General features: G+C 37.7%; 1 protein-coding gene across 1 annotated transcript; it reads right to left on the bottom strand.

Moving 5' to 3' along the window:
- Window positions 1-17,234: 17,234 nt before the first annotated feature.
- Window positions 17,235-112,613, bottom strand: LOC150091220 (dipeptidyl peptidase 1-like). Its single transcript, XM_090382876.1, has 9 exons — window positions 112,419-112,613; window positions 90,272-90,546; window positions 88,594-88,611; window positions 81,939-81,958; window positions 69,008-69,166; window positions 60,906-61,024; window positions 37,495-37,626; window positions 32,145-32,313; window positions 17,235-17,581 (listed from the first exon to the last, which is right to left on the bottom strand). Exons 1-9 carry the CDS (start codon window positions 112,597-112,599, stop codon window positions 17,257-17,259), a joined length of 1,398 nt encoding a protein of 465 aa, XP_090239002.1. The 5' UTR covers window positions 112,600-112,613; the 3' UTR covers window positions 17,235-17,256.
- Between the last annotated feature and the right edge of the window lie 26,199 nt (window positions 112,614-138,812).

Raw genomic sequence — 138,812 nt, 5'->3', positions numbered from 1 at the left:
TATGGACAGGTGGTGCAAAGCCTGCATCGACATTAGGGATGGCTATATCTCCTACCGAGAACCATCTCTTCCCTTTGTTCAATCTTTGGCAGTTATGCACCCGTATCAAGGCAGCCAGTGCTATGTTGCCATTTTTGAATAAAGTCCCTCTGTACCGTTTTTTTTCAGTTGTTGTGTCGGTGTTGTTTCCTTCATTTCTGTACCTCACGAGGTTCCTTTGGTATGCTTTTTCCATATCCAGGCCACTCCTATGAGAAGCTACAGGTGAAAACCTGACCGGTCCTTAAGTTTTACATGCCAGTGTACTTTAATACTCTGACTTGCAGTCAGATGCAATTTATCACTGCACTAGCGTGGGAAACAGTTCGGCATTTTATACTGTGAGCATAGTCCACTGTTGATGGAGGTGGTTATACTTTAGTGATCGGTGATCACTTTTGTGAACATGTATGTACACAAAAGGAGTATGAGCAAAAAATGACCATAAGTAAATGTTCATGGAAGGGAAAAGCAATGCTCTGATTAAGAACAGCCCGGCTGCCCATGAACATATGGTAATGATGTTAATATTGCTGAGCCTATAAAACGTCGTCATAAGAGGGAACACAATCTAAACCTTTTGGCTTTTTTGGCTAGGGGCCGCTTTACTCAATAAATGAAAATGAATGAATGAATCATCTTAATGTCCCACATACTATATACAACTGTCAGAAAATTGGTTGGAACAGTGCGAATGAAATACTTTACAGTACTTACAAAAATTTTATTTTTGTGTCCTTAGCAGAAACATGTCCTCGGAAAGTGCTTTGTTCCTCATATCTTGGTTTGACCTGATCTCTGATATATACTACATAACCATAAGTATTTGGACACATTACCAAGAGTATTTTTTAGTTTGACAAAATCCCCAGTGTATATACTGACCCAGACATCCAAGTATAAATCTCATAGGTCTGTTTGTAAAGCATTAATATGTTTAACTGGGTGTGGGCTGTGTATTGGAACTAATGGGATGGTAGTTAGATGGCACTTCAATAATCTTGCTATTGCACACGGGTGCAACTTGCCTGAACTTCCCAAAATCCACCATGGAGGCCATTACCTCGAGATGGAAGGCAGTTTATGATATTTCAATGAAAAGTCTGGATGGCCACACAGAATCATGGAATATTTGATATGTGTGTCATGTTCATCTCCAACAGACATCATGCAACAAGTTCAAGATGCCACATGAAAATTTGTCAGTAGGTAAAACCATTCCACAGCTGCACAGCCTTGGGGGCTTAATGTATTTTTTTGTTTTCATTTCTTTTGTTAGTTTGGACTTTTGGTGTTTTTTGGAATGGTGGATCAACACTGCTAATATCAGTACTTTTCTTATGCCATTTTTCTTGGATGCATTAACTGGACTGGCCAACCGGACTGACCAAATCATAATGAACTTCTTATAATATCAGGCACCACAAAGTATTATGTTATTATTTTAGTGTTGCATTTTGCAACAAAACTTAATTTGACACGAGACACTTAAAAAATTGAACATACATTATAATGAATGCATTTTTGTGTTCTATTACATATAATAATTAAGCATTCTGTAATTAATGGAAATAAAAATATGTTTTCCTAATATTTACTTCACGCTTTACTAATTTTATGCTGAAATGGGATCTAGAAAATTAGTCATATTTCTTCTAATAAGGACTGCTAAAAAAAACTATAATAATTGGTTATTCCTGTAACAGAATATAAATATGACAGTTACTAGAGCTTGGTTATTTAGGTGTCAGGTGAGATAACAGAGAAGCCTTTGAAGCACGTATTTCAAACAACATGCAGGTATTGAATTTATGACCGCTGAACTTTATGACTATTGAGTTTATGACTGATAGAACCATTTAACCCCGGGGGCTCACATCTGGTGAGTATGGGCTTGGCAAACCCAGGGTCCTGAGCTGGATATCATCATTCTTCTCTTTCTTGGTGATGCCCCTCTCTCTCTCTCTCACACACACACACACACACACACACACACACACACACACACACACACACACACACACACACACACACACACACAGGGAGTAACTCGGGAATTTTTTTTTTTTTTTTTTTTGGCTGGTGCAGCATAAGCCTCAGGCTTCCTTGTACCATATGGCTAATATTAATAATAATAATAATAATAATAATAATTATGACTAGGAATGAATCATAGATTCTCTACTATGATGTGGAAAAGAAGAGACAGTCCAATGAATTTCATAAGTTTATCATTTTAAATTTAATGATGTTTTATAAAACATTTCTATGTCCAAAAAATTCAGTCAAGAACCAGCCAGCAAAATTTCTTTGAGTGTTATCCATAATTTTTAGAAAAAGGAAGCGCAATCAATTTTGTCCAATATACTGAGACATGACAAACTCAAAAAAAAAAAAAAAAAAAAAAAAAAAGAATCAAATGAGTAAGACCATACAATACAGAAATGTCGCTTCAAAAGGACAACACAACCTCACTGCAGCAGTGCAATGCTGGTAAGAATTTCTATGCTTGGATTTGAAGTTGTTCTGCATCCCCCCCCCCCACATATGGCTCAAAGTGCCTTTTTTTAACCCAAAGCTTAAAAGAACACCTCTAAGGCAACAGATATAATTTTGATGAAGCTAAAAAGAAGCAGCGAAGAGATGGTTGTCCTCACAATTGAATGAATTTTACTAAATTGGCAACAAAATTTGCTAAATGATGGATGAAACGTATTGAGGTGCAGCATATGTAGAAATATTAAACAATAAAACATAGCTTCCATTATCTGACTACTCCTAAAGCATAATCTAAGTTGTCCTGAAAGTGTGCTGTTCGATGCTAGTCATCAACCAGTCTTTCAATCTTCATATCATCTAAAAATTTTGACATCAAGGCCCATATTCCCAAGGGACCCTGATTGTAATCCTAGCCTTATGAAGAGTAACCATCAGTTAGTCAATTTCCTTCTGCTCTTATCATCTCTTAATTTATCTAAGAACCTTACCTAAGATTCCAGTATGTTCCAGCTCACAGAGCAGTCTATCATGCAAGACCAAGTCAAATGCTTTTCGAAAATCCAAATAAATAAATAATGCTGTGCATTCAAGTAATGAATGAGCGACCTGCAAGTTTGTAGCACGCACATTATCATGTTATGATTTCGTGCTCCTTTTTTCCAAAAATTGTGAATTTTTACTTATCTAAATGAACTTCACTACTTATCTTGTAAATTAATTTCTTGAAATAGAAATGACAACAAGTAAACATTCCAAATGGATAAAAAATAACATATTTAAACTTTATAAACACCTATTTGGATTTTAGCAATTAACCCACAAAAGTGGAGGCAAAAATACGAAATTGTACTACTTAGTTATTTTTTCCTCTTATGAGCAGAACAGTCCTCCCTAATCAGAAACCAGCAATAATCACCTATCATTTGGATCCCATCGTCCTTGATACATCTGTTCCACAGTGTGGGTATCTTGGTGGAATTGTTACCCCTGCTCATCACTGACAGACCCCGAGTTGTCTGGAAAGAAGTCCAGGTGCGAATGTAGAAAGTGTATCTTCAGTGACATTCAGCATCCTAACTTTTGACAGTTATGCAACAATTCTATCAACTCTTTTATAGTTCTCTACTTTTTTATTCCCTAAAAACCCACTAACAACAGCTCTGAAAGATTTCAAAGCAGCTAATTCAGTGGCATTAAGTTCAGTTTCAAAGATTTCATCCTTTAAAAGCCATCTAATTTGTGGGTCTATGAATATACCCTCCTTCAACTTTGCATCACTAATTTCTGGAAACTGGCTCTTTAAGTACCTGATAATTTTCATGAGACCCAACTTAATGTGCAAAGGCGGAAGAAGCACCATTTTAGGTTTCGCTAAAGGTGTGCATTTGATGTTGAGTTTCCCGGGAATGTATTTTTCTCTGATGAGCCATTCCTTCACAGTATAATGATGTTCTGCTGCTCGACTATCCCATAAACACAGGAAACAACAAAACTTAGGAAAACCACCCTGTAGTCCAAGAAACAAAATGATCACTTTTAAATCACCACAGATTTTCGAACAATATTTCTTATAGTTTAAGGCATTTAATAGTATTAGTAATGGCCGCATGGTGCAAGAAAGCCTATGGCTTATACTGCACCAGCCAAAAAAAAAAAAAAAAAAAAAAAATCCGAACTAAACAATGATAAAAAAAAAATAAAATAAATAAATAATAATAATTAATAAAAAAAAAAGTAAATTAAACCTATCATCCTATGCGCTTCCCTTGCCCGAAAGTACTATTCACATGACCTTTGAATTTCCCCAAACTGTCGGCCTCTACCACCCATGAAGGCAACTTATTCCAGTAATTTATAACTCGCTGGCTAAAATAAAACTTCCTGCAGTCCAATCTAAACATTTCCCCCCGTAACTTGAATTTATGTCTCCTAGTTCTAGCATCATTTATAATCTTGAAAATTTTATCCTCATTCATTTTACTGATGCCTCTCAGAGCCTTAAACACCTCAATCAAATCTCCTCTAAGGTGTCTAGTTTCCAAACTCTGCAACCCACATATTCGAAGTCTTTCTTCATAAGGACGCCCTTTTGCCGATCTCACCAGGCAAGTTACCCGTCTTTGCACCCTTTCAAGAAGCTCGATGTCTTTCTTTAGGTGCGGTCTCCATACTTGAACACAGTATTCCAAGTGTGGTCTAACATAAGCCTTATATAATGGGATTATCACGTCCCTATCACTACTTGCAAAAGTTCGATAGATCATCGATAGGACACCATGGGCCTTCCTTGCAACCTGTTTACAATGATCAGAGAATTTCACGTCTGACCGTATCGTAACACCCAAGTCCCTTTCCTCCAGTACTGGGTTTAGTTGAACTCCACCAAGTGAATAAGTTATTTTGGGATTACTGTTTCCCAGGTGTAATACCTCACACTTTGTTGGATTAAAGCATAGCTGCCATTTTTCTGACCATTCCTGAAGTCTATCTAGGTCTCTCTGAAGAAGCTCAGCTTGACAGTGATCATTAACTACTCTACCAATTTTAACATCATCTGCAAAATTAAACATCACGCCCTCTATCCCTTCATCAATGTCGTTTATGAAAATTAAAAACAACAGTGGTCCTAATACTGATCCTTGGGGAACCCCACTTCTTACATCAACCCAATCTGAGGAATAGCCATTTATTACAACTCTCTGCCTCCTGCCCTGAAGCCATCCTTCTATCCATCTAAGGATTTTCCCAGTGATTCCAACCTGCTCCAGCTTATAAAGCAACCGCTCATGTGGGACTGAGTCAAAAGCTTTGCTGAAATCTAAATAAACAATGTCGAAATTATTCCCTAAATCCAGCTCGTGAGTGATCCTTTCGAAATAGCGTACCAGATTTGTTAAACATGATTTTCCCTTTACAAAACCATGCTGAGTATCCTTGAGAATTTCAATTCGATCCAAATGATCCTGAATTCCACCCTTGATCACTGCCTCCATGATTTTCCCTACTACTGAAGTCAGACTGACAGGTCGATAATTTCCAACTTCGCTTTTAGAGCCACCCTTATGTATGGGAGATACATTTGCACTTTTCCAATCCAAGGGAATCTCCTCAGAGTCTAGTGATGCTCGCATAATTAGCCTCAATGGTTCAATGCACTCGCTTGCCGCCTCCCTTAAGATTATAGGGTATATTCCCTCAACTCCAGGAGCCTTACTGGTCTGTAGGCTCGAAAGTTTTTTCATTAAATAATCTTGCAAAATTTCAATATCGTTAATTACATATTTTTTAACTTCGCTCCCACAATTTCCCAATGCCACAAAAAGCTTTTCATTTGTAAATATTGATGCAAAATAACTGTTGAGTTCATCTGCAACGGCAGCTGGTGTATTTATTACTATCCCCTTTCCCTTATGTAAAGGTACGATCTGGTTTGTCCTGCTCTTCTTGGCATTTATATATGTGAAGAATTCTTTATCCCCCCCCTTAGCTCTGTTTGCTAGTGATTTCTCATAAACTGCCTGTCGAACCTTTTCTGTGGCTCTATTACACATCACCTTGTAGCTGTTATAGGCTTCAGTACTTTTTATTGCTCTGTAACCTTTCCATGCCACCTTTTTCTGCTCAAGTAATGTGGCAACTTCACTATTCATCCAACTTGGAACCCTCCTCGTGGGGTATTTTTTTAATGGTATATACGCATTCAAGGCATCTGTGATTAATGTTTTAAAAGCATACCACAGTTCAAACATATTCATTTTCTGCACGATATCTACCCTGTTAATAGAAGGTAGCAATGTGAAAAGCAATGACATGCTATCATAGGTTTCTTTCATAGCCACTGAGACCGATGGTTTGATATTACCATTGTAGTAGATGGTTTGATATTACAGTCAGTCCTCGTATAACACGTGTTTACACTACACGAATTTGATCATACACGATTTATAAATAGGGGAACGATATTGTATATAACACGAACCGAATTCGCCTTTGTGTTTGCAAGAAATGGCAGTTGAACGCAGAATAACCCCAACCGAACGCAACACGATAGGAATGAAGAGAAGATTCTGAAAATGTATTTATGTTTTTTATATCAGTGAAGGGGAAACACATTTCACCATAATAACGTAAAAACCAACACAATTCCAGCTATCGATATAATTGCAAATGCAATTAGATCGTGATTACTACCAGTTTATAACAGATTCCATTAGCAGAAACGCAACTGGAAATTGTTTTTATTGTTTTATGGTAGTAACCCCTAGAAATGTGCTTTAGTAAAATGTGAGGTGTTAATAGTGTATCTCTGCCTTTACGGTGTTGTTTATTCAGTTGCTACACACGCACAGCTTTGTTTATGTGTATCAAGCGTGCCTCGTCATTTTGAAATTGTGCTTTATTCCCTAAAAATGAGTAAAATACTTAAAAGTGAAAAGTAAGCGTCCTTGTGAAGACACTGCAGATTCAGAGAGAAAAAGAAAAGCAATATCAATAAACAGAGGCGGACTGGATCAAAATTTCTTACCCGGGAAAATTTACAGTGGCCTCATATATGGTTTATGGCCAAAATCACACCGGCCTCCGGCCCACCGGGGTTTTCCCAGTAAGGCTTATGGCCAGTCCGCCTCTGTCGATTGAGAGAAAATATGAAATTGTGAAACGCTTTGAGCGAAATGAAAGACCATGTGATATTGCACATGCTACAGGCCTAAATGAGGCAATGCCGACAATTACAAAGAATGCAGAGAAAATAAAAACAACTTTCATAGCAGGAACAACTCAAAGTGTAATTAAAATCCATTAGATTAAGACACAAAGAATTGGAAGAGATGGAACGGCTGTCATCTGTTTGGATAGAAAATCAAACGAAAAACAAGTTTGCTTACGATAGAAGCAAAAGCATTAGCAATATTTTATTATGTAATAGTTGTTGTTGTTGTTGTTATTTGGTTTTTAGGAGCATTAGCAACTAAGGCCATATTGCTCCGGGATATGCGGTGGTCATTCCCTGAATGACCTTTCCGCATCCTCCGTATTTGGTGGTGACGGGCTCGAACCCCGGTCTAATCAAGAAGCGTGTGCTACGCACTGCTGCTCCTTCCCACCTGGCTACGGAGGCGCCTGTAATAGTTGTAATAAAATACTTATGTATTTTATTACAATTATTTATTGTGTTTGGTAATGTTTTGGTTACAAATGTGTGTTCAATCTTGGGTGGTCGGCACCTAACCCTATTTTTCCGATAGGGCCTGTTGTTTACATTGCACGAGGGTTTCTAGGAACACAACTATCGTGCTATACGAGGACTGACTGTACCTCAGTTTAAAAGCAAAACTGCTTTTAAACTGAGTTTAGAAGAACTGATGAATATATTCTCTATTCTTCAGGATTGTGTTCAAACCCTAGTTCATCCATCAATCCATTTACATCTTTGCAGACACAAAGAAAACCTTCCATTTGATATAAAAACTTTTCATTTCAGTTTCTAAACACAGAAATCCTCATGGTTTTTGCCAGCAAATTCCACTGTTGCAACCTAGATCCTAATAGTCCAGCCTGTTGCTTTGAAAGATTTAAATCCCTAACTAAATCATTAAGTTCATTTTGCTCAATTAAGTGTGGGGTTTTGTCATTTTCAAGATTGTAACTAGGATCAGCAGACTTTGAGGGGGCAGGTACGGGCTCTAGTGACTCTTGCTCTTCTGGAATAGTGATTTCTTTACAACTAGGTGGAGGAATAGGAATAGGGAGTTCCGGTGTGTGTGGCACTGGTCTTTTTGTGAACGGAAGGTTGAGGTATTTTAATTTAACTCTATTTTTCCTTGAAAAACCCCTTAGTATTTGTGAGATAGAAATAACAATCTTCGAAATGACTTGTTGGTTCTCGCCAGATCATCAGAACAGTAAAAGGCATTTTAGAATTGTTCCCGCTTCATCCATTCAGTTAGATTTACATAGCACGCTATACAGCACATATGCAGCGAACACCTTTTATTCTGATCACTCACGTGACAATCAAATTAAAAATAATATGCTTGTTTCACCTTGTCTGGGACTGATCGCCATTATGACTTCATTGTAAATTTTCCACAAACATGACTTTTGAGGTTATGATGAACATCGTGGCAAGATCCAATCTTCCTTACATTTCGAGGGTACAGCTCTAAAACGGTGTTGGCAGGCCGGATGCTAGTTAGTACACCGGACCGAACCTATTGGTAACTCAAGAAACTTCCGGATCAGCTAGTGTATAATCTTGCTACCTCTACTCTGCCAGATAGCGACTGGAAGGAATCCGAGTAGTGTGTATGCGGGGATATTGTCAAGGCCATGTTATGTAAAGCTCTGGGTATATTCTTACCACGTGTACGCCATATCCAAAAATTTCATTACTTCATACAGCATGCCCCACTCACTTTTTCTTACTATTAAATATATACCATGAATTGTCAAACTAATAGAGTAACCTTATCTGCGAAAAGATCTAAACCTCCCAAACACCTAATTCATTTCACAGATATACATGGTCTGAATTCTAATCTCAACGATGTCCATTTCCACTTGCAGTCTGCCAAACCCCATGTACTTTAGAATCTCAGTTATCGGTTGATTCAACTACTGCTCATCTCAGTTGCCCAAATTATTCGCTGTACGATTCATTTCACCTCAAAGGTGTACCACCTTTGAGCATATGTCAGTTCTGACATTCCCTGTCAGAGACTTGGTAATTTGGAATCTCCTCTTTTCAATATTCTGTGGCTTAAAATCTCTCTACCTCATTGTGTCAAATTCATCTGTTGTCTCTACCGTTCTCCCAACTCCACTAATCACTTGCAGCTCTTTGACTTCCTCCCTTTGCAACTTGACTTTCTCCAGTCCAACTTTCCTAACAGTGAGGTAATTTTCCTTGGTGATTTTAATGTTCACAACTCCAGCTGGCTTCCGTTTTCTAGTCACACCGACCCAGATGGTCGAGATGCTGAGGCTTTTGCAATTACTAATGACCTTGCCCAGATTGTTCATTTACCTACAAGAATAATGGACAATGCTAACCATACAGCCAACATGCTTGATCATTTTCTCACAAACAACCCTTCTAAGTACACGGTTGAAGTGAGAGGTCCTTTAGGCACCTCAGATCACAACTTGGTGATTGTCTCTTCTCCAATGGAGCCTTTATCTCATGGCTATTCCCAATCTCATATTGTTTGTGCCAAAAAGAATGCAAAATGGGATGACCTGCGAGATTTCTTTTCTTCTTTTACCTGGTCGGATTACTGTTTCAAAACTTCTGATGTCAATGTTTGCTCAGATTGTGTCAGTTATTTGTTTTTTTTTTTTTTTTTTTTTTTAGGAGCATTAGCAACTAAGGCCATATTGTTCCGGGATATGCGGTGGTCATTCCCTGACCTTTCCGCATCCTCCGTATTTGGTGGTGACGGGCTCGAACCCTAGTCTAATCAAGAAGCATCTGCTACGCACTGCTGCTCCTTCTCACTTGGCTACAGAGTTGCATCGTGTCAGTGAAATTATTCTTGTAGGAATGGAATCCTTTATCCCACACTCCACTTTAAAATCTCGTCCTTTATCTAAACCTTGGTTTTCCAATAAATGTGCTAAGGCTGTTCAAGAGAAGAACGTTGCATATCGTAATTGGCTTGTTTCTAATTCTTCAGTTTTATTTTCTGCCTACACCAAAGCTCGCAACAATTATAAAGCAGTTATTAATCAGTCCAAACTAGAGTTTTAACAGGTTAAGGGTAGAAAACTTGCTTCTTGCCCTAATGGTAGCTGAGCATTCCAGTCTCTTGCCAAAGCTATTGGCCGCAACTTTTGCCCATCTCTGCTCCCACCTCTATCCAAACCAGATGGTTCTGTTGTCACTTCAGCAAGGATAAAGCTGACTTGCTAGCATCCCATTTTTCCTCCAACTCGTCTATTAATGATCTTGGTAAAACACCTCCCACCATTCCCAACACGCTCCATTCAATGCCTCCTGTGGTCTTCCATCAAAAGGATGTCAGAAGGATTTTGACGAATCTTGATGCTAAGAAAGCTCCAGGTCCTGATGGTATTTCTCCATTTGTTATCAAAATCTGTGCTTCTGAACTTACTCCTGTTCTTTGCCGCCTTTTTTTTCACTTTCTTATTCTAAAGGTGTTTTTCCTTCTGCTTGGAAATTTGCTCATATCCAGCCAGTTCCTAAAAAGGGTGACAAATCCCTCCCATCCAATTATCGTCCCATTGCAATTACTTCTACTCTTTCTAAAGTAATGGAGAAATCAATTAACTGCCAAATTAAACTACCTAGAAACCTTCCGTCTGATCAACGATCGCCAGTATAGATTCCGTCAGTGTCAATCCACTGGTGATATTCTGGCTTATGTTACCCATTTATGGATTAATTGAATAGAAAATTTCGGTGAAACACAGGCAGTTGCTGTTGACATCTCAAAGGCTTTTGATCGTGTTTGGCATAAAGGTCTTCTAAACAAGTTTCCATCTTATGGTTTGCCAACTGTTTTTTGTAATTGGTATCCAGTTTTCTGTCTGATCGCTCACTGAGGGTAATGGTCTTCTAACTTCTCCACTAATGCTGGTGTCCCCCAAGGTTCAGTTCTTTTCCCCACTCTTTTCCTCTTGCATATTAATGACCTTCTTCCATTGACGGGAAATCCCATCCATAGTTTTGCCGATAATAGCACATTGCATTGCACTTTCCATTTTGAGAAACCCTGCCCTGCTGAATCAGCTTCAACTTTTCGAAAATCTGCTACCAATTCTTTAAATGCCGATCTAAAACTCAGTCTTGTCTTATATCTCACAAAAAAGGATTCTTCTGCTCCTATGCTTATCTTTGGTGACACTCTGATTTCTAGGCAAAATGATATATCTCTTTTGGGGATTACCCTGACTTTTAATCTCTCTTGGCACAAGCCACATTACACATATTGCTTCCTCTGCATCTAAAAATTTTGGTTCTCTTTCGCTCTCGGTGTTACTTTTCTTCCAAACAGTTGTTCACCCTGTACAAATCGCAAATCCCCCCTACCATGGAATATTGTTCCCACATCTGGGGTGGTGTCCCCAAAACCTCTCTCAGGCTTCTTGATTCCTTTCGCTTTCAGAAGAGGGCAGTTAGGTTAATTAATGATTCATCTCTAACAGAGTCTGTCCACTCGCTGTCTCATAGACATACTTTCTGCTGCATGCCTCTTCTACAGATACTTCCATGGGCACTGTTCTTCTGAATTGGCTTCTATAATTCCCACTCTCTCTTTCAAAATAGTCCGAACACGTGCCACGACCAGCCAACATCCATTTACTGTCCAACTTCAAACTCACAGAACCAACTTTTCATCTTCCTCGTTTATTCATTCAACTGCAGTTTTCTGGAACAACCTTCCTTCATACGTATTTCCTGAAAATTACAGTCTACAGAAGTTCAAGTTCAAGTCCAATGTCCACAAATATTTTCTTTCGTCTTCTGAACCTTCAATTGAAGCATGGTACTAAGTACTATAGGTTCTAATGCCTCTCGTGTTTGAGGTTTACATAAAAAAAAAAAAAAAAAAAAACCACAACCTACCACTAGATCTGACAAATCGAAACAAATCCCAAAAATGTAAATTTAAGGGCTAAAGACAGCTTGTAAACAAGTTGTCTTTCACAGAGGTGCTGTGGTCGCTGGAAATATAGTAGAGTCCAAACGTGCTATCGCATAATAAGGATTATAGCAATATAACTTAGAGTGGCCACTTCTCAGGGCCATAAAACTAAAAAGAGGTATTAGTATACCATTAAAAAACACAGATGTGTCTCTTTTGTTACAATAAATTCGATCGGGAAAAGTATAGAGTGCAATGTTGGACGATTTCGTTGATTTTGAAACTATTTTACGTTTTTTTTAAAACTGTTTTTGTATTTTTCTAAAAAATGTGATAGGAGAGAAACTTTTTACTGTCATATTCGTAATCAGCACATAGAAATTAACAAAAAATGCTTACTTTCACTCATGTTAGCACAACACTGTTGACCAATGTTATCTTTATTTGAATATTAGGAAAGCATGTGAATAACAATACGTATTAATCACAAAAAATGACAATAATATATTATTTCCAAACATTTTGTAATACAGTACACAAATCAAACAAGGTTATAAAATATGCAAGAAAATTATAAAAGGAAAGAATAACAGAAGTATGTGTATACACTAAAATTATGCATAAAATTGTTTACAAAAATTGCAAACTAGAAAAAAAATATATTACACTGAAAGTAAACAAAATTCTTAAATAGGTAACAAAATAAACAATGAATAATATAAGTTTATATGCACATTAAAATTATATATTAAAATGTACAAAGAAAATTTGAAAAATTGCAAAATATAATTTACAAAAAAGAATTATACTTAATATCTTTACAAAATAAAAGTTTAACTTTTTACCCTTTTTCTGTAGAATATTAAAAATATCATCAATATCTACAGGTAATGTTTTATGAATATACAAAAGTGCTAGTCCATTCATTCTGCCTTGTCCAGTAGTACTTCATAGATATGTTTTCAAATATTTCAAAGTTTAAAATGCTCTTTCTACGGTAGATGTTGTTACTGGCACGGTAGTCAAAATACATTAGGAGTTTATATACATTGGAGAAAACATTTTCATTGCACAAGTTTAGGTACTCTACTGTGTGACTAGGCAAATCTTTGAATTTATCCCTCCACAGTAGCAGTTCGGAATTTAATATATTTACGTTCACAGTACACTCAAATCGGTCTCATAAGTTTTTATTAAGAACTCTAATTTTTCTTCATAATTGTCTGGATAAGGCTTATTAGGTAATAAGATGGAATCGACATCAACAAAAGGAATTGACAATCCGATTCCTTTTGTTGATGTCAGCACTACCCCACAGAGTATTACGTCATTCTAAGATGGCAAATGGCATAGCTTGAAAAAGAGTATGGTTACCCACAAGGATGGCAACTCCTCCAATGGCAGGTCCACCTCCAGCTGACTTTATGAATAATAGAGCAGTTATGCAAGTGAGGGTCCTCATTTGCCTTTAAATAGGTCTCTAATAAACAAAAGCATGTTGGCTCATGCTTACAGAGGAGGGCCTTAATGTCATTGCAATTCCACTGTAAAAATTTTAGTGTGGTCATTATTTAGATTTTGGTGGTTTGTCTGATGGCTTCCAAAGGGCTTTATTTTCTCAGTTCTGGATTTTTCTTTCTTTGGAAAGAATGGGCGTTGGCCTGTATCCATTTCTTCTTCTTCTTCAGCAAAGAGTTCCAGAACTGAGTCATCTGGTACCTCCTTATCTTCGCCATCTGTTTTCTCTTATGTTGTTGGTGGCACTTTAGGTATTTGTGGGCTTTTCTTTCACACTTGGTTTCGGTAGTGGTGGAACGCTAGGAGGTATTGATATTGGTGTGGCAGCTGACTGGGTTTTTCAGAGCTCAATAAATAGCGTGCAACAGAAATGAATGACTTCTTTGGTGGGATAGATATATTGGTTTGCATCACAATGGAATGTTCCCCCTAAAACTTGCTCCAGTAGCATATACCTACATATGCGGATGTGTAGGCTTTTTACTATTTACTGGCTTGACTGCTTTTCTCGCCTCCTGATAGGATATTTTCAACTCCACCTTGAGCCATTGTATCTCTTTTCCCTCTTCCACTGCTGGCATACCCTGGAACCTTCCCAGTTGATGCAAGTGGGTTTGGTGGCTGAATGCAGTGCTTTCATGGTCTTCTGCACCACGCGGACAAGAAGTCACTCCACTGCAGGCCATCTGCGAATGCTCATATTTTTGGCATTTTAAACCAAATTGCTCTTTCATGGTGTTCTGGTTTCCATTTCCATCAGTGTACACAGAAAACTGAATATTGTATAAGAGCCATTTTGAAACTAATACCTCAAAAAATATATATATAATAATAATAATAATGAATAAATAATAAAAAAAAAATGGAAAATTTTTTTTTTCACTTGTGTGATATTGCATATTAACTGTAATGATGTCAGATGAAAATTTAAATAGTATTGCCAACATCCTCCAAGTTTTAACATTACATACCAGGAGGCAGGACTGTAGCATGCAAACACTGAAGTAAACAATGATGTGTGTATGAATCAGTGGCATGCTATTGAGTTCCTGAATACAGAGAACAATTTTTGACCACTGGATTTCACCAAAGTTTGAAAAATATTTATGTGGAAAGGATACTCAGTGTGAGCATGGTTAGATGGTGGGTTAGGAACATTAGTGATGGTGATAGGGGTTTGAATGATATGCCAGAGTTGGGCCATCCTCTCTGCAACGAAAGCAGAAAATGAAAAGAAATTAGATAAACCGATTTATGACTACTGATGCATTAAGACCTCGGAAATGTGTACAAGAGTGGGAATAGACTTTTTCTTGGCAATACTGTTACCAAAGATAAGATGGATACAATATTATGAACTTGGGTCAAAGTAGCAACACAAGGATTCACTGAAAAAGAAGAAATTTAAGGCTTAGTCATCTGCTTGAGAAATAATTTTCTATTTTTTTGGGAAAAGATGGGTTATCTTTGTGGATTTCCTGAAACAGGTACATGCTAACAATTCTGCTTGCTATGTGGAGACATGAAGTGCATGTGAAGACACAAATTGCAAGTGTGAGGCCACAACAGAAGAAGGGAAAATTCTTCTGCAAGACAATGCCAGACCCCCCATATCAGCATACTCACACGGAAGACCACTGCAGATGGATGGACCATTCTGCCACAACTCTCATACAATCCTGAACCTGCAATATCAGACTTTCACCTGTTTGACGCTACGAAGTGTCATTGCAGCTGTCAAGAAGTGGCAGTTGGTGGTTAACTTTTATGCAGCAGGGGGGCAGGCTTCGGTTCAATGAAAGAAAAAAATTTATACAAAATGGTAGTGAATATGTGAAAAAATAAATATAAGTAGTTAAAGACTTGAAGTTGTTGTTGTTATTTAGTTTTTTAGGAGCATTAGCAACTAAGGCCATATTGCTCCGGGGATATGCGGTGGTCATTCCTGACCTTTCTGCATCCTCCGTATCTGGTGGTCACGGGCTCGAACCCCGGTCTGATCAAGAAACGTGTGCTATGCATTGCTGCTCCTGCCCATCTGGCTACGGAGGCGCCAGACTTGAAGTACAGTCAGTCCTCATATAGCACGATAGTTGTGTTCCTAGAAACCCTCATGCAATGCAAAATCGTGCAATATAAACAACAGGCCCTATGGGAAAATAGGGTTAGGTGCCAACCACCCAAGATTGAACACACATTTGTAATCAAAACATTACCAAACACAATAAATTATCGTAATAAAATATTGCTAATGCTTTTGCTTCTATCGTAAGCAAACTTGTTTTTTGTTTGATTTTCTATCCAAACAGACGACAGCCGTTCCATCTCTTCCAATTCTTTGTCTTAATCTAATGGATTTTAATTACACTTTGAGTTGTTCCTGCTATAAAAGTTGTTTTTATTTTATTTGCATTCTTTGTAATTCTCAGCATTGCCTCCTTTAGGCCTGTAGCACGTGCAATATCACATGGTCTTTCATTTCGCTCAAAGCTTTTCACAATTTCATATTTTTTCTCAATCGACAGAGGTGGACTGGCCCGTAAGCCTTACCGGGGAAACCCCGGTGGTCCGGAGGCCGGTGTGATTTTGGCCATAAACGCTAGTGTGAGGCCACTACAAATTTTCCCGGGTAAGAATTTTTGACCCAGTTCGCCTCTGTTTATCAATATTGCTTTTCTTTTTCTTCATGAATCTGTAGTGTCTTCACCAGGATGCTTCCTTTTCACACCTTTTAAGTATTTTACTCATTTTTAGGGAATAAAGCACAATTACAAAATGAGGAGGCACGCTTCATACACATAAACAAAGCTGTGCGCATGTAGCAACTGAATAAACAACACCGTAAAGGCAGAGACACACTTGAACACCTCACTAGCTCACATTTTACTAAAGCACATTTCTGGGTGTTACTACCATAAAACAATAAAAACAATTTCCAGTTGCATTCCTACTAGTGGAATCTGTTATAAACTGGTAGTAAACTCGATCTAATTGCATTTGCGATAATACCGATAGCCGGAATTTTACATTATTATGGTGAAATGCGTTTCCCCTTCACTGATATAAAAAAACATAAATACATTTTCAGAATCTTCTCTTCATTGCTATCGTGTTGCGTTCAGTTGGGGTGATTCCGGTCCGACTGCCATTTCTTGTAAACACAAAGGCGAATCGTGCATAAGCGAATTCGGTTCGTGTTACATACGATATCGTTCCCCTATTTATAAATCTTGTATGATCGAATTCGTGTAGTGTAAACACATTTTACACGAGGACTGACTGTACATAACATGCAGTTTAAATTGGCATATATGTAGTGGTACTCAAGAAAAAATATTTGGAGAAATTAGTTTCACCTGGAATTTGATTAAACTGATAAAATCACACCGGAAAATCTTTCAATAAATCAAATTAACCATATTGAAACTTTATTGTAGCTATCATATAATAAATATAAATGCTTCAAAAGGATAAATAAGGTTAACATCTTCATATAACAAACAAATAATTTCATAGATAAAAGGAAAAAAAAGGAAGCAAAAGAGAAATGTTTTTGTGACAAGAATTTAAAGATTGTTGATAAAATTTCTCATCATGGAATAGGAAAAGCCTCAAAAGCAAGCGTCTCTATATTACATTCATTGTTTCCTCGTCGGATGCGGAAATAACCATTCTCTCCCCACGATGAACCCCAGCTATTCTTAACAATCCAAAAGTTCTCACCTGTTGTACTATTAACTCCATAGCCAACAAGTAACACTGCATGGTTAGTCAAAGAAAAGGGATTAAACTTATCTTTAAACCCGGTATGATGATAAATGCCATTACTATAATGTATGAAATCATCGTATACTTCAAATGCCACTGCCAAAGGTCCATTCTTCACCAAATGAATCCTCATCAGCTCCTCATTGCAACTGAAATAAAATTCATATTCCAATTAAAAGTTATATATTTCTTTTGTATACATCAAACAACTGAGACTTAAATGGAGATATATGTACATACTGATTATAATTAAACTATGATAACCAGATGATTTATGTCTCCTCTTGTGTTAACAGGAGATGTCATCTGGATGCCAAATGCACAGGATGCCATTTTTTCCAAGTGCCATATTATTTAAAATTACACGAAAATTTTTGAACCCTTGATTTTGTAGATACATTTCGATTCCAAACACATACTTGGTAAGTGTGTCTACTTTTTTTTTCAGTTTTATTAGGTGTTGGTTAAGTTGACTGCACAACAAGAAATAACTGTTGGGATTTTATAATCTCTTATATCTGCAACATTCGGTTTTATAAGACCTATTATATGGATACAGATTCAGGTTAAAAGTACAGTAGAAACTCTTAATAGCAACCCACTTTTTAACATCCCAACACATTATAATGTCCCATGTGGTTGGTCCTAGCCAAATTCTCATTACCCTAATGCTATTTTACATTCAGAATAATGACATTGAAAATAAAAGGATTTCTCTATATAAATTCATCTCTTAATCTCAATTATTACTTTTTTTTTTATTAAAATATTCGTGTTTAAAATTGACATTATGCTTCAAATATATTGAAGTAATTAACGAGTTTGCAGCCCGACAGTGAGAAATCATTTGCTAATGTTTCCCACGCTCTTTTCTCACAGTGCGGTAATGACATTAACACTGCCTAGAAGTTAATTTCCATAGTTAGATTGTATGTCAACGTACAAGTTTGTGCAATAGCAGCATGTTAGTACGCAGAAAACTCTAAAAGAGCTAAAAACGGCATCGTTTTAGTTATATCTTATATTGTGAATACCTTCACAACGAGTTGCCATGATAATGCACTACTTCAAATAAGTAACTTCAAGAATGGAGAAGACTATTGTTACTTATTCCCAGTGGATACCACCACCCAGATGGCACTGTTTCAGGGCTATTTGGCCCATCTTCTCCATTGGTGAACAATAGTCTTCTCCACTGGTGAAGCGTTACTTATTCGAGGTAGTGCAATAAAATGGCTACTCGTTGTGAAAGTATTCACAATATTTTTATGCAGTCTGAGGCTTAAGCCCTAAATACATTTTAATTAGAGTGTATGTTTATTACTATGGCTCCAATAAGTGGATGGCTTTGCCAATAGCAGAGAAAATAGGATTTTGCAAGCTGCAGATAATGCACTCTAAGACTGCCATCACCAAACAGTTCAGCATCCCTAAGAGGACCCTGTTCACTATTCTGAAAATGAGAAAAAGATTGAAAGTTTAGAGAAATCTGCTGCACTTGGTAGGATTCAAGCACAAAAAGCAAAGTATCCGGATCTTGAAAAGGCACTTTTGGAATGGCTAATGATGATGCATGCAAAAATATTCACGTAGATGGTAATCTTTTAAAAGCTAAGGCTGAACCGTTTGTGCATCAAACGATTATTTAAGAATTTACATAAAACCTCGTAAAAGTTCAGATGGATGGTTCCAGAAATTTAAGACTCGTCATTGCTTGTCTTTCAAAAAAGTGTGGTGAAAATGCAGCCACGGACATTGATGCTACAAAGGAATGGAAGGAAAATAAAACCGTTTAAAAAATGTTTTGCTGATATATGACCATAATGCTATATTCAATGCTGATGAAATGACTCAGCGTGTCAAAAAAGGCTAAACAATGGATTACTGTTCTCCTAGCAGCAAACATTGGCAAAGAGAAGCTTCCTCTTTTTAATCATTGGTAAAGCCCAGAAGCCTCTATGCATTAAAAGTCCGACATTACTGACTATGTATCGAGCAAACCAAAAGGCATTGATAACATCACAAATCTAAGAAGAATGGATTGGAGACTTAGATTGCAGGATGAGTGAGAAGAATAGAAAAATTTTGCTGTTTGCGGATAACTGCACCCCATTGACCTCACTGTCAAGTAAACGACCTATGTGCAATCACTGTCGAGTGATTGCACACCAAATATGATGTCAGTCAGTTCTCCAGCCACTTGATCAAGGTGTAATGCATTTTAAGAAAACCTACCAAAGAATGCTATTAAACAAAATTCTACTGTCTAAACTTCAATGTGAAATCAACATCCTGCAGGCAATGTATTTATGTATTTCAGCATGGGATTAAGTTGAAAAAAAGTGATCGCCAACTGCTTCAAACATGCTGGATTACCACCTTGAATGATGCAATGTGCAAAGTTTTGCATACTTCTTCCTCTATTAATTGCGAAGAACAGTCCAATAACAGGGAAGAAATATTTGATCATGTACATCATCACCGAAGCTTACAGGAAAACTAAAGCTTCAAAGATTACAATGTTTCATAATATGCAAAAACGAAGAGGAACTTACTGCAGACGTAATGGAATCTGAAATTTGTAGTGATGAAGATGCTGAACCTACTGCAGTTGAACAAGAAGTTTCAGTGAAATATGCTCATCAAGGATTATAACTTGTACATTGATTTTTTTGAAGCACTGACTAAACAAATGTGTTGTTAGGTATGTAGCCTATGTAGTGAAATTAACAATTTAATTGTAACCTTAGTGCACTCTACAATCACTGCAAAATTTACAATCACAATTTCCTTTTGTAATACTGTAGTACATATTATAAACAGGGGCGGCTCATTGGTAGGCACTGAGGAACTACAGCACCCTCCCAGCTTTTTAAATTTAAATATACAGTCAACGGAGTTGTATGAAATTTTGTGAAGAACAATGCAATGCAATGAATATTTTTATTAACAGGTTCCGCATATAGTATACTCATGCTCTATTTCCAATAATCATTTCAATAATAAATAAATAAAAACACGAAATCATTTTCAACTTTGAAGTTTAACTGTAGGTGGAACTGTGCTGCGCTACACAGTTCCACATTTCAGCCCCAGTGACTGTGTCAATACCTAGTTGGCAAGTTGCCAATATGCATTTCTTAGAGGTGATAAAATGAGTCAAAGGAACTGCGGAGCTAGCATTGCCAATTTGAACAGTGCACCAAACTTGAATGAAAAAGTTATTAATCTATTTTCAACAAATAAAAAACAAAGAATGGATTTAATTTTAAATAAAATTTCAAGATTACCCAAGTCTGTTAACGATAAGTGTCCAGTTAATGTTTTGTAGTATTTTTACCTTGCTTCTTATTCATACGCTGGTATTATAACCAAGGAATTTAATGTAACTTTAAGAAGCAGCATCCCCATACATCAGAGTCACGAGCTGCCACTGATTATAAATAAGATTATACCATATTGTATTAGTAAAATTACATTAAATGGTCAAGCTTTTACACTGTACTTGTTTTGTTTCTGATTTTATGAACAATCGATATAATATCCTTCCGATATAATGACTGTATTTCTCATTCCCCTGGGGGATCGTTATATAGAGCTTTGACTGTATTTAAAGAAAGCAGTCATAATATATTCTTTTATGACTTTTTAGCATTAGCATTAATAGAGGCATATGATGCAAGAAAGGAAGCTTATACAGCATCAGCCAAAAAAAAAAAAAAAATGCTTTCATTTGCTCCAAAGGTTGGGCCAGTTCTTTCTTGAAACTATTTAAGCTATCAACTTCCATGACAGATGGAAGTTTGTTCCAGAAATCAAGCACTTGCTGACTAAAGGCAAATTTTCACATATCTATTCTGCAACTGTTTTTCTTCAATTTGAATTTGTGTCCCCTCGTGTAGTTTTGGAAAGGAGGAATGCAATCAACATTTAGCTTACTCGATCCATTCAAGGCCTTAAGACACTTCAGTCAGATCTCATCCTGGGTGACTAGTTTCCAGACACTGCAATTTGCAGAACTGAAGCCTTTCTTCGTAAGAGCACCCCTTTGCTCCCTTCACCAATTGGTTGCCTTTTCTCTTTACTCGTTCCAGCAGCTCTACATCCTTCATAAAACGTGGCCTCTAGACCTGTATGCAGTACTTAAGGTGAAGCCTGACCATTACCTTATACAAAGAGATAATCACTTCCTTATCCCTGCTAGCAAAGTTCCAGTATATCAGTGACATGACCCATGAGGTGATTTGGCAGCCTGTCTGCACAGCTTTGAAAACTTCATATTTGACTTCGCAATTACCCCCCACCTCAGGTCTATTTCATTCTCCACTAGCCTGAGTGTAGTACCACACAGTTGGTATGTTACTCTGGGGTTACTGCTACCCTTATGCAGTACTTTGAAATTGTCAATGTTAAACTTCAGCTACCACCTCTAAGCTGCTTTTCTGCACAACTTTTCTAGCTCCTGCTGCACTAGTGTTTCATCATTACTGCCATTAACAACCATGCCAACCTTTGTATTATCCGCAAACTTGGACATAAAGCCTGATATATACTGCCATCAATATCACTGATAAATACATAGAAAACAACAATGGTTTTCTATATTTATCAATACCGAACCCTAGGGGTTACCACTAATGACATTAGTCCACGAACAGCTTCCATTGATTACCATTCTCTGTCTTCTCTCACTCAACCATCCTTTTATCCATTGTAGCCACTTGACCTCAATAACATACTGCTACACTTTGTACAGCAGTCTTTTATATGCAACAGTATCAAAAGTTTTCTTGAAATCCAAGTATATGATATAAAAATTCTTTTTTACATCCTGTTCCTTTGTGACCACATCGCAGTATCCAATAAATTGGTCAGACAAGATTTCCCCTTAACAAACCCATGCTGTGTCTGTACAATAACTGCAGTCTTGTCTAGATGATCCTGCATTGATTCTTTAACCAGTAATTTCATTATTTTCCATGGAACAGAAGTTAAACTAACATGTCTGTAACAAATAGTTTTTTTGTTTGTTCATGCTGTATATGCTTGATTTTTTGCATCATATGTCTCTAGTAATGCTAATGCGAATTACTTGTATTATCATTTGATCCCCCTCTATGAATTGCAGACACATTTGTACATTTCCAGTGGGGACCTCCTCTGAATTCAATGATGCTCTCATAATTATGGTTAGGGGTTTGCTTACTTCCTTTGCTGCCTCCTTAATATAACTTAATATAAACATATGAAATGCACCTGGAGTGAGTGGATCCCATCCACCCACTCCAGATGCATTTCATATGTTTAACTTCAACAATTTCTTCTCCACTTTCCTCTCAGTTATTATAAAATCATTTAACTCTCTGTTAGAGTTGGTTAAACTTCTGCCCTCCACTCCCCTACAGAATTCCTCATGTGTGAATGTAAATGAAAAATACTCATTCAGTTTGTTAGCTACCTTAGCAGGATCATCAACAGTAGAACCATTGATATCAAGTGGACCTATCTAATTCATCCCATTCCTTCTAAAGTTTACATAAGTAAAGAGGACTATGCTATTGTTCTTTGCATCCTTGGCAAAAGATTTCTTGTAATCTGCCTTTGCTTGCCTAACCTTCTTTGTAATGTCTGTGATGATTACAGACTGGCTTATATCTACCATAGGCTTCTGTGTCACCTGATAATTTATATGCATCCCATGATGAACTAATGAGTCTTATTAGTTCATCTGACATCCATTGAGGCCTAAACCTTGAACAGTATTTCTCTTAGTTGGCATAAAAAGCCTAGTAACTTCCAAGATTAATTCTTTGAATGCTTCCCATTTAGAATTTTCTGCTGGTATCAGACATCATCCCACTGATGATGTCTGATACCACCATAGTCACCTTTACGAAGCAAAAACTCTTCCCTTTATCCATGATGGTAGTTACGGCTTTAAGTAAATCACACATCAATACAAACAGTGATGATAACTGCTGCTAATCAGATCAAGAGTATTAATCCCTCTGACTGGCTCTCGAACATGCTGATGTAGAAAACAATCATGCAATAAATCCACAAAAGCCTTGCTAGTGTGTGAGTGACCAATCCACAAATTCCAGTCAATATTTGGAAAGTTAAAATGCTCCATTACAAGACATTCTGATTTACTGGCCCACTCTATTCCTCAGTACAGTTGTTCACTGTACTCATCATAGTCATTAGGCCTATAACACATTCCTACTGTCATTTTTGCTTTCCCAGTGCTTATGTTACACCAAACTGATTCAACATTGCACTGACCACCCATGTCAACTGGATGCACTACTTTAGGTTTAATGTTTCCTAACTAACAGCATAACCCCATCCTCCCTTCCTATCCTTTCTGAACACACTGTACTCCCCAAATTCAAATTTCAGGATAGACAGTTTTTAAATTCTGTACAGTGGGATCAACTGACGATGTTACCAACAGTAAATTCTAAGTGGGAAGCATTCAAGGAATTAATCGTGAAACTACTAAAAGTTTCATACCTATTAAGAAATATTGTTTAAGGTTTAGGCCCAAATGGTTATCAAATGAACTAGTCAGACTCGTGACAGAGAAGAAAAATGCATGGGATGCATATAAATTATCAAGCGACTCAGAAGCCTATGGCAGATAAAAGATAGTCTGTAATCAGGTCACAAAGGAGGTTAGGCAGGCGAAGGCAGATCACGAGAAATCTTTGTTTGGCAAAACAAAATTTTGCCAAAAAAAAAAAAAAAAAATTTTGGCAAAAGATGCTAAGAAAAACAGCAAGGATTTCTTTACTTATATAAATTCTAAAAGGAAGGGGATGAATCTGATTGTTCCACTTGACATCAATGGTTCGACCTCAATAACATATGATGATGTTAATAACAATAACAATAATAACTCAATAACAATAATAACTGATGATGATGATCCTGCTCAGATAGCAAACAAACTGAATGAGTATTTTGCATCTACATTCACACATGAAGAGTTATTAAGGTTTTAAAATGGCAGAAGGTTATCAAATTGTAGCAGGGTACTTAATGATTTTGTAATAACTGAGAGCAAAGTGGAGGAGAAATTGTTGAAGTTAAACATAAGAAGGGGACCTGGGGTGGATGGGATCTATCCAGTTATATTAAAGGAGGCGGCAAAGCAACTAAGCAAACCCTTAGCCATAATTATGAGAGCATCCTTGGACTCAGGGGAGGTTCCCACGGACTGGAGATGTGCAAATGTATCCCCAATTCACAAAGGGGGGATCGAAGGGTGACATGAGTAATTAGAGACCAGTTAGTTTAATTTCTGTTCCGGGTAAAATAATGGAGTCACTGGTTAAAGATGCATTGCAGGATCATCTAGACAAGACTGCAGCAATAATTCAGACACAGCATGGGTTTGTTAAGGGAAAGTCTTGTCTGACAAATTTGATAGGATATTATTTGGTTACAAAGGAACTGGATGCAAAAAATAATTTCAGGAAAGCTTGACACTGTTGCGTATGGAAGACTATTGTACAAATTGGAGCAGAATGGTATTAAGGGTAAGTTGCTACAATGGATAAAAGGATGGTTGAGTGGGAGAAGACAGAGGGTGGTAATCAATGGGTGCTGCTCTTTGTGGACTAATGTTATTAGTGGAGTCCCACAGGGTTCGGTGCTGGGTCCACTGTTGTTTTGTTTTGTATATTTATCAATGATATTGATGAAGGTATATCAGGCTTAGTGTCGAAGTTTGCAGATGATACAAAGGTTGGCACGGTTGTTAATGACAGTAATGGCAGTGTGCTGCTGCAACAGGATCTAGATAATTTGGGCTAAGAAGTGGCAACTGAAGTTTAACCTTGACAAATGCAAATACTGCATATGGGTAGAAGTAACCCCAGAGAAAATTACCAACTATGTGGTACTACACTTAAGGTGGTAGAAAATGAAAAAGACCTGGGAGTAATTGTGCAGTCGGATATGAAGTTTTCTGAGCAATGCAGACAGGCTGCCAGGGCAGGTCATGGGGTTTTGTCAATGATATATAGGAATTTTGCTAGCAGGGAAAAGGAGGTGATTGTCCCCCTGTATAAGGCAATGGTCAGGCCACGCCTTGAGTACTGCGTACAGGTCTGGAGGCCTCATTTTAAGAAGGATGTCGATTTGCTTGAGCGTGTACAGAGAAGGGGAACAAGATTGGTGAGGGGAATGAAGGGATCCTCTTAGCAAGAGAGGCTTAATTTCTGAAAATTGCAGTGGCTGGAGACTAGGCACCTGCGTGGTGATCTGATTGAGGTGTACAAGGCCTTGAATGGGTTGAGCACGCTGAATTCTGATGGGATCCTTCCACTTGTTCAGATTACGAACCTAAGGGGGCATAAATTCAAATTAAGAAAAGACAGATGTAGAATAGATGTGCGGAAATTTGCCTTTAGCCAGCGGGTTGTTAATTGCTGGAACAGACTTCCATCTGTCGTTGTGGAAGTTGATTAGGTTGAATAAATTTAAGGAGGAACTGGACAGGCATTTGGAGGGAATGGTGTGATTTTTTTTTTTTTTTTTTTTGGCTGATGCTGCATAAGCTCATACACTTGCTTTCTTGCATCACTACTACAACTACTATATCTTCTGTCGTTACTGTTCAATCTCTATTCTGAAAAAATTATGAAGGAGGCACTGGAAGACAGAGCAGAAGGAATTGTTTTAAATGGAGTAGTCAATAATATCTGCGATGCCGATGATGCAGTTATCATTGCAGGAAGTGATTCTGATCTTAAAAACCCTGATGGAAATAGTTAATGCAGAAAGTAATAAGATGGGTCTTTGGATAAATCCTAGTAAGACTAAATGGATGGTAGTTGGCCCCAAGAACTATGCAAATCTCAATCTTACGGTCAATGGAAGACTGATTGAAAAAGTTGTCTATTTAGGAAGAGAAATTAATGACAAAGGGGATAATTCGACTGAAATTAAAAGAAGAGTTGAAATAGCAAGATCAGCCTTTTGCAAAATGAAAAGTGTTTTATTTTGCATGAAAAGTTAAAAGTTAAATGAAAAGTTTATACTTTATGTAATCTGCAATTGGATCTAAATCTTTGAACTAAGAGTAATGGAATGCTACATCAAGACTTTGACATTAAAGAAAGCAAGAATTAAGAAATTGGAGGCATTTGAGATGTACGTGTACAGAAGAATATTACGTATTCCATGGACAGCTAAAGTTACAATTGTGGAAATCAGCAGAGAAAGGAAATAGCTGTATCTAATCAAGAAATGAAAAACTTATTTTCTGGTCACATTATGAGACATCAAGAAGAATATGCAGTGTGACAAATCATTCTGACCGGAAGAATCAATAGAAAGAGGAAGAAGAATAATATCATGGCTAGATAATTTGAAGGAATGGACAGGAAAAACTGTGGAACAATTGTTTCAAGATGTTTACAACAGATGCTGATTGCCAACCCCAGATGGGACGGCAACTTATGATGATGATGAAATATTTTGGCTACAACCAGTGTGTCTGCTAACAGTCAGGCTAACGTGACAGGCATACTTATGGTTGAAAACGAGTCAAAGATAACCTTGGGGTATATAGGGCAATCTATAAGTAGATCTGTAAGTTGTAGGCAATCTATAGGTCTGTAGGCAATCTGTAAGTCGGTTTACGAAGCACAAGTGCATAAATAAGATATTACACATGTAAGAACAATTTATTTATATTTAATATATTATAATATTACATACTAAAATTTTAAAAAATTAATAATAATAAATTTGCTTCTGGCAACAATAAATAGATGCAATGTGTTCAAATTGAAAAATTAAATGCAATATTTATTAAATACTTTTTGTAAAGAGTTTGACAAGAATTACTGCTTTTTTTTTTAAGAGGGGAAAAATGATAATATATTTTTGGGAAATGAAAGAATACTCTCACCAGATGCACTAAACCAAATGGAGGGCTATCAGCTGGATGGTGCTGAATTTTGGATTATTAACAGAGATTTTACACGTTACATGATTTTACTAATGATTTTGATGATCCCCAAAAACTGTTAATAAGTGAAATTTAGTTCTCAAATGCAGTGTTCATAAATGGCAAAGAGTGGAGAAATATGCACATTTTCCATTAATATCAAATATGTGAATAAAATAACATGACTGTTCTCATGATAGATATCTCTATGTACTATACTGAATGATCTGTGGATACATTTTTCTCTGTTCATTCGGCTAGCAAGCTCTCATTAAGATATGGATTAAGGGGAAAAAAATAACAAATAAAATAATGCTTATTAAAAAGATTATCGTATGGCAAAGTGAGAAAAGCACTTTCTTAAAGTCGTTATTTTATTCAATGGAATTTTGGGACATTTCAATGGTTTATGGGGACAGAATCATTAAAATTAGGATGGTTGGTCAATTTATCAATAACAGGTTTATTTATAGCTTGCTTAGAACAACCTGTAGCTGATTCAATGATTTGACTCTCAAATGGTGACAGTTATGGACTGTATAACATATTATTAATGTTATACAGTCCATATTAATATTTTAATTAGTAAGCATTCAGTAAAAAATAAATTATGTGATAATATTTTAATCAACATAATCTCAACAAAGCAATATTTATTAAATACTTTTTGTAAAGAGTTTTTGACATTTAATTTTTTTCTGACCTGGACAATACCAACTTGAGGCTCTCGGGGTCAAGCTAGAGTTCCCATGCAGACCTCTAGGGTATACATATGCTTGCTCGCATGCACGCGCACACACAATGGCTGACTGAAAAACTTTAAAGATGAGTGCGAAAACAAAAATTAATACAATTTTTATCACTGCTGTGATCACTATGTCCCAAATGAGATCATGTGTGTCATGTAAACTATTGAAAATACATTTCTTGAAGTTTTTAATTGTTATACAGAAATCCACTGCCATGCACCTGAATTCTGATAAAACTGGTCAATTTCTGGCTTATTTATGCAGACGCTATCCAGTTAGCATTTTAATCTTTAGTGCAGCTTTAAAGTCAATCAGCACAAATATCTAAAGATTACAGAGGTGATTAATTTCTAGAAATTAAATTCAATCCATTTTTCGGTACATTTCTCATATCTTTTTTGTAGAAAGTCTGCAAAACTTGTTATGAGTGAGCAAGTTTTCACTGTCCTGTTGATTGCCTAGAACATGTTGTAATGTCGGTTGACTGTGTACATGCAAATAAGAAGGGAATGCTGTTTGCTACTCCTTTAAATATATTGAGCATTCTATGAGGAACTGCTTTACCAAGCTTAAGTTCGATAGTTAGGCCATTACAGGACCCATCTTTTGTGAGTAACACTCACAATGTGCATAGTTATGATCCAATATGTACATAAATAAGTATAGCTTTTTTTCTATATTTTATTTATTTATTTCGTATGATGTGATCAATACACGAAGGAACCAGTTTTTTCTTGCTTCCTTCGTGTATCGTGGCCGGGATATCCAACCAACCGGTTGGTTCGGCACTATCCACTGTCCAGCCCGAGGCGGGAATCGAACCCGCGATCTTTGGGTTGCCAAGCAGGCACTTTACCTACCCGGCTAGCCCGGTCGGCTTTTTTCTATATGCTTTTAGGCTTGATTGCCATTCTCTGGGTTTATTCTTGATTTAAAAAGCTATTAGCCTTGCTCTTCTAAAAGTAACATAAATTTTTTTGCTACATATCTATTCAATAATGGGCTTATAAAGAGTGAAGGAATCTCAAAGGAAAATTATATTTTAAATTGAAACATTTTTGACAGCATCGTCTGTTTTGTTTGGTTCCCAAAATTCAGACATTCAGAGACCCAACAAAAAATAGGTTGCATGTATGAAGATTCACTGGCTGCATATATGAAGATGAATTAACCTTGCTTTGAATTTGTTGTGAAAATGGATAATGAATGATTGGAAGAAAATTTGCACCAAAGAGTTCACACAGCACTTAAAAGTCAATATTACAAGGAAAGATTAAAAAAAAAAAAAAAATGTCCAAGACTGCATTTTTAATCACAAATATTTTCACAGATAATCATATTAATTATAAAATAATGACCTTGTCTGCTTACAGCCTTTTCCATTTTTCCACTGGTTATACATAATTATAAAAAAATTAAAGCATGTATACCTAATACAAACAATGTTTTATGTGAAAACATAGGCTTGGAAGAGGTTAGTGAAATCCATTCGTAGAATAGTATGATTGTGACATCGAGACGACATCGGCAAAATCATAAGGAAGTATGATTGCAACAATACAAATATTTGACCACAACATTTGCATTTATTACATTCCACTGTCAGATGCCTCTATAGATGTTTTCACATCAAAAACTTCTGCAAAGTTTACACATTTGCATTTCTGTTTTACATTCCATTGTTAGGTGCCACTACAGATGTTTTCACATCACAAAGCTTCTTAAAAGTCCTATCTTTTTTGAAAATTCCTCTGTTGCACTTGTCGTAGTTTCCATAACTTTTGCTTCACTAGTATATCACTGCTCCATTAATTAATTCTACAGTTTAGGAAAAAATAAAAACATTATGTGGCACAAGTTCAAGTCAATAGGGAGAATTCTATAAGACACTTAGTGTTTGGAAAGCTACTCAAAATTACAGCTGCATGATCAGCAAGAGAACTGTCATGGAGTAACTTCCAATTTTCCCATTTCCCACAGATCAGGTCTCTTCCTTATGACTGCATCTCTCAAGTGCTTAATGATTTCTAAGTGCATAATCTTATTAATATTATAATATATAATATTGATAGTATAACCTCTTGGTATAAATTCATAATAAACTATGCCTTTATAGTCAAAATATATCTCTAGTAATTTTACCTCAAGACCTGTCAATATGAATTTTTTTCTTTCTGGGAGAGTTACCTTCAGAAGATTAATGTTCTGTCTGTGGTTATAAAGATAACATCATGTTTCATCTCCTGTCAATATTGTTTTTAGAAATCCTGGATCATGATCACAAATTTCTAGTAGTTCTCTTGAAAGTTTAACACTTGTTTCTATCTGACCTGCTGTTAAAAACTTGGAAACAAAGAAGTTGCATAATCACTTCATGTTTAAAATATCAGATATGACAGTTTGACAATTACCATATCATATTCAAACTTGAGTGGCTATGACTTCAATTCTTATTTTATGAATGGCCCAAATAATACTTCTAACAGGAGAAACAAGTTCATCATTTGCTGAGGTATTGTCTCCCACATTCTGTATCATCATTCACAATATTGCATGTCTTGAAGCACTTGTGCCATTCAAATAGTCTGCCTTTTGATAAAGCATTTCTACCATATGCTTCAACAATTGTTGCTACAGTCTTTGAGGTCAATTTTATAGATAAAATTTTTTAGTGCTTTGTTCAAAAAGGTATACACTAAAAATCGACAACACGAAATTACTTATCTTCAAATAATACGTAAAAATAAACCTTTGCACAAGTGCACCCAAAATGCCACTTATTGTAAAACATTCCATACATTTTAAGTTACAAAAAATTCATGTAAATTCATGCACATGCCCATTACATGCATATTAACTCTAAGGCCCTTAATTTAAGGTCTTCATTTAAGATCTCTAAATATTTGGAAGCTATAAGTCACCACAATCTGGATTGCATAAGGGTGTTCTCACTTTCCATATGAATCCATTGAGATTCTATAAGTTCTGTATAGGGTTGAGCATTTCATAAAGATAAATTAGTGCAATATGAGTAATGTCTGATAGTAACACTGTGCACCAACTCTTTCACTGCATTTCATGAATTCTGAATCTGACAAGAATGGTAGGTTGTGGGTTTTGATGCTGGTTTGTAATGATGACACCATAAAATGTCGACAATGACAGTACACTACAAAAAAGTCAACTTTGGCACTGTGATGAATAAAATGTGACAGTGCCAAAATTTTGATTTCAGTTTTCATTTTTCAGACAGAAATTTTAGCATCTACTGGGCACAGATTTAAATTTTTCTAAGCAGAGGAAATGTCTTTCACACAGAACATCCTTAATTTTTTTGGGATCACAGTAGAAAGTTCATACAATTACCTTTTGTAAAAAGGTTTCATCTGAAATAACCATAGGTCTAAACTAATATATAAATAAACAATGGAAATTTTTATGAAGAATACTGTGCAACAATCCATGACAATTAACATGCACTGACTCCTTCACAAAAGTATCCACTTAAAAAAAAAAAAAAAATTGTCTGAGGCATAATGACATGACAGATGAATTGGCCAGTTGTCTTCTTCCAGAATTACACAGCCCATTGCCAAATTGTTGGCTTCATTTTACTGATGGTAGGAACTGTTTTCCATAACATGCAAAGCATTCTTCTATGAATTGGACTCTTTTGCTAGTGTACATGATTGGTCACAGTAAAGTTTTCTATGAAACATGAACGTGTTAAACTATGATTGTGGGGATTAAGTTTTAACAGCTAAGTATAAAATGTTTCAGTTATTATTCTGTGACCAGAAGAATAGAATTCTGGAGAACTCCTTCTTTCCATATGAGGTGTAGCTCAATTTAATTTGTGTGACCCTTGTAAAGTTAAGCAATAAACCTAAAGCAAAAGCTCTTATATAGAAAGATATTCTTAACTGACTCCAAAATATAAAAATCTTAAACCTAATTATTTCATATTATTTAGATATCATATCAAATATATCATCCTACGCTCCATAAAAGCCTCCAATGTAATTATAGCTTGCAACATAGCGTCTAATGCACTTTTTCTCTATGCATGGACTATCTTTTCCAAGATAAGGACTGCATTCTTCTGGGATCATTCCAAAATCTTGAGAATATTTTCCAGCAATAAGGTATGGAAAACCACCATCACAACCTGGAAAGACAAACCGAACATACTTAAATCTCCATATAAATATAAATAAATATCAAAAGAGAATTTCACAGTGTATTACCAAATTAAGAATGAAGAGCATATAAAATATTTAGTTCTAGGAGAAATAATCTTCATATTCTTTGAATACACAAAATCAAGGTGTACATTTTGATTAAACCTATCCCCAACATACCACAAAGGTGTGGAAAAAAAACACACAATACATATAAAGGTAAAAATATATGTAAAACTGTATTTACACAACATACCAGAATTCTTTATTTTACATGATTATTTATCACTTCCATATTACAGTTCCATAGCACGAGGAAAACCTTCGTCTTAAATTTGGTGAGCTTTTAAAACTTCTGCACCATCAAGCTTCTCACACTGTGGATATTTCTCATTAGCAAATTGTCAGGTCATTCACTTATAGTGCTACCTCCTTAACAATGAATCCCCAAAGACAGCCGAAATCACAGAATGACACCCAACAGTCAGGAGACAAACTCAGATTGTGAAAGTGATAGACTTTGGCCTCTTCTGTCTCAGGCTGTTTACTCATTCTCTTCTTGAGATTCAGTTTTTTAAATTCAGAAATTAAAACAATGATATGGAGAATGGTATACAGTTTATATAAATAGTAATATAGTGTTATGCAGATAACATTATATAATATTGGTGTAGATACACCATAGTTTACCCATAAATCTGAACTATGTATGTATTGTAAAAGGCATCGTTTTAATTGTATCTCATATTGTGGGTGCCTTCACGAGATAGCTGGTATTGCACTACTTCAAATAAATAACGCTTCTCTAGTAGAGAAGACTACTGTTATTTATTTTCAGTGGATACCACCACCCAGATGATCGTTTTGAAGCTAGATGGCTTCGTCATCAGTGAGTGGGCAGGTACTCTGGTAACACTGTATTACAGTAGCAACAAAATGATAGAGGGAAGCAAGAGGGAAGAAGCACCATTAGAAAAAAAAAATTGCAATCTAAAGTTATCTGCCCATTCCTTCTAATAATTTGTCCAATCTTTCATTTAAAGCCTTCAACACTTCATTTAGGTAGTAGTAGTAGTAAGGGAAGCATGTGCTGCAAGAAAGCAAGGGTATGGGCTTATGTAGCAAACAAATTTCACACATCCATTCCCTCTAAAACTTTGTCCAGTTCCTCCTTGAATTTATTTAAGCTATCAACCCACAATGACAGATGGAAGGAAGTTCGTTCCAGCAATTAGCATCCACTGGCTAAAGGCACGTTTCCGCACATCTATTCTACAACTGACTTTCCTCAATTTGAATTTATGCCCCTCAGGTTCATAATCTAAGCAAGTGGAAGAATCCCATCAGAATTCAGCGTGCTCAACCCATTCAAGGCCTTATACACCTCAATCAGATTGCCTCGCAGGTGCCTAGTCTCCATCCGCCGCAATTTACAGAACTGAAGCCTTTCCTGGTAAGAAGACCCCTTCGTTCCCCTCACCAATACTGTTGCCCTTCTCTGTACATGATCAAGCAACTCTACATCCTTCCTAAAATGAGGCTTCCAGACCAGTACTCAAGGCGTGGCCTGACCATTGCCTTATGCAAAGAGATAACGCCTCCTTTTCCCTACTAGCAAAATTCCTATATATCATTGACAATACTCCATGACCTGCTCTGGCAGCCTGTCTGCATTGTCAGAAAACTTCATATCTGACTGCCCAATTACTCCTAGATCTTTTTCATTTTCTACCACACAGTTGGTAGGTTTCTCTGGGGTTACTTCTACCCATATGCAGTATTTTGCATTTGTCAATGTTAAACTTCAGTTGCCACCTTCTCAGTCCATCTGCCCAAATTTTCTAAATCCTGTTGCAGTAGCACACTGTCATTAACAACCCTGCCAACCTTTTGCATCATCTGCAAACATTGAAATTAAGCTTGATATACCTTCATCAATATCATTGATAAATATACAAAACAACAGTGAACCCAACACCAAACCCTGGGGGAATCCACTAATAACATTAGTCCACGAAGAGCAGCATCCATTGATTACCATTCTCTGTCTTCTCCCACACAACCAACTTTTTATCCATTATAGCAACTTACCCTTAATACTATGCTGCTCCAATTTGTACAGTAGTCTTCCATGCACAACAATGTCAAAAGCTTTCCTGAAATCCAAGTATATGATATCAAAATATTTTTTTTGTATCCAGTTCCTTTGTAACCACATCATAGTATCTAATCAAACTTGTCAGACAAAACTTTCCCTTAACAAACCCATGCTGTGTCTGAATTATTACTGCAGTCTTGTCTAGATGATCCTGCAATGCATCCTCACAGATGCCTAGTTTTTTCAAAACCATGCAATTTAAAGAGTTTGAATCTTTCTTAGCAGGGATTCCCTTTGTGCCCCTGGCTAATCTTGTTCTTCTCTGCACCAGTTCCAACAGATCCACATACATCCGAAAATGGTGTTTAAAAACTTGAATGCAGTACTCAAGGCATGGCCTAATCATTACTTTATACAATAGGATGGGATCAAGTATGGGATCAATAATACAGTTTGTCATATGAAAGTTCGGTGCATGGCAATTTGGTATATGTGGCAATTCTGTATACAAGACAATGTGATATACAAGGCAATTTGATGCATGACATTTCACTGTATGTGAAAATTTGTGTCTATGACAATTTGGTGTATCATATATAGACCAGAAATTAAGAAAATAAATGAAGTATAAGGTTTGGAATACTAAGAAAAATTATGACCACTTATACAGGAGGAAGGCAGATATTTAGAAAATAATAGAAAAAAGAAAAGAATTTTTTAAAATTAATTTATTAAGCGTGGCTATTAAATAATGAGACTGCAAGGACAGCCACTATACACCAAGCACCACCTGTGAAACAAAGGCACAGCCGTTGACCTGTCCATGAATCCATGAAAGTAAGTGGGCCACATTTCTCAGGTGATACCTCTGTTCCTCTGGAAATAATGGGTCTATAGTGATAAATCTGGTACCACCATCTCTGTCTTTGCGATTTATACACAGCTGACTGCTTTCTCTCCTGAGAGGTGCTTATTATCCTTTTGTCAAATGCTAAGCCTGCATTGACTGGTGCTAAATATGAGGCATACACACCAGTGTCTAAATTTAAGTGATGAACTTACTGTAGCTTCTGACATTGCCAAGGTCCCAAATGCCTCTACAAAGGAAACAGAGCTGCCAGCAAGGATTCCCCCACCCGTGAAGTGGATGCTGTGTGGAGAGACACATTCAGTCCTCCAACTATTATATTAGCCTCATGAGGGAGTACCCTACACATGGACACACAAAAAAAAAATAAATAAAAACAGGAATGACAGAACACACGAATGGTATGCATGAAGCAGTGAATGGGGATGAATGAGAGTAAGAGTAAATGCAACAAATAGAGTGAAATACTTTTATCTGAGACTAAATGGATGGAACCATCTACTAACCCCTGTTTCTGCTAGTTGCTCACTTGGCTCTCCCCTTCTCCTTCCTGCTGCAATATACAACTCAATATTCCCAATAATTAATAAGAAACTCTAAGGACAAATCTCAGAAACCCTCACCAAAAGTCAGCCTCTCTTATCATAAGAAATACTCAAATATAGACAACTAAAGGCAAGATAAAAGAAAGCAGATTTGGAACACAAAATTTAACAAATGAAGTACAGAGACTAGGACCAAGTGGATCCAGTAGAGGTGAAAGTATGCAGCTTTAATAGCTGCATAGCAGAGGCTGTTACGGTGCCCAAGTGCTATGATTTCCCCCACCTACTTCATTTTACTTGTGCTTGCAAAGCAGAAGCTGTCATACAGCATGCAAAGGTTTGTTAAGACAACACAGGATGGAGCTTCTGGTCAACTCCAAACTTGCATTTGGGGTTGGCCACAGGCTTCTCTAACCTAGACCATGTATTTTTGATGAGAAAACACCTATAGCAGCACCTAACAATTAAATGTAATGGAAATGCAAATGTTGTGGTCAAATATTTGTATTGTTGCAGGAAATATGTTTGTAGAGTAGTACAATTGTAACATTGAGACTACATCGGCACAATCATAAGGAAATATGATTGTAACAATACAACTATTTGACCACAATGCTTGCATTTCCATTACACTTCTGTTACATTACTTGGCTTGGATTTTTTTTAACCTTTTCCAAGTCAAGGATGTTTTCATAAAAAACATTTGTGTGTACAGGGTACAGATGCTTTAATTTTTTTTTTTATTACAGGACTCACACAGCACAGAGTACCAACAAATGGTGCAGATGGCCTGCTTCTGCATCACAAGGGATGGGAACTAGACAGTAAATTTCCAGGTGATTTCTGTTGGGTAGTTATTAAGTGACCAGTCACACAACACAACACAACAATGCTAAACATACAAACCCATACAATCTACATGACTAGCCAAGCAGAAATGCTAGAATAACAGATGACATCTGCAGAATTTTAGGGTGATCTTGGAGAAATCACTTAAACAGAAATACATATGTTCCTTTCTGCGCACATTGTACTCACCATAATTAAATTTCACATCCCTTATGTTTGAATGGCAATGTGTTTCCGATATCCCTATGATGCATTTGATGACTTAACCAGTACTTCATCAAATTTGTTCACTATACTCCTAGCATTAGTGTACAAGCAAGTATATATGCACCTGTTTTTGTGCTTAGCTTTAAAACTGTCATACTAGTTTAGGGGTTCTTAACCAGAGAGGCTCACCTCCCTATGAAAGGTGAGAAGAGTTGCCAAAATACACCTACCATTTTTTTAGTACATTTATTCCATTTTTTAAATATTTTTCAAATTTCAAAAGGGTGGCCTTATTTTTCAAGTTCTTGTAAAGTGCAGAAGGTGGCTTTAAGTAACAATGTCTTCACAAAACTAAATTTTCTGATCATACATTTCATTTACAATTTTTTAAACTGTAATAAGGGCGATGAGGTTGCAGAGCAAAATTGGAGGAGAGGTGACCACACAAAAGAGGTTAAGAAGCCCTGTGCTGTATTAAAAACCAAAAGAGGCCTAACACTACACAGAAACATGATCTGTTTTCTCTTCTCTTAGTGTTTCAATACATTTGATAACACTATGTATTTAATATAACACAAAGTTACAATGAAAACCAATTTACCTTGGGAGTATTCAGAACAGCTTACAATATCCTGGGGAGAATATATTGTCTGAACAGAATTATTAGTAGTGATACGAAGCCGAGATTCTATCATACCAACAGAAGCAAACGAGTAACAACTTCCACACATGCCTAAGGAATATAAATGATATATGTTTTTATATATATCATTTATATATAAAAGATAAAATTTATATATCAGATAAAATTTATATGAAGAAACATACTGAATTAATAACTGGTTAATTAACTTAGCATATATGAAACTAGTTCATAAATAATGTTTTTTTTTTTAAAAAAATTGAAATTGAAATAAGTAAAATTAAATAGAATCCGCAGTAATAAAATATGACATAGTAAAACAAAATATATGCATTGATACACATTCAAAGTTACTTCAAGTAGTGACCCTCTCAGGATCCTACCATACACAACATGAACCTTGGTAAAAAGATAATAATCTAAAGTAAATGAACCAGTAAAGATGGGGACATGAAAAACACTATTATAAAATAAAAATATCTGAAAGGATCATTGCTGAAGAATGGGAGATTAAACTCATGGCAATAATGACAAAGCAATTAATTACAACTAGGCTGTAATACTGTTGACTATGGGTGACCAACCTTTCAATGCAACATGTCAGATATTAAAGGAATAAACATTTGTCTTTACAGAACTGATGTCATAAGTAGCACACTATGGTCGTACTTACCACTGCTAAATCAATGCTAAAAGGCAGTAAATGTAAACCATAGGTTACCATCACATTGAAACCCAGCTCATAATTTCTAGCAGTAAATGTGGAATTTAAATTCTGTGTTCACCTCATCTCTGATTTTTTCAAATTGATTGTTACAATTTTTTTAATGTGATTTTTTTTTTCGTATCGGGAGGCATGCCATGGGTCAGAATGAGATTAGCCACTGCAGCCCTCATCCTGACCTGTTAACAAACACTATTGTAATCACAAATGATAAAGAATATGAAATAACACCTGAAATAAAATGCATAAATTTCATTAGATAAATATTTAGGTGATCAGCAATATACCTGTAAAAAACAGTTTTGAGTTTTTTACCAGGCTGATTATGCTCCTTCACCTTTGTTACAAACATAAGAGTATTCATATTACTGAAGATCAATCGCCCTTTAAATATCAGTAAACTGCTCTGTAAGCCACTGATTTCTCTAAGTGATCACACATTTGTAAATACTTAAATTTTCAGAAGCATGTTTTGACTAATACAATGACTCCTAGTTCATAAGATCGAAAGATTGTAAATAGAATTTTCAATCTCATGAACTAAAATTTTCAACGCCAGACATTCAACTTATAAAAACATATCTTATGGCTTTTCTGCAACTTCATAAAGAAATCACCCTTTGAAAGTAAACTAGAATATAGCTCCGATGCAAATTACCAACAGTGTCTACCATTAAGCAGGCCATGCATGCTCATGAAAGTTTTCCATATTTGATTTAGTGTATATGGCCTGCATGCTTGTGGAAGAACTGTTTTCCTTATGAAATCATTTCAGGCTCTCAGTGAGTAAACAAGCAGTTTTTTAATCGTTTTATTACAGCTGTATAAGGTATGAAGGCCTTTCACTAGCAATCACTTGTAGAAGGGAGCTGGAGATTAACCCTTATAAGTATAAGCTAAAACAGTATTAATTCTGCAGTTATTTTTTTCTGTTTAAGTTATACAGTAATGATCATTCTCTGTACGCAACTCCAAAGCCAGTGTGCTAAACTAGTGCTACAGTGACTTTTTCTAAGTAAAAATGTTCTTATGTATCCATATACTTATGCTTGCACCTTCACGATGGTGGAACTGTTGGTAAACTTGGATATAATCCCCATGTACAAGTCTTGAAATGGCACCTAACATACTGGAGGAGACCACCCAGGTGCAAACCAATGTAAGCTGGGGTTAAAGGTGTGGTGCCCACACCACACAGGAATGCCACTCCGTGTTACCAGGCATTACCACCACTTTGCTTATAGGACTGAAGTGGTGGAACCCATGTTTAGTCTCCAAAGGAAAGCTCTGGCAATCATCCCCCCCCCATCTTTTCCATCATGACTGATGTCTTTTGGGGTTATGATGACGATCCTGGCGAGATCCAACCTTCTTAACATTTCGAGGGTACAACTCTAAAATGCTTCCTCATGCATTTCACAAATATACATGGTCTCAGTTCCAAACCCAATGATGATTATTTTCACTTAGTCTGCCAAACTCCACACTTTCTGAAAGAATCCTAATTATCAGTTGATTCAACCAGTCCAAATTATTTGCTTTATGATTCTTTTCGGTTCAAAGGTGGTACTTGCGCATATATATCTGTTCTGATATTCCCTGTCAGAGACTTAGTAATTTGGAATCTACACTTTTCGATCTCCACTTCTCTGGAGATTGAAGCCAGAGAATCTACACTTCTCTGGCTTATAATCTCTCTACCACATTCTGTCAACTTCAACTGCCTCAATCGTTTTCCAAACTTTTTGACTAATTAATTGGAATTCTTTGATTTTCTCCAGTCCAACTTTCCTGAGTGATTTTGAAGTTCACAATTCCAGCTAGCTTCCGTTTTCTAGTAACACAGACCCAGCTGGTTGATATGCTGAGGCTTTTGCAATTACTAATGACCTCGCAAAGATAGTTAATTTAGTCTGGTACCAGAATACCAGACAATCCTAAGCACACAGCCAACATGCTTGATCTTTTTTCACACAAACAACCTTTCTAAGTACACGGTTCAGGTGAGTGGTCCTCAAGATCACAACTTGGTGATGGTCTCTTCTCCAAAGTAGCCTTTCTCTTGTGACCATTCTCAACATTATGTTGTTTTACATTACAAGAATGCAAAATGAGATGATCTGGGAGATTTCTATTCTTCTTTTCCTTGGTCAGATTGTTTAAAATCTGATGTCAATGTTTTCTCAGATTGCATCCACAAAATTATTCTTGTAGGGATGAAATATTTTATTCCACACTCCACCTTAAAATCTCATCCTTTATCTAAACATTGGTTTTCCAATAAATGTGCTAAGGTTGTTCAAGAGAAGAATGTTGCATATTGTAATTGGTTTGTATCCAAATCTCCAGGTTCATTTTCTGCCTACACAAAAGCTCGTAACAATTGTAAAGCAGTTATTAATCAGTCCAAACTAGTCTGGACTGACTAATAACTGCTTTACTTATTATTTCAAACATGCTAAGAGTAGAAAACTTGCTTCTTGTCCAAATGGTGGGCTAGCATTCTGGCCTCTTGCAAGTTATTGGCCAAAACTTTTTGCTTTTTTTTGATTTTGATTTGGTAGTTATTGGCGCATCGGCTTCTGTGGCCATATTGCACCTCCCAAGGTTTTTGCAGTACTTTGATCCAAGCCCGAGGCGGGAATCGAACCCGCGACCTTTGGGTTGCCGGGCAGGTACTTTACCCACTCGGCTAGCCCGGTCGGCAAAACTTTTTGCATCTCTGTTAAAAGTAGATAGTTCTATTGCCATTTCAGCCAAAGATAAAGCTGACGTGCTAGTATCCTATTTTTTTCCCAACTCATGTATTGATGAGCTTGGTAAACCATCTCCCACCATTTCCAGTATACTCCATTCAATTCCTCCTGTGGTCCAACATCAGATGGATTTTGATCAATCTTAATGCTAAGAAAGCTCTAGGTCCTGATGGTATTTTTCCACTAGCTTTCAAAACCTGTGCTCCTGAACTTACTTGTGTTCTGTGTCACATTTTTTCACTTTCTTATTCCAAAGATGTTTTTCCTTCTGCTTGGAAATTTGCTCATATCCAGTCAGTTCCTAAAAACCTGACAAATTCATTCAATCAAATTATCATCCCATTGCACTTCTACTCTTTCTAAGGTAATGAATAAATCAATTAACCGCCAACTGCTATTAAACTATCTAGAAACCTTCCATCTGATTAACGATCACCATATGGATTTCTTATTGATTGTGTTGATTCACTGGTGATATTCTTGCTTATGTTTCCCATCTGTGGACAAATTCAATGGAAAGTTTGGTGAAACTGAAGCAGTTGCTCTTGACATTTCAAAGGCTTTTGACTGTGTTGGCATAAAGGTCTTCTAAATTGGCAAAACACCTTATGGTTTGCAATTTTTTTTTTTTTTTTTCTTTTGTAATTGAGTATCCCGTTTTCTCTCTGACTGCTGACTGTGGGTGATGGTAGATGGCTCTCTGTCTTCTAACTTCTCCACTAATGATGTAATGACACATTATTAAATACTAAAATACCAGACAATCCTAACCACACAGCCAACACTCTTGATCTTTTTATCATGGACAATCCTTCAAACTACACAGCTGAGGCAAGTGGCCCTCTACGCATCTCATATAACTTGGGGATGTATACTTCTCCAATAGAGCCTTCCCTCGTGGCCATTCTCAGCTTTGTGCTGTTTCACATTAATGCAAAGGAATATAAAAATCGATGATTTGTGAGATTTCTATTCTTCTTTCCATGGTTGGATTATTGTTTTAAATCTTCTTTTGTCAACGTTTGCTCAGATCATATCAGTGACATATTCTTGTAGGGATGAAATCCTTTATTCCGCACTCCACCTTAAAATCTTGTCCTTTACCTTGGTTTTCCAATAAACGTGCTAAGGCCTTTCAAGATAAGAACGTTGTATATATAGCAACTGGCTTGCATCCAAATATCCAGGTTCATTTCAATATTTACACCAAAGCTCGTAATATTATATGGGGTGTGCTCCTTTGCTGATCCCACCTGACATGTTGCCCATCTTTGGACTCTTTCATGAAGCTTGAGGTCTCTCTTAGGTGTAAGATCCACAGCTGGGCACAGTAGTCTAATAAATGTGGTCTCACAAATGGCTTTTACAGTGGAATTATGACCTCCCCTATCTCTAGCAACTTTGTTTTTAATTCAACCACTCCAAATTTATAAATTGAGTTTTTATGTCCCAAGTGTAAAATCTTTCATTTTTCAATATTAAAATGTAGTTGTTACTTATATGAAAATCTGTAAGTGGCAGCCAAATCTGGCAGTGGTGGCAGCACTCCCTAACAGATGTAGTTTTGTATCGCATGTAATTTTTATTTAAAAAAAAAATTAAGTATTTAAAAAATGCTGTGTTAATTCTTCTTTGTTGGAAAAAAAAAAAAAAAACATTGTAAACATGACAATATTTGTTGCTTCCATTTTATAGTTTAAAATACTTAAGCAAACAAAATTTCAAAATATGTGCATGCCCATACACTTCTGCTTATTATGTATATATATAAACGGTAAAAAAAAAAAAAAAAAAAAAATAATAAAAAAATATATATACTGAGTGATCACTGAATTATGACCATCCCTATGAAAACTGAATGCGACTTGTTGACCACATGAGGTACGAGAGTGGGGAGTTAGTCTACCTATGTAGCATATATAAGGTGTCAGTGGTTCAGTAGGTAGTAAAATTCTGAGCGTGATGGGTAAAAGGAAGGATTTATCCGACTTTGATAAAGGACAGATTGTGGATGCTCGATGAGAGGGTGCCTCGATTTCCCAAACAGCTGAACTGGTGGGGTGTTTGAGAGCCGCCGTAGTTAAAGTGTACCAGGACTGGTGACAAAATGGTCAAACAATGACCCAATGGCAAAACTGCAAAGGTCAGTGAAAGGTTGATGTTAGAGGTGAGTGCCGGCTCCGACGACTCGTACAGGCGAACAGGCGCAGCACTGTTGAAGAGCTGACTACCCAATACAACATGGGCCAACCCGGAACAATATCTGGCATGACCATGCATCACATGCTCACACGTATGAGCTATACCAGCAGACGTCCCCTATGGCATCCTCTCCTAACCAAGGTTCTCAGTGTAAAAGACTCACCTGATACAAAGAGCATGCAAGTTGGACGTTAGAAGACTGGAAGGTGTGCTGGTCGGATGAGTCATGTTATTTACTCCACACTGCGGATGGTCATGTATGGATTTGGGGTCAACAACAACATGAGGCTCTTGATCCATTATGCATGGTATCAAAAGTGCAGGCCGGTGGAGGTGGTTGTATGATGTGGGACATATTTCACTGGCAGGACCTTGGACCCCTGGTGCATGTAGAATAACGTATCAGTGGTCTCTGCTATTGTCAACTGCTTGCTGACTGTGTACATCCCACTATGTTACACTTTTTCCCAAATGGAGATTGGTGTCTTCCAAGATAACAATGCGATGAGTCATTGGGCACTTGTGCTGGAATGGTTTGAGGAACACAGTTCTGACTTCCAGCACATCAATTGGTCTCCGAACTCCGCCAATATCAATCCCATAGAGCACTTGGGGGACACTATGGAAAAGCATATCAGGCGTCTGGATACACCAATTACCTCCATACCTGCATTGCTGACCGCATTACACACAGCTTGGTTGGCCACATCTCCCGAACGCTTCCGACATCTTGTTGAATCAATGCCACGTCGGATAGCTGCTGTACTAAGGGCAAAAGGAGGACCTACGAAGTATTAGGTAGGTGGTCATAATTCAGTGATCACTCAGTGTGTGTATATATATATATATATCTGATAATTAAAATAAATATGATATTTAAAATAAAAACATCAGCCAGTAGTACGGCAATATATATATATTGCCGTATTACTCAGTGTGTATAGATATATATATACACACTGAGTAATTATAACCAAGTTCGACAGTGTATATATATATGTATATATGCAGTCGAACTTGGTTATAACGAGCACGAAAATAAAGAGATCACAGCTGTAATGAGCAAAAAGCCATAGTGATTTTAATTTACGTGTATTCCCATACAATCACTCATAATGTTATAATGAGTGTACTACACGGATATACCATACAAATTTTTCAAGCATTCTTAATTGCTCGGGTAGTTGAAAAATCCAATTCTTGGAAGAGACAAAAATGAAAAGGGCAACTTAGCTTTTATGACCACCCACATCAGATTAGCGGCCAGTTTATAACCTTGTCATTTCGGGGATGGGGACTATACAATAGTGCATTGGCATTCCTCTTGTCGCATTATCCTATTTACAGATTGTCTTGCATTCACTGAACCATAAATTTATTTCGGGACTTCTATGAATTCTGGAAATGGGACTTCTAAGAACTTTGTATGCAGATCACTTTACTGTCATTTTAAAGTAAAATTAATTAAAAAGGAACCCTTCCTTCGGAAACATGTCTACTAACAAAAGAAAGTGTCTCTTGATTCACGAAAAAGTCGAAATTATTCGTGAGTTACAGATTGTGGTGCAAAAAATGTTGAAGTGTGTAAAACGTTTTCTTTGTCCTCTTCAACAATATCAACATTGTGGAAGAATAAACATGTTTACATATCAGCACTGGAAAAGAACATAACCAAAAAGAAAAAAAAAATTTAGAAAGTGTGAGGTTACAAACGTAGATGTAGCATTGCTTCAGTGGTTCACTATACAAAGAACTGCTGGATTTTCAATAGATGGTCCAATCTTGAAGGCTTAAGCAGAAAAATTTGCTTAACAATTTGGACACAACAATTTTGTATGTAAAAATGGATGGCTGCATCGATTTTAAAACCAAATACAAGCATATTAATAGAAATAATATGTAGGTATATACTAATATTATTTTTTTCTCTCTAACATTTCTTTTGTTCTTTGAATCCATCATTTTATCAAGCTATTGAGAATTTAAAAAAAAAAAAAAAAAATAGAAGGTAGATTTAACTCATTACTATATCACTATATCAGTAACTCATTACTGATATAGTGAGGAATGGTTATAACAAGGAAATTTTGTCGGTCCCTTGATCTCATTCAAGGGGCTTAGAGGGGAACAGGTATTCTGTGTGTTATCAGACACTCAGTCTAAAACACTGATGAATCCAATATCTTTCTATTTCAGAAGATTTAGGAGAAGTCCGGTTGGCCTGCCTCCTCAAAATCCACTCATGCACACCTTCTCGATGGTAAGCCCTGTTACGTCACTTAGGCGGCAATGAGAGCGTAGAGTGGTTCTCTTCAAGATGCCTGGTCAGTGTGAAGAGGAAAAGACCAAATCTTCCGCCACATGACAGCAAGATGAAACAAATGGCTCTGTCCCCAGCGGCTTTCACTTCCCCTCTTATGGCAGCGAGAGGATCAGAGTGGGAGCAGAGGGTGCTAAGAATCTCTGGGTACGACCAGGCTGCCATGCATGGAAACTGAACTTGGCCTGTTACAACGTAAGATCGCTCATCGGTGAAGATGGGATATTAGAGCTGGAAAAGGAATTAGAAAATGTGAATTGGAATATCAAATGGATTAACAACTAATGAAATTGACTTCATCCTCACTAACAGAAGATATATTGTGAATGACATTACTGTCCTGAACAAGGTAAACGTTGGAAGTGATCACAGAATGGTAAGATGCACACTTGATATATATGTAAGAAAAGAAAGGAAAAAGCTGACTCGAGTAAATAATACAAAGTTCTTTGAGATAGCAGAATCGGAGAAAAAGCAGTATGTACTGGAACTTAAGAACAAGTTTGAGCTTCTGCAGACTGCTCAGGACCAAGATATCGACGAGGAATATTGCAACTTTCTGAAAGTCATAAAGCCCAAGAAACCTACAGGGAAAAATAAATCCAAAGAAGAACAAAATTAGTCAAGAAACACTTGTTATGGTGAACTGAAGGCGATAAACACTGACAAGGAGAAAATTGAGTATACTGAGTTATGCAAAGCCATTAGAGAGAGACTCAGAGAGGACATAAGAAGATTTATCACAAGATGTTGTTGTTGTTGTTGTTGTTGTTTGATTTTTAGGAGCATTAGCAACTAAGGCCATATTGCTCCGGGAATATGCGGTGGTCATTCCCTGACCTTTCCGCATCCTCCGTATTTGGTGGTGATGGGCTTGAACCCCGGTCTAATCAAGAAGCATGTGCTACGCACTGTTGCTCCTTCCCACCTGGCTACGGAGGCGCATTTAACACAAGAAAAGTAGAACAAGCATTAAGGGAAAACAAAGGACTTAAATCAACAGCCATGAGCAGTAATACAGAAATACAAATGATACTGAAACTGAAGAATAGCGATGGTGTACTTATAAATAGCAGAGAAGGCATAATTCAAATAGCAGAAGACTACTATAGAGAATTATACAAGGAGTGAGGGAATGATGCCAGCAGTAAGGAAGATGGATCGCAAATTAGTAACACATACAACATACTTGATATCCTTCCTGATGAGATAGAATATTGGTTGAAGAAAATGAAGAATCAGAAAGCCCTCAGGGAAGATGAAGTTACTGTAGAGTTGTTAAAATTGGGAGGAAGAGACATGACACAAAAACTGGCAAGACTTCACAAAATGCATTAGAAAAGGTGTGATGCCTAAGGAGTGCCATATGCAATCATAGTTTTGCTGCATAAGAAAGGAAATAAATCAGAAATTGGAAATAATAGACCAATTAGCTTGTTATCCCACATCTACAAGTTGTTCACAATGGTCATTACTAACAGATTAGAAAGAATACTTGATGAGAATCAACCGAAAGAGCAAGCTGGCTTTAGGACAGGATTCTCAACTATGGATCACCTTCACGTAATATCACAGCTAATGGAGAAAGCAAATGAATATAAAACACCACTATGCCTGGCATTTGTGGATTATGAAAAGGCATTTGACTCTATACAGCGTAAGGCAATGTTTCGGGCAATGGAAAGACAAAGCATAGATACCCCATATATTATGATTTTGAAGAAAATAAATATATGAGAATGCTACCACCTTTATTAGACTAGACAAAGACCTTTCTGAATTTTAAATTCAGAAAGGAGTTCAACAAGGAAACACAATATCTCTGAAGTTGTTTAATGCTGCCCTTGAGGAAGCTTTCAGAAGATTAGACTTCTGAAAGCTTCCTCAAGTGTAGCATTAAAAAAGAAAAGAGTCAATGTGAATGGAGAGTACCTAAACCATTTACGATTTGCAGATGACATTGTGGTCATAATCCAAGATCCCAAAGAATTAGAGGAAAATCTTAATCAGTTATGCAGAGTTAGTAAGGATTTTGAAGTAAAGATGAATATGGCTAAAACAAAAGTAATGATGAGCATACTTGTTCATTAGAAAGGGAAATAATGATTGAAGGAGCAGTAATTGAAAAGGTGGAGTCATATACTTATCTGGGACAAGTCATTAGCTGTAATAATGATAAATGGCTGGAAGTCAAGAGAAGAATAAATTTTGGATGGATAGCATTCAGGAAATATAGTCACATATTGAGGAGCAATATCCCAATTTGTCTGAAACGTAAAATAATGAACCAATGTATACTCTCCACCATGACTTATGGAAGTGAAACTTGCGCACTCGCCAAAGGAATGGAAGAGGAGCTGAGAACTACACAGCGAAGAATGGAACGAATTATATTGGGAATCAGACTGTTAGATAAGAAGAGAAACACATGGATTAGGCAGCAAACTCAAGTAAAGGACATTCTTATCAAAACTAAAGAACTAAAATGGTCTTGGGTAGGACACATAGCTCAAAGGCATGATGACAGATGGACTAAGAAAATAACAGAATGGTACTCAAGAGGAGCTAGAAGAAAACCTGGAATACAACAGTGGAGATGGATAGATGAAATTCACGAGTTTGTGGGTAGTAAATGGATAGCCATTGCACAAAACAGAAGGAACTGGAAAGTTGCTGGAGAGGCCTTCATCGTGCAGTGGATTATAAATGGCTGATGATGATGATGATGCTCATTATAACCAAGTTTGACTGTATATATTAATACTATTAGTCATTTCCATTTTCAAGTTTATTTCCAAGTTGGAGTGCCACAAGGTGCATGAAATCTGAAAATTACAAGTTGCTAGCTCTCTATTCTGAGTGAATATTGTGCTTTATGTTTTCATTATTATTATGTAAAAACAGTAACAAATCTTTCAAACAAAACTTATGTAACCTATTTATACATGTAGAACTAGTGGGAGAGTAAAATCAAGTAACACACAAAATTCCTAACTGTGCAATGCTGGTGCTTGTCAGGCCGCACTCCACTCTTTAGGAAAGAAGTTGCAAAGATGGAATAGTATCTGGCAGGTTTTCAAGTGCAATTACTCCATAAAATAATCTTAAAGACTATTGAAGTAAAATTGTATCTACATTTAAGAAGCTATAAAAAAATTTCAGATTCTTAAACATTAATTAACAGTTAATGCAAAATTATTTTGGAAAGGCACCTCACCTCACCTCACAGGTTGAGGTGCAATCTAAAATAAGGAGAGGCAAAATAAGGATCTGACCTCGCATCGCCAATGCCAGGTTAGACCCTCTCCTAATCTTCATGTCATTTACAAGTTTTTTTTTACACCATTCCCTGTATATCTGTTGATTTCATTTAAGAAAATTATAAAGAGTCGAGGTAGTAGTAGTAGTAGTAGTGGCATGTGATGCAAGAAAGCAAGTGTATGAGCTTATGCAGCATCAGCCAAAAAAAAAAAAAAAAAAAAAAAATCACACCATTCCCTCCAAATGCCTGTCCAGTTCCTCCTTAAATTTATTCAACCTATCCACTTCCACAATGACAGATGGAAGTTTGTTCCAGCAATTAACCACCCGCTGGCTAAAGGTAAATTTCCGCACATCTTTTCTACATCTGTTCTTTCTTAATTTGAATTTATGCCCCCTTAGGTTCATAATCTGAACAAGTGGAAGGATCCCATCAGAATTCAGCGTGCTCAACCCATTCAAGGCCTTTTATACCTCAATCAGATCACCGCGCAGGTGCCTAGTCTCCAGCCACTGCAATTTGCAGAACTTAAGCCTCTCTTGGTAAGAGGATCCCTTCATTCCCCTCACCAATCTTGTTGCCCTTCTCTGTACACGCTCAAGTAAATCTACATCCTTCCTAAAATGAGGCCTCCAGACCTGTACGCAGTACTCAAGGCGTGGCCTGACCATTGCCTTATACAGAGGGACAATCACCTCCTTCTCCCTGCTAGCAAAATTCCTATATATCATTGACAAAACCCCATGACCTGCCCTGGCAGCCTGTCTGCATTGCTCAGAAAACTTCATATCTGACTGCACAATTACTCCCAGGTCTTTTTCATTTTCTACCACCTTAAGTGTAGTACCACACAGTTGGTACGTTTCTCTGGGGTTACTTCTACCCATATGCAGTACTTTGCATTTGTCAAGGTTAAACTTAAGTTGCCACTTCTTAGCCCATCTGCCCAAATTATCTAGATCCTGTTGCAGTAGCACACTGCCATTACTGTCATTAACAACCCTGCCAACCTTTGTATCATCTGCAAACTTCGACAATAAGCCTGATATACCTTCATCAATATCATTGATAAATATACAAAACAACAGTGGACCCAAAACCAAACCCTGTGGGACTCCACTAATAACATTAGTCCACGAAGAGCAGCACCCATTAATTACCACCCTCTGTCTTCTCCCACTTAACCATCCTTTTATCCATTGTAGCAACTTACCCTTAATACCATTCTGCTCCAATTTGTACAATAGTCTTCCATGCGCAACAGTGTCAAAAGCTTTCCTGAAATCCAAATATATGATATCAAAATTATTTTTTGCATCCAGTTCCTTTGTAACCACATCATAATATCCTATCAAATTTGTCAGACAAGACTTTCCCTTAACAAACCCATGCTGTGTCTGAATTATTGCTGCAGTCTTGTCTAGATGATCCTGCAATGCATCTTTAACCAGTGACTCCATTATTTTACCCGGAACAGAAGTTAAACTAACTGGTCTGTAATTACTCGTGTCACCCTTCAATCCCCCTTTGTGAATTGGGGATAAATTTGCACATCTCCAGTCCGTGGGAACCTCCCCTGAATCCAAGGATGCTCTCATAATTATGGGTAAAGGTTTGCTTAGTTGCTTTGCCGCCTCCTTTAATATAACTGGATAGATCCCATCCACCCCAGGTGCTTTTCTTATGTTTAACTTCAACAATTTCTCCTCCACTTTGAGGTGCAAGCACTAATGATATTAACAACTACAACTTCTATATGGGAACCATTCAGGGAAATCATGCAAGCTGCTAAGCTTTTAATACCAACTAGGAAATATTGTTTAAGGTTTAGGCCTAAATCTGGACAGTTAGCGTCTATCCAATAACTACACTGTTTTTTTTTTTTTTTTTTAAAGAGATAATTCTATCACACTCCATAACACGTTCTGCAAATGCAAATTGCCATTATTTGGGTATTCGGTTAACCTGTCATTAACAACTCATCCACATACGGTCATCGATGTTATGTGATGCTTTGAACACATTTCATTAATGATTAAATGCTCTCATAACTTTAACTAATCTCTCATCCTTTCTTGTCTTTCTTCCCCTCACACAATTACTTTATTAACAGTTACCTTTAATTATGTTAATCAGACCCAAAATCTGTAAATTATCAATAACCCAATTAAGATTTTCGTTCTTACTAATTTCCAATCATTTCTATTCTATCACTTTCACACAAATAGCCTTTATCAAAGAGCTGCTTTAGAAAAAATACCACTGACAGTTTATAACAGTTTCTGGTCAATAAACATTCATCTAATTTATTTATCTACTCAGAACTCCTTCAAGCAGAATAACCTCCTCCTGCAAAATAACCAACAATACTGCATAATGTATTTATACCTTGATAACATACAGCCCTCTGCACAATATAGGTATAACCTCACTTAACAAAAGGGTTAGGTTCCTCAAAAATGAGTTGCTAAGCAAAATGTTGGTAAGTGAATGGTGTTTTCCATTACTCCCATAAATAGATGCATACCTTGAAAAAAAAAATTAGGTAGTAAATTTTAAATATAACAGTTGTTAGAATGCAATGGTAATAGGGAAAGAAGCAGATTTGTCTATTTTTCATAAATGATAAAGGTTATTACTAGTAACTGCCTAGCTATATAAAGCATTGCAGTAATAAGAGAAGATCAAAACTTCATGCATTATTGAATCGTTTAACATGGAGGAACCAACCCCATTAAGCCCGTAATCATGAAAGGAAGGAAAAATAAAATAAAACAACTTTTTATTTTTAAAGAACAAAAGAAGCTTTGTTCACAGACAGTGAAGCGTTTTCTGTTGTAGGTGAATGAGGTTGTTTAAAATGCATGTCTACTCTCATCTATGTACTCTTCTTCTCTTGGTACCCACTGGTACGGCTTATAATATCGGTCAAAATCTTAATACCGGTATTTCGGTATTTTTCATTTATGAAACTGGGATACCGGTATTCCAAAAACAAACATTTTTCTCAATAAATTTTGATGACAATTAGGTGCAATAAGGTAAGGAAAAAACAAGTACTGTAATTACTTGAATTCATGTTTTAAATAAATTTTTATTGCAATAATAAATATTCTGAAAAAAATTATTAAAAATACAGTTATTCTAATAACAAAAAAGTATATATTGCTACTGCAAAGTTTAGTTATGTTTACACATCCATACTACCTGTCCGAATAAAGCGAGCTCTTAAGAAACATAAGCATTAGTGTTATCGTTTAAGCTGGATCTAATTTTGGTACAATATTTGATTAGCGGCAGAAAACGTCCTTTCAGATTCTATGGTGGATGGTGCTATTGTACTGAGACAGTCGTAAATGATCTAAGTCTGTATATTCTAGGCTTTGAACTTTTTTATAAGTAATATTTAAAAAGTATTTCATTAATTTCCCACTCAAGTTTATCTTTTAAAATCTCATTAGAGTCGGGCAATTTCTTATTTTGGAAAGAATTTTCGGAACACTGATGTTCTGTCCCATGTTGGTCTTACAAGGTTGAATTCTGTTTATCATTTTCTGAAGGAGAAAGACATTTTATTAAGCGAAGTATAATTTTCACTATATTATCTTTACTGAGTCTGGGAGAGAGCAAAGAGTGGGGATAAGGAATAAAGAAGAGAGTAGAGTGCAGTGAAGGAATTCTTCACATATATAAATGCAAAGAAGAGAAGGACAAATCATATCGGACCCATATATGTAATTGCATGGGATAATATTAGATACCCCCAACTGATGTTGCAGATAAACTCAACAGTTACTTTGCATCGATATTTATAAAAGAAAAACCTTTTATGTCAATGGGAACATATGGGAGTGAAGTGGAAAAATATGTAATTAATAATGTTGAAATTTCACACATTTATTTAATGAAAAAACTAATTATAGACTAATTATGAGAGCATCACTGGACTCAGGAGAGATTCCATTGGATTGGAAAAGCACCAATGCATTGCCAATACAAAAGGGCGGTTCTAAGAGTGTAGTGGGAAATTACCAACTTCGGTCAGTCTAACTTCAGTAGTAGGGAAAATCATGGAGGCAATGATCAAGGGTGGAATTCAGGATCATTTAGATAGAAATGGAATTCTGAAGGATACGCAACATGGTTTTGTAAAGGGAAAATCATGTTTAACTAATCTGCTTAGCTATTTTGACAGGGTCACTTGTGAGCAAGATTTAGGGAATTTCGACATTGTTTATTTAGATTTCAGCAAAGCATTTGACTCAGTCCCAGATGAGCAATTACTTTATAAGCTGGAACAGGTTTGAATCACAGGGAAAATCCTTAGATGGATAGCAGGATGGCTTCAGGGCAGGAGGTAGAGGGTTGTGATAAATGGTTATTCCTCAGATTGGGTTAATGTAAGAAGTGGGGTTCCCCAAGGATCATTACTGGGACCACTGTTGTTTTTGATTATCTTAAATGACATCCGTGAAGGGATGGAGAGTGTGATGTCTAAACTTGCAGGTGATGTAAAGATTGGTAGCGTAGTTAATAATCACTGTCAAGCAGAGCTTCTTCAGAGTGACCTAGATAGACTTTCGGATGGTCAGAAAAATGGCAGCTATGCTGTAAATCAGCAAAATGCAAGGTCTTAACACCTCGGGAACAGCAACCCCAAAATAACTTTTACACTTGGTGGAGTTGAACTAAAGTCAGCACTGGAGGAAAGGGACTTGGGAGTTACAATACGGTCAGACATGAAGTTCTCCAAGAATTTTGAACAGGTTGAATGAGGTTGACAAAATTTTCAAGGTTATAAATGATTCTAGAACTAGGGTCCCTAAATTGAAGTTACGGGAGGGGGGGGGGGTATAAGTTTAGACTAGATTGCAGGAAGTTTTACTTTAGTCAGCGAGTTAGAAATTACTGGAATAAGTTACCTACATGAGTGGTTGGGTAAATTCAAAGGTCAGCTGAATGGGAGGAGGGAAATGCATAGGTTGTCTATTTGCTTTTCTTTTATTATTTATTAATTATATTTCATTTTATTATAATTTTACTCTTTTTTTTTTTTTTCTCCTGGTGCAACATAAGCCTTGGCTTCCTTTGCACCATATGTCCATTACTAATACTAAATAATTTGCTATTGTATTGTGTCCCACTTTTCAAATACTGAAGAACCTGTAATAAATTTGTACACTTCTGTGAAGTACGGAGTTTCAATGCCGTATGCAATTATCTAGCTGTTTCAAAATTTTGATTGCCAAGAGTTTTCATCAAAATTTTATGGCAGCATCTGCAGTTAAAAGATTTGCTTCTTTGCAGCATAGTGCATCTACTACTAACTTTCTACGTATTAATGTAGATATAGCTGCAGATAATAAATTAAATTCATCCTCACAGAAATAAATACTTGAATCTAAATAAATTAAAGCTTATTGCATACAATATCTCAATTCAAAAAAGCTTTCAAGCATGGACAATAAACTGTTCCAATGAGTCTTGGAATCTAATTGCATGACAAATTATTTGCCAAATTCTGCTGCAGTATACTTTTGTATATATTTATTTTTGGTTGGTGGTTATAAAATCATAAAAACACGTAAAGATGATTTTATAACCTTTATGTGATTAAATCATAAACAATTATTTTTTATATTATTACCGAAAAACCAGTATTTTTGTATCAATACTGGTATTTGAATATCGAAAAAAAAATTACCAGGATCCCAGGATCTCAGTATTGTAAGCCCTAGTACCATGTTCTGTCAATTCTGCTATTCCTTTGCATGTCTTCACCTTTCTCATCAAATATAGTCACTGCATTTTCTAAATGGGTAAAAGTTTCTAGCATATTCTTGGTTGTTATAAATTTTGTGGGCTGCAGCAATACTATTTCTTCACCTTTGCCTTGCATTCTTTGGTCTTCAAGGAGTTTTGTGGTGGCCAAATTTTCACCACATGATTTGAGAAAACCCAAACAACTTCAACTTCCTCAACATTATCCAAATTCCACTATGCTTTTCTACCACATGTTGGCTCTGTCCTTGCATGGCTGCACTCGTGCAGTGCAGCCGTGCAAGGACAGACTTATAAGCAGATATGTTGTTAAGACTCTTCTGCTGAGTTTTACTTGGCATTTGTCTTTGATGTTTTCACAAAACGTCTCACAAGATCTGCATACATGCCACTGTGGCTGTCTGGCCTTTCTGATGGTTTTTTTTTTTTTTTTTTTTTTTAGTTTTTAGGAGCATTAGCAACTAAGGCCATATTGCTCCAGTGCGGTGGTCATTCCCTGACCTTTCCGCATGATGCATGATCTGTATTTGGTGGTGACGGGCTCGAACTCCCGGTCTAATCAAGGAGCTTGTGCTACGCACTGCTGCTCCTTCCCACCTGGCTACGGAGGTGCCTTTTCTGATGGTAACCACTAGCAACAACAACATCAGCATCCCAAAAAATCGATGCCATCACACTGCCTGCAGAAGAAGTCAATTTGGCTTTCTCTGGAGGAGGGAGGAGTTGTGTGTTTCCACTGTTCAGACTGCTCCTTTGTCTCTGGCTGAAAGCGATGGACCTACATCTCATCCATGGTCACAAACCTTGTAAGGAAATTTGCTGGATTTACTTGAAAACAACACAAATGTTGCCTTCACTGGTCAATAATATTCATGTTCAACAGAATATACCATTTGTTTAACAGGAATGAGGGTGTGAGATTATACCTTATTCTGGATAAAGCCATCTTAAAAAAAAGTTTTTTGGTGGTCAAACAATATATAATCTGCATTGGGGGGGGGGGATGAACTTATATAAAGTGCCTTAAGAATTTTTCTAACAAGGTAATCTTCAGGTGGTCTTCAGTGTCACAGGTAATGATGAAAAGGGGACTGGAGTTTCTCTATTCAACTACTGTGCTGATAGAACTTCCCGTGATCCTATTTGATCAAGCTGGCAAATGTTGCATGGTTTACTGGTATTCTAGAACTTGAAGAACAATCAGGCTGATGATTAAACTTGTTGTTTAATACAACTAGTACAGGTGACCCCCGCTTAACGCTGATAATTCGTTCCAGAAAAACAGAGTGCTAAGTGAATCTGCGGTAAGCGAGCGCCACATTCCCATAAGGTAACATATGTATTTATGAGTTGTGGCCGGTGCCATAAGATATTTCCCAATCAATAATAAAAGGTAGTGAAAAGATGCACAAATGTTGGTAAAAATATTTAATATTCAAATATTTGTACATACAAAATATTCTGCATTACAAATACGTATAAAAATTAAACTTAAAATTCCAATTAAAATCATCAATTTAATTTATCTAAATTGATTTAATTTAATTGATGAATTTAATCATGAAAAATGTGTCGATTTTTGGTTTTACTTTGGCCCTCTTCCTGGTAAACTAAAAGGGTTTCAATTTTAAATCCCTGCAGCATTACCACCCAACAATAAAGTCAACCGATCATTCGCTGCTTTGAAACCTGGCATGTTTTTTCCTTCTTTCAATATGAAACTTCTTTTAGGCATTCGTTTCCAAAAAAGCCCTGCTTTAACATAGATATGTAAAAAACTTGTTGAGAAGTATAACACATAATACCCCTCTTCAATAATTTTAACAAGTTCTTTTTTGAAAGTTTCAGCTCCTTGATCTGCACTTGCGGCTTCTCCCTGGATTTTAAATCTATTCAACCAGCCCTTTCTAATTTTAAATGGTCCTACATTTTTTTTTTTTTTTTTTAGGTGAGTTTTCTTCAATCATCATATAGGCTAATCTCTCTCTCTCTTTTTTTTTTTTTATAATATTTAACTTAACTGAATTCTGCATTTGATATTATCTTCAATAAAATTAGTTAAAGTCTCTCCATTTCAATCCTAATAGCCGGCTAGCCCTAGTTGCTTGCAGTGGAGCAGCTGTCTTTCTCGCTGCTAAAATTAATTCTTTATTTTTTATAATTGTTCTTACAGTTAAACTTGCCAGTCTTAAATTATGGCACACATCCACTTGTTGTTGACCGGAATCGATTTGCTTCAAAATGTCTAATTTAATTTTCAAATTCAATCTTTTTCTTACATTTGTAGTCTTCGTACTGCATCCAGACGTTGCTTTTTCATTCTTATCTGCCATTATTAACTCTTCGAAAATGTAACTGCGTTGGTTGCATTAATTATGATACAATGTTAGAGTTATCCCCAGGGGCTCACATTTGGTGAGTATGGGCTTGGCACACCCAGGGTCCTGAGCTGGATATCATCATTCTTCTCTTTCTTGGTGATTCCGTTCTCTCTCTCTCTCTCTCTCTCTCTCTCAGGGTACCTCATTTTTTTTGGCTGATGTAGCATAAGCCGCAGGCTTCCTTGCACCAATATGGCTAATAAACTATCCGTTACGCACGTTGTCTAATGCTGTACTAAGTGACGACTAGACTTTGGATAAATGCATATAACGCAAATATTACAAGCAATATACTTGATCATTTTTTAAAATGTTGATCTCGGAACTACATAAAAAGTCAGTGTACTGCAATTAAATTAGCGTGTGAGAAAATTTCACTGAGTGTGGGAAACGTTTTAATGCTGCTTTGCAATTAATTTTCAAATTATCGACTCCATCAAATGAAACGATTTCGTTAAATATGCCAAAAATGCAACCTGTAAAAGAATGTTATAGTGATTTGTGACAGCGTTATAGTCAGATACAGGTTATAATATAAGAAAAGCATTATAGTGAATCAGCGTAAAGCGAACCGCGTTATAACGAGGGCCTGCTGTATATGAATTTTTTGCCCAACTTTCAAGGCACCTTTTATACAGTCAAAGAAATGTTCATTGATTCAAAATACAGGAAACCCTTGATTAATGCGGTTTTGAACAATGCAGTTTTAATTAGTGTGCAAAATTTTTTTGATACTATCCCCTTAATATATGTGTTATCAAATTTGATTAGTGCACTGTTTTTTTCTTGCGGTGCTTGGCAACTCACAACGGTGCCTGAATCGGCAAATACGTGACACGCACTCACCAGGGTCTTCTAACTTAAATGAATGGGAATCGACTCCAAAACGCTCGACAGCAGCACCCCATACCACTCTGAAATTGAAATTTGCTCTGGTAACTCATATTCTTTTATTATTAATATTAAACTTCTTTAATATTACGATATTAAAGATGCAGTTGAGAACATACACAAATTGTGGGAAGAAATGACGAACAGCTGCATGAGAGAAGTCTGGCAGAATCTTTTGCCTGAATGCGCAAATGATTTTTGCGGTTTCATTAATCCTGTCAACAAAGTTATTAATGAAATTACTACAATTGGAAAAGACCTCGGCTTTGAGGAAGTAGATTCAGAAAACATTAGAGAATTATTGGAATCGCATTCAAAAGACTTAAGTAACGACGATCTTCTTGAAATTGAGCATCAACATGCATACGAGGAAGAAGACGAAAATGAAGCAGAAGAAAAGCAATTTGCTCCCAAAGAAATTTCATTCAAAAAACTTGAACTATTTAATACACTTTAAAAAGCAAAAAAACTCATACTAGAGATTGATCCAGATGCAGAGAGAAGCATGAACGTTCGTCGAGGGTTAGATAGCAAATTGATTGTTATCGCAAAATCATGGAGGAAAGCTACCACTGTTCAATTGAAATAACATAAGTTTTTTTGCAAAAAATAAAATTTAAATCATACTATCTTTTTTTAAATTTATTCCGTAATAATTTAAGAACTATGCAGTGCATTATAGGTACGTATTGAGTAAGAAAAAATATGTTTTTACAATTTCATAATTTTCAAGGATTCATTAACCGCACTAATCAAGGGTTTCCTGTAGTAATAGGGATAGTGCTTAATATGCAGATACCTTACAGTAACTACTGAAATTTAAAAAAAAAATAATGACCTGAATACAACTAAAAATAAAGAAAGAGTATTCTAAATATTCCACAGGGAGTGCAACAGTTTAAATTTAAACTGAATTTCTGTTTTTTCTGAAACATGGAATTTCTCCAATCTACAGACCCTAGAGGTTTGTACAGTTTTTTTTTTTTTTTTAATGAAAAGCATTTGAAGAACAAATGGTTTTCATCAAACACAGAAGGTATCAAAACCTACAGTACTTAGTACCATGCATGGGTTGAAGGAGGTGGGGAGGGAGGGGATGCTGGAAACTATGCTCTGGATCCAAAACATGGGTTTCACCAATTCAAGCCTTCAATAAGCAAAGTGGTGGTATTGCACTGGTTGATGAGAGTCATCTACCATCTAGAAATAGGTGGTAGATGACTACCTAGATGACTGGTAAACACCTAGATACCCTAAGAGTCTACAAATACAGTAAATCCTCGCTAATCTGTTTACAGTTAATCCGGATCAAAATATGCAAAATTCTGTTCACAGTTGAGTACTTTGAAAGACACATGGGATTTAGGAAGGCAGTTACGGATGTTATTGTTTATATTGCTTCATTTGCGTACTTATTTATACGTTGTTGTTGTTGTTATTTGGTTTTTAGGAGCATTAGCAACTAAGGCCATATTGCTCTGGGATATGCGGTGGTCATTCCCTGACCTTTCCGCATCCTCCGTATTTGGTGGTGACGGGCTCGAACCCCGGTCTAATCAAGAAGCGTGTGCTCCTTCTGCTACTACTGCTCTTTCCCACCTGGCTACAGAGGCGCGCTTATTTATACGTATGTACGTACATCAACATATTTTATATATATTTTGGGTTCTAAAGAATTGAAAAGTGGAATAAAAAGAAAACATGTTATTTTAAATATCATTAACAAGCTCAAAGTGATAGAACAACTTGAAAATGGTGTTCCTGGAAAAAAAAAAAAAAAAAAAGCTGAAGAATTTGGTATAGGCCTGTTGACTGTGTCAGATATTAAAAAAACAAAAACAAAAAAGAATCTATAAAGACATTTGCTTTAAAATTCAATGTCGGGAGTGATAAAAACAGTGTATCAAATAGACAGACATTAAAAAAAGCCAAAAGAAGTGTTGCTGGAAAAAGCTGTATTTAAGTGGTATTCACAAATTGAACAAGTTAGTGCACAGCATTATGTTAGTTCATAAAAAACTGTTAGTTCGCAACTCATGAAGGCGTTGTGAATGCCTTCATGAGTTGCCCTGATATTGCACTACTTCAAATAAGCACCCTTCCCCAGTGGAGAAGACTAATGCTACTTATTCTCAACAGATACCACCACCAGTGGGTGGTAACCACCAAGGTAGTGCAATATCAGGGAAACTCATTGTGAAGGCATTCACAGTATGAGATATAACAAAAACGACGCCATTTCACCCACTTCGGTGAATTACTACTAACTAACATGATGCTATGCACTAACTTGTTCGATTAGTGAGTTTTCCGTAGTCGGAGGCATTTAGCTCTAAAACCTTTTTAGTGGTTCACAGCAACAATCAAGTGGCATCGGCGTGCGTGGTGTTGAGCTAAAAGCAGCAGCAGAAAAGTCTGCAAAGCATTTGAAGTTATACAATTTTACTTGCAGTTCGGGATAGCTGTGGCAATTTAGACAAAGGCACAATATCACTAATAGAAAAATTTGTGGCGAAACCCTAAGTGGTGATGTTGAAGGCATTGAGCCATTTAGAAAAAAAAAAAAAATTAAATGAAATGATAATACAATCAAGACAAAACTTGACAGTTTCTTCAAACCTGCATTATTATATATTCAAAAACAAGTACAATTTCTCAGTCTTTTACCAACGGATAAATGTATTGTCTTTTTATAGTTTTTAAATAAAGGCTCTACAGTGATATTTTTTTATTATTTCACTACCTATATCATTTAATTTTCCATTTATTTGTGTTCTAAGGCTATCTTTTGCTTCGCTAATCCGGATGACCTCTCCCCAAATTAATCCGGATTAGTGAGGGTTTACTTTATAATCCAAAATTTAAAAATAGAAAATTTACAGTACACTGACATCTGATAAGCTCGTGGGCCTATGAAAAATTTTAAAAATTGAAATGTCCAAGGTCACTATAGCATGTGTACATTCTAATGTAGAAATACTATATAAGAGTGCATAGCACTATTATATTTTAACAATATTAATGCAGTTTTTCAAAATTCCATGTAATTTACCTTGATCTCTGACAGGTGATATGTAATTAATGCCACTGACATTCCTCCAATCAAACTTATTTGGAATGGTACTTGCAAGCCTGCGAATGTCATCGCTTATTGGTGCCGGAACTAAATGGCTATCAAAAATAAAATAAAAACAAAAGGTAAATATTCTAAGTCAGCAAAACTGTACAAAGTTTCTATAAGGTTACAACTACTGTAAATTATACTGGTGGAATCCTGCATAGTGAAAATGTTCAAATATTGTCCAGTTTTGTACAGTTTATACTTGGGAGGTGGTTATGGCTTTCTACCATGTGCTTGCCAGCAGTTTAAGTTTCATAATTCCAATACATCTATCATGGGATGTGCAGAAAGCAAAATCTTGGTAATGGCTTCCTACAACTCTTGCCTACTAACAGACATGTGCTACAAATTTAACATCCTGTACAATAACTAAGAGTTATTAGTGTGTATTAAATTAAATAAGGAAATTTTAGCATCTTCTTGCTTAATATGCAAGAGTGAGGGGGGGGGGGAAGAACACACAAGGAGTGGTCAAAAAAGTTCTGAGAACAGAATATAAAAGACAAGTACAAAATTCTATTCTTTTTTTTTTTTTTTTTTTTCCAATGTATTCACCCTTAAGTTTAATATACTATATTTACTGTATTTAACACATTCATTGCTTTTACACACATAAGCATAAAATAGGACCAGAAGCAATGTGCTGCAACACACATAAGCATTAATTCTTAAGTGATCAAGCAATGAGTTATGTACACATAAAGGCACATGAAATTAACAACTACTCAGTATTGACATAATTATTGAATGCAGCAAAGTTTGGCTTTTGTTTATAGACTTAGCATGTAGTTTTTTTTGTTCTATGTTTATGTTGATGTGAGATCATGCACATGAATAAACATTTTATAAAATTTATTCCAATTTACAGCTCAGCACAAAAGTAAGTGTTCGCTTTTAACAATGAATTCCAAACCTTTCATTTTCAACCATTATTTAAGAATTTTTGGAATGCTGGTGTTGTTGTAATGTTCATGTTTTCAACATTCCGAAAATTACGACACAGTGAACAGGTCTCTTGAATTTAGGTGCAGTGAACAAGTTAATCTGCGCCTCAAGAACAAGTTAAAATGAGTTCCACAAAGATGAGATGAGGTTTCTGAACAAATAATAGTCATGCTGTGCACAAAGCCAAAGTTGCACTCTTATGAATTTTAGCCTGTGCAACATGGGCTTGCTTTCTTTGTTCATGGGTACATTTTCATGGAGAAGCAAAACCTGACAACCTAACTTTCCTCATCTTTTTTTCCTGAATGGCAGCTCTTAACTTTGGCATAAAGCTAGTATAATCTCTTGTTATTGTACTTTTAGGTGCAAGGTAATCAGTTAATAGCAATCCTTTTATGCCCCAGAAAACTGAGACCAACACTTTTCCAGCTGATGGTTGGGTTCAAAACATTTCTAGGGTTGGAGATCCCTTGTGCTTCCATCACATTCTAATTTGGACTCATGATCATAAAAATGTAGCTATGTTTCATCATTAGTCAACAAATGGGATAAAAATATATATGGTTAAACAAGAATTAATTTAAAATTTTATTTTTATGGCTCCACTCTCTGATGTCTGTTATGAATAGAAAAGTTTCTGGAGACCCATCTTGCACAAACTTTGGACAGTCCTAAATGCTCATTATTATTATTATTAAAATGCTTCCATGGGAAATGTTAGGTTTTCGAGTTCAGATACTTTAATTCTTCTGTTTTCTAAAATTTTTTCTTCACTGATGGCAACTGTTTCAGAACTGATTTCTTCAGGTGACCAAGCAGACACTGGATCATCCTCAAATCACTCCCATCCTCTTTTGAACTCTGCCAACCATTTTGCAACAGTAACATAACTGGGCAATTCTTTCCCAAACACTCTAGTCATTCTTTCATAGGTTTCTTTAGCATTTCTACCATCTTTGGTCAAAAATTTGATTAGTGAATGATTCTTAATTTGTCGGATATTCATTCTTCTACCTACCAATATAAAAATTTAAGTTTCAGAAACTACTTATGATATTGAAAGAATTTTTTTCATGCCATTTTATGAGACATTAAGCTATCAAAATAAACTATTCTATAATTTATTAATACATTTTATATAATTGTTCTCAGAACTTCTTAACCAGCCCCTGTATGTATGAATTAATGAAATTTTTGAATATGGCATACACACAGCAAGAATATACCTAGCTCTGTGATATAATGTGGAACTGGCAGGGTCTCCTGTATACACACTACTTGGTCTCCTTCAATTCACTAGCTGGCAGAGTAGAGATAGCAAGATTATACACTAGCTAATCCAGATACCTCCTAGAGAGTTACCAACAGGTTCAGTCCAGCAAACACTTTAATAGCCATGAAAACTATTTTAAAGCTGTACTTTTCAAATGTAGAGAATATTCAATCTTGCCACAATGCCTACCATAATCCCAGAAAATATCATTCATACTGCATGATGGAAGAGATAAGGTTGCTGGAGCTTTGCTCTGAAGACAAAACATGGGTTTTTATTGCTTCATCCTTCCAATAAACAAAGTAGTAATATTGCACTGGGTGAAGAGAGTCATCTACCATCAAGTTTTGCTTGATGAAACAGAATTCGCCACTCCTTTGTATGATATGGATAACACACACACACACACACACACACACACACACACACACACACACACACACACACACACACACACACACACACACACACACACACACAGTGACTACTGTTTATGTTAGCACCTGGGTGGTTACCTCCAGTATATTGGGTGCAGTATTGCTAATACAGTGGTATGCCCAAGTTACTAACAGTTCAATCATTATGAAGGTGAATTGTAGGACTGTTAGTCCTACCATCAACTTCCATATTTTTTAATGCTAGTGATATAACAATTAATACAATAATAACATATACATGGTATATTTTGTAAATAAAATATTGTTTTGAAACGTGGGCGAAGGTAAAGAAAGTCCACACGAGAAGAACACAAAAGTTCGATGAATTTACCAGTAAAAGTACTTTGCCGTAACGGCATTTGTATTGTTGCTCGCTCAATAAACATACAGTGGGTGTTATCGGTCAGGAGTAGAAATTGAATCCCGTGGGAGATTGAAACCCTCCCGAAGCGGAGGGGTAACCTGACCTTTTTTTCTTTTGAATCACTGGTGGACTAGTGGATAAATTGTTTATTAAGGAAAAAAAAGGCAAAGGTAAAGGAAGCCCACACAAAAAGCAAGGCAAACTTTGAAAAAGTTTACAGGTGAAATTACGTTATGAACATTTTTTACGACGCTAGAACTTCCATTTGTTATTTGGTTTTTTTTTTAGGAACATTAGCAACTAAGGCCATATTGCTCCGGGGATATGCGGTGGTCATTCCCTAATCTTTCCGCATCCTCTGTATTTGGTGGTCACGGGCTCGAACCCCGGTCTAATCAAGAAGCATGTGCTACGCACTGCTGCTCCTGCCCACCTGGCTACGGAGGCGCCTACCAGAACTTCCAATATGACTTTGTTCGTGATTCAATTAGTGATTCTGCCAACCGGGCTAGTCTAGTGGGTAAAGTGCCTACCTGGCAACACAAAGGTCGCAGGTTCGATTCCCGCCTTGGGCTTGGATCAAAGTACTGCAAAAACCTTGGGAGGTGCATTATGGTCACAGAAGCCTATGCGCCAACAACTACTAAAAAAAAAAAATTAGTGATTCTAAAGAAAAACGGTCAGGTTAACTCCCTCCACTTCAGGAGGGTTTCAAGCTCCCGTGGGATTCAACTTCTACTCCAGACCGATAACACCCACCGTCTGTTTACCGAGCGAGCAGCAATACATATGCCGTTACAGCAAAGTATTTTTACCAGTAAATTTCATCGAACTTTTGCATGCTTCTCGTATGGGCTTTCTTTACCTTAGCCGAAACGTGTTTTCTGAATAATATCAACACATCTAAAATTTAAGTATCTGTACTATCAATGTCAGAATGGTTATTGTTACCATTCTAGGATTAATAGTAAGTATTCCTTTGCAGGATATGGCAGGTTTGTGATGTTCATCTTTGTACTGTATGTACCATTTATAAAATGTTGCTTGCTGCCAACATTATTCCCCTGTAACCAACTTGAATACAGTAGGCCCTCGTTATAACGCGGTTCGCTTTAAGTTGATTCGCTATAAGCTGATTTGCTATAATTCTGTTCTTATATTATAACCCGTATCTCACTATAACATTATCACAACTTACTATAATGCCTCTTTTATCAGCGTACAGATTGAATTTTTGGCATGTTTAATGAAAACATTTCATTTGATGAGAATGAATAGCAAAACAGCATTAAAACGTTTCTCATGCTCAGTAAAATTTTCTCCCATGCTGAATTAAATGCAGCCCAGTGACTTGTTAAGTAGTTCCAAGATCAATATTTGAAAAAATGATCAAGTTAAGAAATATGCAGTATTGCTTGTAATATTTGCAATATGTGCATTTATCCAAAGTCTAGTCATCACTCAGTACAATGTTAGAGATTTTCATTGTTGTTGTTATTTGGTTTTTAGGAGCATTGGCAACTAAGGCCATATTGCTCCGGGGATATGCAGCGGTCATTCCCTGACCTTTCCGCATCCTCCGTATTTGGTTTAGACATTGTCCGTAACAGACAATTTACTGGAACACTGTATTATAATTAATGCAATGCAGTTACATTTTCGAAGAGTTAATAGTGGGGGATAAGAATGAAAAAGTAACAACATCTGGTCATGGTAAGAAAAAGATTGAGTTTGAAAATTAAATTAGATGTTTTGAACTAATCAATTCTGGTCAATAACGAATGGATGTGTGTAATAATTTAGGACTGGCAGGTTTAACTGTAAGAACAATTATAAAAAATAAAGAATTTTTGCACTGGGAAAGACAGCTGTTCCACTGCAGGCAACTAAATTGGCTAGCGCTAGGCCAGCTATTATGATTGAAATGGAGAGACCTCTAAATAATTTTATTGAAGATAATATCCAATGCAGAATTCCATTAAGTTCAATTATTATTAAAGAAAAAACGATTGGCTTGGCTCACCTTGAAAAAAATGTGGAACCATTTAATGCTAGTAAGGGCTGGTTTGATAGATTTAAAAAGCACTATATCCTACACAACACAGCAATCCAGGGAGAAGCTATAAGTGCAAATCAAGGAGGAGCCAAAAATTTTAGAAAAGAACTTGTTAAAATTATTGAAGAGGGGTGTTATATTGCTCAACAAGTTTTTAACATAGATGAAACAAGACTTTTTTGGAAAAGAATGCCTAAAAGAAGTTTCATATTGGAAGAAAAAAACATGCCAGGCTTCAAAGTGGCAAAGGATCAGTTGACTTTATTGCTGGGTTTTAACACTGCAGGGGATTTTAAATTAAAACCCCATTAGTTTGCCATTTGGAAAATCCAAGGGCTCTTAAAGGTTTCACAAAACCAAACATACCTGTAATTTGGAAGGCTAATAAAAAGTTTAGTTAACCAGGCTTCTTTTCATTGATTGGTACTCTGAATTCTTCTCTCCTGCAGTGGAAAAATATTGTGTGAAAAATAACCTTGATTAAAAAGCAATTCTGATCATGGACAATGTGCCACAACATCCAAGCAAAGCGAGCTTAGAAGACTTGAACAATCATAAAATTTTTTTACATGCCTCCAAACACTACATCTCTGATCCAACCAACGGACCAAGGTATTATTGCCACATTTAAAGCTTACTGCATAAGGAACACCTTTTCCCAAGCTATTAAAGCCATCAACACTGGTGAAAATGTACCAAGCATAAAGGAGTTTTGGAAATACAACATTAAAACTGCCATCTACATTTCGAATGCCTGAGATGAAGTGACTCAGAAAACCATGAATGGAGTTTGGAAGAATTGCATAAAGCAGTGATTCTGAAACTGTGCATTGTGATGCCCTGGGGAGGTGCCATAATTTACCAGGGACATCGCGGACGATGCAATAGTTTATGTAACATTTCCATGCAAATATTAAAAATGTATTAAGAATGATTTTTTTTTACTATTAGATATCTACTACACTTCGAGAAATATTTTACACAAAATTTTGAAGCGTACATATTGATTAGAGATCCCTTCAATACAGTCCCCATCAAAATCATCTATTGTCGAAGAAAAACAATTTATTGATCTCACATCAGACCTCACACTGAAAGCAAGGTTTTTGTCATTATCTTTATATGAATTTTGGTGTTTAGCAAAATACGAATATCCAGAATGTAGCAATAAAGCTTTGCGAATACTAGTGCCATTTGCAAGTTCTTACTTTGTGAAGTTGGATTTTCGGCATTGGCAGTCATTAAAGTAGAGATCAAAATTAAATGTTGAAAAAGGAATGTGTTGCTATTTCAAAAATGATGCCAAGGTTTGATGAATTATGCAATAAAAAGCAAGCACAAACAACACATTAATGTTTTTCAAGAATAAAATAATATCCTGATTATTATTTCATGTATTAATTATTGTATTAACATATTAAAAATAAGAAATTGCACAATTATGGGTGTTTTACTTCAAGGGAGGTGACGGGAAAATTTTAGTAAAGGGAGTGTGGACTCAGAAAGTTTGAGAACTGCTGGCATAAAGGATTCCCAATAACCTGATGATTAGGTTGAGAAAGTTACTATGCTGTTGAGCTCGGAAAAGAAGCAGGATTGGACGAAATTGATGATGACAACATACAAGAGATAATTGACAACAGGGATGGCCTCTCTAATGAAAAACTCATGGAAATGACAAAAGAACAAGAGAAGATGATCAAGATCCAACAGATGAAGAACCGATAAAGTCACTGACTGCAAAAGGACTTAGTAGAGCTTTCAAACACTTTGAAAAAATGTGTGATTATTTCCGGGAGAACGACCCTGCCATGGAACAAAGTTCCAAGGTAATAAGGAATTTAAAACAGAAATGAATCTCTACATGATTTTGTACAATGAGAGGAAGAGAGACAAAGTACAACCCAAAATCAACAGCCCAGGACCATCAGATTAATAAATTCATGATTTTAATTGGCATTTTAAGTTTAATTTTAATATGTAATGTAGTTACCACATAATTATATATGTATGTAATATAGCACATAATTATATATGTATGTAATATAGAATATTTTATATGTACAAATTTTTCTATATTAAATATTTTGACCGACATGTGTGCATCTTTTCACTACTGTTTATTATTGATTAGGAAATATCCTATGGCATAGACCGCAACTCATAAATACATGTTACTTTATGGGAAATACGGTGCTTGCTTAGTACTGTTTTTTGGGAATGAATTATCAGCATTAAGTGATGGTCCCCCTAGAATGAAAAGGTCATTTGGAGGTAATCCCGAGAGGTGTAACTGCAATAAAACATGTTGCACTGATTTAGCTAATGGGTGCACAGACAGGGCATTTGTATGATCCAAACCAACTTTTCCCATTGAGTGCCTCCACATTTTATTTGAATAACCTTTGAAAATGCCAAGACATAATAACTGCCCTTTAAGCTACCTATGTTATTAAGTTTACTACTGAATCTTTACATCTATTGTGTAGGGTAATGTTATTAAAAAAAAATCATCATACTCAAAACTTTACTTTCCCTTTTTGGCAAACATAAAAGTGAAACTCACTTTATAAATTTCTGTTATCTTTGGGAGGAAAAAAATATTTTTTTCTGAAATTTTATTTTGCTTTTCTGAAGTAGAGGGCTTACTTATGTTGTGGATGCCTATCTAAAGAGGGCTAGGCTGGTTACACCTTTTCTTTAAAAATACCTTGAAAGAAGGATTTTTTAAATAAGTAGAAACTGTAATGTAAAATTAAATTTCCTAGTATAATTAATTTCTCTGCAATTACAGTTAATAATTCCTGTCTAGAAAATTAGAAAAAGCAAAACAGTCACAGATATAAGCAACTAATTATGCAAATAGTCTGATTTGTATGAGAATTGTACAGACTAGTGAAAGAATTGCTTGTGGATACCCTAGCTATAAAAAATATTTAAAGAGAACTGATCACTTACTGTACTACACGAGATTTCATACCACCTCTTCTACGTAGCAAATCCACTGAAGGCATTCCATTATACTCAGGGTAAACCTTTGCTTTCCATGAAGATTGAACAGAATTGATCAAGCTGATGAACTTTTTGTTGATTTTATATATAAAATTGTTATATAATCTATAAGAATGATATCAAGAATATGAAAATCCAGTATTTTAATTTCTGAAATATTTCCATAAATAGATAAATTTTTAATGAATTTTTAAATATTTACAATATTTAGATTAAAAATTAAATATTTTTTTCGAGTCTCAGTATAGGTGCTTTGGATTCTTGTGTAAGATTAAATGCACAACTCCTATTTTAACATGATGAAAATAGGAGTTGCTTATTCATTCTTTAAAAGATGATATCAACAAAACTCACATTTCAAGAATTCCTGCAAGGTTGGGTCTACATTCTGAGATGGGCTTACATCCTCTAAACATCAAAATTCTTCTCTTTCTTGGTGATTCCCTTCTACTTTTGACTCTCTCTCTCTCTCTCTCTCTCTCACACACACACACACACACACACACACACACACACACACACACACACACACACACACACACACACACACACACACACACACACACACACACACACACACACACAGGGTGACTCGGGAATTTTTTTTTTTTGGCTGGTGCAGCATAAGTCTCAGGCTTCCTTGCACCATATGGCTAATAATAATAATAATAATAATAATAATAATAATGACAAAGTTTAAAATGTAGAAATTTAAAGATATCTTGTTACAAATAGACCATATAAACTACCAAAGTGCTCAGCAGTGTCAAAAATGTGTTAAACTTTGAAATATTAACATATTAGAGAAATTAACTTTTTCATCACGAACTGCCAATTTTAATTTGGCAGTTCGTGATGAAAAATCAGCTGATATTAGATGACAAACCCACCACTTTCATATATTTTCCTGACTAATCCATCAGTAGTGACTGTGGCATTCGTGCTACTTGTGCCTAGGACAAGTCAAGGAAATAGATAAAAATTATGAATTTCGTACTTTTCATTCATTCAATTTTCATATTTGCAGTTCATAAGAATTGCACTGGCAGTACCGAAGCCCCTACTCGTGTTGTCTCTCATTAGCGTGAGTTAGCGGCTAATGTTATGTATTTCAAGTTTATTACTTACTAACTTTTTTTTTTTTTTCTTGTACGTCAGTTACAAATTACTGTTTTCATCTAATCTTTCACCTTTTGTATAAAAAATAACATTTATACATCTATTAATAACTTATTTATGTAAAGATGAAATACTTCAACTCATGCCAATGTCGCTCAGCTTTGTAAGAGTTTTAATTTAAAATACTAGCGATAGGTAGCATCTTGCTTCCTGTTTGCTTTCAGTTTGTTGTTTTGCGTGCTGGTTTGCTGCATATATAGTGCTGTGATTGCTAAGAATTATTGTGTTACTTATTATTTTTTATTATTATTTTGAAATCATATCCAAGATGGATGATTTAGTGTTATCACTGAAAGAAAAACCATTTGGAAGGTGAAACATCACTGAGCAGAGAGAAATTATTAAGAAAGGCCGTCCCAAGCCATTAATTAAGACAAAAGTAGGCAATCGTTCATTTCAACATTAATGGTACAAACAAATAGATTAGTTATGCGGAAGCCTCTCGAGTGAAAAATTGTACTGCTGGCCATGTTTACTATTCCAGCCCAAATCAAATAAACCCTGAACAGATACTGGTTATTCTAATTTTAGAAATATTTTGAGTGACAGCAATTATCACACAAAATCTTCAAGTTATTTGAATAATTATAAGTGTTTGAAATGTTTGCTCAGATAGACATTACATGTGCTATTAGTAGCACTGTGAAGCTCCAAAGAGAAAATTATAATGGACAAGTTCAAGAAAATAGACAATATTTAAAGCAATTAGCCAATGCAGTCTTAGTGTTTATGTAAGCAAGAACTGCCACTACCTGGACATAATGAAGAGAAGATAGCCTAAATAAAGGTAATTATCGTGAACTCTTAAATTGTTTTGAGGGAATGGACTGTTTTTGCATCACGGCTTTCAACGAAGGAAGAATCTAAACAATTTTTGGGAGTTTCTAGTACAATTCAGAATGACTTGATAATTGCCATTGATAAGGTTATTGGCAGTGTCATTAAAATGAAATTGAAAATGTCCAGTTTATTTCAGTGCAAGCAGATGAAACAACGGATTGTGCAATGCATGTCCAACAGCTCTACATCCTTCTTAAAGGATGTAGAGCTGTTGGAACGAGTACAGAGAAGAGCAACAAGATTAATGAATGGAACAAATGGTTGAAGAAAGGCTTAAGTTTTGCAAATTACAGTGTCTGCAGACTAGGCACCTGTGAGGTGATCTGATTGAGGTGTATGAAGTCTTGAATGGTTTGAGCATGCTCAATGCTGATGGAATTCTTCCTGTTGCTCAGAATAATCGCCTGAGAGTGCATAAATTCAAATTGAGGAAAGACAGTTGTAGGATAGATGTGTGGAAGTTTGCCTTTAGCCAGCGGGTGGTTGACTGCTGGAACAAACTTCCATCTGTTGTTGTAGAAGTTGATAGCTTAAATAGATTCAAGGCAGAACTAGACAAACATTTGAAGAGAGTGGATGGTTGAAATGAGAAGGGTGTGTGTGTGTGTGTGTGTGTGTGTGTGTGTGTGTGTGTGTGTGTGTGTGTGTGTTTTTTGCCATATAAGCTTGCATCATGTGCCTTTGCTAATGCTATCTATAATAATTAGATATGTTGTGGGGTATCAAATACAAGAAAGATTTTGGGGATTTTATGATGACAGTATAGACAAAAGTGCTGCAAGACACTGAAATGATAGGAAGCGTGTTAGAAACCTTTAGCAATGCAAAGAACAAGCTGGTCAGTCAAACGTACGATGGGTCAGCAGTGATGGCTGGTGAACATAACGGGGTTCAAACAAAGCTGAGAGAAAAGGGTTTTAAATTCAGATATTTTATTCACTGCTATGAGCATAAATTGAATTTAGTTTTAAGTAAACTGTCGGAGAAAGTTTATGAGTAAAAGTTTTCAGTAAATTTTCTTCATCAAGTACTAAACGGAAAGCCATGCTGAGAGAGTTCAATGTTAACATACCATCACTGTGTGAGACAAGGTGGTGCTATATAGAACTAGAACAGTGTCATCAATTAAATGACATCATGAAGCTCTAATGAATGCGTTCCAAAGTATTTTGGATGACAGTGCAAGATGGGACAAAGACACTTTAAATGAAGCAGATAATCTGCTTATAAAATTAAATGTTTTCAGTTTCATGTTTTTCATCAATTGCTTTGAAAATATATTATCCCAAGTGGAAAAACTATTTGATCTTTTGCAATCTAAACAACTTGACATGAAGTTTGCTCTACAGAAGATAAATAACTTCACTGAATTCATTGAGTGTAGTTGCACTGAAGAATCGTATCACAATATTTTTGAAGAAACCATGAAAGATGTAGAACAGTCAAAATGGTACAAATTCTCCACCAAGAAAAAGAACTAGAAGGCTAATCAATTACAAAACCATGTATTTTGAATTGACTGAAAATATATTGCTGTCATTGAGAGAAAGATTTGCTTGCATTCAAGATTTTGCATTTTTTGAGCTGATTTATGTGAACATGTTTCAAGAATTTTCTGAACATTTTCCATTGCATCATCTTAATGCTCTGCAAAACAAATATTCCAATATAATACATTACAAGTCCTTAATCAACAAACTGAAATAAATTTATCGTGACAGAGATTTTAGAAAATGCAAATCAGCCAATGCTCTTTTAGAACTATTTGATGAAACAGGATTATTATCTGCATTGTCAGAAAAAACAAAGCTAATTCAACTTCTTCTTATAACAATACCTGTAACTTCTGTTTCAAATGAAAGACGTTTCTCAGTTCTTGATCAAATTTGATCCTACTTGAGGAATACAATGGCTCAGGAATGGTTCTCATTGCTAGCTTGTTATTTGTTATTTGGTTTTTAGGAGCATTAGCAACTAAGGCCATACTGCTCTGGGGATATGCAGTGGTCATTCCCTGACCTTTCCGCATCCTCCGTATTTGGTGGTCACGGGCTCGAACCCCAGTCTAATCAAGAGGCGTGTGTTATGCACTGCTGCTCCTGCCCACCTGGCCATGGAAGTGCCCCATCGCTAGCCCAAATATCAATAGAGAAAGAAATACTTGTTGATTTAGAAAGAAAAAAATGAATTGCACGACATGATTTTAGAAGAATTCACATTAAAGCCAAGACGATTAGAGTTTATGTTCAAATAGGTGAGTTAAATTATTTCTTATTTAATCCATAATTATTTATTTATTGGTTGAACCCAGAGAATGGTAACCCTTACAAAATGGTGGCAAGAAGCGGGGGAAGGCAATGATTGACAGGTTGTGACTCTGCCCACTCATGCATTTCCCCTCTTCATTTCATTTGTTCCTAACTATTTATAAATGGCGAAGGAAATAAATAATTATTGCTATATTACTTGAAAACATGGGCAAACTACATGTCAGGAAGTAGCTTATGTAATTCTAATTACAGGCAGCATCTGCTGTCCCTTGTTAGAATCGTATATTTTGTATAAAATTGTGGAGCTGGAAAAATGCTTAAATTCCTACTATCCTGACTTCTGGAATTTAATTCTCCCTAACTATTTGGAGAAGCAAGTGACAAGAATTAAACTATATTAACATGCGAGATATTTCATGATGTTAAAGTTCCACTTTGTCTCTGAAATTCACCTAAGTTAACTTCAAGCTTGCATAGACTACTGAAATCTGATCTTAACCCAGAAGTAGCGACAGAGCACCTCACAGGTGTCCCTCAAAAATAACATTCTGCATTAAACCGCGAACCAATGATTAAAAGCCGAATGGGCTAGCCATGTGGATAAAGTGCCTGCCTGGCAACCCAAAGGTCGCAGGTTCAAATCCCACCTCGGGCTTGGATCAGAGTACTGCAAAAATCTTGAAATCTTGGGAGGTGCATTATGGCCATAGAAGCCGATGCGCCAACAACTAACTTAAAAAAAAAAAAAAAAAAGATTAAAAATCTGAAATTTTTTCTACTTTCCTATATAAGAGTCAAACTTTTACTGCAGTAGTTTCTGAAGTGATATTCTTATGATTTTCATGTAGAATTTAAATGTGAGAACCTGTAAGGTGCCCTGCCACTGTTTTAGCAACTATTTGTATTTTGCACGAAGAATGCCATGGTACCAGAGAAGTGGCAATGCTGTGCTTGTTTCAAGTTACTTGTCTTTCCTTTCTTACTAGGTCAATAAACATTTACTGTCTTACCCTAATTTTTCTTGAAAGATTTATTATTGTTTTCATAGCATGAGGACAGTAACACAAAGAAGAATAAAGACAACTTCATTTTAAGAAAAAATGTATTCATGTTAAACTATGTATTATGATTTCTATAAACTGGGTTGTTAATTGTAGAAACTATTAAATTTGCCTTTTCCACGTTACCAAACAGAGATTAGTGGGACTTTACTCATGTGTAAAGTCCCACTAATCTCTGTTTGGGGATTTCCCAATTGATCCAATGTACTCAATTTGGGATTATTAAAGATCTTAAACCTTACATTATGTAGGAATTCTAATGAAATTTTAAGCTGAGTAAAACAATTTACTCTAAATAGTTTTACTCAATAAAAACAATAAAACAATTAACTCTAAGTTTAAAGTAAAATTATAATACTTTATCGATTGTTTTCATATAATTTACTTATTTGCTTGAAATATCAGAGAATTCCAAGCAAATAGATAATCTTAACACTATTTTGATGTTTCAAATTCTTTTTCGAGTTCATCAAGTCTCAAGAAAAGAGAGTTTCCTTCCCTTCTTCTTCAGAATCTTTTAGTTTTTATGTGGTACTAAGTGTTTTACTCAACTTTACATTCATTATTGAAGATCCTTATCATTGTCAATTTTTGGTTTTTATGCAATAATTTCTTTTTTTTTCTTTTTTAAATTAAAATGTTTAACTGATAGTGTTATGGAGATAAAGGTAAGTAGATGTAGTATTTTAACAAAACTCTAGTAACTGATGTTTCCAGAAAAGAAATGTTAGAATCATACACACAGAATACCTTTTGATAGTAGCAGCTGAGAATCACACAGAATTTTTCAGACCATTATCAGACCATTTGACCACTTTCCTGCAAAACACCAGATATTATGTTGAAAATATGTTGGGCATCACCTAAGGCCAGATCCAGAACCTACCATAATCAATAACCTCCACCTTCCTTTTACTGACCCACACCTAGTGCCAAATGTTTTTACTAACTATGAAAAGGAGTTTTCATAGTTAGTAAAAACATGCAGGTTAACAAATAAGTTTTCATCCTTCTGAATCAAGGTTGTGCACTTATGATTCTACCTATCTATACTAAATTAATACCAAAAGGTATTAATCATAACCATATGTTTCCCATTACGTTGAAATGAAGTCATAATCTCGGGCAATAGAAGTGAAATTTAAACTGTTTGTAGCTTTGTTTCTCATTTTTCAAATTAGTTGTATAAGTTGTTACAAATTTTTTCACTCTGAGAGGTGTATCACTAACAAGGAATGTTAGTGATATATTTATACGAGGATACCACGTATAATTTTTTTTTTTAAATTTATAATTTATAAAAACCACATATAAATTTATCACTTCATTTATATGTGGATATCATGCACTTAAATCTAGACTCCTAAAAGTTGGAGAAAAGTCTAAGAGTTAGCGGAAAGAAGAACGATAGTAGGAGACCAAAGGTTACTCCAAAAGAAAGGAAAGGAGCCACATCCGTTTTACTCGCACTCACTCACTTATGCCTTGAATAATAATGCTTCTCCAATCGAGAAGACTATTGTTACTTATTCTCAGTCTCAGTGGATACCCCCAGTGGCTGTTTCAAGGCTATCTGGCCGTTCATCAGTGGGTGGGTAGTACTCCTGATGGTATAACAGCTAACAATCCAGTTGTGAAATTAAGTCAACAATATGAGAGCTGTCAAATGGTGTTTAGTAGTTTAATATTTAACAAAAAATTCAATGCAAAAGCTTCAAACTGGAGGAAAATTTATAGACATATAAGTTACTGCAAATGCATCATGTCTATATGCAGTAAATTAACCAAGGTTAATTTACACTGGCACTGTTTCATCATATCTCATATTGTGAATGCCTTCACAACAAGTTGCCAATTAGGTTATACTTTGAATAAGACACTTCCCTAATAGAGAAGACTATTGTTACTTATTCTCACTGGATACCACCACCCAGATGGCTGTTTCAGGGCTATTTGGCCCTTTATTAGTGGGTGGGTGGGTAGGTACTCTGATGGTATTTTATTGACCAATGAAGAACCAATAACCGTGAAATGGCCGACTGGGTGATGATGGTATCCATCAAAAATAAGTAAGAATACTCTTCTCTATTGGGAAAGCATTACTTATTTGAAGTACAGCAATACCTCACTTAGCACGGCTTCAAACAGCACTGGTTTCACTATAACATGGTTTTCAATTAAGTTTAAGTCAAAAATTGTATATACTAAAACTCATTTAATAGCCTAGACACTACATATATGCTGTGTTGACGTAGCCTAGATGTGCATACATATATGCTGCAGTGCCAACTCTATTGTCTCATATGCACATGTGCCAATAGTTCTCCTCAGGCAGTCAGCGTCAACGTGCAACAGTGTTCAATAGGCCTGATGTAGCCGAGTGGTCAGGAGCGAGAGTCCATAGCACGCGTTCCTTGAGTGGACCGGGGTTCAAGCCCGTGAGTACTAAATACGATAAATATTTGTATTGACGATTTATTGTAAATTCTACCGACTTGGTTGTCGTGCCGGAGTATAAACAGAAAATTTATTTATTTATTCTTAATTCCATCCTGATGAGATGACGTGATAGCTTTTCAAACTTTTCATTTCACAATTTATTTTTTTACCCTTTAAATACGATTGAAAATACACTGTCTGCCACTTTATTAGGTACCCCTGAATAGTAGCATGTTGAGCCTCCTTTAGCCTACAAAACAGCCTGAATTCGTCTAGGCATGGATTGAACAAGATGCTGAAAACGTGCAGGAATGGAGTACCATGCAGACACGAGTGTGTCATTACATATATGCAGTTCCTTGAGATTCGATTAGCACGAGACTCGAATTAACGCGGTTTATATTTAGCTATCGATTTTCGATTAGCACGAATCAAAACTTTGATTAGCGTGGTATTTTGGCTTGGCCTAAAGAAACTGGAGCTGGTGATGCTACGAAAGTCAGTACTAAGCTATGAATATAAATACACTGCTAAAGTATGCATAACATTAGAGAAACACATTGCTTGTTTTCTTGGTGAGCACGCGGTTCTGTTCGCAAAAGGGAGTAACTGTTTATTTCGCGTTATTTCATACCTCCTCTATCGAGAAATAAACAAAAACGAATACAAGATAGTGTAGCCGACCGGGCTAGCCGAGTGGGTAAAGTACCTGCCCGGCAACCCAACGGTCGCGGGTTCGATTCCCGCCTCGGGCTTGGATCAAAGTACTGCAAAAACCTTGGGAGGTGCAATATGGCCACAGAAGCCGATGCGCCAACAACTACCAAATCAAAAAAAAAAAAAAAAAAAAAAAAAAAACAAGATAGTGTGGGAAGCTAGTTTGTTTTTCTACCATAAGAAAATAAAAAGAAACGGATTATTTCAAACGTGTATTATTACAACAACTGAAATATTTCCTAACATTATTCACTCTGAAGGACAACACCTGCCGCACCGCATTTATTATGTACATGCAGATCAGTTGTTCCTGCATTGCGTGTTAACGTGCAGACTCCCGTGTACCTCCTGCATACTAATTAATTACATTAATTTCTATTACATGTTTTATATATTAAGTAATTATTAACTATGGATAAAAGGAAAAGTGTATCTGATAGTGCCTCTGGTAAAAGAAAAGAAAAGTGATAACATTAGATGAAAAAATTGAAGTCGTAAAAAGATTTGAAGATTTGTGAGAGTAAAATACATATTTCTCGACAACTTGGAATGCCTGAATCAACGGTTCAGATGATTTTAAGTAAAGCCAGTGCATATAAGGAAAAAGGTAAGCTTGCTTCATCGTCAGCACACACACACAAACCACAAGAAATAGAAGTGTTACGATGATTGAGATGGAACGTCTTTTAGCCATTTGGATAGAAGACTGCAATCAAAAAAGAATTCCAATCTGCACAATGACCATAAAAACAAAAGCCTTGAATATTTTTGCAACGTTAAAGGAAAAGTCAACAATATAAAATGTTCAAGCAAATTCTTCAAAAGAAAAAGTGACTGAAGCGGAAACAGAAGAAAATTTCACTGCCAGTAAAGGCTGGTTTGAATGTTTTAAGAAAAGAACAGGACTGCATAACGTTGCATTGACTGGAGAAGCGGGAAGTGCAGATAAAGATGCAGCCATGAAATATCCCGAAATTTTAAAGAAAATTGTTGATGACAGCAGCTACACAGATCAACAAATATTTAATGTTGATGAAACAGGTCTTTTTTGGAAATGAATGCCACAAAAAACCTTTCTAGCAAAAAAGAAAAGGCTCAACCAGGCTATAAAGTTTCCAAAGATAGAATAATACTTTTATTGGGAGGCAATGCAGAAGGCGATTTGAAATTAAAACGCACTGTTATCTATAGAAATGAAACTCCTGGATCTTCCGGTAAAAGGTTTTAATAAAGCAAGCCTATCCGTTGTTTAGCGCTCTAATAGAAAAGCTTGGGTCATGAAAGCTTTATTTGAAGAGTGATTCACTAGCTATTTTTGTCCGAAAGTTAAGGCCTACTGTGAAGAAAATAATCTTGCATTCAAAGTTTTATTAATTTTAGACAAGTTATTTTTTTACCTCCAAATACGACAAGTCTTTTACAGCCTATGGATCAAGGCATAATCGCTATTAAGGCCTATTATTTATGCAGAACATTTGCACAAGAAATTGAAGGAAATGGTGCAGTTTCTTTAGTTGAATTTTGGAGAAATTACAACATCAGGAAAGCAATAGACAATATTCATGAGTCATGGTCTGAAGAAACATCCAATTAATTTTGCAAAAAAAAGAAAAAGACACAGAAAAACTACGTTATGACAGTGAGACAGAAAAGGGAGCAAACTGAACCAAAAAGACGGATTCTCTGTGATAAACCTGGAGAGTTGGCCGACATGTAGACATTTTGTCTTTTAGAAAATTTCCCCCTTTATCATTACTTTTCCATGTTTTAAAAAGAAAGGCTTTTAAAAATCAAGTGTAAATTTCAATTGTGTCCTGAAAAGTAATAAAAGTATACTAACACAAGAACAACAAGACTCAACCTTCACAAAAATAACTAACATTCATTATACATGTAGATACTGTATTCAAGATGAGAAATAAACATGTGCATAACAAAAACATACACATTATTATTATTATTTTTTTATTATTAGCCATATGGTGCAAGGAAGCCTGAGGCTTATGCTGCACCAGCCAAAAAAAAAAAAAAAAATTCCCATGCTACCTTGAGAAAGAGGGAGGGATGGGGGGGGAGAGAGTCAGAAGTAGAAAGGAATCACCAAGAAGGCAAGAAAGAGAAGAATGATGATATCCAGCTCAGGATCCTAGGTTTGCCAAGCCCATACTCACCAGCTGTGAGCCCCTGAGGCAACACGAACAACATCACAATTAAGTCATAAATTTAACCAACTATTTCAATTAACAAACACATGGAGCTGTAAAGCTCCATGTGTTTGTTCATTTAACAAAGAGAAAAAAAAAAAAAGTAAATATCAGGGAACTTGGTTTTTCCAAGGGACATTTAACAGGAAAAGTATACACAGACATTACAGGAAAATAAATGCGACTAAAATAAAAAGTTGTTAATAGCAGGAAAACATGAATACCAAATAATGTAAATATGGTGTTTTGTTCTTGGCACACATATGAAGGGCACAGAGGAAGGATGATCCAAGTCCAATTTTAGTTGATTTTAAACTAATGGAACATCAAGAAAGGTTTTATTAGATGATTAGTAAAATGGAAACTACAGCAAGAAAAAAACATCCAAGAAATATTAGTGTGCTGCCTAAACACAACCATAGTCCACAATCTGCAGAGCAAGAATGATTATAGAATGGACAATTCAATGATTAAGAACAGTCAGAGTCCAGTACTTATTCAAATAACAGATGTCATTTTTCCTTGTTCAGAATTACAAAAGGATTGGAAAGAAGCAATATGGACATCAAGAAGAGAAAGTCATCCTTTTCTGGTCATGACTTACTTCTCCAATATTTTCAAGAACTGGACAGAGTAAACTTAAAAAAAAAAAAAAAAACAATATCATAGTCACAAATGAATATCCAATTTTCTTTTACCATCATGAAAATTATTTTGGCTCTTGTAACTGAGCAGTTGTAACTTTAATTACTTGGAAGAGGGGATCTCTGTGATTGTTCATTATTAGGTTAATGAATTGACCTGCACTACTTATATCACATGGTAAATGGGGCTCACATCTGGTGAGTATGGGCTTGGCACACCCAGGGTTCTGAGCTGGATATCATTATTCTTCTCTCTTTGTGATCCCCTTCTACTTCTGACTCTGACTCTCTCTCTCTCTCTCTCTCTCTCTCTCTCTCTCTCTCTCTCTCTCTCTCTCTCAGGATAATTCATGAATTTTTTTTTTTTTTTTTGGCTGGTGCAGGATAAGCCTTAGGCTTCCTTGCACCATATAATAAATTTGATGAATTTGAGGTATTGCTCAAAACATCAAAGGCAGATATTGTTCGGATATCAGAGACGTGGTGTCACACAGATATAAGGAATGCAGAAATGGAATTTGGGGAGTATGATGTGTACAGAAAGGATAGACAGGATAGGAAGGGAGGAGGGGTTATGCTATTAGTTAAGAAACACATAAAATCCAAGGAAGTGAAGCCAGTTGACATCGCTGGACAGTGCAGTGTCGAGTCAGTTTGGTGTGACATAAGCATTGGGAGATCAAAATTGAGAGTGGGAGTGTGCTATAGGCCTGATGAGTATAATAAGAAACTGTACAGGGAAATAGAGTGGGCCAGTAAATCAGAGAGTCTTATAATGGGGGATTTCAATTTCCCATATATTGACTGGAATTTGTGGGTTGGTCACACACACACACACACACACACACACTGCAGGGCTTTTGTAGTAGTAGTGGCATTTGATGCAAGAAAGCAAGTGTATGAGCTTATGCAGCATCAGCCAAAAAAAAAAAAAAAAAAATCACACCATTCCCTCCAAATGCCTGTCCAGTTCCTCCTTAAATTTATTCAACCTATCAACTTCCACAACGACAGATGTAAATTTGTTCCAGCAATTAACCAACCCACTGGCTAAAGGCAAATTTCGGCACATCTAATCTACATCTGTCTTTTCTTAATTTGAATTTATGCCCCCTTAGGTTCGTAATCTGAACAAGCGGAAGGATCCCATCAGAATTCAGCGTGCTCAACCCATTCAAGGCCTTTTATACCTCAATCAGATCACCGCGCAGGTGCCTAGTCTCCAGCCACTGCAATTTGCAGAACTTAAGCCTCTCTTGGTAAGAGGATTCCTTCATTCCCCTCACCAATCTTGTTGCCCTTCTCTGTACACGCTCAAGTAAATCTACATCCTTCCTAAAATGAGGCCTCCAGACCTGTACGCAGTACTCAAGGCGTGGTCTGACCATTGCCTTATACAGAGGGATAATCACCTCCTTTTCCCTGCTAGCAAAATTCCTATATATCATTGACAAAACCCCATGACCTGCCCTGGCAGCCTGTCTGCATTGCTCAGAAAACTTCATATCTGACTGCACAATTACTCCCAGGGGTTTTTCATTTTCTAACACCTTAAGTGTAGTACCACACAGTTGGTACGTTTCTCTGGGGTTACTTCTACCCATATGCAGTACTTTGCATTTGTCAAGGTTAAACTTCAGTTGTCACTTCTTAGCCCATCTGCCCAAATTATCTAGATCCTGTTGCAGTAGCACACTGCCATTACTGTCATTAACAACCCTGCCAACCTTTGTATCATCTGCAAATTTCGACATTAAGCCTGATATACCTTCATCAATATCATTGATAAATATACAAAACAACAGCGGACCTAACACCGAACCCTGTGGGACTCCACTAATAACATTAGTCCAAGAAGAGCAGCACCCATTGATTACCACCCTCTGTCTTCTCCCACTTAACCATCCTTTTATCCATTGTAGCAACTTACCCTTAATACCATTCTGCTCCAATTTGTACAATAGTCTTCCATGCGCAACAGTGTCAAAAGCTTTCCTGAAATCCAAATATATGATATCAAAATAATTTTTTGCATCCAGTTCCTTTGTAACCACATCATAATATCCTATCAAATTTGTCAGACAAGACTTTCCCTTAACAAACCCATGCTGTGTCTGAATTATTGCTGCAGTCTTGTCTAGATGATCCTGCAATGCATCTTTAACCATTGACTCCATTATTTTACCCGGAACAGAAGTTTAACTGGTCTGTAATTACTCGTGTCACCCTTCGATCCCCCTTTGTGAATTGGGGATACATTGCACATCTCCAGTCCGTGGGGACCTCCCCTGAGTAATAGGACGCTCTCATAATTATGGCTAGGAGTTTGCTTAGTTGCTTTGCCGCTTCCTTTAATATAACTGGATAGATCCCATCCACCCCAGGTGCTTTTCTTATGTTTAACTTCAACAATTTCTCCTCCACTTTGCTTTCAGTTATTACAAAATCATTAAGTATCCTGCTACAATTTCATAACCTCCTGCCGTTTTCAAACCTTAATAATTCCTCATGTGTGAATGTAGATGCAAAATACTCATTCAGTTTGTTTGCTATCTGAGCAGGATCATCAACAGTCGAACCATCGATATCAAGTGGATCAATCAGATTCATCCCCTTCCTTTTAGAGTTTATATAAGTAAAGAAATCCTTGCTGTTTTTCTTAGCATCTTTTGCCAAGGATTTCTCGTAATCTGCCTTCGCCTGCCTAACCTCCTTTGTCACCTGATTACAGACTAGCTTATATCTGCCATAGGCTTATGAGTCGCTTGATAATTTATATGCATCCCATGCATTTTTCTTCTCTATTACGAGTCTCATTAGTTCATTAGATAACCATATAGGCCTAAACCTTGAACAATATTTCTTAATAGGTATGAAACTTTTAGTAGCTTCCACGATTAATTCCTTGAATGCTTCCCACTTAGAATTTACTGTTGGTAACATCGTCAGTTGATCCCACTGTACAGAATTTAAAAACTGTCGGAGACCACTGTACTCACCTTTATGGAAGCAAAAACCCTTTCCTTTACCCCTGATGGTAATTAACCTTTAAGTAAATCCCACATCAGTACACTGTGATCACTGCCACCTAGCGGTTCCTTTATCTGCAAATTCTTAATACACGAATGATCAATGCTGATAACCAGATCAAGAGTATTACTTTCTCTGGTTGCCTCTTGAACATGCTGCTACAGAAAACAATCATCCAATAATCCACAAAAGTCTGACTAGTGTGTGAGTGACCAACCCACAAGTTCCAGTCAATATCTGGGAAGTTAAAATCCCCCATTATAAGACATTCCGATTTACTAGCCCACTCTATTTCTCTGTACAATTGTTCATTGTACTCATTCGAGTCATTAGGCATATAACACACTTCTACTCTTATTTTTGCTTTCGCAGTGCTTATGTCACACCAAACTGACTCAACCGTGCACTGTTCATCTATATCTACTGGATGCACTTCTTTTGATTTATTGGATGATTGTTTTCTATATCAGCATGTTCGGGAGGCAACTAGAGGGAGTAATACTCTTGATCTGATTATCAGTATTGATTCTTCATGCATTAAGAATCAGTAGATAAAGGAACCACCAGGTGGCAGTGATCACAGTGTGCTGAAGTGGGATTTACTCAAAGAGGTAACTACCATCAGGGGTAAAGGGAAGGGTTTTTGCTTTCGTAGAGGCAACTATGATGGTCTGAGACAGTATTTAAATTCTATACAGTGGAGCCAACTGATGATGTTACCAACAGCAAATTTAAAATGGGAAGCATTCAAAGAACTTATCTTGGAAGCTACTAGGCTTTACATACCAACTAAGAAATATTGTTCAAGGTTTAGACCTAAATGGATGTCAGATGAACTAATGAGACATATGGCAGAGAAGAAAAATGCATGGGATACATAGATATAAGTTGGTCTGTAACCAAGTCACAAAGGAGATTAGGCAGGCAAAGGCAGATTATGAGAAATCCTTGGCAAAGGATGCAAAGAAAAACAGAAAAGAGTCCTTTACCTATGTAAACTCTAAAAGGAAAGGGATGAATCAGATTGGTCTACTGGATATTGATGGTTCAACAGTTGAGGATCCTGCTCAAGTGGCTAACAAACTAAACTAGTATTCTGCATCTACATTCACACATGAGGAGTTATTCAGGAAGGGGAATGCCAGAGATGAAGTAAACTCTGGCAGTGAGCTAGATGATTTTGTAATAACTGAGAGAAAAGTGGAGGAGAAATTGTTGAGGATAAACATAAAAAAGGCACCCGGGGTGGATGGGATCTACCCAGTTATAGTAAAGGAGGCAGCAAAGGAAGTAAGCAAACCCTTAGCCATAATTATGAGAGCTTCTTTGGACTCAGGGGAGGTACCCATAGACTGGAGATGTGCAACTGTGACCCCAATTCACAAAGGAGGATGAAAGGCTGACACAAGTAATTATAGACCTGTGAGTTTAACTTCTGTTCCAGGAAAATTAATGGAGGAACTGGTTAAAGAAGCACTGCAGGATCATCTAGACAAGACTTCAGTTATAACTCGGACACAGCATGGTTTTGTTAAGGTGAAAGTCTTGCCTGACCAATTTGATTGGATACTATGATGCAGTCACAAAAGAACTGGATGCAGGGAATAACTTTGATATTATATATTTGGATCTTAGAAAGGCTTTTGATACTGTTGCACATGGAAGACTGCTACACAAATTGGAGCAGTGTTGGCATTCGAGGCAAATTGCTGCTATGGATAAAGGGATGGTTGAGGGGGAGAAGACAGAGAGTGGTAATCAATGGACACAGCTCATCGTGGACTTATGTTATTAGTGGAGTCCCTCAGGGTTCAGTGTTGGTCCACTGTTGTTTTCTGTATTTATAAATAATATTGATGATGGTATATCAAGCTTAATGTCCAAGGATTACACCAATGACGCTATGCTGCTGCAACAGGATCTGGAAAGGTTGAGCAGATGGGCTGAGAGGTGGCAGATGAAGTTTAACATTGACAAATGTAAAGTACTACACATGGGAAACAGCATCCCCAGAGCAACGTATCAACTCTGTGGTACTACACTGACAGTGGTAGAGAATGAAAGGGACTTGGGGGTGGTTGTGCAGGCAGATATGAAGTTCTCTGAGCAGTGCAGACGGGCTGCAAGAGTAGCTCATGGAGTATTGTCAATGATATACAGGAATTTTTCCAGCAGGGATAAGGAGGTGATTATTCCCTTGTATAAGGCAATGGTCAGGCCACACCTAGAGTACTGTATACAGGTCTGGAGGCCTCATTTCAAGAAGGATGTAGAGCTGCTGGAACGAGTACAGAGAAGGGCAACAAGATTAGTGAATGGAACAAAGGGGTGCTCTTACGAAGAAAGGCTTAAGTTTTGCAAATTACAGTGTCTGGAGACTAGGCACCAGCGAGGTGATCTGATAGAGGTGTATAAAGCCTTGAATGGTTTAAGCATGCTCAATGCCGATGGGATTCTTCCTCTAGCTCAGAAAAATCACCTGAGAGGGCATAAATTCAAATTGAGGAAAGACAGATGTAGGATAGACGTGCGGAAATTTGCCTTTAGCCAGCTGGCAGTTGGTTGGTGGAACAGACTTCCATCCTTTACTGTGGAGGTTGATAGTCTAAATAAATTTAAGGCTGAGCTTTACAGGTATTTGGAATGAATGGACGGGTGAAATGGGAGTGTTTTTTTTTTTGGCTGATGCTACATAAGCTTGCTTTCTTGCATCATATGCCTCTACTAATGCTAATGCTAATATAGCTAATAATGATAATAATAATAATATTATTATTATCATTATTATTATGCAAGACAGTGGAGCAAGTGTTGCTGTCCCCCGTAAGGCTACCACAAGAGAAGGGCAAGACCATCCAGCCCCTCCAACTGAAAGTACTTCCTGTGCAACTGCGCTAGTGACCACCCAGGAAGGCAGAAAACACCAATGCATGAAGTGGAGCATTGAAATGAATACGTACATCATGTGAGCATACTATGAAATAACCAAACTAGAGACCGATATGACAATGTACAGGTCGCAACTACATACCAAGTGGTTGGAACGATACCCTGATATTCAAGTCACCGAACAGCGATTAGCAGACCAAAGAAGGACCATCATCACAAAGAACCTAATAGCTCCTGCTATCTTGGAAAAAATCAAGCAGGACGTGATCGATCAATTACAAAGCACAAAGAATGTGGTCAATATGGAACCAGAGGAGGAACAGTATACCACAGAACCAGAGGAGGAAGAGCAAGAAGAAATACAACCCAACAGTAGCTGAAGTGGAAAGAGACGAAGTCATGATTTCCAGAATAGAAGACAAGTGGAAGAAGGCCCTAACAGAATTCGAAGGAATGGACCCCACAAGAACCCACATGATACCTATGCAGAGGCCAAATAAAATCCTGTGGAGAGTAACAGACCACCTCAATCAGCAAATAATGCCACATTACCTTGACAACAATGGTGCAACGCTGGAGGCTATCCACACAGCCGTATACTGTGCTGCCATAGCAGCTACTAGGATTAATGGAAAAGAAACGAGAGACCAGCAGCAGAAGAACCGAAAACAGAAGGAACTACAAGCTTGGGAAAGAAAACTTCAGCAGAAGATAGAAGAATTAAGAGTCAAGATAGATCAGTTGACCCAATACTAACATGGTAATAGAAGTAAGAAATTGATTGGAAAGGTGAAGAGCATCCTCAAGAGAGAGAGCGTCCACAGCAAACATGAGACCAGAAATCAGAGAATAGGAGAATACTTGGACACACTGAAGCAGAACCTCCTCGCACTCAGCAAGAGACTACACCGATATAAAGAGAGCTCCCAGAGAAAAATAAACAACCGAATCTTCGATGAGGACCAAAGAACCTTCTACAGGAAACTGGGTGAAGATGAGACAGCAGGAAATGGACACCTGAGAAGAAGACGATCGAGGAGTTCTGGGGAAATATCTGGAGCAGTGAAGTAAGATATAACAGCAGAGCTGCATGGACAGAAGTAGAACGGAAAAAAACTAAAGACATACAAGAGATGAGAGAGTGGGAGATTCAAGAAGAAGAAGTAAAACAGTCGATCAGGAACACCCACAACCGGCGAGTCCCAGGAATTGATAACATCCACAACTACTGGTATAAGAAGCTCACCTGCACACACACGAGCACCTAGCAGAGCAGTACACTCGAATTATAAGGCACCCGGAGACAATCTCGAAGTTTCTCACTGAAGGAGTCACGTATCTGACGCCTAAAGACGAAGATACAAGAAACCCGGCAAAATACAGGCCAATCACCTGCCTCCCAACAATGTACAAGATCCTGACCAGCTGCATAACCAAGAAGATATCAGACCACTTAAAGAGTAGAACATAATGGCTGAGCAGCAGAAAGGATGCAAAGGGAGGAGCAAGGATGCAAGGAGCAATTAACCATAGATGCCGCAATTATGGAGCAAGCCTACAAGAAGCACCGCAACCTATACACGGCCTACAACGATTACCGCAAGGCATTCGATTCCGTACCTCATAGCTGGCTAATAGAAACCCTGAAGATCTACAAGGTCAATCTGATAGTGACAAACTTCCTAGGAGCAACAATGGCGAAATGGAGTACCACCATTAAGGTCGAGAACATCACAACCAGGCCAATCCCAATTAGAAGAGGAATCTTTCAGAGAGATGCTCTGAGACCACTGTGGTTCTGTCTAGCACTCAACCTGCTATCCACCATGCTTAGTAGCAGCAAGTATGGATATAACTTCAAAGAAGGAAGAAAGAACCTGTACAACCTCACCCACCTGATGTACATGGTTGACATCAAGCTCTACGCGGCAACCGAGAAGCAACTCCAGCAACTACTCCGGATCACCGAAGAATTCAGCAAGGACATCAGGTTGGAATTTGGTCTAGACAAATGCAAGACCCACACACTGCACCAGAGAAAATTAGTTGACCAAAACTACCAGCTGCTGACTGGTAAAGAGATCGAAGCTATGACAGAAGGAGAGACCTACAAATACCTAGGGATGATGCAGGTTCAGCAGTTAGAGCACAGGGAATCAAGAAGTGCCTGACTGAAAAATATCATCAGAGACTCAGAAACCTGCTGAAAGCAAAACTGAATGGAGGAAACACAGTTAAAGCCATAACCACCTATGCAGCTCCAGTACTAACATACACCTTTGGGGTCATAGACTGGACTAACACTGAGCTAGAAGATATCATGCGAAAGACAAGGACAATGATGACCAAGAGTCGCCAACACCACCCGAAGTCAGCAGTGGAGAGACTAACAATAGCTTGGAAAGAGGGAGGAAGGGACCTGATAGAGCAACAGAAAACAGTGATAGTTAACCTGAAGAATTACTTCGAGAACAACACAGCACCACTCCACTAGGTAATAAGGAAGATAGATAAGTGGTATACCCCACTCAACCTAAGCGAGAAACACTCTCCTGCCCAGACAGCACAAGAAACAAAGTGAGAAAGATGGGCAAAGAAGACACTCCATGGCAGAATGACCTCCATCAAGATCACATAGATAAAACTGCTTCCAATGCATGGCTCACGAGCGTGACGCTCTTCCCCGAGACTGAAGGATTCATGCTGGCCATCCAGGACAAGGTAATCGACACCATAAACTATAGAAAACACATCGCAAAGGAGCCTGGAATGTCAGATGACACACGTCAACGATGCCACCTGGTCTCAGAAACAATCCAACACATCACGGCGGGGTGCAAGGTGATACCCCAGACTGAGTACACCCATAGACACGACCAGGTAGCCAGGATAATACATCAGAAGCTAGCAAGGAAATACCAGTTGACCACAGAAAGTGTACCATACTACAAGTACAAACCCCAGGCAGTACTAGAGACCCAAACCCACAAGCTGTACTGGGACTGCGCCATAATAACGGATAAGACCATCCCGCATAACAGACCGGACACGAGGGAAAAGGCTACCTACCTTATTGACATAGCGGTGCCCAACACTAGCAATGTCAGGAAAACCCACGAAGAAAAAATTAGGAAGTACACGAACCTGAGACATGAGGTCAAGGAGATGCGGCATATGCAAGAAGTATTGACCATCCCGATCATTGTGTCAACCACCAGTATGGTGCCAAAGGCGCTACATAGCAGCCTAGCAGCAATAAGTCTCCCAGAGAACACCTACAAGGAACTCCAGAAAGTCGCAATCCTGAACACCTGTATGATAGTCAGAAATTTCCTCGATCAACAGTAACACCAGACATTACAACCACCCTGTGTACTTGGTAGCAGTACCTGTCACGGAGTGGAATCCCCCAATCAGGGAGAAATAATATAATAATAATAATATTAAGTAATTTATTATTGAATCATACAATTTAAAGGAACTGAACCACCTCAAAGCGAAATACTTAAATAATTTATGAGTGCATTTTGGAAACTCACTGTTTCCCATCTTCAATCCAGTTGGGGAGGACTGGCCCCCCAACCAAACTACTTTAAAATCTCTTCTGTTTGAAAGCAATATGGATCAGAGTCCTGAATCTTGAATAAAAAAATTACATTATTAACATACTATAATGTTCCCATCAACAATTTATTGTCTGTAGTAGTAAACAAATATCCTATGATTAAAATAAAGGGAGCCATAACATTTTGCATTCTTTAGTTTGTGAGAAACAAGTCTACTCTGTACTGACTCTGACCATTCTTGCACTGTATATATAAAATATGAAGATTCTGAATAGTTTTAACAGGGTATGCTTCCCCACCCCCTCCAGTGTTTTTCGAATAAACAGTTTCTTTTTCTTAAAATAAACTTACCCCATTTTGTCATAGTGAACTTTGGGAGATAGTCTGCTTGCTTTTTTCCCTATGTAACATGCCCAGTTATGCCCAAGAACATCGTGTGACCAACCTGGAAGTGTGTAATCACAAAAGTTAGTCACATTTGTTGGACTAATTTCTTTGTACGCAGAAAAGGCAAAATATTTTCTGTAATTTATCACCACCTCAAATCCTTGGTTGTAGACAATAGTCCAATGACCTTTATGTCCATACTGATCAACAGCTATATCCGGAAAGAGCAAGTCAACACGAACAACACTGATGGCTGGACCTAGAGTAAATTTTTTAAAGAAGTGATCAAGGATATCAATTAAAAACATAAATATGCAAAAAATATTAAATATTGCAAAAACATGCAAAAACCTAATTAAACATAAAATAACTTTATTACCAGCTATTATTTAATTATAAAGTTTTAGGTCCTCACTAGCAAGCATAACAGGCTATTCATTGTGTGTCTGTCTCTCTCATAGAGAGAGACACACAAATTAGACCACAAATAAATGGAAAATTTAATGATATAGGTTTGCAATATTTAATATTTTTTGCATATTTATGTTTTTAGCTGATGAAAATAAATAAAACAAAACCACTAAAGGGTATTTATTTAAAAACTATAAAAAGACAATAGTTTTTATGTTGTTAATTGTCTTTTTATACATTTATCAGGTGGCAATGGCATTGCTCACAAACGCAACTTGATCATTGCTGTGAATACCACTTAAATAAAGCTTCTTCCAGCAACACTTCTTTTGGCTTTTTTTTTTTTTAATGTCTCTATATTTAATACATTGCTTTTATCATTCCCCATATTGAATTTTAAAGGAAATATCTTTACAGATTCTCTTTATTTTTTTAATATCTGACAGAACCTGTTGGCCAATACTGAATTTTTCAGCAATTTTTTTCTTCCTCCAGGAACACCATTTTCAAGTTAATGATAGTTAAAGTAAAGTGTTTTCTTTTTATTTCCCTTTTTAATTCTTTAGAACCCATAATTACATAAAATGTACATAATTATATAAAATGTACTTATGTACATACATATGTATAAAGAAGTACACAAATGAAGCGATATCAGCAATAGCATCTGTCTGACTTAAAGTTAACAACAATATTGAACAACATGCAAGACAATGCAATGTATGTTCCATCTCTCACTGCACAGTCAATCGGCATGCAGTGAGAGTTACTCATCTGGCTTCCTAAATCCTGTGTGCCTTTCAGAGTACTCAACTGCAAACAGAATTTTCATATTTTGACCGGATTATCAGACATCCGGATTAACTATAACTGGATTAGCAAGGGTTTACTGTACATATACATTTATAGATTAATATATACTGCAATACATTTAATCTGAAAGACTGAAATAAAATATGCTTGGTACCTAAATTAGCAGGATGGTTTGTCCATATTTTGTTAAAAAAGTGCTTTGTAAAAGCAATATGTGCCCCTGAAAAACCCAATTTTGCCCAGACACGATAGGAGGGAGTATATGACAAGAGCCTTGTCAATCAATTCATCACTGGAAAGATTGTGCAATGCTCAAGGGGTAGAATTTTTTTTTAGCCTGGTCTGTACTTGTTAACAGGAGAGACTGCTTTTACAGGGATGGGATACCCTTAAATAGAAAGGGTGCAAGAATATTTGCTGATGCTATCGAGGCAGTGTTAGGTGGGTCGGAAAACTGCTAGCTTGGGGGGGATACAAGGATTAATAGATTAACAGTACCACTGGCAGAAGTATAAGTGATTCTTGCACTGCTTCTATTGGAATGAGCCTGGAAAACAAGATGCAGGGTATTTCCGAGACTGCTGGGAGTCACTGTGGTATAAGAAAACACATGGGTTGTGTTAGGGTAGCTAAGAATAGGAACAGGTGCATGTATACTTTCGTATACACCAACGCTAGGAGCCTGCTAAATAAATTTGATGAATTTGAGGTATTGCTAAAAACATCAAAGGCAGATATTGTTGGGATATCAGAGATGTGGAGTCACACAGATATAAGGAATGCAGAACTGGAATTTGGGGAGTACGTCTACAGAAAGGATAGACAGGATAGGAAGGGAGGAGGGGTTATGCTATTAGTTAAGAAACACATAAAATCCAAGGAAGTGACGCCAGTCGACATCGCTGGACAGTACAGTGTCGAGTTAGTTTGGTGTGACATAAGCATTGGGAGATCAAAATTGAGAGTAGGAGTGTGCTATAGGCCTAATGACTCTGATGAGTATAATAAGAAACTGTACAGGGAAATAGAGTGGGCCAGTAAATCAGAGAGTCTTATAATGGGGGATTTTAATTTCCCAGATATTGACTGGAATTTGCGAATTGGTCACTCACACACACTAGCAAGGCTTTTGTGGATTTATTGGATGATTGTTTTCTACATCAGCATGGTCGGGAGGCAACTAGAGGGAGTAATACTCTTGATTTGATTATCAGTAGTGATTCTTCATGCATTAAGAATCTGCAGATAGAGGAACCACTAGGTGGCAGTGATTACAGTGCGCTGAAGTGGGATTTACTCAAAGAGGTAACTACCATCAGGAGTAAAGGAAAGGTTTAATGCTTTCATAAAGGCGACTACGATGGTCTGAGACAGTATTTAAATTCTATACAGTGGGACCAACTGATGATGTTACCAACAGCAAATTCAAAATGGGAAGCATTCAAAGAATTTATCTTGAAAGCTACTAGGCTTTACATACCAACTAAGAAATATTTTTCAAGGTTTAGGCCTAAATCGATGTCATATGAACTAATGAGACATATGGCAGAGAAGAAAAATGCATGAGATACATATAAATTAACGGGCGACATGGAAGCCTATGATAGATATAAGCTGGTCTGTAACCAAGTCACAAAGGAGATTAGGCAGGCAAAGGCAGATTATGAGAAATCTTTGGCAAAGGGTGCAAAGAAAAACTACAAAGAGTTCTTTACCTATGTAAACTCTAGAAGGAAAGGGATGAATCAGATTGGTCCAACTGTTGATCCTGCTCAGGTGGCTAACAAACTAAATGAGTATTTCGCATCTATATTCACACATGAGGAGTTATTCAGGGAGGGGAATGCCAGAGGCAAATTAAACTCTGGCAGTGAGCTAGATGATTTTGTAATAACTGAGAGGAAAGTGGAGGAGAAATTGTTGAAGATAAACATAAAAAAGGCACCTGGGGTAGATGGGATCTATCCAGCTATATTAAAGGAGGCAGCAAAGGAAGTAAGCAAATCCTTAGCCATAATTATGAGTTTTTTTGGACTCAGGGGAGCTATCCATGGACTAGAGATATGCTAATGTGACCCCGATTCACAAAGGAGGATCAAAGGGCGACACAAGTAATTATAGACCCATTAGTTTAACTTCTTTTCCAAGAAAATTAATGGAGGCACTGGTTAAAGAAGCACTGCAAGATCACGTAGACAAGACTGCAGTTATAGCTCGGACACAGCATGAATTTGTTAATGGAAAGTCTTGCCAGACCAATTTTATTGAATACTATGATATGGTCACACAGGAACTGATGTAGTGAATAGTTTTGATATCATATATTTGGATCTTAGAAAGGCTTTTGATAATGTTGCACATAGTAGACTGCTGAACAAATTGGAGCAGCGTGGCACTGGAGGCAAATTGCTGCTATGGATAAAGGGATGGTTGAGTGGGAGAAGACAGAGAGTGGAAATCAATGGACACTGCTCATCGTGGACTAATGTTATTAGTGGAGTCCCTCAGGGTTCAGTGTTGGGTCCATTGTTGTTTTCTGTATTTATAAATGATAGTGATGATGGTATATCAAGTTAATGTCCAAGTTAGCAGGCAATACGAAGGTTGGCAGGGTTGTTAAGGATACTAATTACGGTACACTGCTGCAACTGGATCTAAAAAAGTTGAGCAGATGGGCTGAGAGGTGGCAAATGAAGTTTAACATTGACAAGTGTAAAGTGTTGCATAAGAGAAGCAGTAACCCCCAAGTAATGTATCAACTCTGTGGCACTACACTGACAAGGTATAAGGTATGTTTGTGTCAAACGGCACCTGGGATTTCTCCCAACTCAGCTGTATCGAGGACAGTACACTGTCAAGCCAGAAACTTGAAAGTGTGTGGGCCGTGTCTGTGCAGTGTGATATGCTCATTATTTGACCGGCTTATTGGTCGCCAGGCCCCTAGTGGGGCCTGAAGTTGCCCATACCCTGCCATGTGGAGGCTAGCCAGGTGCATCCAGTATCAGAAAAAATTGCTCTGGCAGGTCCTGCCACCTAGTTTCCTGGGATTTCAGTGGCTAGGACCTTTAAAAAAAAAAAAAATTATTTTTACGCATTTGACATTACTGCTTAATGGGATTGCTGTTTGGAAATCGCTGGTTGGGGTTGAACGCTAAAGAGATGTGTTAAAGGCCTAATAGGTCAGGCAAAATTTTGATGTTATTAAATTTAGACGTGAGGCTTTACGCTAGATAAAAGCTAATAGTGTTTGTTGTCTTAGAGATTTAGAAAAAACTGGTGGAATTTAGACGTTGATTAGAATTTGGCGGCATTGTTAAGGGTGTACCTTGGTCGATTTAGTGAGAGAGGATGGAGACTGAAGACTGGGGGGAAAACAGATAGAAGAATAGGGATGATAGAGTAGGCATTCCCAAAGAAGTCAGTGGAGAAGAGCCCCACCAGGCGAAGTATGGGGGTAGGCAGGGAGGGGAGGGGAGGAGACAGAGATCCGTCTCCCCCCTGCCTGGGGATGGGGTTTTAAAGGGAACCAGGTTAGAGTACCCAGTTCAGATCGCCAATGGCGTGTTGGCAGTAAAGCCGCAGAATGTCTTCATCAGTGTCATGTCCGAGCAGTGTCGAGTCCGGTATGAAGGTCAAGCTGCCCATCCCACTCCGGGGGTGGGATATGTTACCTTGCAGTGGAAACACTGACAGTGGTAGAAAATGAAAAGGACCTGGGGATAATTGTGCAGGCAGATATGAAGTTTTCTGAGCAGTGCAAATGGTCTCCAAGAGTAGCTCATGGCTTGTCAAGGATATACAGGAATTTTTCTAGCAGGGATAAGGAGGTGATTATCCTCTTGTATAAGGCAATGGTAAGGCCACACCTTGAGTACTGCATACAGGTCTGGAAGCTTCATTTTAAGAAGGATGTAGAGCTGTTGGAACGAGTACAGAAGGACAACAAGATTAGTGAATGGAACAAAGGGTTGCTCTTACGAAGAGAGGCTTAAGTTTTGCAAATAAGTGTCTGGAGACTAGGCACCTGCGAGGTGTATAAAGTCTTGAATGTATAAAGTCTTTGACTGAGGTGTATAAAGTCTTGAATGGTTTGAGTATGCTCAATGCTAAATGGCCTCTGTAGCCGAGTGGGCAGGAACGGAAGTGCAGTAGCACACGCTCTTTGAGTAGACCGGGGTTCAAGCCCCTGACTGCTGAATACAGTCGATCTGCCAACCCGCACTGGACCAGCGTGGCAGATTATGGTCCATTTCCCTCAGCATGAATTGTTGAGGAGGCTTCCATCCTGCAGTGGGTTGATAATGGCTGCACCTTACTTTTTTTTTACTTTTTATGCTCAATGCCAATGGGATTCTTCCTCTCACTCAGAATAATCACCCGAGAGGGCATAAATTCAAATTGAGGAAAGACAGATGTAGGATAGATGTGAGAAGTTTGCCTTTAGCCAGCGGGTGGTTGGTTGGTGGAACAGACTTCCATCCTTTGTTGTGGAGGTTGACAGTCTAAATAAATTTAAGGCTGAGCTGGACAGGTATTTGGAATGAACGGAGGGATGAAATGGGAGCGTTTTTTTTTTTTTTTTTGGCTGATGCTGCATAAGCTTGCTTTCTTGCATCATATGCCTCTACTAATGCTAATGCTAAGAACACTAATTCTTAATTTTTTATACAGTAATGTCAGAAATGTCATCAATAAAATGAGTGAATTGAAGCTGCTGGTTAGGACAAGTAAGGCTGACATAAATAATAGGGCTTACAGAAATATGGAACCATCCGGAGATAGGGATGATGGGTTTCAGTATGGTATGTATAATGTATTTAGAAAGGCAGACAGAAGGGGTGGTGGGGGTCATGCTTTTTATCAAAAGCAGCCTGAGCGCAACAAAAGCTTTCCCCGATTCAGACGTTTCGCATGATGGTATAGAAACTGTATAGTGTGAGACAGTTGGAAGCAAAGGTATAACGAGAGTGGGAGTAATCTACAGGCCAGGTGATTGTGAAGATTATGATAAGAGCCTCTACATGCAAATGGAATGGGCAAGTAAGCATGATTATCTTATTATGGATGATTTTAATTTTGCCTCTAACTGAATGGAGCAAATGTGAAGGAAACTCAACATAGACAAAATTTTTTAAATCAACTAGATAAGGCAACAGAATATTCTAGACCTCATCATCACCCATGAACCAGGTGACATAATAGGGCTGACAGTACATGAACCAGTAGCAGTAAGTGATCACGGAGTTATACAGTGGACGATGAAGAGAGAGGTAGCAGTAGTTAAAGGCAAAGGAATGGGTTATAATTTCAGAAAAGGAAATTATGATGCCTTAAGGTGCAACACGGCCTCTATTAACTGGGTAGGTATTGCACAGAGAGTGAATACAATTGAATTATGATACACCTTTAAAACATTAATCACAGAAGCCTTGAATGTGGAGTATTAAAAATATACTCCACAAGGATTCCAAGTTGGATGAATAATGAAGTTGCCAGATTACTTGAGCAGAAAAAGACATCTCTTGCATTAGAGACAAATAAAAAGTACTGAAGCCTATAACAGCTACAAAGTAATCTGTAACAGTGCCACAGAAAAGGCTAAGCTAGCAAAGGCAGATTATCAGAAATCACTGGCAAAGAGTGGGGATAAGGAATTCTTCATATATATAAATGCAAAGAAGAGAAGGACAAACCAGGTCGGACCCTTATATAACCCCAGGGGCTCACATCCGGTGAGTATGGGCTTGGCACACCCAGGGTCCTGAGCTGGATATCATCATTCTTCTCTTTCTTGGTGATTCCCTTCTACTTTTGACCCCCCCCCTCTCCCTCTCTCTCTCTCTCTCTCTCTCTCTCTCTCTCTCTCTCTCTCTCTCTCTCTCTCTCAGGGTAACTTGGGAATTTTTTTTTGGCTGGCGCAGCATAAGCCTCAGGCTTCCTTGCACCATATAGCTAATAAAAATAATAATAATGGACATGGGATAGTATTAGATACCCCAGCTGAAGTAGCAAATGAACTCAACAGTTATTTTGCATCGACATTTACAGAAGAAAAACTTTGTGTCAATGAGAAATTATGGGAGTGAAGCTGAACAAATTTTGTAATTAATGATGCTGAAATTTCAAATGTTCATATAATGAAAAATCTTTTGAGTCTACAGGCCAGTAAAACTCCTAGGGTCAATGGCATATACCCTATAATCTTAAGGGAGGTGGCAAGTGAGCGCATTGAACCATTGAGGATAATTATGAGAGCATCACTGGACTCGGGAGTGATTCCAATGGATTGGAAAAGTGCCAATGTACCTCCAATACATAAGGCCAGTTCTAAGAGTGAGTGGGAAATTACTGACCAGTCAGTCTAACTTCAGTAGTAGGGAAATTCATGGAGACAATGATAAGGGTGGAATTCAGGATCATTTAGATAGAAATGGAACTCTGAAGGAATCTCGGCATGGTTTTGTAAAGGGGAAAATCATGTTTAACAAATCTGGTTTGCTATTTTGACAGGGTCACTTGTGAGCTGGATTTAGGGAATAATTTCGGCATTGTTTATTTGGATATCAGCAAAGCATGACTCAGTCCCATATAAGCGGTTACTTTATAAGCTGGAACAGGTTGGAATCACAGGGAAAATCCTTAGATGGATGGCTTCAGTGCAGGAGGCAGAGGGTTGTGATAAATGGTTATTCCTAGGGCTTTTTTTGTGACGGTATGCAACGGTATGGCGTACCGGCACCTTTTTTACAGCGTGCCAGCACGGGTGACACGCCTGGCATGCAGTGGGTGTCAGCCATGCCAGCTGCTTCCATCTATTAAGGAGATCACGTGACAATGGGCGGAGTCAGCACCTGTCAATCACGGCCGCATCGCTTGCAGTCTGGAAGGGGTACCCGTTTCTGAATCTCGACCAAAACTTCATTATGAAATTATTTTTACTTATTTTTTTACTTGGTACTTACTGTATTTTTACATTTTACTTATTATTTTTTATTTATTAAATAAGACTCACCTTTGACTTATTTTTAATATACTTGTATAATAAATTTATGCTTAATAAAATGTGTGTTAATAAAATTAATGGTCGAGATTCAGTATCGGATATAGTGTACCAACTGCTAGCGATACGGCCGTGATTGACGGGTGCTGACTCCGCCCAGTGTCATGTGATCCTTAACAGACGGAAGCAGCTGGCATGGCTGACACCCACTGCGTGCCAGTCGTGTCACCCATGCTGGCACGGATTTTTCTTGATAGCAAAGAATGAGTACTGGCACCTATTTTTTTTTTACAAAAAAAAGCACTGGTTATTCCTCAGATTGGGTTGATGTAAGAGGTGGGGGTCCTCAAGGATCAGCATTAGGACCACTGTTGTTTTTGATTTTCATAAATGACATTGATGAAGGGGTAGAGGGTGTGATGTCTAAATTTGCAGATGATGTGAAGATTGGTAGAGTAGTTAATGATCACTACCAAGCAGAGCTTCTTCAGCGTAACTTAGATAGACTTCAGGGTTGGTCAGAAAAATGGCAGCTATGCTTTAATCCAACAAAGTGTAAGGTATTGCACATGGGGAACAGTAACCCCAAAATAATTTATACACTTGGTGGAGTTGAACTAAAGCCGGTAATAGAGGAAAGGGACTTGGGTGTTATGATACGATCAAACATGAGTTCTCCGAGCATTGCAGACATGGAACAAGGAAGGCCCATGGTGTCCTATCACTGATTTATTGAACATTTGCTTGTAGAGATAAGGATGTCATAATCCCTTTATATAAGGCTATATATTGTTAGACCACACTTGAAATACTGTGTTCAGGTATGGAAACAGCACCTAAAAAAAGACATAAAGCTCCTTGAAAGGGTCCAAAGATGTGTAACTTGCCTGGTGAAATTGGCAAAAGGGCATCCACATGAGGAAAGATTTTGAATATGTGGATTGCACAGCTTGGAAAATAGACACCTTAGAGGAGACTTGATTGAGGTGTTTAAGGCCCTGAGAGGCATAAGTAAAATGAGTGAGGATGAAATTTTCACGCTTATAAATGATTCTAGAAGTAGGGACCATATATTCAAGTTAAGGGGGGGGGGGAATGTTTAGACTGGATTGCAGGAAGTTTCATTGCAGCCACTGAGTTATAAATTACTGGAATTAGTTACCTACATGGGTGGTAGAGGCTGACAGTTTGGAGAAATTCAAAGGTCAGCTGGATAGTTATACCTATGGGAAGAGGGAATCACATAGATTGCTATTTCCTTTTCTTTTATTAATTTTTTTTTATTTTCTTATTACTATTTTATTCTCTTTTTTTGGCTGGTGCAGCATAAGCCATAGGCTTCGTTGCACCATGAGGCCATAGCTGATACTACTACCCTTGACAGTAGTTATGCCTTTAATTAAATTCCACATTGGTACACTGTGATCACTACTACCCAGTGGGTCATTTACCTGCAGATTCTTAATGCATGAAGAATCACTGCTGATAACCAGATCAAGAGTTTTACTTCCTCTCGTTGCCTCTCTAACATGCTGCTGTAGAAAACAGTCATCCAATAAATCCACAAAAGTCTTGCTAATGTGTGAGTGACCAACTCACAAATTCCAGTCAACATCCGGAAAGTTAAAATCTCCCATTATGAGACATTCTGATTTGCTGGCCCACTCTGTTTCTCTGCATAACTGTTTGGTATACTCATCATGTGGATGAGTATACCGACTCAACTGACTCAACGTTGTACTGGTCACCCATGTCGACTGGATGCCTTGCCTTAGATTTAATACATTTCTTGACTAAGAGCATAACCCCCTCCACCTCTCCTGTCCCGTCTGTCCTTCCTATATACCTTCTACTCCCCATATTGAAATTCAGTATCACTTATGTCTGAGTAATACCATGTTTCTGCCATTCCTACATGTCTGCATTTGATGACTTAATCAATACTTCAATTCATCAAATTTATTTACAATGCTCCCAAAATTAGTGTACATGCAAGTATACATGCACACGTTCTTACTGTCTTACTGCTAGTTACCCTTACACAGCTCACATATTCACTTGTTCCATGATGATCCATAGCAAAACCTGAAATCCTTGACGGCTTTCTTTTCAGGCTGCTGCATTTTCCAATAGTAGCAGAGCAAGAATTACTTTCACCTCTGCCTGCAGCTCTAGTTAAGCTACAGTCTGCTTATCTTCCCCCCATCCAAAGCTAGCAGTTTCCTGATACCCATCACTGTCTGGACAGCATCAGCAATCGAGGCTTCAGTTCTGCAAATTGCAGCGTCTGAAGACTAGGCACCTGTGAGGTGATGTGATTGAGGTGTTTAAAGCTTTAAATTGTTTGAGCATGCTCAATATGGTGATGGCATTCTTACACTTGTTTAGATTATGCACTTGAGCAGGCATAAATTCAAACTGAGGAAAGATGGTTGCAGAATAGAATTGCAGAAATTTGCCTTGAGCCAGCAAGCGGTTTATTGCTGCAACAAACTTCCATCTGTCATTGTGGAAGTTGATAGCTTAAATAAATTCAAGAGAGAACTAGACAAACTTTTGGAGTGAATGGATAGATGAAATAGGAATTTTTTGACTGATGGTGTATAAGCTTGCTTTTTTGCATCATTACCACTACTAATGCTAATATGTAGTAATTGTGCGGGAGGTGGGTCATCTGTTGTTGGCTTCTATTCTGTGTTCTGTCATTATATTTCAGCCTCTCAGCAGGCTCGGTTCTGTGCTGTATTGCTCCTGTGTATTCTTGTATGGTTTAATGGAGCTTTTTACTGAGAAAAATGGAATAATGGGGTCTTTTTTGTCCCAATATTCCATTTTTCTCATTAATGTGGTTTCCAGTTATCCTGCATTACCTTCTTCTAGCCCCTGTGCACAAATGAACATGAAGAGAATGGGATATGAAATTAGAAATATTGAATCATATTGTAGTGGTGGAGGGATCATCTTTGCATGGCCATTTTTATAAACTTTGCAAGTCCACAAATGCAGATAAGATACAAGGTACTTTTAAGCATGCAACACTTCTTTCTGCCAAAGTAACAATAGAGGTGAGAATTCAGTGATTGGAAAGATGCTCTCAATGTACATACAGTATGAAACAAGAAAAGCAGGCTGAGCAACATCATGATTAAAGGTAAAGTATGTGTGTTTGTATCAAGATAACGGTTCTTGATAAATTTATTAAATGACATAACTTGAAAGCAAGCGGGAAAGCACAAAGTATGGATCCTGTTGCGGCAGTTTTCCAGAGGAAATTCAAGTTATCCTAGTAGAGAAGGGGTAATATTCTACATTTGAAGATGTATCTTGATAAAGAGAAGGCTGCAGCAGCAGTCTTCAAAACAGCAAAAGACAAGCTCCCTCTCATTTTGCATGGCAGCATAGTACGTGACTATAAGCTCAAGCTACTGTTGCGAATTTAAGACTCCCTCAATATCCATGCATTAAAGGGACTGAGCAAGAATCTACTGTCTGTTTAATGGACAGTTAATAAGAAGGTACTTAGCCATCAGCTATTTCAGGACTGGTTTACAAAAAAAGGTTGCGGGTTAAGATTGAATTTGAAAGTGTTTGCAATTCTGCCCATACACAATAGGAGGGAGTATACATTGAGAGCCTTATCAATTAATTCGGCCCTAGAGAGAATGCTCAAGGTTCATGGCGTAGAATTTTTCATAGCATGGTCTGTGCTTGTTAACAGGAGAGACTGTTTTTACAGGGATGAGATACACCTCAGTAGAAGGGGGTGCAAGAATATTTGCTGATGCTATTGAGGCAGTGACAGGTGAGTTGGAAAACTGCTTGGGGGGGGGGGGGATACACAGACTAATGACAGTGAGGCAAACAGGCAGAAAGTAATTCTTGCATTTCTACTATCGGTACATGCAGCAGCCTGGAAAGCAAAGTGTCTGGGTTTTGGGCCTCTGCTGTGGGTCATCATGGAACAAATGAATACACGGGCTGTCTTGGGGTAACTAAGAGTAAGAACATGTGCATGTATACTTGAATGCACATTAATGCAGAGAACACTGTAAATAAAAATGAAGTACAGATTAAGTCATCAAATGCAGAAAATGTAGGAAAAGTGGAGACATGGTGTTACTCAAACATAAGTGATGCCAAATTTGAATATGGAGAGTATAATGTATACAGGAAATACAGACAGGACAGGAGAGGTGGAGGTGTTATGCTCTTACTTAAGAAGGATATTAACTCTAAGGCAGTGTGGTAGATGACTTTCATCAACCGGTGAAATACCACCACTTTGCTTATTGGAGGCTTGAAGTGGTGAAACCCATGTTTAGTCTCTAGAGCAAAGTTTCCGGCATCCCCCTCCCCCCATACTTCTCCTTCAACCCATGCACGGTACTAAATACTATAGGTTTTGATACCTTTCGTGTTTGGGGTTTTCATAAAAAAAAAAATATATATATATATATATATGTTATAGGCTTAATGATTGTGATGACTATACCACAGCTATACAAGGAAATAGAGCGGGCCAGCATATTGGAATGCCTCATAATCGGGGAAGAATCTGCAAGGCTTTAGGGGGTAAATTTCTATCAGCATGGCCCACACTTGTAGGTAGAAGGAATTTGTTTTGTAGAGACGGGATACACTTAAACAAAGGTGGTGCAAAAGTTTTTGCCAGTATTATTGAGGATACCTTAAAGGTTCAGGGAAACTGCTAGTTAGGGGGGATGTGGGTAATACTGACACGCGTTTATCTGATAATATTGGTCAATGTAACTCTTGCACATACCTTAAGAGTTCTTATCTGTTACCCCAACTGGACGTATTATCTAGATGTTCTGGGGGCAAAGACGTTTCACGTGAGCGGGTAGCTAATATCAGGGAAGAGAGCCTAAAAAACTTCAAGAGTTGTGTTAGGGTTGTTAAATATACAAGAACAGTAAATCTTAATTGTTTATACAGTAACGTTAGAAGTGTTGTCAATAAAATGAGCGAATTCGAACTGCTGGTTAAAATAAGTAACGCGGACATAATAGGGCTTACAGAGACGTGGTGCCACCCGGAAATTGGGGATGATGAGTTTCAGTATGGCTTGTATAATGTATTTAGGAAGGATAGAGTAGATAGAAGGGGTGGTGGGGTAATGCTTCTTATCAGAAGCAGCCTGAGTGCGACGATAGCTTTCCCGGATTCAGACATTTCACATGCTAGTATAGAGTCTGTATGGTGTGAGATAGTTGGAAACAAAGGTATAATGCGAGTAGGAGTAATCTACAGACCAGGTGATTGTGAAGATTATGACAAAAGCCTCTACACGCAAATGGAATGGGCAAGTAAGCGTCAATGCCTTATTATGGGTGGTTTCAATTTGCCTCTAATTGATTGGAGTAAATGGGAAGGAAACTCGACATGGGGAACAAAATTTTTAAATCAATTAGATGACTGTTATTTGTATCAACATGTCAGGGAAAGTACTAGAGAAAAGAATATCCTAGACCTCATCATCACACATGAATCAGATGACATAACAGGGCTGACAGTAGAGGAACCAGTAGCAGGAAGTGATCACGGAGTTCTACGGTGGATGATGACGAGAGAGGTAGCAGAAGTAAAAGGCAAAGGAATGGATTTTAATTTCAGAAAAGGAAATTACGATGCCTTAAGGTACTACATGGCCTCTATTAACTGGGTAGATATCGCGCTGAGAATGAATACAATTGAACTGTGGTACGCTTTTAAAACATTAATCACAGATGCCTTGAATGCGTATATACCATTAAAAAATACTCCACGAGAAGGGTTCCAAGTTGGATGAATAGTGAAGTTGCCACATTACTTGAGCAGAAAAAGGTGGCATGGAAAGGTTACAGAGCAATAAAAAGTACTGAAGCCTATAACAGCTACAAGGTGATTTGTAATAGAGTCACAGAAAAGGTTCGACAGGCAAAGGCAGTTTATGAGAACTCACTAGCAAACAGAGCAAAGAGGGGGGATAAAGAATTCTTCACATATATAAATGCCAAGAAGAGCAGGACAAACCAGATCGGACCTTTACGTAAGGGAAAGGGGATAGTAATAAATACACCAGCTGCCGTTGCAGATGAACTCAACAGTTATTTTGCATCGATATTTACAAATGAAAAGCCTTTTGTGGCAATGGGAAATTGTGGGAGCGAAGTTAAAAAATATGTAATTAGTGATATTGAAATTTTGCAAGATTATTTAATGAAAAAACTTTCGAGCCTACAGACCAGTAAGGCTCCTGGAGTTGATGGAATATACCCTATAATCTTAAGAGAGGCAGCAAGCGAGTGCATTGAACCATTGAGGCTAATTATGCGAGCATCACTAGACTCTGGGGAGATTCCCTTGGATTGGAAAAGTGCAAATGTATCTCCCATACATAAGGGTGGCTCTAAAAGTGAAGTTGGAAATTATCGACCTGTCAGTCTGACTTCAGTAGTAGGGAAAATCATGGAGGCAATGATCAAGGGTGGAATTCAGGATCATTTGGATCGAATTGAAATTCTCAAGGATACTCAGCATGGTTTTGTAAAGGGAAAATCATGTTTAACAAATCTGGTTTGCTATTTCAAAAGGGTCACTCACGAGCTGGATTTAGGGAATAATTTCGACATTGTTTATTTAGATTTCAGCAAAGCTTTTGACTCAGTCCCACATGAGCGGTTGCTTTATAAGCTGGAACAGGTTGGAATCATTGGGAAAATCCTTAGATGGATAGAAGGATGGCTTCAGGGCAGGAGGCAGAGGGTTGTGATAAATGGCTATTCCTCAGATTGGGTTGATGTAAGAAGTGGGGTTCCCCAAGGATCAGTATTAGGACCACTGTTGTTTTTAATTTTCATAAACGACATTGATGAAGGGATAGAGGGCGTGATGTCTAAATTTGCAGATGATGTTAAAATTGGTAGAGTAGTTAATGATCACTGTCAAGCTGAGCTTCTTCAGAGAGATCTAGATAGACTTCAAGAATGGTCAGAAAAATGGCAGCTGTGCTTTAATCCAACAAAGTGTAAGGTATTACACCTGGGAAACAGTAATCCCAAAAAAACTTATTCACTTGGTGGAGTTCAACTAAACCCAGTACTGGAGGAAAGGGACTTGGGTGTTACGATACGGTCAGACATGAAATTCTCTGAGCATTGTAAACAGGTTGCAAGGAAGGCCCATGGTGTCCTATCGATGATCTATCGAACTTTTGCAAGTAGAGATAGGGACGTGATAATCCCATTATATAAGGCTTATGTTAGACCACACTTGGAATACTGTGTTCAAGTATGGAGACCGCACCTAAAGAAAGACATCGAGCTTCTTGAAAGGGTGCAAAGAAGGGTAACTCGCCTGGTGAGATCGGCAAAAGGGCGTCCTTATGAAGAAAGACTTCGAATATGTGGGTTGCAGAGTTTGGAAACTAGACACCTTAGAGGAGATTTGATTGAGGTGTTTAAGGCTCTGAGAGGCATCAGTAAAATGAATGAGGACAAAATTTTCAAGATAATAAATGATGCTAGAACTAGGGGACATAAATTCAAGTTACGGGGGGGAATGTTTAGATTGGACTGCAGGAAGTTTTATTTTAGCCAGCGAGTTATAAATTACTGGAATAAGTTGCCTTCGTGGGTGGTAGAGGCCGACAGTTTGGGGAAATTCAAAGGTCATCTGGATAGTACTTTCGGGTAAGGGAAGCGCATAGGATGATAGGTTTAATTTCCTTTTTATTTATATTTTATTTTATTTTATTTTTTATTTATTAATTATTATTATTTATTTTTTTTTTTTTTGTTGTTATCATTGTTTTGTTCGGATTTTTTTTTTTTTTTTCGCTGGTGCAGCATAAGCCATAAGCTTTCTTGCACCATGCGGCCGTTACTAATACTAATACTAATGATTCCCCAGGGGCTCACATCTGGTGAGTATGGGCTTGGCACACCCAGGGTCCTGAGCTGGATATCATCATTCTTCTCTTTCTTGGTGATTTCCTTCTACTTTTGTCTCTCTCTCTCTCTCTCTCTCTCTCTCTCTCTCTCTCTCTCTCTCTCTCTCTCTCAGGGTAACTCGGGAATTTTTTTTTGGCTAGTGCAGCATAAGCCTCAGGCTTCCTTGCACCGTGTAGCTATTAATAATAATAATAATGCCGATGGGATTCTTCCTTTTGCTCAGAATAATCACCTGAGAGGGCATAAATTCAAATTGAGGAAAGACAGATGTAGGATAGATGTGCGGAAAGTTGCCTTTAGCCAGCGGGTAGTTGGTTGGTGAAACAGACTTCCACCACTTGTTGTGGAAGTTGATAGCCTAAATAAATTTAAGGCTCAGCTGGACAGGTCTTGAACGAATGGAAGGAGTGGTGTTTTTTTTTTTTTTTTTTGGCTGATGCTGAATAAGCTTGCTTTCTTGCATCACATGCCTCTACTAATGCTAATGCTAATGAAACAAATGATGATGCCACTGAAATGGGAGTCCAAGAAAAAGCTCAAACAGTTGAAGTTATTTTAAAAGAATTAGATAGTGTGGACAATAACCAACAACAACTGACAGAAGAAAATGATGGCAGCAGTAATATTAACATGGAACATGTATGTCTGAATTTTAATGATCCGACTACATGGAACTTTAATACCCACAAAAACAGATCTCTTGTGGTGCAACACGGTTCAGAACATATAGTTGTTGTTATTTGGTTTTTAGGAGCATTAGCAACTAAGGCCATATTGCTAAGGGGATATACGGTGGTCATTCCCTGACCTTTCCGCATCCTCTGTATTTTGTGGTCCCAGGCTCGAACCCCGGTCTAATCAAGTAGCATGTGCTACGCACTGCTGCTCGTGCCCACCTGGCTACGGAGGCACCCCAAACATATAGTCTTAAATATGTATCCTGTCACTAATGGCCGATGTTTCAATAATTCATGGAAATACAAAAATGAAGGTACTGAAAAAAAAAGTGAGGAAATGGTTATTTTAATGCAAAAACAAAGATCCAATATATTGTTTTCCGTGGCTGTTATTTGTATCTTGTGCAAATAATGTTCCATTTTGCTGCTCAGATGGATTTAAGGATTGGAAACATCTAAATCCAAACGTTCTTTTTCATGAGAATTCATTACAACATATAAACAATTTCACAAAATGGAAATTATTAGAAAAGAGTTCAAAAATGTGGACTAATTGATGACGCTGTACAAGCAGCACTAAGAAGCGAAATTTCGAAATGGTGTGATGTATTGAAAATAATATTAAAATGTATATTGTTCTGTGCCGAAAATAATTTGGCATTTCGTGGACATGCTAGTAATATCGATACCGAATAAAAAAAATTGTGGTGTATTTTTAAACTTGATAAAATTTGTCAGCCAATTTGATGTTGGTATGAAAAATGTTCTGGAATTGCATATTAAACACCACACTAATTATTTATCTCCACAAATTCAGAATGAATTTATTAATTTGTTAGCAACAAAAGTACGAAGTGAAATAATTTAAAATAACTAAATGCAACAAGGCATAATATGTTAAGAGTAAGAGTTTTATATCTACCGTATTTCCCCATGTATAAGATGCCCCTTAATTTTGGGGCCCGAAATTCGAAAAAAAATACATTACATAAAGTTATTAAACTCAAGTTTTATCCATCATAAAATTCATACAACTCCTCATCACTGTCAAAACTCCCATTCATTAGCTTGTCCTCATCTGTGTCTAATGACGAATCACTGTCTTCATATATTGCCTCGTCCTTAGTTCCATCTATGGCATTTGAAATGCCACACTTCTTAAATGACTTGACAATGATCTCAATCTTGATATTATCCCAGGATCTTTTCACCCAGGTACAAACTTCTCCTATAGTTGGTTTCTTCACTCTTCCTGCTGGTGTCAAATTGTCCCCAGAAGACTTCATCCATTGGTTCCATTCGTCTCTAACGGCAGCTTTGAAGGGTTTGTTAATGCTGACATCAAGTGGTTGGAGCTGGGATGTCAAGCCTCCAGGTATGATGGCAAGTTTTGTTTTTTGCTCTGCAGCAATCTTCTTTGTGTTTTTTGTTATGAGTGCCCTGAAATGATCAAGCACCAATAGGGCAGGTTTGCGTAAGAGCCCACCTGGTCTCCTGCTCCAAACTTTCTCAAACCAGATCTTCATCCCATCATGATCCATCCAACCCTTGTCACGAACGTGGACTATCACTCCTAGAGGAATGTCTTCTTTTGGCATTGATTTGCGTTTGAAAATCAGCATAGGAGGCAGCTTGGTTCCGTCGGCACAACATAGAAAAACTGTATAATGGCTCTTTTCATGTCCACTTGTCTTCACAGTTACAGTTTTCACCCCCTTCTTATCAACAGTTCTGTTACTTGGGACATCAAATTGAAGGGGGACTTCGTTCATATTTGCAATCTGTCCCAACTCAAACTGATGTGTCTTCCGACATTGAATGACAAAACGATGAAATTCAAGAACCTTCTGCTCATAGCTTTCAGGCATCTTTTGGGCAAGTCTGGTGCATGTACGCATGCTTAGTCCATTCCGTTTCATGAACCTAAAGCACCAATTGTGTCCTCCGTTAAAATCAGTAACTTCTTTTTCATCAGGAATTCTTCTTGCCTCATGCTGAACCATCTTTGTGGACACAGGAATTCCAATTGCCCTTTGCTCTTTAATCCACATCTTCAACTCCCTCTCTAACTCAAGCCATTTTGCTGTCATGGCCTTCTTCTGCCGTGGCGTTTTCAGTAGGGTTTCTTCTTCCCGTAGCCAGTCTCGGATTATCTTCTCAGTTGGAGGAGGACCAAACTTATGTTCAGCAGCACGATTTCCATTCACTTTTGCAAACTGGATCAAACTTGAATTCAGCACTGTACGAAAATCTTTTCTGAGCCATTTCTGGGCAGAACGTGGCAAAACGTAATCTAATATACAGGTAACAAGTGCGAAACAATGAGTGCAAAGACAACAAGTGCGAAAAAGTGGGAAATGCAAGTAAAAAAAATCTACAACCACTGTTTAAGACAGACCCAGTTTTTAGACCCCAAATTTTTCGAAAAAGGGTGCGTCTTATAGATGGGGAAATACAGTATATAATATCAGTGTGGATACACCATAGATAACTTTTAAGAAAAAACTACGATAGTAGCGTGGGAGGCATCATTTCCTCTGTATCTCATATTGTGCTTGATGATAGGCCAACAGCTTTGAAACGGTGCCATTTAACTTCCACGAAACAACAGATGACCGCTTGTCAGGATAAAGGAAAACCACTCTCTTCTAAATCTCTAATAGGGTGCTTACAATAGAAGGTTGACCAGCTCAACTTTTCGGTATGTGAGACAGGTAGTTGGATAGGTTTTACAGGTCCCACCGAGTTGTAGATGGTAATCTCTTAATCTTTTAATTTGGGCGTAACAACAGCACGATCACTTGCTTGAAGGCCATAGGTGCAAACAATGTGTACCCATTAAGTCTCGTAATGCAGTCGTTATATGGAAATTTTCGTTTACATAAAACGAAGAAATAAAAAAATTCTAAAAAAATTTGGTAAAGAATAAAATTCTATTTAGCAAATTCTAAAAAAATGCGGTAAAAAGAAAACATTTATCTTTAAATAGAAAAATTTGCTATAAAGAAGTTTGTTAAACAGAGGTCCAACTGTACTTATTATTTATTATGATTTTACCAATTATCGAAAAAAGGTGCATAGCCACGAATTTGCCAAGGGTGCCGAAAACCTAGCTACGCCTCTGGATCACAATGTACTGATATGGGATTTACTTAAAGATATAATTACCATCAGGTGTACAGGGAAGGGTTTTTGCTTTCATAAAGTTGACTACAGTGGTCTCAGACCGTTTTTAAATTCTGTACAGTGGGACAAACTGATGATGTCACCAAAAGCAAATTCTAAGTGGGAAGCATTCGAGGAACTAATCGTGGAAGCTACTAGGCTTCGGTGATGGGCCCACTGTTACAGTAGTAGTAGTAGTAGTGGCATGTGATGCAAGAAAGTATGTGTATGAGCTTATGCAGCATCAGCCAAAAAAAAAAAAAAAAAAAAAAATCACACCATTCCCTCCAAATGCCTGTCCAGTTCCTCCTTAAATTAATTCAACCTATAAACTTCCACAACGACAGATGGAAGTTTGTTCCAGCAATTAACCACCCGCTGGCTAAAGGCAAATTTCCGCACATCTATTCTACATCTGTCTTTTCTTAATTTGAATTTATGTCCCCTTAGGTTCGTAATCTGAACAAGTGGAAGGATCCCATCATAATTCAGCATGCTCAACCCATTCAAGGCCTTATAAAACTCAATCAGATCACCGGGCAGGTGCCTAGTCTCCAGCCACTGCAATTTGCAGAACTTAAGCCTCTCTTGGTAAGAGGATCCATTCATTCCCCTCACCAATCTTGTTGCCCTTCGCTGTACACGCTCAATTAAATCTACATCCTTCCTAAAATGAGGCCTCCAGACATATACGCAGTACTCAAGGCGTGGCCTGACCATTGCCTTATACAGAGGGATAATCACCTCCTTTTCTCTGCTAGCAAAATTCCTATATATCATTGACAAAACCCCATGACCTGCCCTGGCAGCCTGTCTGCATTGCTCAGAAAACTTCATATCTGCCTGCACAATTACTCTCAGGTCTTTTTCATTTTCTACCACCTTAAGTGTAGTACCACACAGTTGGTACGTTTCTCTGGGGTTACTTCTACCCATATGCAGTACTTTGCATTTGTCAAGGTTAAACTTCAGTTGCCACTTCTTAGCCCATCTGCCCAAATTATCTAGATCCTGTTGCAGTAGCACACTACCATTACTGTCATTAACAACCCTGCCAACTTTTGTATCATCCGGAAACTTCAACATTATGCCTGATATACCTTCATCAAGATCATTGATAATGATACAAAGGTTGACAGGACTGTTAATGACAGTAATGATAGTTGCTACTGCAACAGGATCTAGAAAATTTGGGCAGATGGGATGAGAAGTGGCAACTGAAGTTTAACATTGACAAATGCAAAGTACTGCATATGGGCAGAAGTAGCCCAAGAGGAACGTACCAACTGTGTGGTACAACACTTAGAGTGGTAGAAAATGAAAAGGACCTGGGAGTAATCGTGTAGTCAGATATGAAGTTTTCTGAACAGTGCAGACAGGCTGCCAGAGCAGGTCATAATGTCAATGATATACAGGAATTTTGCTTGTATGGAAAAGGAGGTGATTAACCCTTTGTATAAGGCAATGGTCAGAACATGCTTTGAGTACTGCATACAGATCTGGAGGACTCATTTTAGGAATTATGTAGAGTTGCTTGAGCGAGCACAGAGAAAGGCAACAAGATTGGTGAGGGGATTGACGGGGGCCTCTTACGAAGAAAGGCTTACGTTCTGCAAATTACAGCATCTGGAGACTAGGCACCTGCAAGGTGATCTGATTGAGGTGTATAAGGATTTAATAGGTTGAGCAGGCTCAATTCTGATGGGATTCTTCCTCTTGTTCAGATTATGAACCAAAGGGTCATAAATTCAGGAAACAGTTTTAGAATTGATGTGCGGAAATTTGTCTTTAGCCAGGGGTTGGTTAACTGCTGGAACAAACTTCCATCTGTCGTTGTGAACGTTGATAGATGAAATAAATTCAAGGATCAACTGGACAAACTTTTAAAGGGAATGGATGTGTGAAATTTTTTTTTTTTTTTTTTTTGGCTGATACTACATAAGCTCTCTCTTACGCTTGCTTTCTTGAATCACATGCCTCCATTACTACTGCTACTACCCCCTGTATTATATCTACGCGTAACTGTGCCAATGTGTAAACTAAGTTGAATAAGTTATCGATTATGAATGTATAAAATAAATACAAATTAAATTACAGTATATCTGTATCATACCTTCAGCCAAGAAATCGGAACAGTTGATGGAGCGGTCACCACTTCTCACACCTTCATAAATATACCAAACACCTCGAATATCATCGTAAGTACAATTTGCTGGAGTGTCTGCACGTGCTTTCAATATCATTTTTAACACAATCCCTAACACAAAAATTAAATAAACAAATAATTGCCTCATCCTAAAAATTTTAAATTTCCTTTAGTAGCAACGATTGTATAAAATGCAGTCATATATTTTCAACTAACAACTAATGAGTAATTATTCAAAAAAAAAAAATAAGATTCAATTCCCCATGATCTCGTGAAATTAAATATAAGACACTGCTTACACGTGATTATACCCTTTTGTTTACTAACATAGATCCCAACGACGGAAATATATATATGCTCAGTGCCACCTATGTTTTATTCTCTATCGCTGCAATCGCTCAGACATCGAAGGGTGAATGAATGAAATTCCATTATTATTATTATTATTATTATTATTATTATTATTATTATTATTATTATTATTATTATTATTATTATTATTATTATTATTATTGCTGCTGCTGCTCTGACATTAGTATTGCTACCAAGTACCCAGGGTGGTGGTTGTCATGTTTGATGTTACTGTTGGTCGAGGAACTCTCTGACAATCCTAGAGGTGTTCAGGATTGCGACTTTCTGGAGTTCCCTGTAGGTGTTCGATGGGAGACCTATTGCTGCTAGGCTGTTATGAAGGGTCTTTGGCATCATACCTGTGATTGACACGATGATCGGGATGGTCGTTACTTGTTGCATATGCCACATCTCTTTGATCTCCTGTCTTAAGTTCGTGTACTTCCTAATTTTTTTCCCATGGCTTTTCTGCAGGTTGCCAGTGTTGGGTACAACTATGCCAGTCAGATAGGTAGCCTTTTCCTTCTTCTCCACAAGAGTTATGTCCTGTCTGTTGTGCAGGATTGTCTTATCCGTTATTATGGCACAGTCCCAGTACAGCGTGTGTGTGTGTGTGTGTTGGGATCTCTAGTACTGCCTGGGGTTCGTACTTGTAGTACGGTACACTTTCTTCGATCAACTGGTATTTCCTTGCTAGCTTCTGATGTATTATCCTGGCTACCTGGTCATGTCTGTGAGTGTACTCAATCTGGGTGATCGCCTTGCATCTCGCGGTGATGTGTTGGATCGTTTCTGGGGACAGGTGGCATCGTCGACATGTGTCATCTAACACTCCGGGCTCCTTGGCGATGTATTTCCTATAGTTACTGGTGTTGATTACCTGGTCTTGGATGGCGAGCATGAATCCTTCAGTCTCGGGGAAGAGCGTCCCGCTCGTGAGCCATGCATTGGAAGCAATTTGATCTATGTGACCCTGATGGAGATCATTCTAGTGTCTGCCATGGTGTGTCTTCTCTGCTCATCTTTCTAGCTTCGTTTGTACCTCCTGGTTGGTGATTCCACCAAGTTTCTGGGTGTCTTAGATTGAGTGGGCTATACCGCTATCTATAAGGCCATAAGGAAGATATTGTCTATCTTCCTTATGGCCTTGTGGAGTGCTGCTGTGTGTTTCTGGAAGCAATCCTTCAGGTTAACTATCTCTGTCTTCTCTTTCTCAATGAGGTCTATCAGGTCCCTTCCTCCTTCTTCCCGGGCAATTGTCAGTCTCTCCACGGCAGCTCTCGGGTGGTGTTGGTGGCTCTTGGTCATCATTGTCCTTGTCTTTCTCATGATATCTTCCAGCTCGGTGTTAGTCCAATCTATGACACCGAAGGAGTATGTTAGCACTGGGACTGCATACGTGTTTATGGCTTTAATTGTGTTTCCTCCGTTCAGCTTTGCTTTCAGCAGGCTTCTGAGTCTCTGATGGTATTTTTCGGTCAGGCCGGCCTTAATTTCCTTGTGCTGTAACTGCTGAGCCTGCATCACCCCAAGTATTTGTAGGCTTCTCCCTCTACCATGGTTTCGATCTCTTTACCACTGTGCAGCTGATAGTTTCGGTTGACTAATTTTCCCTGACGCAATCTGTGGGTCTTGCATTTGTCTAGAAAAAATTCCATCCTAATATCCTTGCTGTATTCTTCGGTGATCTGGATTAGTTGCTGAAGGTGCTTCTCGGTTCCCGCGTAGAGCTTGATGTCATCCATATACATCAGGTGGGTGAGGGTGTACAATTTCTTCCTTCCTTCTTTAAGGTTTTATCCGTACTTGCTACTGTTGAGCATGGTAGATAGCGGGTTAAATGCTAGACAGAACCACAATGGGCTCAGTGCATCTCCCTGAAAGATTCCTCTCCTGTTGGGATTGGCCTGGTTGTGATGTTTTCGACCTTAATGATGGTACTACATTTCGCCATCGTTTCTCCTAGGAAGTTTACTACTATCGGATTGACTTTGTAGATTTTCAGCGCCTCTATTAGCCAGCTAGGACGCACGGAGTTGAAGGCCTTCCGGTAATTGATGTGTACATGTTGCGGCGCTTCTTGTATGCTTTCTCCATAACCGAAGCATCTATGGTTAATTGCTCCTTACCTCCTTTGCTCAGCCGCTTGCATCCTTTCTGCTGTTCGGGCAATCACCTGTCTTCCATACATTGTTTGATGGCAGGTGATTGGCCTATATTTCGCCGGGTTTCTTGTATCTTCATCTTTAGGCTTCAGATATGTGATTCCTTGAGTGAGAAACTTCGGGATTGACTCAGGGTGCCTTATCATTTGGGTGAACTGCTCCGCCAGGTGCTTGTGTGTGCAAGTGAGCTTCTTGTACCAGTAGTTTAGGACTTATTATTATTATTATTAGCTATATGATAAAAGGAAGCCTGAGGCTTATGCTGCACCAGCCAAAAAATAAAAATTTCTGAATTACCAGAGAGAGAGAGAGAGAGAGAGAGAGAGAGAGAGAGAGAGAGAGAGAGAGAGAGAGAGAGAGAGAGAGAGAGAGAGAGAGTAGAATGGAATCACAAAGAAAGAGAAGAATAATGATATCCAGCTCAGGACCCTGGGTGTGCCAAGCCCATACTCACCAGATGTGAGACCCTAGGGTTATTCTCTAGCTTTACCAATTTGTTGTAATGGGGTTTTATGCGCATCAACGACTTAGGCCATGCTGAGTCGCATATAATATGCCTACAAATTGAGTGCGTTCGGTGTTCGATTTGCTTTTTGGTGGACGAGAAACTCCCAAGTTTCCGGAGAAAAAACATGCTACCCTCTCTGGTTAGTTGTTCTTGTAGAATTTTAGCGCCCATCAGAAACTTACGCCATATTGCGGCGTATATAATAATCTGTCAATTTTGTGTATTTGGTGATCGAATTGATTTTGCTGGACGAAAAATCTCGAGTTTCCGGGTGAAAAACCATGATACCCTCGTCTGAGACCGACTAAGTCAGTTGTGAAAAAGGCCCATAAAATTACTCGCGCCGTTGGTGGCATTTGAACTCATGTCTTTTACACCCAGTTAGCAAGGATGGTAATTATACCAACTGTGCTACTCACGGATGTCCCGAGTTGCCGGAGGAAACTTCCGGATTTCACTGAGTGACCGTAAAAAACATCTGTTCTCGGAATCTGCCCGATTTATAGGCAGGTTCTCCCAAAAAGGAGACTGAAATCAAAGTTTTGAGATTACTTTGCATACGTCAATATTCTGTACACTACATAACGACCTCTCTCAGACGAGTCAATGATGATATGTTGTTGTAATAGTAAGGTTTTAGGAGCATCAGCGACTAAGGCCATATTGCTCCTTGTATACTATTATTTTTAGGCCGCCCGAATAATTAAATTCAACTGTCGTGCATTGGGTTCTGTGTTGCTAAATTGCGTGTGTTCTATGGTCGATTTGCCCGTTTTTCTGGACGACAAACTCGAGCTTTCTGGAGGGACTAAACATGCCACTCATGCTTAAAATTGACTAAGTCAGCCACATTGTGAAAAGGGGCCCATAATAATTCTTCGCGTCATCGAGGACTCGAACTCAGGCCTTTTCCACCCGTTGTGGAGATGACGGCGATTCTACCATTTATGCTACCCACGTGGACAATATTAACATAATTAATATTAATCTTACGGTGGTAACGATAAGGACTTTTTTTGGATATGTCAAAAAAAGGGGAAAAAATTCTTTCATGTGTTCTCCCCGTCGACAAAAAGTGATTACCTAATTCTGCTTTGAAATTTACCAAACTGTCCACATCGCCAATTGTGCCTGAGAATTAATACCAATAAACAAAAATACGCTGTACGAAATAAGATCCAGTTGCAGTTCTGCACCCGGTTATTTCCTCTTCTACAAATGAAAATATATCCAGCCATTCACTTTGCTAGTTTCCTTCACGACCTGATATACCTCTATCAGATCTACCCAGAGATACTTAGTTGGGAAGACTTGCAGCATGCATCTTCAACCTGTTCTTCATATGGTCATCGAGTGGACATTCAATTTGCTCTCCTCTGAACCCTTTCTAGAAGTTTTTTCTTTAAGTGCGACCTCCAGGAAAAAAAACAAAACAAAAAAAAACACTTTCCATATTATTAGTCTAATCCCAACAAAAAAATCGAATTATTATATTAGGGTTACCCGTAATTCAACACATCAACCCATATTCTGACTGTATATTCCATGTGTTCTCAGGTCGATTTGTCTGTTTTGCCGGACGAAAAAAACCCCAGTTTCTGGGAGAAAGAACCTTGTTATCTAGGCCTGAGACCGACTAACTAAGCCACGGAGTGAAAAAAGCACATTAAAGTTCCTCGCTTCGTCGATGGGATCCGAACCCGGGCCTTTTCCACCAGGTGTGGGGAGGACGGTGACTATATCACTGTGCTATCCGCGCAGACATTTATATATATTTTGGATTTGTTCAAACTTTCCGCCTCCACAACAACAGATGAAATATTGTCAAAAATCAACAACCCGCTGTGTGAAGGCAAATTTCGCACATTTGTCCTACAATCATCCTTCAAAAATTTGAATCTATGCCCCCTCATGTGTTTAGTATTAGCAGAGCCTAAACCAATCAATCAATCAGATCTCATCGCACAGTCTCCCGACACTGTAATTTACAGAAATACAGCTTTTCTTCGTAAGATAACCTTTGTACCCCTCACATATCTTGTTGCCTTTCGCTGCATCAGTTTCAGCAGATCCACATTATTTCTACAATGAGGCGTTCAGACCTGTATGCAGTACTATGTCTTGTATATAATGGCATAGTGTTTGGGTTGGGAGGCGCCTATGGTGGTTTTCCACAGCTGTGCAGTGAAACAGCACTGTAAAAGCCAGAAGTATGAATAGTGTGTTGTTTTATGAAGTGTAGTGTTGTGTTCTGTTGTCAACTGGCTTTTCGCCGCGGGTTCCCTGATGGGATTCCACGTTGCCCACCACTAACCTCTGGGAGGGAGCCAGGCAGTTCCAAAATCTCTGGCTGGTCTCTGTCAGGGTCGCCTGAGCTTCCTGAGAGAGACCACAAAAAAAAAAAAAAAAAAGAGATAGAGTAAGAGAGTAGGAAAGTGAGGATATAGTTGAGGGAGAGAAAAGAGGAAGATAGAATGAGCCTTGAAGACGACAGCGAAGGCATTCTCAGGTAAGATGGAAATGTCTCAATTAGGCGAAAGAGGGGAGAGGGGAAGGGGAACAAAAGTGACAGTACAAAGGAGCACTGCATAGGTCGCCGTTTGGCAGGTAGAGTCAGGTCCAGGATATTTTCTTCTTCGAGCCAAGCCAAGTGATGTTAGGTTTTTAGATCCAGTGATCGTCCGATTGTTAAAAAGTTATGGCCTAGACAGGGTTTTCCGCTTCTCAAACAGGTCCTGGGCGAAGCGGGTGAAGCCAATATAGTGTTATTTATTTTCCAGTACTTGGTTCTCAAGGTTTTTTGGAGGGTAGTGTATCCTTGTGAGTAGAGTACGTCTTATATCCTCGTAGATTTCACAATTGTACATAAGATGGTCCCAGTTTTCAGGGGAGTCGCAATGGCACAGGGGATCGTCAGTGATACCCAGAACCTCCAATTTTCCTTTGATTGATGCGTGGCCAATAAATAGGACTGAGACATATAGGCCAGTGGAGGAGAACCCACGAAGGTGACTACGGGTAGGTTCTGGAAATTTCAGGGTTGAATTTTTTAGTGATATTTCCTTTAGTAGAATTAGTCCATCTTGACTGCCAAGTCTGCATTAAGTTTTGTGTTAGCCGCTTTTTCTCTTCCTTGGTATCGTTGGCAGGATCAGTTGGGAATCAAGGCACGTAGTGAATCTCTCATTGGAAAGACTGTACAGCAGCCCACTTCTGGAGGTATCTACTCGCTGGCGTAATATCGTCTCTTGGCCTGCAGTAAAGCGAAATGGCGCAGAGGGCCACCAAGGGGGTGATCAGATGCGCAAACGCAGCCCAGGCCATGCAGAGGTGGTCTATCGTAACAGTGACGTTCGGGTTATGCACCACGGTGGCAACCCAGGGGATAGCACCAAACTTTTGTATTATCTTATATGCAAGGGGGGGTATCCCCTTACCTTTTTTTTTATGGGTATAGGGTTCTTGCAACATTATCGCGTCACAATTCTCCTCGTCCGCCTTTATTCTAATCTGTTCCATAACCGCATGAGCCCTCTGCGCATTTACTTGGAAAAATTTTAACTATTTGTTGTTGAACTTTTTAGGCAGCGTCCACATAATCGGTTCTGGTTTGGTGTATACTCTTAAATTTCAGATAAAAAGGACACTTACTGTTCCTGATTCACTGATTATGCTGAATCCGCTGAGCCTTACAGTTGGCGCAGACAGGCTCTGCAGACTTATTCTGGCAGGATTTGAAGTCGTGCCCTTGTGCGGCCACAGGTAGAAACGTCCTGAGCGCATGTGAGCGTAGTGTGGCCAAAACGGCAACACTTAAAACATTTGGTGACCACCACATGCTCTCTGAAACGGTGGCTTCCCCACTGTATGCATATCCTATTTTGGTTGCTAATTTCCATGCTGAGGGGCAATCTATACAATCCAGTTTATGGCATTTCCACTTGTAGTTTTCGTCTGATATTATGGAAAGATTAGTGTTTCTGCTTCACGGTCTGGGAAGTAGTTCTCCAAATTCCTGTGGAAAAGCTCTTCCTTGAGTTTGTCTATTGTGAGTTCTCTATCGAAATCATAAATGGTGATCAAGGGTCCTCTCTTTCTGGGTGTCTCAACTACTATTCGTAGTGATTTGTATCTTGTATTAGCCAGAATATGGGCTGCGTCCTCATTGGTCTCTATTTCGATTATTACACCAGTATTTCTGGTTTTCCTAATTTATTTGATTTTGGTTGTTTTACGGTCTCCACTCAAGTTGGTTATATCTGCGGTCTTAATTTTTTCACTAGTTTGGAGCATCCTCTGTGGCAGGCTTCAGAACCACAAAGTTGGGTTTTGGAACGAGCACCTTTGTCTTCTGCAGTGGTTGTGTTGAGGCGGATGTGGAGTTTTGTGCCAGATTCGTCAGCGCGTCGGCGTAGGTAGAGGTACGTTGCAGCATTTGGTTTCCCCTACGATCAAGATACTCCTCTAATCTTGCTGCATTTTTCTCTGCCTCAAGATGTACATTCAATAAGATTGTCTCCAGTTTAGTCCAAAGGCCTACTATCTCTGCACGCAGCGCAGTGGTGATTTCGCTGATGGACTCTTTCATTATGTCTTCTAGTTGGAATCGAGGGGGTCAGGATCGGTTGAAGCACAGGCCATCCGGGAGGGTTGGCTCAATATTTTCCGTTGACTCTGTTGTCTTGTTTATTTCATAATTTGCCTCTACTTGAAGGTCTGGGTTGCCTTGGTCATCTTTCGGTTCGCTTTGCGACCGTGTTTCCGTTTCCGATTTGGTATCCTCTCCATGGTTATTAACAGTTTCAGCTGTTAATGACCATGGTTCTGTTTATCTAGATGGCTGAAGTACACATGGCTCTCACTGACGTGCCACCTTCTACTACGATGCTTAGTGTTCTCGCTCCTAATTCCCTGTGAACACCACGACAAAATACTCGCTTTAGTGTCATTTCCTATCTTAATTTTTACTGAAGTAAATTTATTTCCCTGCCAACTCCATATCACCCTGAACATTTTTTTAAGTTTACTTAATTCCTCATCTGAATCATTTTCAGGAGTACTGGTGTTAGCTTTTCTCCTATTGCTTCTTCTTGAAGCAATAGGAGACGAAATAACTCAGCCTGCGACGAAATAACTCAGCCACGGAGTGAAAAACGCCCACTAAAGTTCCTCGCATCATCGACGAGTTCGAACCCGGGCCTTTTCCACCCGCTGTGGGGCTATGGTGACGATATCACTGTGTTACGCGCTTAGACATGTTTAGGTAGAGTGTAGAGTGTAGAGTGTGTTTAGTGTCAAGCGGCACAGGGGGTTTCCCCCATCTCGGCATAGTATAGATCAGCGGTTCTCAAACTTTCTGAGCCCACGCCTCCCTTGACCTGTAAAATTTTTCCGGTGCCTCCCTTGAAGTAAAGCATCTATAATTGTGCAATTTCTTATTTTTAATATGTTAATACAATAATTATTAATACTACATGAAATAATAAGCAATGTAGTTCTAAATTACCTTAGTAATTTAGAACTACATTGCTTCTAAATTACTAACGATTATTATCAGTAAGTAATCACGCCAAAAACAATAAAAAACACAATCGCACACCGCTGAAAACATATTTTCAACCGTGCAGCTAATGCTATACTATGCAATCTACTATGTCATACATAGTACGCACTAAATTATATATATTACATTCATCATCATCAGCCATTTTCAATCCACTGCAGGATGAAGGCCTCTCCAGCAACTTTCCAGTTCCTTCTGTTTTGAGCACTGGCCATCCATTTACTACCCAAAAACTCATGAATTTCATCTATCCATCTCCGCCTTTGTCTTCCAGGTTTTCTTCTAGCTCCTCTTGGGTACCATTCTGTTATTTTCTTAGTCCATCTGTCATCATGTCTTCGAGCTATGTGTCCTGCCCAAGACCATTTTAGTTCTTTAGTTTTGATAAGAATGTCCTTTACTTAAGTTTGCTGCCTAATCCATGTGTTTCTCTTCTTATCTAACAGTCTGATTCCCAATATAATTCGTTCCATTCTTCGCTGTGTAGTTCTTAGCTTCTCTTCCATTCTTTTGGTGAGTGCCCAAGTTTCACTTCCATAAGTCATGGTGGGGAGTATACATTGATTCATTATTTTACGTTTCAGACAAACTGGGATATTGCTCTTCAGTATGTGACTATATTTCCTGAATGCTATCCATCCAAAATTTATTCTTCTCTTGACTTCCAGCCATTTATCATTATTACAGCTAATAACTTGTCCCAGATAGGTATATGACTCCACCTTTTCAATTACTGCTCCTTCAATCATTATTTCCCTTTCCGTGGCATACTTCTTCATCATTACTTTTGTTTTAGCCATATTCATCTTGAGTCCAAAATCCTTACTAACTGTGCATAACTGATTAAGATTTTTCTCTAATTCTTTGGGATCGTGGCTTATGACCACAATGTCATCTGCAAATCGTAAATGGTTTAGGTACTCTCCGTACATTGACTCCTTTCTGCGACCAGTCTAATCCTCTGAAAGCTTCCTCAAGGGCAGCAGTAAACAGCTGCGGAGATATTGTGTCTCCTTGTCGAACTCCTTTCTCGATTTTAAATTTGCTACTGTCTTTGTCTAGTCTAATAAAGGATGTAGCACTCTCATATATTTTCTTCAAAATCATAATATATGAAGTATCTATGCCTTGTCTTTCCAGTGCCCGAAACATTGCCTTATGCTGTATGGAGTCAAATGCCTTTTCATAATCCACAAATTAGATAGTATGAATCAGAGCTATAATACTCAATATGTTCTACGTTGATAATAATATTAGTAAATTAATAAGAGGAGTTTACCTCAATATAGTACGTGGAACACTTCCGTATGATACCCTCCAGAAATTAAAACGGAAAAAACGAAAAAATCGACAACTTACTGGTACATTAAAGTAAAATATAAATAATTGAAGTAAAACATAAATAATTAAATAATCAATTTAACACAATTCAAAACAATTAAAATTCAAATTAACGCAATTAAAAGAATCTAACGAAAATATTCAAAACGATTTTCCTTCTTGAAGCTGACAATGCTTTTCGACCGACTGTCGTGATCACAGGAATGAAAATTACCGAATCAGGCTAAACCTGCAACTTAAATAGTGATTATATGTCTTCGCGCATGCGCGTAAAGGTCCACGCATCGGAGATCAAATATGGCCGCCGAACATTAACAGAATTCTCGTGTAATTTAATTTCAACGGTTTCTGCAATTAATAGTCGCGTATAATTACGTTGAACGTTAAGTATTTTGGCCTCGTTAAATAAAAAAGTATGTTTTTCGTTAATGGCATGAAAGGCTAATTCTGACGCTGCTGAACGAGAAGCACGAACTGAGACTTCGTGTTGATTTACACGAATATTAAGCGAAAACCGTGTCGAACCCTGGTAAGACGAGTCGCAATCACCGCAAGAAATGTTGTATACTAGATCATTAATTTGTGTTGCGAACGCGGAAAGAACCGAGCGATTGTTCAGTATAGTGTGTAACTTCCGTATAGGCCTAGCTATAATTTTAAATTCGGTATCTTTAAAGAATCTGTTAAGCTGTTCGTGCCACTGTTCAACATATGGGACAGAAATAAAGTATTTTTTGATATTACTATTGTTGATTGGTGTAGTATTTTTTATCCTATCCTTAGCTTGTACCCTAATTCGATTTATTGTGTTAATGGGATAACCCCTGTTCAAGAATCTGCTAGTTAATATTTGTATTTCTGAGTCCAAAGCAGAATCCGTCGTTGAATATTTATAGGCATTTAGAAATTGATTAAAGATAATCGATCTTTTGTAGGTGAACGGGTGGTAGCTATTATAATGTAGAAGCATACCGGTGTTTGTGGGTTTTCGATAGATGCTAAATTGTATTTTGTTCGAGTCACGGGTAAGCGTGAAATTTAGAAAGTTTAATGACTTAGTATCCGTATCTTCCCTTTCCAATGTAAATTTGAGTCTAGAATGAATATTATTAAACGAATGTAAAATGTCTTGGATAGTACTACTATCAGTAATAACTAGAACATCGTCTAAATACCTCCCATAGTATGTGATACGGGGACGAAAAGGTGTCAAATGTATCTGCTCAATCGTTGAGAGATAGATCTCTGACATTAAGCCATTCAGGCTCAAACCCATTGGTAATCCAAAAATTTGTTTGTACACCTTGTCTCGAAAGGTGATGTAGTTAGCCTCAACTAATAGTTTAATTATGTGAAAAATTTCCTTAATGGGCAGCTTCGTATAATTAATCGGTGTCGAGTTTTTATTTAACATATCCCAAATAATATCTAATGTGTATTCAACGTTTACATTCGTATATAATGAGGTAACATCTAATGAGAATAAATTGTCATTGTCGCCGAGTCTACAGTCTTTAAGATTATTAAATAATGTATCGTAATTCTTAATCCCAAATTGTATAACCTGTCTAAAAGGTTTTATAATATTATATACATGTGTGGCTAAGGCTGAAAATGCCGAGTTTCTGCAGGAAACAATAGGTCGAATCGGAAATCCAGGCTTGTGTAATTTTACCTGACCAAAAAGTGCAGGAATATTGTATGTTCTGGACTTCAATTCCTTCAACTGAACCATAGTAATGTAGTCGTTTTTACGATATGTGGTTAACGTTTTATTGTATTGATTTACCAAATTGGTAAACAGTGCCGGGTCCACTTCACGATAAGTGGAGGTATCAGACACAACTGAATCTAACTTATTAATATAATCATGTTTATCTAGTATTACCACTGTATCTCCTTTATCTGCCCTCTGTATAATAATGTCCTTATTTTCTCGAAGTTCTCGTAAAGCTGAACTGTCATGTGTATTCAATTTAGGAAGTCGCGTTTCTTTTATGTTATTCACTACTTGGTTAACTTATTGAATAAATACATCTTTTTGTGGAACACTACGAAGTCCAAATTCAATATCAAATCCAAATTCAAATTGATAATGATATTGAATTTGGACTTCGTAGTGTTCCACAAAAAGTTGTATTTATTCAACAAGTTAACCAAGTAGTGAATAACATAAAAGAAACGCGACTTCCTAAATTGAATACACATGACAGTTCAGCTTTACGAGAACTTCGAGAAAATAAGGACATTATTATACAGAGGGCAGATAAAGGAGATACAGTGGTAATACTAGATAAACATGATTATATTAATAAGTTAGATTCAGTTGTGTCTGATACCTCCACTTATCGTGAAGTGGACCCGGCACTGTTTACCAATTTGGTAAATCAATACAATAAAACGTTAACCACATATCGTAAAAACGACTACATTACTATGGTTCAGTTGAAGGAATTGAAGTCCAGAACATACAATATTCCTGCACTTTTTGGTCAGGTAAAATTACACAAGCCTGGATTTCCGATTCGACCTATTGTTTCCTGCAGAAACTCGGCATTTTCAGCCTTAGCCACACATGTATATAATATTATAAAACCTTTTAGACAGGTTATACAATTTGGGATTAAGAATTACGATACATTATTTAATAATCTTAAAGACTGTAGACTCGGCGACAATGACAATTTATTCTCATTAGATGTTACCTCATTATATACGAATGTAAACGTTGAATACACATTAGATATTATTTGGGATATGTTAAATAAAAACTCGACACCGATTAATTATACGAAGCTGCCCATTAAGGAAATTTTTCACATAATTAAACTATTAGTTGAGGCTAACTACATCACCTTTCGAGACAAGGTGTACAAACAAATTTTTGGATTACCAATGGGTTTGAGCCTGAATGGCTTAATGTCAGAGATCTATCTCTCAACGATTGAGCAGATACATTTGACACCTTTTCGTCCCCGTATCACATACTATGGGAGGTATTTAGACGATGTTCTAGTTATTACTGATAGTAGTACTATCCAAGACATTTTACATTCGTTTAATAATATTCATTCTAGACTCAAATTTACATTGGAAAGGGAAGATACGGATACTAAGTCATTAAACTTTCTAAATTTCACGCTTACCCGTGACTCGAACAAAATACAATTTAGCATCTTTCGAAAACCCACAAACACCGGTATGCTTCTACATTATAATAGCTACCACCCGTTCACCTACAAAAGATCGATTATCTTTAATCAATTTCTAAATGCCTATAAATATTCAACGACGGATTCTGCTTTGGACTCAGAAATACAAATATTAACTAGCAGATTCTTGAACAGGGGTTATCCCATTAACACAATAAATCGAATTAGGGTACAAGCTAAGGATAGGATAAAAAATACTACACCAATCAACAATAGTAATATCAAAAAATACTTTATTTCTGTCCCATATGTTGAACAGTGGCACAAACAGCTTAACAGATTCTTTAAAGATACCGAATTTAAAATTATAGCTAGGCCTATACGGAAGTTACACACTATACTGAACAATCGCTCGGTTCTTTCCGCGTTCGCAACACAAATTAATGATCTAGTATACATTTCTTGCGGTGATTGCGACTCGTCTTACCAGGGTTCGACACGGTTTTCGCTTAATATTCGTGTAAATCAACACGAAGTCTCAGTTCGTGCTTCTCGTTCAGCAGCGTCAGAATTAGCCTTTCATGCCATTAACGAAAAACATACTTTTTTATTTAACGAGGCCAAAATACTTAACGTTCAACGTAATTATACGCGACTATTAATTGCAGAAACCGTTGAAATTAAATTACACGAGAATTCTGTTAATGTTCGGCGGCCATATTTGATCTCCGATGCGTGGACCTTTACGCGCATGCGCGAAGACATATAATCACTATTTAAGTTGCAGGTTTAGCCTGATTCGGTAATTTTCATTCCTGTGATCACGACAGTCGGTCGAAAAGCATTGTCAGCTTCAGGAAGGAAAATCGTTTTGAATATTTTCGTTAGATTCTTTTAATTGGGTTAATTTGAATTTTAATTGTTTTGAATTGTGTTAAATTGATTATTTAATTATTTATATTTTACTTTAATTATTTAATTATTTATATTTTACTTTAATGTACCAGTAAGTTGTCGATTTTTTCGTTTTTTCCGTTTTAATTTCTGGAGGGTATCATACGGAAGTGTTCCACGTACTATATTGAGGTAAACTCCTCTTATTAATTTACTAATAATCCACAAATGCCAGGCATAATGGTGTTTTATATTCATTTGCTTTCTCCATTAGCTGTGATATTACGTGAAGGTGATCCGTAGTTGAGAATCCTGTCCTAAAGCCAGCTTGCTCTTTCGGTTGATTCTCATCAAGTATTCTTTCTAATCTGTTAGTAATGACCCTTGTGAACAACTTGTAGATATGGGATAACAAGCTAATTGGTCTATAATTTCCAATTTCTGATTTATCTCCTTTCTTATGCAGCAAAACTATGATTGCATTATTCCACTGCTTAGGCATCAAACCTTTTCTAATGCACTCTGTGAAGAGCCTTGCCAGTTTTTGTGTTATGTCTCTTCCTCCCAATTTTAACAACTCTACAGTAACTTCATCTTCCCCCGGGGCTTTCCGATTCTTCATTTTCTTCAATGCATGTTCTACCTCATCAGGAAGAATATCGGGTACGTTGTATGTGTTGCTACTTTGCAATCCATCTTCCCCACTGCTGGCATCATTCCCTCGCTCCTTGTATAATTCTCTATAGTAGTCTTCTGCTATTTGAATTATGCCTTCTCTGCTGTTTATAAGTACACCATCGCTATTCTTCAGTTTCAGTATCATTTGTCTTTCTGTATTACTGCTCATGGCTGCTGATTTAAATCCTTTGTTTTCCCTTAATGCTTGTTCTACTTTTCTTGTGTTAAATCTTCTTATGTCCTCTCTGAGTCTCTTTCTAATGGCTTTGCATAACTCAGTATACTCAATTTTCTCCCTGTCAGTGTTTTTCTTGCTCTTCATTTGTCGTCTTTGGTTCATCATGACAAGTGTTTCTTGACTAATTTTTTCTTCTTTGGATTTCTGTTTCCCTATAGGTTTCTTGGGCTTTATCACTTTCAGAAAGTTGTCATATTCCTCGTCGATATCTTGGTCCTGAGCAGTCTGCAGAAGCTCAAACTTGTTCTTAAGTCATATTACATTACATCATATCAATCATAATTCATCAATCCATTTCAGCAAAATATAATATTTTTTTTCCAAATAAATGTTTATCTCATTTTTATATCGAAGTTAGAGTGAGATAGGTGTGGCGGTAAATGCTTTAAAAAATAGGTTATACATTTTAATGTTATGTTATGAAAGTTTATTTATATGTATATATATTTTTTATTTATATATGTTATGTTATGAAAATTACATTTCTGTTAAACTTTTCGCGCCTCCTTTTGCACTAGTCCGCCTCTCCCCAGGGAGGGCGCCGCCCAGTTTGGAAATCGCTGGTATAGATTGTGGGTGTGAAACAGAACACTGTCAATGCCAGTAGTTTAAAGTGTATGGATTATGTATATGTGTAGTATCGTGTACCGTTGGTCATTTAGCCGCTGGAACCCCAATGGGACCCAACGTTGTCCACACTCTGCCCTGTGGAGGCAGACCAGGTACTCAGTAGTTTAGATATTATTTACTCTGGCAGGTCCTGCCACCTAGTTTCCTGAGATTTCAGTGGCTAGGACTTTAAAAAATAAAAAAACAAAATAATAATAATAATAATAATAAATAAAATTTAAAAAAATAAAATGAAATAAAAAATGATGAAATAAAATAATAATAAGAAATAAAATTAAATAAAAAATGATTAAATAAAATAATAATAATAAAAAAAATAAAATTTAAAAAAATAAAATGAAATAAAAAATAATAAAATAAAATATAATATAATATAATAAAATAAAATAAAAATAATAAAATAAAATAAAAATAATAAAATAAAATAAAAATAAATAAAATATAAAGATGTGGAACAAAGGCATATTAAAAAATGGAATACACTCATACAAAAAATACAACCCCCCAACACAGAATTCCACCGTTAATATTTCATCACAAACCTTCACTACCACTGAACTTTCAGGACTGGAACACGGGTTTAACTTCGCTATAAGGGACCACCATTATCCCATAAAAGATTGCATCATAGAGTTACAAACTAAACTCGAAAACCACCTCGATAAATGGCAAATCATGCACCAAACCAACGCCATTATCAATTCAAAATTCACCCCCCAACTCAACATGAAAAAACAACAACTATTAGACATACAAAATCCACGGAATATTTCAAACATTATTATACAAAAAAGCTGACAAAGGTGATACAATTGTAATTCTAGATGAAAGCACTTATATCGACAAAATGGAACAGATCCTTTCCGACCAAGACACCTACAAAATTGATAACGCATACAATATTCCAAACTTAAAAATAAACTCGATGTTATTCTAAGGAGACTAAGATCAAGTAAATAAATTAATTTACACACATTACACCAAATCGGTATACGTAACAACATCCTCCCACATATGTTTGGCATCACCAAATTACACAAACCTGGCCACCCCATAAGACCAATAGTTTCCTTTAGCAAATCTGCCTTTGCCAACCTATCCTCCTTTTTAGTAAAAATCATATCCCCCCTCACAAGATTCTCAAAATTCAAAAAATAAAAAAAATATATTTATTTTTTTTATTTATATATAAAAATATTTATATTTAAAATATTTTTAAATATTTATATTTAAAAATAAAAATAATAAATACTACCATAATTTCCAGTGAAGACATCTTAGCGTCTTTTGACGTAGTTTCTTTATATACAAACGTACATTAACCATGTACACTACAAACCTTACGAGAATTCCTAATGACAGACAATACTTTAATCAATCGCACCTCTCTCTCCATCAACAATATATTAGAACTTACTTCGTTTTTACTGGATGCTAGACACTTCCGGTTCCATAACCAAATATTTAAACAAACATTCGGCCTACCATGGGTATAGGAATTTCTGCCCCCTTATCTGAGATTTATTTAGCAACCATAGAAAACCAAATACTACAGCCGTACCTTTCAGGGATTAAACTATATATACGTTATGCAGACGACATACTTATAATAGGAAATAGAACTATAATTGATAATCTTTTTATTAAATTCAACTCAATACATGATAGACTAAAATACACACTTGAAACAGAAGTTAACAAACAAATCAATTTCCTTAACCTCACAATATACAAAACAGGCACGAAACTGGGAACCAAGATTTTTAGGAAAAATACACACACAGGTAAACATCTACATTTTGAATCACACCACCCACTTAGTACAAAAAAAGCTGTTCTTTATAATCAAATTCACAACGCTATTAAATACAGCTCCTCACAAGATGACTTATCTGTTGAACTACAATATCTCACAAAAACGTTCATGTCCAAGAAATACCCTTTCCAATTAATCCAACCCATAATTTCCGTCGCCAAAAATAACACCAATAATTTACCCAAACACAACACAAAAGGGAGCACACACATCGTTCTCCCTTATCACAGTAGTCTCGCCAGACAATTCCGTCAAGTGTTCGCAGGCACTGACATTACACTTATACTTTCCTCATATAACAAACTTGGGTCACTATTTAATACCTACAAAGAAACATATAAATACCCAATAAATGACATGAATAATATTGTATATTTAATCAAATGTCAGCATCCTCTGTAGATCTGTCTTTCAACTCTAGAGTAAGGTGTCTGGATCACCACTCTTCTCTTGGTGAGATAACTCTGCAGGCAGTTGTACAGGTTCATGGGAAGGTTTGAGCACCTCAGTCGCGCAAGGACGCTCGGCCACCAGAGGGTGTCGAATGCCCCCGAAAAATCGATGAGATAACGAGGAGGTGTTTTCTTTGGCAGTTTTCAGCTGCGGTGATGATTAGCATTAGCATTAGCATTAGTAGAGGCATTTGATGCAAGAAAGCAAGCTTATGCAGCATCAGCCAAAAAAAAAAAAAAAAAACCCACTTCCACTTCACCCCTCTGTTCGTTCAAAATACCTGTCCAGCTGAGCCTTAAACTTATTTAGGCTATCAACCTCCACTACAAGGGATGGAAGTCTGTTCCACCAACCAACCACCCGCTGGCTAAAGGCAAATTTCCGCACGTCTATCCTACATCTGTCTTTCCTCAATTTGAATTTATGCCCTCTCAGGTGATTTTTCTGAGCTAGAGGAAGAATCCCATCAACATTGAGCATGCTTAAACCATTCAAGGCTTTATACACCTCTATCAGATCACCTCGCTGGTGCCTAGTCTCCAGACACTGTAATTTGCAAAACTTAAGCCTTTCTTCGTAAGAGCACCCCTTTGTTCCATTCACTAATCTTGTTGCCCTTCTCTGTACTCGTTCCAGCAGCTCTACATCCTTCTTGAAATGAGGCCTCCAGACCTGTATACAGTACTCTAGGTGTGGCCTAACCATAGCCTTATACAAGGGAATAATCACTTCCTTATCCCTGCTGGAAAAATTCCTGTATATCATTGACAATACTCCATGAGCTACTCTTGCAGCCCGTCTACACTGCTCAGAGAACTTCATATCTGCTTGCACAACCACCCCCAAGTCCCTTTCATTCTCTACCACTGTCAGTGTAGTACCACAGAGTTGATACTTTGCTCTGGGGTTGCTGTTTCCCATGTGTAGTACTTTAGATTTGTCAATGTTAAACTTCATTTGCCACCTCTCAGCCCATCTGCTCAACCTTTCCAGATCCTGTTGCAGTAGCATGGTGTCAGTAGTGTCCTTGACAACCCTGCCAACCTTTGTATCGTCTGCAAACTTGGACATTAAGCTTGATATACCATCATCAATATCATTTATAAATACAGAAAACAATAATGGACCCAACACTGAGCCCTGAGGGACTCCACTAATAACATTAGTCCACGATGAGCAGTGTCCATTGATTACCACTCTCTGTCTTCTCCCCCTCAACCACCCCTTTATCCATAGCAGCAATTTGCCTCCAATGTCACACTGCTCCAATTTGTGTAGCAGTCTTCCATGTGCAACAGTATCAAAAGCCTTTCTAAGATCCAAGTATATAATATCAAAGCTATTCCCTGCATCCAGTTCTTTTGTGACTGCATCATAGTATCCAATCAAATTGGTCAGGCAAGACTTCCCCTTAACAAAACCATGCTGTGTCCGAGCTATAACTGAAGTCTTGTCTAAATGATCCTGCAGTGCTTCTTTAACCAGTGCCTCCATTAATTTTCCTGATTCTTTCAAGTGCGTCAGTGGTGGATCGGTCTCTCCTAAATTCAAATTGGTTCTGTGCAGGAAGCTGTGCTGAGTTGTAGTAGTTTCTATCCTTTGATGTAGGAGCTGCTCAAAGACTTTGCTTAGTACAGACAGAAGAGCGATTGGGCGGTATGAATCAGGCATGTGTTGTGGCTTGGTTGGGCTTTTCAGAATCAGTTTAATGTTGACAGTTTTCCCGTCTGTGGGAAAGCGGCCGCTTTGGAGACAATGGTTGTATAGGTCCAGGAAAAGATTTGGGGCAAGCTCTGCCACCTTTTTGACTATTTCAGGTTCTATCATATCCATTCCTGGAGATTTCTTGTTTCTTAGTTTGCCGACTGCGTGAAGGTTGCCCCTGTGAGGATGGTGCAATATGTGTCATTCTCCCAGCAGATTTGCTCTTGCTCAGGGGAGTTTTGGCTGTCCAGGATTTTGAATATGGTGTTTAGGATGTTAACCGATTCATTCCAATTTTTGGTCATGCTTCCTTGGGGCGTCCTGGTAGAGGGTGTCACCTCATCTTTGGGCAGTTTGTTCCTTGTGATTTTATAGACTATGCCCCAGGTGTAGTAGATTTCTATCCTTCATGGGAAACCCTTCTGAGTTTCCCACTGTGGAGACCAGGTGCTCCCAGGACAGCTTTTTCCGCTGCTTGATCATTGTAGTGTAGGCATTCCTGGTTTCCAGGTATTGTTGCCTGAGGGCCTCACTCTGGGGGGGGGGGACAAGGAGCACCTGGCTCTTTGGAATGCTCGTCTCTTTCAGTGGAGTTCTCTGCGCATGGCATCCAGTTCCCTAGACCACCAGGGAATGGCCCCTGGTCGTGGGGATTTTCTCTTAATGGCCTGGTTTGCTGGAGGTCAGAGGTTTGGGTCTCATTGTGCTCAGACGACAGTCTCTGTGCATTTGTAATGATCGCTTTCTCAACCACATTCCACTCTGCTTTTCCACAGCGTATCTCTGGAGTATACAGCTGGTGATGGGCTCTTGATGTATTGTTCTGTGCATGTTGAAAGTGATGGCACGGTGGTCGGATGTGGTCCAACCTCCCTGGACCTTCCAGTCCGTTATAAGTTATACAGCGGGTGAGAGATCTTGTTGATAGGGTAACATCCAGAGTGTAGAGGCAAAAGTTGGAAGGTTGTTTGGACACTTTAGTACAATGCCACTGTGTGCCAAGGATTTCTCCATTTTTTGTCCGTTCCTGGATCCTCTGTGCTCTGGGGTGGCACTGTGCCAGAGGGGTGAAACGGCAGTTTATTTCAGCGGAGATTAGAATTCTGGAGCCTGAGAGCTCTGCCAGAACTTGATTTAGGTACTGTGATGCCAGGAGAATGTCTACGCCCAGTCGACAGTAGAGAGGTATGACATAGAAATCTCCAAGGGTAGAGATGATGTTTAGGTGAAGTGTAAAGTGTAAAGTGTATTTAGGGTCAGATGGCACAAGGGGTTTCCCCCATCTCCACGTAGTTTACATTGTGGTGTGATACAGTTCGCTGTAAAGGCCAGAAATTTAAAAGTGTGTGGATCTTGGAATGTGTGGTGTCATGTACCATTGTTCTTCTGGCCATTTAGCCACCACACCTCCACTGAGGCCTGATGTTGCCCGCACTTCGCCTCGTGGAGGCAGACCAGGTACCTAATAGTTTGTATTTACTCTGGCAGGACTTGCCACCTAATTTCCTGAGATTTCAGTGGCTAGGACCTTGGAAAAAAAAAGTGAATAAAAAATAAATAAATAATAAAAAAAAATAATAAAAATAATAATAAAAAATAAAATAAAATAAAAAATAATAAATAAATAAAAATAAATAAAAATAAATAAAAATAAATAAATCTATATATACATATAGTGATTAATAATCGATTGCGTGGGGAGAGCGCTTGAACTCTGAGAGGCCAAAATGTGAGCGAAAAGTAATTTGGACAAAGTTAGATTTTGACGTGTGGGGCATACACTAGCGTGAAGATAGAGAGGGGTGGGAGACTGAAGGTTAGGGTGGAGAAAGGCAGAAAGATGGGGTCAATAGTGAAGTTATTTGGTCAAATCTTTGGGTAGAGTCCATGGGTCAAGTCCGTGGTTATCACATCGAGGTGTTTGGTCAAGTCCGTGATGGCATGTAGTAGCAATATGTCTGCTCTTGGTCAGTTCCTTGGGTCGAGTCCATGGGTCTTGCCTGTGGTTGTCACATACAGGGTCTGGTCCAGTCCAATCAGTGTTTATCTTTCATGGGATGTGGTCCTTCCTAAGTAGTTGGGTTCAGTTGGCTGAGTGTCCGACCATGGAAATTGTGTAGTGGTTTATTTGGTAGATTCCAGTGATCTTTGGTGGTTTCGTTGAGGGAGTTAGCTAGGGTTCACGTTGGTTGTGGTTGCTGGGATTGTGGCACAGGGAAGGTTCGTCTTCTGTCAAAAAGGTCCTGTGCATATTTTGTTAGTGTCCTGTAACTTCCCTCCTCCTCCAGTATACGGTCCTCTTGGTTCTGTAATACATATTGGATTTCAGTGATAAGACAGCATCGCAGGTCGTCATATAAATAACAGTGGTGCATAAGATGCTCCCATGTTTCTATCGTTCCACAATAGCATAGGGGGAGTGTCATTGAGTCCAAAGTTTCATAGTTTATGTCTGATGGTGCCGTGACCAGTAAGCAGGTACATAAATAGCAGTCCTGTGGAGAACCAGTGCGGATATTCCGGGTAGACGGCTTGTATTATTGGCACGAATTTCCGTGTAATTTGTCCTTTTGATGAGTTCTCCCAGCGTGTTTGCCAGATTTGTTGAAGATGTAAGGTGAGTCCTTACATCTTCAACAAAATCTCCTCTTCTCTATTTTGGGGTCATTGGTTAAGTCTAGCGTGAAATCTTGACAGGTAACAGGTTTGCATTTGGAAAGGTTGTAGACGAGGCCACAGTGAACTATTACAAGGTCCAGGGGAAAGGCTCCCATAAGTACCTGGAGTGCATGAGTGCTGACCGTGTTGCAGGCTAGGGAGATCATGAGCAGGATGTATCTCTGTACAGTTTCAAGCTTTCTTCTGTTTGTTGCGGTTGTTGCTTTTTTATACCAGACTCCCGGCGCATATAAGATGACTGGCAGAAAGACAGTTTTGTGGAAGAGGGCGAGAGTCTTTTTCCTCGGACTCCAGTCCTTACGGGTGATTCTTGCAGAGAGAGGGAAGAGAAATTTCTAATTTTGTTCCAGAGGTAGTTTTTATGGGGGGGTGAAGGATAAATTTCTGTCTAGAATAACACCGAGGTGCTTCATTTCTGTTGTAAGCTTGATAGTGGTCCCATTTACTTTGATTTGGGGAGGTCTCCTGACGTCCAGGGTCCCCCGGAGTAGGATCAAGCTTGTTTTTGCTGAACATATTGCTAGGTTGTTTCTATCAGCCCATTGTTGTAGGGTGGCAAGTGCCCAGTTTGCTGTATTTTCCAAATTTGCTCTGCTGTCCTCGACTAGCATCAGAATGAGGTCGTCTGCATAGGCTTGGGATGTGACATTTCTGAGATTGAGATTTAGAAATGCATCCAGGACCACGTTCTAAAGAAGTGGGCCGAGAACGGAGCCTTGTGGGCATCCTCTGTAAATTGATCTTGTTACTGTGCAGTATGGAGCACTGACTTTGACAGATCTGTTGGATAGATATGTACTTATGCACTTAAATAGGTTGATTGGAAGGTTGGCCTCCCAGAGCCTGCCGAGTATGCTTGGCCACCAGAGGGTGTCAAACACCCCGGCGAAGTTGATTGCAATGATGAGGAAGTATTTCCGATGTTTTTGTGGCAGCATTGACAATGTTTTGCAGGGCATTGTTGGTGGAGTGTCCTTTCCTGGTATTGCATTATCTCCGGTGAGTGTGGGATTTGTGCACAAGGCACTGAACGTGACAGTAGACCCAGGCTTGGCTGCTTGTGCCTGGGGGCAGGCAGCAGCTGCCTAGGTGTTGGCCGCTCCCTGGTGGCAAGGTTGACGTACGCAAGTGATAAAAAGCTTTCCACCAACACAGACATACAAGGTGGAGATGGGCTTAGGCCTAGGAGCCACCCTTGATACAGGTAAAACACACACACGTGTTCATATATAATATAGTATTTTATATATGTATAATGAGAATGCTAATGAATATAAAACTGTATATATGTCTTCTTTGTAAGTTTTTGTATATAATTTGTAAATAACTGTGTACAAATAAATGGAAAAATAAAAAATGGAATGTCCTTTCCGGAAGCCGAACTTTGAGGACTCTAGACCTGTATTTGAATAGTGGTTTCCTATCCTATTTCTTAGGTGTTCCAGCAGTTTGCTGAGTACTGTCAGGATTGCTATGGGTCGGTAGGACCCCGGGAGGTCCTGCCGCTTTGATGGATTTTTTAGGATTAGTCGAAGCGTTGCCACCCTCCAAGCGCGGGGGAAGTATCCTTCTTTTAGGCATTTGTTGTATAGTTTTAATATTTCCTCCGGAATGGTCTCAACTGTCTTCTTAATTATCTCTAGTTCTAAGAGATCCTCCCCTGGGGACTTCTTGTTCCTAAGCTTGGCAGCCGCAATCTCCAGCTCAATCCTGGTAAAGGGTTTCTCTTTCTGTGTTGTTGTGTAAGAGATATTTTGTTGGCAAAGCTGTGTTTGCTCCAGGGTGGATGGATCCAGATGTTCTGGAAACATGGCATCTATAATGTTGCTAATTGATTCTTGCCATGTCTTTGTATATTCTCCTTGTGGGGATGGCTTCTCCTCTTGGGAGTTTGTTAGTTGTCACCTGATAGACCACTCCCCAGGGGTCTTCATTTCCTGCAGTGGAGACTAGATGCTCCCATGTGTTTTTTTCTTACTCGAATTTTGGCCGATATCGATTACTTGCTGTACGATATGGCTCTTGTAGCGCTTGGACTTCTGCAGTTGGCCAGCTGTCTGGCGCATTGGAAATTTTTCCGGCATGCGTTTGCTGTCTGTATTAGTAGTTGCAGCTCGGGATTCCACCAGGGTACTGCTCCTGGAGACGGTTTCTTCCTTTTTATGGTTTAGGTATAAGGTATAAGGTATGTTAGTGTCTAACGGCTCCTGGGATTTCTCCCATCTCCGCGGGTGTACATTGTATCGGGGCCAGAGATTTAGGTGGAAGACGTCAGAGTGCCCGGCACATGGATCACTGGACCTAGGGTATCCCAGCAGAACATCGCCCAAAGCATGACACCATCGCCACCAGCTTGTTTTCATCCTACAGTGCAACCAGGCACCATCCTCTAGCCAGCAGTGCTGATTTTTGTATCCGATAATAACTAACAAGCAGGGGTTTATATGGTGTCCTTTCTGCCAAATGTTTGGCAATTTCCAAACTGAAATCTGCCATGTCACATCACATCAGTGTGATATCTCAACCAATCATTTGCCCTCACCAATGTTACTTGCATTGCATTCCAAGCAATCTTAAAAATCATTCCACTTGAGCATTTCAGGTGTGTGGGAGGAAATTTAATTGGTGATATATAATTGAGGCAATCCTTTGTAATAGTCTACACTGAATGCTATTCTGTTTATTTTTGAAATCCTTTGTGACACCCCTGGATTGAATTGAATGAGATGGAGGCTACACCAATATTGGTAGGACATTCCCTAAGTCCAGCTCTCTGAGTCGCCATGACTTCTATCTAGGATCCAATCTGGGAAATCACAAGGCAAAAATATCAATTTGATATTTTTACCATGCCTGAATATGATAAGTGCTCTGCTCTCTCCTTCTGCCATTATTTCCTCCATAACTAGTTTGCAAGGTACACACTTCCTAGGAATCCAATGGTCAACTCACTTGTTTATACTTGGTTTCATTAAAAACAAAAGTAATAAAAGTAGTACAGTAAACCATCGATTTAACAGACCAGACAAATAATAATACAGTAATGTACATATTAATCTCAACTATATTATTTTTTTTAGGTTATACAAAACTTCAGTGCTATTATTAATTAAAAAATTAATAATAATTACCTATTTCCATTATGGTTTTGATAATTACTTACTTTTTTTATAATCAAATTCAGGAAATTTTTTTATTCTTTCTGAAGACTTGTTCAAATAGCTGTTTTCCCAGATTACAGATAAGTGCAGGTGACTTGCGACTTATCTGTAACAAACAAACAAACCGACTCGCTTTGTTTCAGTCTCAGTCTGTCTCAAGCTATCATGTGGCAAGGTTGTATACAGTATTTCTGAATATAATTTTGCAAAATAAAATGGCATCAAGTGACACAGGAGTTAAAAGAAAGCATGTGAACTTAAATGTGGCACAGAAATTAGAGCTAATTGAGAAATTAGAACAAGGCGTCTCAGTAGCACGTGTTTGTGGAATTTAACCCCAGGATCACATCTGGTGAGTATGGGCTTGGCACACCCAGGGTCCTGCACTGGATATCACCATTCTTCCCTTTCTTGGTGATTCCCTTCTACTTCTGATTTGTGTTCTCTCTCAGGGTAATTCAGAAATGTTTTTTGGCTGGTGCAGCATAAGCCTCAGGCTTCCTTGCACCATATAGCAAATAATAATAATAATTTACGGTGTAAAAAAACAAACTGTTTCTGATATCCATAAATCAAAGGCCAAATTGCAACATTTTATATTGTACAATACTGTATATTGTATTAAAGCTTTTTTTTTACATTAAGAACAATAAAAAACACCCCCTCCCCTCAGGTTACATTCGATTTAACAGACTTATTATTATTAGCTTGGGGCCTATGCTGCACTAACCAAAAAAAAAATTTTTTTTCTGAATTACCCTGAGAGAGAGAGAGAGAGAGAGAGAGAGAGAAAAGAACAAGTCAGAATAGAAGGGAATCGCCAAGAAAGAGAAGAATGATATCTAGCTCAGGACCCCGGGTATGCCAATCCCATACTCACGTGTGAGCCCCTGACTTTTGGCATTAACGGACACCCCTTCTCCCCTATTAGTCCATTAAATGTTTACTGTATTAACCAAATATAAATTGTGGCTTCATAAATTTGTTGTTTCATGTCAAAAACGTTTTAGTTCTTTTCTGAAGACTAC

This window comes from Mastigoproctus giganteus, chromosome 1 (assembly GCF_048544385.1).
Source record: "Mastigoproctus giganteus isolate SK-2022 chromosome 1, ASM4854438v1, whole genome shotgun sequence".
Classification (NCBI taxonomy): Eukaryota; Metazoa; Arthropoda; class Arachnida; order Uropygi; family Thelyphonidae; genus Mastigoproctus; species Mastigoproctus giganteus.
Note: the sequence above shows the minus strand (reverse complement) of the source record. Positions and strands in the feature narration are given on the sequence as shown.

What these genes read in the sequence shown, in the direction of transcription:
- LOC150091220 (XM_090382876.1), bottom strand. Translation starts at nt 112,599, where the DNA reads ATGAGGCAATTATTTGTTTATTTAATTTTTGTGTTAGGGATTGTGTTA. An exon ending in ATCACCTGTCAGAGATCAAG is followed by an intron (nt 37,627 to 60,905) that starts GTAAATTACATG and finishes TATATTCCTTAG; the next exon opens with GCATGTGTGGAAGTTGTTAC. An exon ending in CTGTTCTGAATACTCCCAAG is followed by an intron (nt 32,314 to 37,494) that starts GTAAATTGGTTT and finishes TTGTCTTTCCAG; the next exon opens with GTTGTGATGGTGGTTTTCCA.